At 40.6% G+C, this 144179-nt stretch overlaps 1 long non-coding RNA gene across 1 annotated transcript; it reads right to left on the bottom strand.

Moving 5' to 3' along the window:
• Positions 1–87698: 87698 nt before the first annotated feature.
• LOC134756586 (uncharacterized) lies at positions 87699–127627 on the bottom strand. The gene is made up of 3 exons (XR_010129410.1): positions 127554–127627; positions 94419–94560; positions 87699–90000 (listed from the first exon to the last, which is right to left on the bottom strand). It is a non-coding gene; the product is annotated as an uncharacterized lncRNA (long non-coding RNA).
• Between the last annotated feature and the right edge of the window lie 16552 nt (positions 127628–144179).

The following is a 144179-nucleotide window of genomic DNA, read 5'->3' as shown; positions in this document are numbered from 1 at the left end:
ATAAGGACTATTTCTCAAATGACATGCTATCTTTATGAAGATGCCATACTAGTCTCTCCAGAATCGTGTGTTTGTATGTTTGTGAACGCGTGCATACATGAGTGTCCATGTATGCACATATACATGTGTCTGCATGCACACATGTGTATATGCCTATGTGTGTGTGTTAAGAGAGGATAAAGGGAGAGGGAGCAAGACAGGGATGGGGTGAATCTTTGGCTTGGATGCTCATGTATATGGCTTCCAGAGGCTTATTAATGAAGATACCATCTCAATCTCCAAATAGAATTACATTATATCAAGTGGACTCAGGCTAATTGTCTGACTAATTTTAAGTTCAGTAAAAAGAACTGTCCAAATCATTTATCTTCTAGTCCATCGAATGAAATATGCTGCTACAGCAGAATATGTTTATGCCCAAACCAACTTTTAATATGCGAAAGTAACTGGCCTTTCTTTGTAATCATTTTCATTTTTTTTCCCTAAAAGTCCTTATCAAAAAAAATTCCCATATTAAAGATGATAATGCTTTTGTTGGGGGAAAAAGTGGGATGAATGTTTATTGAGCATTCCTTTTAGACCACTGCTAGGCCGAGAGTTACAAATACCCAGTCTTATTAATTCTTCTAGCAACACTGTAAGATAGGTAATCCATTTTTCTCCTTTTAACAGATGAGAAAGTTTTGTGAGGACAAGCATGCATCTTTCTTTAGTACCTGACTCATAGTTGGGTCTCTGTAACATATTTATTGAATGAATGAATAAATGGTTGGGGAAACTGAGGCTGAATGAGTTGGCTCAGGATTGTCTTGTCCATGTTGAAAACTGCATTTGAACCCAGGTCTGTCTGACTCCAAAAACCAAATGGTTTCCTCCTCATCATTTCAGAAACTAGCAAAATGCTTTTATGTACACCATTTGATTTTAGAATCCTGTACATTTTCTAAATGAGGGCAGCGAGACTCAGAAAAATAGTATGTCCAAAGTGACTAAGGTAGTAGAGAGAAGATTCAAAACCCTATCCCAGGCCTTCTGACTCCCATTCCAATGCTCTTCCAGCTACATCAGAGATCTTTTGAAAAGCCCCTGAAATTGCACCCAAACTGATGTTCATGTGGCAGATACCTCACCACCCTCTTCTCACCTCACTCCTTAAATTCTCATCTTCAGGCCCCTCTGTCTCAGGTGACACTCATGCTGGTAAAATGTCCTGTGTTTTCTGCCAGAAGTAGCCAGCCCAGACAGGTGCAGGAGAGGTCTGCTCTAGAGGGATATATTGCATAGCCTTGTCCCTGCCTCCCCTATTTCACCCCTGATTTCTGATGGGACCCCCAGATGAGTATCATCCCCCTCCTGGCCATTTACAACCTGCAAAGCAACTTGAGTTCCTCCTGAGGGACCGGCAGCTCTGTCAAGACCATATACGATTTTCCCATGAAAAGTACCTTTGGAAGAGGATTTCTTCATCAGTTTCCACCATGAACACAGATGGACACGTTTCTCCAGAATCTTCTCTGCTGTCATTTGCTGTCCTGCCAAGAGCCTGGGATTGTCCTTCGCTGGGACAGAGAGGGTCAGGCCCAGGCTGGAAGTTCTCGGCTCCACTGGTGCTCTCGGGGGGAATAATGTGGTATTTTTCCTTTTGTCTTTTCTGCTTTTGTTTTTCGCTTTGCTCCAAGCTGATGATTCTCTCTGCTTCTGTCTTCATGATGCCAACACTACCAAATGAAAAATAAATAATGCCCCCAGAAAACCCCAGGGTTGTTCATTTCTAGACACAGAACCAAAGAACTGACAGCACTCAGCTTTTTCCCCACCCCAAATAAAACTTACTTAGATACCTTGGGAAGGCAGGTTCTAAGGCTACTAGAACTGTTTAGGAAAAGATGATGTGTATATTAACAAATGTCTCTCCTCTTTTCTCATACTTTAGGCTCTCATCATTTCTCTCTCTCTCTCTCTCTGTATTTATTTATCTATTTATTTTGAGACAGAGCCTTGTTCTGTTGCCCAAGCTGGAGTGTAGTGGTGCAATCTTGGCTCACTGCAACCTCCACCTCCTGGGTTCAAGCAATTTTCCTGTCTCAGCCTCCCGAGTAGCTGGGACTACAGGGGTATGTCATCACAGCCAGCTAATTTTCATATTTTTAGTAGAGACGGGGTTTCACCGTGTTGCCCAGGCTGATCTCGAACTCCTGACCTTGGGTGATCCACCTACCTCAGCCTCCCAAAGTGCTGGGATCAGGCATGAGCCACAGCGCCCAGCCTCATCATCTCTCTTTTAGATGATTTTGGTCGGAGGTTATTGTGCATTGAATTGGGTCCCTCTCTGTTCCCCCAAATTCACGTATTGAAGTCTTAGCCCCCAGTACCTCAGAATGTGCCTATACTTGAAGATGGGGCCTTCAAAGAGGTAATTAATGTAAAGAGAGGCCACATGGCTGGGCCCTAATCCAATCTGACTAGTGTCCTTATAAGACCAGGAGATTTGAATGCAGACAGTTATAGAGGGAAGACCATGCCAGGATGCGGGGAGAAGACAGCCTTCCATAAGCCAAGGAGACAGGCTTGGGAGAAACCAACCCTGCCAACACCTTGATCTTGGACTTCTAGCCTCCAGAACTGTGAGAAAATAAATTTCTTTAAGCCACTCAGTCTGTGGCACTTTGTTATGGCAGATTTTGGCATTGAGAAGTGGGGATATGCTGGAACAAATGCCTAAAAATGTGGACATGATCTTGGATGTGGGGAAAGGGTAGAGGCTGGAAGAGTTTTGAGGTACATGTTAGCAAAAGCTTAGGTTGCCTTGAAGAGGCTGTTGGTAATTTACCAGACTAATGCAGAAGTTAATTTTAAAAAAATGGTAGATGTGGAGAAGAAGGAGTTTTGATTGGAATTGTTTCAAAGTTCCAGGCATTAGAATGTAAGGTGCTAGGTATCTTGCATATGTTAACTCATTTATGTTTCATTATAATCCTGAAAATTAATTATACGTGTAATATATAAATACATTAAGTAAAAATTGTTGTTCATGTGCATACTTAAATAAATGTATAATTCATATAAATAGGTATCTTAATGAATATACCTATTTTACAGCCAATAACAAGAATGGCAAGGAGTAACAATAGCAAACATGTTATTAAGCTCTCACTATGTCAGACACTGTTCTAAGAGCTTTGTATTTTTTTTTTTTTTTTGCCTAAATTTTTACAATAACTCTTTGAGGTAGGTACGACTTAATGAAAAATAACAAAATAACATAGTAATTAAGAGCACAAGCCCTGGAGTCAGATACCTGAGTTCAAATCTAAATTCTGCCACTTGGTTTCTGTGTGACCTCGGGCAAATTCCTTAACCCTTCTGAGCACCAGTTTCCTCATCTATAAAATGAGGATGATGATAATGATAATAATAATAATAATAATAGTTCCTACTTTATTGAGAGGGTTAAAATAGTTACTACATATGAGGTCCAGGCACTTAGGCCGGAGCCTGGCCTAATTATTATTATCCCTATTTTAAATATGTTAAAATAGAGGCTCAGAGAAATTAATTTACTCTGCCCAAGCTTATTCTGTAAAAACTATTTTTTTAATAAAAATTCTGTTTAACATGCCACTTTCTTTATATAAAATCTTTGTTAATTCATCATTTTCTACAAAATAAAGTCCAGTTCCTTAGCATGATTCATCTTTCCAGCTCCAAACCCTGCTGCTCCCTGTACTCCTTGTGCTGTATACAACACCCTACCAGCTTATCACCCTCTTAACATGTCATGTGCTTTGAAACCTGTGGCCTTTTATAAGCTGTTTCTTCTGTCTGGAGTGCTCTTCCCTCTTCCCCCTGGCCAATGCTTTGTCATTCTTCCAGATCAGACTTGGTCATCATTTACTGATTCATTCTTGTATTCATTCATTCATTTAGTTACACAAATGTCTACTTTGAATAAGGCACTTTTCTAGGCCCTTGGAGGTACAACAGCAAACAAGAAACATGCAGTGCCTTCAACAGCAGACAAGCCCATGGGGAGACAGATGAGTTAACAGACCTTGTAGTGCAGTGTGATGAATGTGGTGACAAGCTGGGCAGATGAGGGGCACCTCACAGGGCTGGGGTGTGGGTGGGCAGTTGTGTGACTGGTCTTTCCCCTAGTCCTTCCTCTATCCCCGTGAGACATATGACCATATCACTACCAAATGTTTACTGGAGACCACATGGACTGCTGATGTTTCTTTCGATGATTGATGGGCTCACAAGAAGAGAAATATTTTACTTTTGCAAATACAGAAGCATTTATTCTTTATTTCACTCTAAAGATCACAACTCTCTCTAGACTAAGAGAGCCTTGGGACATATCCTCACACAGGATGACTTCATGGAGAAGGGAGGCAGATGCATAATGAGACTGCACCAATCTTGAGCATGACATTTGACTTAAGAGAGAAGGAAGTGGTAAAACTGAACAAGAAGAATGGAGGATGTGACGGATTGATTGCAAGAATGGCTCCAGTTGTCCACCCTTCCTGTAGCCATGCTTTTGCAATGTGGCTTTGCAGCTTCTCCCATCATGAGACGGAGCCTTGAATTGGAGCTAGCCATGGAACTTGTTTTAGCTAATAGAATGAGTGGAAGTGACAGTGATTCTGTTCCAAGCCTAGGTCTCAGGGGGACCCTGAGCACCTTTGCTCACTCTCTTGAAACCATACCACTGCCATGTGAACAAGTATGGGCTAGCCTAATGGAGAAAATTGAGAGGTACATGGAGATTCCATTCATCCTAGCCAAGGCCATCCTAGATCAGCCTGTGGCCAGTCAACATCCAAACATGAGAGGGCCCTGCCAAGATCATCAGAAGTGACCCACAGAGGAGTACAAATGCATAAGTGACTTTAGCCAAGACCAGAACTGTTCAGCTGATGCAGAGACTCATGAATAATAAAGCTGCTCAGTTTCATGGGGAATTGTTACATGGCATTACTTGGTGATAGCTCACTGATACAGGCAGAAGAGGGATAAATTTTCACTGGAAACATTCTACAAACTATTAAAGTATAATAGAGAATGTATGTCTTGTTTGTCAATTTAGGGACAAGATTTGCTCTATAACAAAAGGCCTCTCATTTGTCTGGCATGTCTTTGGATGAAGTTTGAATTTGAACTTCTCCAAAGATTTTCAAACTAGAATTTTTGAAAAACACAATGCAGCAAGATTTTCTGACTTTTTCTTTGCCCGATGCTACCTGTAACGTTAATTTACAGAGTTTAATAACATACACTATTTGCAATGTACTGATGTCCTCTGCAGCCCTATATCTTCCAAGCTTAACAGCCACAGTCACCCAGACATTCCATGAAAGACTGGATTGAGTGTTCTAGAAACCTAGCACATGTGCCTTCAGCCATGGAGTTGTTTTCAATGAGCCTTTTTCTGGACTGGGAACTCCTTGTACTTGAACTCGTAGGACTTAATACTTGCAGGGTTGGGGAGGGATCAAGCTGGCAGCCTGAAGTGCCCAGTACCAGCATGAGGAGGACATTATTCTGAGCTGCCAGCTCCCACGCTAGGTACATCAGTGCTTACCAGACTTCTGTCTGCAGTAAAATCCAGGCTTCTGTGAGTTGGGAGTGGGAAAGGAAGGCAGTGGAACCCACTGGAACAACTGTTCAACATCTTTGACATATCCCCAAGCCCTACTCCTTGCTCCCACCATCCATGATACCTGCTGTCTCCAACTCTGAGGTCTCTCGTGCATTTCAACTGGAAGATGGCCCACACCATCCCCACTACATTCATGGCATATTCTGGGCAGTGACTACTTCTTTCTTGGCTTCACCCACCAACACATCTCCTTCTTCAAATCAATTGGAAAGTCTCGTTCACAGAGACCCCCTCTATTTACTATAGGCTAATTCAGTGAAATCCCTGGAGGCTAAGAAAGTGAGTTCCTTCTACCGTCTTGACCAAGAAGCTGTTTCTTCAGTATTGAAGGATGTTGGCCTCAGTCCACTCTCCATACTCAGTCCCTTTCTGCTGTTCTGACAAGTCAACTCAGGGAGTTTTCAGGGAGCTGTTGCCAACTCTAAATGACAGGTGTTTATTTTTAAGCGCTTTCCATGGTTTACATGTCAGAGAGTGAATATATCTTTGGAAAAATATAAATGAGTACAATAAAAACAAGACAGATGCCATCATCTTAGGTTCCTTGGGTGCCCCAATGTCTCAGGTGCTATGGTAAGTCCTTTCATCAATGTGATCTCTGCTAATTTTCCCAGTCTCCTGAGAGGGTGTCCTCATCATTTCCAATTCTTAGGCAAGGGGAGGAGGGAGGCTTAGAGAGGCTGAGAACATGCCAGGGTGGCATAGCCAGTGGGTGATGAGATGAGGACTGGAAACGAGGTTTTCTTACTCTAACTTCAATGTTCTATGCACCATCAGATTATTCTGTTACTTATTTCTCTCCTCAAAGGGTGACTATTTCCAGTACATACTCTTCCTGGCCTACAAAATACAGTCAGCCAACATTTTATTTATTAAAATTTGATTGTAATACATACATTACTGCATTAAAATATTAAACACTATGTAATAGTAATGCTAACATTTATGGAGCTTTTACCATGTACCAGCCACTGTTATTAGTGTTTTATGTGTATTAACTATACATGTAATTTAATCCTCACTGTCCTATTATCATCCCCATAAAACAGTTGAGAAAATAGAGGCACAGAGAGTAACTTGCCCTAGGTCACACAGCCCGTGAGGAGCTTGGCTCTGAACCAAGACAGTCGGCCTGCGGAGTCCACCCACGGTCTTCACTCCTTTCTCACTGGGTTTTGTTATATACCATAATCAAAAAAAAAATCGCCTATATTTGACCTACTAATAAAGACCTGCTAATAAGTGAACCATTAATAAGTAAGGCACTAACAATATTACTCCATGACTAATAAATAAAATCAGCTAAATGCCTAGTATTTGTTAGGCATCTGGTGAATGTTGGTTCCCCACTTCCCCCACCTCTATGCGTTAGGGAGATTATTTTTTCATCTATTTTGGAACATTTATGAGTACTGTATATGAGTCAAACCCTGTGCTGAGGAGGTGCCAGACATGTGAATTGATCAAAGTCAAGTCATTGCCCTGACCTGAGGAAGCTCCCAGTTTTGAGGAAGAGGCAGATGAAGCAACACAGCAGGGTATTCCATGGGCACTGTGAGAGGCACAGATGAAAGAGTAAGGATGCTGCTTGTGAGTTAAGGTGCACCTCAATCGCGAGACTGATTCAGAGAGCCATGGTAGAAAGCAACAGGTCTTGAAGGAGATTCAAGTTTAGGTGGTAATAGTAATTAATAGTTCGTAGGGCATACTGAGGATCAAGCACTGTTCTAAGTGATCTGCTTCTATGCCTGTCTATCTATAAATCCATCAGGCATAGAAAGCTTAAGTAACTTATCCAAAGTCACAAAGTTAGTAAGTGACAGGGCTGGGATTTGAACCTGGTGCAGTCTAACAAGAGAATTCACACTGTTGTATAACCTCTTGAGAGGTAGAAGTTAGGGGACATGCATCATTTGGAACCAGGTAAGGGTAGGCACCAAAATGTGTCAACCATCCAAAAATAGTGCAGGATTTCTGCTGGACTCCTCACCTCCTTAGGAATGAGCAGGAGAAGAGTCCTGCTGAACAAGGCAGAAGGCGCATGTTCACAGCCTTGCTGCAAACAGCAAGCCTCCATCCACCTTAGGCCTTTTCTAGGAAAATCACTAGAAAAAGAAAACAGAGCAGAGAACATCATTGGATTAATGGGCCCTTTGCAATCTGGATTCATCAAAAAGCTTTCACACGACGTTAGGCCCCGGCAATCTCAGCAGTGTCTGCACTTGAGATTCTCAAAGCGATCTCAATAAATTACCAGTAATTCACGCAGGGCTGTGTTGAATGTTTCCCATTAAGCCGAATGTCTAAAACTGTAAGTCTAAAGAGATTTGAGTAAATTGGAGATACATCAAAAATGCTGAAAAAAAAAATACATGTGCTTGGCTCTGTTTTTCCCCAGTTACCGTTGGTCCACTGATCCCTGGTTTTTACTCGACTCGTAAAGTGTGATCGAGGAGCAACTAAGAAGGGAGTCATCAAAGCTGGCACTGCTATCGAAAAAAGAAATTCTCCCTGAGTAGGGAGTTACAGAGGGGCAGATGGAGTTGCTGAAGTGTCTTCTTGCCCCCATTTCATCCAGAGGATTCACTACTCCTCCTTAGCAGGAAAGAGTTCAAGAGTTCGCTTTCTAGGGAGAGGGTCTGGGAAGCAGTGAGGCCTCATGTCTGTCCCCTGTTGTGCATCTGGGCCACATCTGGGGCTCCCCATTCCCCTACCTGCCTCTGATCTTTCCTGTGGACATACAGTGGAGGTGTCTGGAATGAAGCTTGTGAGCGAGCGCCTTTGCCCCCTGGGTTCCTAGCCATCCCAAGCTGACATATCAGCCTTTCAGAATTGTTAACATCTGAGCTGATTTCTTCCTATCCACTGGGTCAGTGGCCACCTCTTTCTCCCATATTCTGCTAAAGGTGAGGCAGCTGTTCCTGAGGGACTTGCTTGTCTCTGGATTGCTGTTTATTGGGTAGCTTGGCAATCTCAGCTGTCTGATGGCCTCAAGAAAAGTGATGATTTTATAAATAATCTGGCTTTTTTTTCTCTCATTAGGGTGGAATCAAGGTTCTCTTGGGGCTTCTAACATTCTAAGCAGAAGTGGAATTCCTTAAGTAGTATTTTTACTAAATATAAATGAGGACAGTTTCTCAGGAGATCCTGAGTTTGACTCTTGGCTCGAAAACTCACTAGCTCTGGTACCAGTTGCCTAACCGTGCTGAGACATATCTTCCCCAGGTCTAAGATGAGAGATATGTGTACTCATATTTTGAATGCAGCATTACTCACAATAGCTAGCATATAGACTCAACCTAAGTGTCCATCAACGGATGAATGAATAAAGAAAATGTGGTGTATATATAGGTATACTACCATGCCATGTTCTTTGCTATTCTCTACAGCATGGTATGTATATATGTAAGTTATTTTTCTTAGAGAGGGTTTAGAACTCATTCTTGCTCTTTGAATCCTATCACATCTTTTGAAAAAAACATGTAGTCTTTGATTGTGTGGAAATCTAGGGACATTCAACCTAGTCTTCTGAATTATTTATTTTCCCATACTTATATCTTAAATAAATAAATGCATACATTGTCTTTTTTTGGGGGATGGAGTCTTGTTCTGTCGCCCAGGCTGGGGTGCAGTGTCGCAATCACGGCTCACTGCAAGCTCCGCCTCCCGGGTTCACGCCATTCTCCTGCCTCAGCCTCCTGAGTAGCTGGGACCACAGGCGCCCGCGACCACGCCCGGCTAATTTTTTGTATTTTTAGTAGAGGCAGGGTTTCACTGTGTTAGCCAGGATGGTCTCGATCTGCTGACCTCGTGATCCGCCCGCCTCGGCCTTCCAAAGTGCTGGGATTACAGGCGTGAGCCACCGCGCCCGGCCACATACATTGTCTTAAACTCTCAAAACATTTCATTTTTAATAAGTAGGTTATATAATAATAATATTATTATTATTCAGCCATAAAGGAATATTACTTAACCATAAAAAGAAATGAAATCATGTCATTTTGCAGCAACATGGATGAAACTGGAGACCATTGCTTAAGTAAAATAATTCAGAAATGGAAAGTCAAACACCGCATGTTCTCACTTGTAAGTGGGGGCTAAATAATAAGTACACATAGACATAGAAAGTGGAAATAGGTATTGGAAACTCAGAAAGGTAGGAGGGTGGGAAAGGGGTGAGGAAAGAGAAATTACCTAATGGTCACAATGTATACTGTTTGGGCGATGGTTATACTAAAAGCCCAGATTTAACCACTATGCACTATATCCATGTACAAAACTGCACTTGAACCTCCTCAATCTATTTTTTTTATAAAATGGATAGTGGTACAGTTGATTTTAAAATTGAATGCATATACTGATTGAAAATAATAATCTATCCATATGGGAAAAAACTCATGATTTAAAATAATAATAATAAATTATATAACATTAAAAAATAAATAAAATGAAAAACTTGATGGAATTATCTCAAAAGTCTCATTCAGTTCTAATAGCCCACTATTTTAAAAGAAGTTACTGGAGCAATCTCAAAGAGGGTAAATTTGTAGTTCTGAGTTATTTCAATATCAGGTTTTCATAGTATTGAAACAGTACATTATGGGAAAAAATGAGGAAATCTGAATGAAGTATGGCCATTAGTTCGCAGTGTAGACATATTGGTTCATTAGTTGCAAAAAATATACTGATGTAAGATGTTAATAGCAAAAGCTGGTACGAGGCATATAGCAAATTTCTGTAATATCTTCATAGCAATTTTTAAATTCAAAACTCTTCTACAATAAAAAAGTTTGTTAAAAAGATTAGATGAGAACATATCAGAATGTATTGTAGTAGTAAGTTTAATGTATCATGAAATTTTTGTTTTGTTTCACTTAACTACAAACATTTATTTATTTTTTTAAATTATACTTTAAGTTCTAGGGTACATGTGTACAACGTGCAGGTTTGATGCATAGGTATACATGTGCCATGTTGGTTTACTGCACCCATCAACTCATCATTTACATTAGGTATTTCTCCTAATGCTATCCCTCCCCCAGTCCCCCACTCCCTGACAGGCCGTGGTGTGTGATGTTCCCCACCCTGTGTCCAAGTGATCTCATTGTTCATTTCCCACCTATGAGTGAGAACATGCGGTGTTTCGTTTTCTGTCCTTGTGATAGTTTGCTGAGAATGATGGTTTCCAGCTTCATCCATGTCCCTGCAAAGGACACGAACTCAAGGATGAGCATTTCAAAGGCATTTAAATTAATTTCAGCTCTGCCACTAGGACTTTGGTGTGTCTTGTTCATTGAGAAATTCTTCCCCAACTTTCTTTCTCTTAAAGGTGCTATGGAAGAACACTTCTTGGCCAAAAGTTTGAGGTCGAATTAGATTCTTGTTTGTTTTTTATTATACTTTAAGTTTTAGGGTACATGTGCACAATGTGCAGGTTTGTTACATGTATATACGTGTGCCATGTTGGTGTGCTGCACCCATTAACTCGTCATTTAACATTAGGTATATCTCCTAATGCTATCCCTCCCCCTTCCCTGCACCCCAAAACAGGCCACGGTGTGTGATGTTCCCCTTCCTGTGTCCATGTGTTCTCATTGTTCAATTCTCACCTATGAGTGAGAACACGTGGTGTTTGGTTTTTTGTCCTTGCCATAGTTTGCTGAGAATGATGGTTTCCAGCTTCGTCCATGTCCCTACAAAAGACATGAACTCATCATTTTTTATGGCTGCATAGTATTCCATGGTGTATATGTGCCACATTTTCTTAATCCAGTCTATCATTGTTGGACATTTGGGTTGGTTCCAAGTCTTTGCTATTGTGAATAGTGCCGCAATAAACATATGTGTGCATGTGTCTTTATAGCAGCATGATTTATAATCCTTTGGGTATATACCCAGTAATGGGATGGCTGGGTCAAATGGTATTTCTAGTTCTAGATCTCTGAGGAATCGCCACACTGACTTCCACAATGGTTGAGCTAGTTTACAGTCCCACCAACAGTGTAAAATTGTTCCTAGTTCTCCACATCCTCTCCAGCACCTGTTGTTTCCTGACTTTTTAATGACTGCCACTCTAACTGGTGTGAGATGGTATCTCACTGTGGTTTTGATTTGCATTTCTCTGGCCAGTGATGATGAGCATTTTTTCATGTGTCTTTTGGCTACATAAATGTCTTCTTTTGAGAAGTGTCTGTTCATATCCTTCGCCCACTTTTTGATGGGGTTATTTGTTTTTTTCTTGTAAATTTGTTTGAATTCTTTGTAGATTCTGGATATTAGCCCTTTGTCAGATGAGTAGATTGCAAAAGTTTTCTCCCATTCTGTAGGTTGCCTGTTCACTCTGATCACAGTTTCTTTTGCTGTGCAGAAGCTCTTTAGTTTAATTAGATCCCATTTATCAATTTTGGCTTTTGTCGCCATGGCTTTTGGTGTTTTAGACATGAAGTCCTTGCCCATGCCTATGTCCTGAATGGTATTGCCTAGGTTTTCTTCTAGGGTTTTTATGGTTTTAGGTCTAAGATTTAAGTCTTTAATCCATCTTGAATTAATTTTGTATAAGGTGTAAGGAAGGGATCCAGTTTCAGCTTTCTACATATGGCTAGCCAGTTTTCCCAGCACCATTTATTAAATAGGGAATCCTTTCCCCATTTCTTGTTTTTGTCAGATTTTTCAAAGATCAGATAGTTGTAGATATGGGGCATTATTTTTGAGGGCTCTGTTCCGTTCCATTGGTCTACATCTCTGTTTTGGTACCAGTGCCATGCTGTTTTGGTTACTATAGTCTTGTAGTATAGTTTGAAGTGAGGTAGTGTGATGCCTCCAGCTTTGTTCTTTTGGCTTAGGATTGACTTGACAATGCGGGCTCTTTTTTGGTTCCATATGAACTTTTAAGTAGTTTTTTCCAATTCTGTGAAGAAAGTCATTGGTAGCTTGATGGGGTTGGCATTGAATCTATAAATTACCTTGGGCAGTATGGCCATTTTCATGATATTGATTCTTCCTACCCATGAGCATGGAATGTTCTTCCATTTGTTTGTATCCTCTTTTATTTCGTTGAGCAGCAGTTTAACTACAAACATTTTTATATATATATATATGTGTGTGTGTGTATGTGTATTTACATAAATGTATATATATACACACACACACACACACCTGGTCTTGATGTAAAATGCATGTCTTACTGGGGGTTGATAAAACAGTTTGAAAGATACTGGTTTGGAGGATATTTTGTTAGCTCTAATATTTCTTAAAATTAAATCATCATAAACTGTTTAATAAGGGGTTTATTCATTCCTTCAACAACAATTAACCACCATAGTCAAAGTATCGTGCTTTCAAAGTAGGAAATGCCACAGATGAATGAATAAGACACAGGGTTTCATTTGTCAGATAGAGAAGTAGAAAAACAAATACGCTGTGATGCAAAAGGCTGTAAAACAAGTGCTAACCAGAGGTTTACAAAAGTGCCACGAAAGCACAAAGGACAAAGGAGTGAGTGTTAACTCAGGATGTCAGGGAAAGTTGAACAGAAGAGCTGGCATTTCAGTTAGACTTTTAAAAAAATGAATCACTAACGCGTGCTCAGCACTTCCTATGTTGTCAGAGTTTCTGCGGGAAGGAATATTACAGGGATCACCTCATCTTTTCCTCACATGTTCTCATGGCTAGGAGCTAGTTTTACCTCCACTTTATAGAAGAACAAATTGAAGCATAAAAAGGTGAAGGAACTGCCCAGGGATAAACAGCTGTGAAGTGGTGGGCAGAGCTTGTGGTGCACGTCATAAGATAGTGCATGTCGCCAGCTTAGGGTTGTGTACAGCACAATATGGTTTAGGATGTTTGGCCCCTCCAAATTTCCTGTTGGAACGTGCTTCCCAGTGTTGGGAGGTGGTGCCTGGGTGTAGGTGATTCGATCATGGAAGCGAATCCCTCATGAATGGTCTAGTATCATTCCCCTGATCACAATTTAGTTCTTGCTCCATTAGTTCATGCAAGATCTGGTTGTTTAAAGGAGTCTGGGAACCTTCCCCTTCTCTCTCTTACTCCTTCTCTCTTGCTCCAGCTCTCCCCATATGACCTTCCTGCTCCCACTTCGACTTCTGCCATGATTGTAAATTTCCTGACTGAGGCCTCCCCAGAAGCTGAGCAGATGCTGGCACCACACGTTTTAAAAACCCTGCAGAACCCTAAGCCAATTAAGCCTCTTTTCTTTATAAATTACCCAGCCTCAGCTATTCCTTTAAGGCAATGCAAAAATGGACTAACACACACCACCTGCACCACCTCCCAGCCATTCCCTCCTGTTGGTTCTTCCCCACTCGATTTTCCTCCAGCTACAGAGCATAATTTAGGATTTCACTCCCTCAAAATATTGTCATTTTCATTGTCTTTGCTACCACTGCCCCTCTGCCTTCTCCCTTCTGAAAAGACTTCTACAAAACCTTCATAGCCCAGCTCAATTGCTACCTCCTTTTTGTGTCCGTTCTCCATACCCTCCACATTCTTCCAGCAGATTTCATTGTTCCCTTGATCATATTAAAACTAGTCTTTGAAAAGTCTCTCAGATCAAGCCCAATGGTGTTTCTCTTCGTTTCTGCCTCCCAGCACAGTGCTGGCATACTGTGGTTGCTCAATAAAGGAGAAGGGAAGGCAGACAGAATGTAGGATTTCCATGAGCAAATAAGTAGAGTTTGGAATCCCAAGCTGAAACCAACATAAGTAAGAGCGAAGAAGTGAGAGAACAAAATGGTCTGGTGGTGATGGGGTGTAAGGTACCCAGATGCGTGCAGGAGGGGAGGTATCTAATTATACCAGCCTGGAGCCAGATTGTGCAATTGTGCAGCTGGCAGGCTTTGCCAGGAAGTTGGCACTCCATTTTGTAGACAGTGGTGAACCACGGAGGGGTTTCGGAGATGAGGGACAATATTTTAATTGAGTGACACACTCTACTTTATTCTGTTTCCTTACCTTTGAAGGGGTTGAAGGGCAAGAGGAAATATGAAAACTATTATGTACTTATTATATTTCAGGTACTGTCCTAAGAGCTTTCACTAATGCCCACGATAAGCCAGTACATTAGATGTGATTCCCTTGTTATTCAATTGTGAAGCAGAAACTCAGACAGGTTAAGTAACTGATTCAAGATCACATCATGAGAAATAGCAGATTTAGGATTTGAGCCCAAGTTTCTCTAGTTCCAAAGCTTGGGACCTCCCTCTTCTCTCTCTTTTGCTCTTGTGGTTTGGTTTTCCCACCACATCATCCTGTCTCCAAAACTCTTAATAGCCTCAAGCAATCCATCCACCTGGCGAACATGGTAAAACACCGTCTCTACTAAAAATACAAAAATTAACTGGGTGTGGTGGCGGGCGCCTCTAGTCCCAGCTACTCAGGAGGCTGAGGCATGACAATTGCTTGAAATCAGGAGGCGGAGGTTGTAGTGAGCTGAGATCATGGTGCACGATCGGAGCAAGACTGTCTCAAAAAACAAAACAAACAAACAAACAAAACAAAACAAAAACAAAAACAAAAAAACAAAAAAACCCACTACCAACAACTCTTATTAGCCTTCCCACTCTTAGTACCTTTCCTTCTTCTCTTACCCACTTCTTTTTGCCTTGTTCTTCCTGGGTCCCTGGACCTAAGTGACAGCTTTTAAAAAGAGGGTGACCTGAGCCCTAGCAGTAGATGCCACAGTGACAGTTTTATTTCCCTCCTTCCACTGAAAATAGGGGTATGGAGCCTGGAACAGGCTAGCGGGAGACAGTGGCTATGTGTCTGGTCCCTGAAATGTCCCAGCCTTCTGCAGATGTCTCTGCCTTCTGGGTATCTTTCTGATGCTTCGAAGGAGGCCTTCCCTCCAGCTCATGGGTACACAAAACAGCGAGATTGCCAATTTTAACATGTGTGGGCATCTGCTGATTTGAAACCTCCTTTTGGATGTACTTTTTGTTACTTTCTTTCTAAAACAGTTTTCTTCCAAGTCTGTCAGGCCAACCAAAAACACAGAAGGAATTATAGACTGAAAAAAAAAAAAAAAAAGCCAGCCCTCCTTTTCTTGATAATGATATTATGATTCTGGTATTCCAATTCAATCTTTTCCAAAGTTTTTGAGCAATGTATGTTGCATGTGTGCTTGTGATTAAAATATGATGTACCTTAAAAGCCATTCCAGCCTCTTGTGATGTGGTCATAAAAATTATTTCAGCATTAAATACCTTATTCTCATCCTGTCAACTTTGAGACCACTGCTAGATGAATCACTGGAGAAATGAAATGCTTAGCAAAATGTTTTTCTTCCTGATTGCAGGGCTGAGGCTTATTCGATTAAAGGATAAAAGTAAATTGATCAAATATGTGGATGCTTGGAGTTTATTTTTATCACTCCTGAGCAAATTTTGGAATGCAGCAATCTGATTAGATTTTTCTCCTTGTGGTTCCCCGTGAAAGAGGAAGAGCCGATGAGAAAGCGCTGAGGGCCCAGCCCTGGGGGATGAATGATTGCCAGTTTCCATTTTTAGCTTTCCTGACTTCTATGGCCTAGAGAATTCAAGTTAACATCAGGAAAGCCCCCCTCTAATAGAGCAGGCTAGCAATTGTATGGCAAGCTGACTTAGAAGCATTCATGGAGTTAATACAAACACACCGAGCTTGACGGACTCAACCTGCAGAGACCATTTCTATTAACATTCTCCCTTCAACTTGGGGTCCTTGTGGCCTCTCCCTCTTCCTCACCCTGATCTCCTTCATGGTCTCATTATCCAGGCCATTGAGGTTTCAGGAAAATGACAAGAAACTGAGAGAAAGCTGGGGGACATGGGGGCAGAAAAGGGACCGTTGGTTTTAATTTCAGCTGTGTTCTTAATTGTATCCCCAGCCAGCTTCCAGGGCCTTCTGGGGCTGGGGGAGTGGCCAGCCACCTTCCTGCTCTGCAATCCCAAACATTCATTAAATTTTCCTGTTTTAACACATCACTAACAACAACAACAATAAATAGCAAAGTTGATGATGAGTCTTCTAGGTGTCCCGAGTGCACTGAGGCCTGACATTCCTTATGTCATTTAATCCTCACAATGCCCCTGTGAAGAAGGTGCTATTATAGTTTCCAAAGGGGTTAACTGAGGCACAACAAATTTAAGTAACTGGGAAACATTGTAGAGCTTGGATTTGAACCTATCCATTTTCAGTCTGGGCCCTCTGTATGTAATCATGGCATCAAAATCTACTATTTTGCTGTTAAGTTGGGAGGCTTGAGATTACTACATGGAAAGCCTGCCATACCCAGGTCCTAGAAGGAGATCACTAAGGATCATAATCAAGGTACAAGTGTAGGAGGGGGCCAAGGATTCAGCCTGGAGGGGTGGAGGAAGGGCTTGGTGTGATCAACTTTTTAATCTGTGAAATTGGAAATTTCTTTCTACCTCCCTTCACCCCAAGTACCTGGCAGAGTCTCTGCCCACTGAAGGCATTTCTGAAACATTTGCTGACTTGTAATTGTGAATGGAACTAAGCAATAAAAGGATCAAGGACTAGCCATGTACTCCAGCAGCCAAGAGACTTGAAAGAACCAGGAAAATACTGCTAAATATTCTGAAAAATATTACTTAGTAAGTTGATAAACGTAACTAGAAGAAATTCCATGTTGGTACTAATGACAAGACGCAGGGAGAAAGGACTTTTTTTGAGGGCTTTCTTTTGCAAACAGCTTACAAACAAAAGAAGGAATCAATGGACACATGATGTTTCCCTCCACGGGGGAGAAATGCCAGGTTAATGACTGCAGAGGCCAAACCATTTACAAAAATAGCAATATTTCTTGCACAATCAAGCTCTGAAAATGCACCAGCAAGCATGAGGAGGTTGCGTTAACAGCCAGGGACACACTGGAAGCTACTTGTTTCATTAAGTGACCCAGTCCTCTCAAGGCCAACACAAGCAAAGAATTTTGTGGCCTACCTCTGAGTCCACATTGAGAGGAGGCCCCAGTGAATGAAAATGCATCGAGTTCTTCCATCGAAAGGATGTGGCAGGCCCAGAGCCAGATCGAATTATTAGACTGGATTTATTTCAGGCCCTAAATTTAACCAGCTGGAGTTCTTTTGAAAGTACCATCCTATGCAAACTTTTGAATAGAGGAATTTGCCGCTTAATGGGGTTTGATTAGAGACAGAACACAATGTCCTTGGCTTGTATCCTCCTTCTGTACAGCATGCCCTCCACCCAGCTCGGGCCATCTGCAGTGCATGTCAGCTTAAGGGCTGCAGGCAAGGTGCTCAAAGAGCAAGGGTCTCCATAGATTTGATCTCTCTTTGAGTTGATGCTGCTAATGAACTTGTAACTCTTAGCAGGCCACAAGAGAAGAAACTGCCAAGAGTGAGGACAAGAGGGAGAAAGAAATAAGAATGAGCTAGGCTGGAAAAGCCATGGAACCATACCTGGGGAATGGTTTAAAGTCCACACACACCTTCCTCTCTGTACACAGGATGTACACTTGCTAACACAGCTTTAGCCAGGAACTCAAGTCACATAAACACTGCCATCCTGGGCTTCACTTTAATAGAAACATTCTTCTTCTCTTTGTTTTCAGATAAACAAACAGAGATGGATGAAATCCAAAGTGGAAATTAGAATGATGAAAGACTGACATTACATATAGTAATTCTATTAAGCATTTATAATATATCTCCACACATATGACAAAAATCTGAAGGATTTCTATCAAAATATTAGCAATGGGTACCCCTAGATGGTGAAATTAGAAATGATTTTCAACACATCTTCTTTTTTTCTCATTTTTTATTAAAATGTTTTCATAAGTGAACATGAATTGCCTTTGTAATTGGAAAACATTTTTTAAATTTTAAAACATGAGAAGCCAATATATGAAACTGATTGAACTATTTATTACTCTAAAATGTGTAAAAAGCAAAGATGATTGATGCTAAGGGTAGAGGTTAAGGCAATGTATTCAATAACTGAGGGAAGGAAGTGAGAAATCTTCTGGGAATAACTCCTTTGAACTATTCAGTGTGCTGACCCAGCGTCTGACAATGTCACATGCTTATTGGCCTTTACCAAGCAACATTTTCCTGATGTATAAACTGAATTTGACATAGCCTCACACATAGATTGCCCGTGCAGGATCTTTTTTTTAAAGAAAAACAACCATTTGTATTCATTTTTTCTCCCAAGTGCTCAAAGCCATAATATCAACTGCAAGTAAATTGTACATGTTGGATGACTGAATGAAGAAACCAAGACAGTAAAAGACATAACCCTTGCCCTGAAGGAATTCACCACTTAGTTGGAGACATAAAACCCAGTACATGAAACAACTGGATGACAAAATTAAGAAGGGAGTTATAGAAGGATAGTTGGAGAAGGGGGTTAACACTTGCCTACTGTGTGCAAATTTTGCTAAATGCTTCCTATAAGGTACCTCATTCAGTCCCTTAACCAACCTATGCAGTAGGTATCATTTTCTCCACTGACAACAGAAAGAATCAGGGTTCAGAGAGTTTATTTTCAAAGATGCCACAGCTGGCAGGGCACTGAGCCAGGAAAGAACTTAGGGCCTTCTGAACCCCAAGTCAGTGTTGGATCTGCTCTACCCCCACACCCCTTCCATGCAGGTCTTGTGTAAGGGAAGAATTTACAGTGAGGGTGTGTAGTATGCATCAAGCCTGGAAAGGAAAGAACATGACAAGTGGATTTGGCAAGAGATGTTCCTGTAGTGCTGGTGCAGCCTGGCTCTTTGAATTTATCCATCTTCCTTCCACACACACCCAATAATACATGAAGGTGGGTTCCAACACTCTTGGAGTTGTCTTGATCTAATCCCAAACTACTCACCCCAACTCATCCTATGTCTCACATCCCAGCCTGTTCCAAGCTTCTTAGCCTCTGGTCCTGCAGTTATACCATCCTCTGGTGGTCCAAGGTGTCCCCCTGTACCTGACACTCAACTCCATTTCTCCAGCTTCCCCCTTTGGCTGCCACCTGCACCATAATTCAGCCTCTCTGTCCTATTGTGCTTCCTTGAAGGGTTAAATGCAATAACTTACGTTAAGCACCATCATCATGGTGATATCTGGGAAGCTTTTTGAACATGTCAGTGATGGTTATAGGGACTGGAAGTGGTTAAAGATTTGAGTGCTACTGTCATTTGGATTTGGATTCAAAGTTTTGCTCTATTATTCGACTAGCTTCTGCTTTTTTTGGCCTAGGCTTTTGACCTTGGGCAAGTTACCAAACCTATCAAAACCTATCTGGAAAATAGGGATAATGATAACACTACTTCTAGAGTGTTATCTAGAGTTATTAAATGAGAAAATACATGTGGAGCACCTAGCACAATGCTAGTCATAAAGGATTCAGCAAACATTATGAATATTATTAATGATACCAGTAATTGCATCATTGCCATGATTACAGAAACTTTGCCTGGAGAACTGCAGGTCTAGTGCCCTATAGCCCAGCAAAAACCCTCGTGAATAGCATTCCCACTGGGCTCACCTGGCAAGTCAAGCAGTAGCTAGACTTTTAGAATTCAAGACTAAAAATATCAGGTAGATTCAGCACATTGGAACACAGAGAAAGGAAGACACAACAGCAAAAGGGCACACGATGTGTGCGTGTGGCAAGGCAAGGTATAAAACAGAATGAAAGAATTTTCTGGAAGAGGTGTTATAGAAGGAAAACAATTTTTCATTTCATGTATTCATTCATTTATTTAATAAATATATACTGCCAGTTGAGAATCCAAATATAAATAAGACAACTCTCATGGATTCCAATCTAACGGGGGAGATATTTTCCTAACAAGATCAATGAATACAATGTAAAATGAGTTATACTACTGCAGTTAAAGGATCAAGAAATGGGGTGTTTGATTTTTGTAGATGTGCTTTTTATCAGGGTTTTCAGATGAGAAGGAATTTATGATGAATAGGGAACTCTTTCAAGGCAGAAGAAACAGTATACCTGGAGTTAGAGTCAGGGAGCAGAACATGATGGGTAAGGAGGTAGAAAGGTAATCTGGCATCAGATATTGAAGGGCTTCTATTGACAGGCTAAGGCATAAGTTTAAAATGTTTTGATTTTTTAAATTTGGCAAACACATTCCTAGGAACATACCTGTACTGTGGCTTCTAGTGCTCTATCTCACATGGTCCTGTCCACATCATCAGAAGTTCCCAGTTAATTGCAGGATAAATTCTAAACTCTAAGGAGATTCCAAAAATGATATCTCCTGTTGACTGGATGCTCCTTGCCCCCAGGCAAAGTTTGTAGAACACACAGTGTGCATCCATGGCTTCATCTTCATTCATGACTGATTGACTTAGAAAATTCTCCTTTCCCTTTTCCTTTCTGTCCTCAGTAAATATTCACAGATCATTAGATGGTGGCTCTTGGGAGAGATGATAGATGGCTAGAGAACTCAGATATCTGACTCACCAGCTCTTTTCTAGTCTTTGCATGCTTTTGCAAATAACATTTACCTATTCTATTTAGCCAGTGTAGCTGCTGTCACTTTCCTGGTGAGATGGTAGCAGGTTTGGGGATGGCAGCCTTTAGAGACCCTTGCACTAAGCTCAAGTATAAGTGAGGACACTCAGACTGGGTTAAGGCTCATGACCCATCCCACCACATCCTTCTGGTCTGGGCCTCTCTGTGGTGAACACAGTCCACATCTTCAAACGAATTGCATGTGCTCAATTGCTGAACCATGTAGTCCTGGTTTTGTCTATGCCTGCATTCTTGTAAGATGTCCTCACTATCATACTTTGGGTCAGAGGGAAGTGGGCAGAAGATGATGAAGAGCCAAGAAAGAAAGAAAAAAAGTGCATCCCTGAATGTGGTCCAGATCCAAGAAGGCCAAGGTCAGTGATGCCTAGGCCACAGGGAATATTGGAGGGAGGTGCTGCAGTGTTGAGGTTGGTGTTCCCCCAGGTCCCCTTTCCCTTCCCTTCTGTGGGTGTGCATGAGGCTGCTAGCACACCTCAGCTATCTCCTTCTCCGGAGACTGGACCTTGATCAGATAGGGGATGCCTACCACTGAAGGACCACCAGAATAATGCAAGCTGGGCCCAGAGTTGCAATGCTGGAGATCATGCTTCCAAGCTCCTGGGGGACCAGCCTGAAACCAGTCTTCAGTCAGGACCCCATCTTCCCTTAGCTTCCTTCCCCTGCCTTGCCTTGCTTCCCTCATCCCTTCCTCACAAGAGCAGTTCCTCAATAAATGTTTTTCACAAGAATCCCCATCTTAGGCTCTGCTGAACCCTTGCCAGGACAAGGAGCAAAGAGCTGAGGACCAAATCCAGGGGGCTGAGTGGGAGAATACATTTTAGGAAAGTAATTTAATTTCCAGGTACCATTGTGTGACATGATGCAAGCACTGTCTAGGGAGGGGTTTGCCAGCAAACCTTGACTTTTACTGACCATAGCATTAAGAGCCATGCTACCCAGGTCCACGCTCAAAAGGTCAATATGAAGTGTATGCTTAGAGGCTTCATGGCTTAAAGATAACATTTCTTGAGTATTTTTCTTAAGAAAATTTGGGCTTAAGAAAAAGATGAAAACAAACTACAAAGCAGTTCATAGTTGCAATCATGCAAAACTAAACAAACTTTTATAAGCATTTTGGTGTTATTTATTTCAAGATTTTTACTGTATATAAGCTACTTTATGTAGATAATTTAGTGGGGTTTTTTTAACTTAATATTAAATGTAAAAACCAATTTGCCATATTTATTTCCTGAATGGGTTGCATATTTACCATTTTACCAATCGTGTTTATATTTACTGTACTCAACCACCTTTTCCCCTAAGCATGATTTAAACGTTGTTTTGTAATGTCAGAAGTAGAGTAATATTTTAATGTCACTTTAATTTGCATTCCTTGTTTGATGATAAGGCTGAACATTTTCTCATATAATGTTTCTTGGTTGTACTTCTCTTTCAGTCAGTTTTGCATGGGTCCTTGGCTATCTAGCTTTAGGATCAGACATTCTTCTTATCAATGTATAGGAACTCTTCAGGCTCCAAAGACAGCAACACTTTGTCATACGTGTTACAAATATGCCTGCACTTTTCTTGCTCTTTGTTTTCTAGTATTTCCTTTAAACATGCAGACATATTACATTTTTGTTTGCTTAGATTTACTAATGTTTTACTTTTTGATTAATTGATATTATTTTTAAACATGGAAGTTATGAATCCATTTGTTTTTAAGGTAATATGAAAAACCAAAACATTAATGGATGTCAATTTTCTTGGGAAAAAATGTTGGCTGATTTTTATTTTCTCCTCTTTTTTCTTATTTATATTTTCTAAGTGTTCTATGAATAATTAATTTTCTGTAATAAGAACAAAGTATAAGTCATTTTAAAAAATTTCTTCTTTTAACATCAAGTTTATTCCAGAGAGAGATGAATCCTTTGACTCCTCCAGGTATCTGTCATTGGCAGTGTTTCAATGAGCAATTGCCATGTGACAAATAACCCCAAAACCCAATAGCTTAAAATGACAGTCACTTATTATTATGTGTCTGTGGGTTATCTGGTGATTGGCTCATCTTGGCAAGCTCTCAGATGTCTGCAGGTGACTAGTGGACTCAGCAGAGCGGGGTCTGTTTGGGGCTGCTGGACTGCAACAGCTGTGCTTTAGGTATCTCTCATGCCCCTCCTAACCCACCAATTAGCTCAGACTGTCCTTTACCTGGCAATGGTAGAAGCCCAAAGAGGTCCAGCGTAAACATACAAGGCCTCTTGAGGCCTAGACACACCCTCACTTTTGCCTCAATGTTTCAGCCAAAGCAAGTTGCATGGGGTAGGGAAGTATGCCCTGCCTTTATAGGGAAAACCCCAAAGCCACATGAAGGAAGTCTAAAGAATTAAGGTGAAGAATGGGAATCTATCAGTTTATCACAGGCACCAGTAGATTTTCTCTGTTTACTTGTATTTAGAAAGAGATATGTATCTATGCCTGGCTTGACTTATCAATAAAAAATTATCTTTTTAATTACAAAGGTCTATTATAAATCGATATAGGACCTTGCCTGAATATTTCATAGAGGGAAACACCCACTTCCAGACCAGGCAATGAAAGAAAAAAATAATAAATTAACCTCTGGTTCAGACATCAGACTCTGAGTAACTCGGAGGAGGCCTGAGATGGATAGGCAGGTTGGGAGTGTCAAAATACCCACTTATAGATAAGCAGCCACTGGGGCACAGTGCAGAGACAAATGGGCCCCAGGAAAAGGTTTTCTTTTGTGCCTTCTGACTGTGCATAGCCGTCAAGAGCTGTAGGCTGTGATCACAGCAAGTAAGTTGGAACAGACAGGTGCAATGATAAAAGCAATTCCTATGGGAGGCTTATTTACACTGATGTCAGATGTCAGACTGGCAGGTGTGCCAGAACAAAAGAGAGCTATACAAGAAGCTCCCGACTGAGCTGCTCAGCCTGGCCTTTTCACTAGCAGCCTAGTTTGGGCCAAATTTAACAAGACGTTGTCTCTTTCTTCCCCTGGAGAAGCTGCTGGGCTAGGAGACATTTAGTAAGAGTGGCTAGGCAGGGTGCGGTGGCTCACACCTGTAATCCCAGCACTTTGGGAGGCCAAGGTGGGTGGATCACCTGAGGTCTGGAGTTTGAGACCAGCCTGGCCAACATGGTGAAACTCCGTCTCTACTAAAAATACAAAAATTAGCCAGGCGTGGTCATGTACGCCTGCAATCCCAGCTACTTGGGAGGCTGAGGCAGGAGAATTGCTTGAACCCGGGAGGCAGAGGTTGCAGTGAGCCAAGATTGTGCCATTGCACTCCGGCCTGGGCAAAAAGAGCAAAACTCCATCTTGGAACAACAACAACAACAAAAATAGTGTCTAAAATGGCAATGTTAATATTCCTGTATATTTACCAACACATCACAGTTTACAAAAGCTTTCCATAGACTTCATTTCCTGTGAGTCTCACAATATCCATTTGAATATACAGTAATGATTGTTCTCTTTTATATTAAAGGAGATTGAAGCTCAGAAGTGTAATTGTTGAACTAGTATAGGCCAGTTGAAAAATAGTTTGGGTCACAATAGTTTAAGTTCTCAAGCCCCTCCCATGGAGAAAAAGCAGCAATGTATTTGTGCTACGAGAATTATAGTCAAGCAAATGTAATGTCCTCAGGATGCTGCCAGCAAAAGACTTTGGTATGTGAAATGGGATGAGGCCAGAGAGCAGAAGGAGGTTCCCAAGGGAATCCGGGACCCTGACTCTTTACTCTTTTAGGGGAGCAACTGGGGCCCACACCCAGGGTCCAGAGTGAGCCGCGCAGACTGACCAGCTTTGAGGCTTGATCGTTCTCTTCTCTTCAAAGCACTCGCTTGGATCTGGAGTCAGAGGTCGAATTGTATTTCTTGCAGATTCCTTCAGGCCCACTAATGGGCTACTTGAAGAGCTAGCTTGCTAATAGCCTTCCTGCTTTTGGGAAGAGGAGCTTTTAAAGAAGGGGCATTTGTTAAATGGGCCACTCTGGAATTCTCCATTTATATGAAAAGGGTGTTTGATATTCAAGATGGTATTTGTCATTTGGGGGAAAGGTTAATTCAATTATTTTGCCTGGAGATGAAAAAGATGAAGAGCCAGCTTCGTAACAGGCTTCAGGTCTATGAGGGGCCGTCCTGGGGAAGATGGCGACCACCTGTCTGTCCTCTCAAAAATGGAAGAAGAATCAGGCTTTTGTTGAGGAAAGATCTAAGTGAGACAGACGGAATGACCTGTGTGCACTGGCTGCTCTTCTTGGCAGATTATCAGTGGATCCCCTGGATGTGACAGCATTAGGAAGCGGGCTTGTGGCAGATGATTCCCTAAACACTCTTCTTTGATTTTATGACTAGGATTTGTGATTTGAGATAAAGCTGGAAGAGTAAAAGCCAAAGAAAGATGACACCTAAATAGAGGCCCTGGCTACTGAGTGTAAGTGATGATTTCCCTGGACCTCAGTTTTCCAATCTATATAATTGGATTACTGTTACCCGTGTGGCTCTTCAATCATGGAGTTATGAAGATGGACCAAGATAATGTTGTAAAAGTGCACTTCAAACCACACAGCCCTGAGCAACTGAAAGAAACTATTTTTTCCTGGAATAAGTGCTGATTATTTTTCAAGTCTAGTGTGCACTAACATTTTTCTTCCTGCTTTGGATAAAGCTGCCAGATTGCTTTGGATCCAACCTTGGAATAACATGCCAATTACTTTCTTTGAGCTCTCAGGCCTCTTCCTGCATGTGCCTCCTTGAACAAGTCCTGCTTTGCTTTTGCTACCAATTATTCATAGAATGGTGCCATTTAGGCATGAAAGGAAGGGGGCCTCCAAAGAATATCTTCTAAGCCAGCACCCAATCCACATTGATTCTCCTTTTATGAGTGGTGATCCCACTTCTCTTTGAATGCCTCTGGTATTAGGAAAACTCACTATCTCATGTTAAAGCTTTTGCGTTGTTTGAAATTTCAGATAGTTAACAATTCATTTTCCTTTATATGAAGCCCAAATCTATTTCCCTGTAGCAGAGGTCAAAAACTGAGGCACATACAGAGAGAGGTAACATAAGTGAATGACCTGGGCCTGGTAAGGACAAGGCGTCATGGAGGAGGGTAGTTAACTTCTAAAGAGATGCCTTTCCAAAGCAGGCATCTGCTATTCACACCAATAGATTATTGCCCTGCAGAAATATGGTCCCAGAGTTAACAGATCCAGCGCTTTCCTTGGACCTAGGGTAGTTTAACTTGTGTGGAGTACACAAAAGAACCACACTTGAAAGGAGGCTATTTGGGGTATTGTTAAATACTAAAATTAAAAACTGGATTTTAATGGTATTCTGAAAAGAGGAGTAAGGTACAACCACCTCCCTCGATGGAGTGCCTCTTTCCAATCCCAAGTGCAGAACCTAGGGTGGCAGCCACAGTTGCTCTTCCAAAGGATGGGATTTCCAATCTGCTTAATTTTTAAGAGACAATGGAAATCTTTATTTTTATGTACAATTTTAAAGTTTTGATGTTAGCTTTATCTTAAATGTGTCTTAAAGACTGTACAGGCCAAACCAAACATTCTAAATATTCTCTGGGAGGTGAACGTGGCCCCCGCACCAATGATTTTCAATCTCTGCTGTCATAGTGCTGCCAACCTCAGTCTTAGTTCTACTCTCAGAGGCAAATGGAAACATTCCATGCCCTTCTCTATAAGAAGAACCTTCAGAGAGTTGAAGACATTTCTGCATCCTCTCTGGGTATTTTCATCAACAGGGTACAAATAGTTAGCAAATTTTTACTTCTCTCTTTGTCAGAACTTCCATCCAGGTCACTATCTGCTCGGCCCAAGACCCTTCAAACTAGACTATTAGAAGTAAAGGAGTCACTGCTTATGTCCATATTTGCAAGAGATTACTGTTACCTTTATGAAAAGGGACTGTTGCTAAAGATCAGATTCAGATTGTAAGATTAGTTCGTTTATTAGCCTTAAATTACTCATTCTGGATATTTTGGTAAGGAGAGCACCTCTACGCACATATTGCTGATTTGCTTGTCATTTATAGCATTGTAGCAACATCAGTAGAGCAACTGATTTTAAAAAGAGAGAGAGAGAGAGAAAGAGAGAGAAAATTAGAGAATATTAGAACTGAAAGAGAACCTGGGTATCATCTAATTAGCCCAACGGTGACAAATCAATTTCACATGGAGAGCCAACTTAAATGGATAGCCAAGGATTCCTGGGAGTGGTGTATTGAGAATGATTCTGAAGAATTCTGGAGAAAGAAGACCAGGAAAAAGCAAGAGGGAAATGGGAGCATGAGTGTCACTTATCTTGTTAGAAGAAATTCTAACCTGATTTGGTCATTTTATAAATAAAATGGTGGGAAACTGGAATAAAATCTGTGGCAGACAGTGTTGGTTGTCTGGTCCAAAAAGCCATTCTCTACCACCATCTTCCCTAGAAGATATTGTCTTCATCTAGAGAATCCACAAGAGATGAATAGTCCCTTTACCAACACCTATTGCAGTTAGGGTTGACAACATGACGTAGCCCTGGTAAATGATCCAGGAAGGGAACTTGGCTAGGAGTTCCCACTCGAGTTAAAATGATAAAGTCTAGCCTTTTGACCCTTCCCCTGCTGGTGTGATGATGTAAACCCTGGAGCAGCAGTAGCAATCTTGTGATCATGAGGCAACAGCCGCAAGATGAAAAGCAAAGAACTAAAGGTGGTCAAGTGAAAGCATAAGAAGTGTTTGAGACTTAAAAGTCTTCAGTAAATAACAATGCCAGCCACTATCCACCTTTAGGTATTCTATTGTGTGAGAAAATAATATTGTATTTGTTTCGGCCACTGTACTTAGACTAAATGCTGTAAAAAAAAAAAAAAAAAAAAAAAAAAGAAAGAAAAAGAAAAAGAAAAAAACCCCCAAATTCTAGTCTTTTAACATAATAATTGTTGATTTCTTGCTCAAACAAAATCCAGTGAGGCTTTTCTGAGTTGAGTGTTCTCCTAGGAGGCTGTTCTCCAACTGGTTCCTCAGGGATTCATGCTCCTTCCACCTTGGGATTGCTGTCATCTTCAATTTGTGGCCTCCAAAGTCACCCCTGAAGACGATAAGAGTGTGGGGAAAATCCCCTTAATCTTCTTAGGTGGGAAGTGATAGTTCATTTCAGTTCATATTCCAGTGGCTTATAACTAGACATATAGCTCCCCGTTAATGCAGGAAGGCTGAGAGGTGAAATCCCTGCCTAGGAAGCCCTAAACAACTCCATACCATGGAAGGGGAGCCCAAATCTCTAATGGTTAGCTAGCTCCCTCTGCCACAGTCACTCTTAGTAGTTTTTCCATTACTTGCAGCCAAAGGCATTCTCAATTTAAAAGCAGAACACAGCATTTATTGACTATGCTCAGACAACATTTCTGGTGCCCAAACTTCATTCAGAATACTGGATTTGAAATCAGGTGGCCTTGTAGTAAATGGAAGCCACTGTCCTTATTGTTTTGTTTTAAATTTTTAATTTTTGTGGGTATATAGTAGGTGTATATATTTATGGGGTCCATCAGATGTTTTGATTCAGGCATGCAATGTAAAATAATCACATCAAGGAGAATGGGTTATCCATCTCCTCAAGCATTTATCCTTTGTGTTTACAAACAATCCAATTATCCAATTATACGCTTTTAGTTATTTTAAAATGTACAATTAAGCTATTATTGACTATAATCGCCCTGCTGTGCTATCAAATAGTAGGTATTATCCATACTTTCCTTACTGTTTTATTAGGGAGAGAAGAGGCATACAAGAACAAGCCATCTATAATTGCCAGCAATGCTTTGAGAAGCACGTGGCATCTAGGGTGAACTCAGTAACAATGTGGGTGTTGAGTGAATTCAAGGGAAGGAAAATCTAAATAAGAATAAAAGAGTCCAAGAAGGTTTCTTGAACAGAGACTTAAAAAGAGAAGGACTATGCCTTGTGCTTTCCATGAGTCTCTGCTTTTTCAAAACACATGTACTTTTTTCTGTACTTCAATTATTCATCCATAAACGCTATTATTCATTCCATAAACACTCATTGAGTATGGTAAAGGTGGCAGGGACTAGAGCAAGGGTTTTAGATAAATAATGGCTAAGATATAATCCCTTCCCCTCACAGTACTCAAAGTATAAGGAGAGAGAAATATATACTAGAAGCTTCTCTGCTTGCTAAAACCATAGGAGCATTGAAGAATGGAGGAAATTTGGCCTTGAGGGATGTATTGGAAGTTTTCAGTGATGAAAGGAAGAAAAGAAATTTTGGATAATGGAGATGGCATTAACAAAAGCACAGAGGTGTGCAGATTCACAGTAAACCCAGAGAATAGTGAGTAATCCACATTGCATGTATATGGCAGAAAGGCAGGAATGGTGGGAGCTCAGACTGGAAAGTCAGACATGTTGGGACATATGACGAAAAACCTTGAATGCTATATTAATTAGGAATGCCGTCAACTGTAGGTTACAAAACACATGACGAAGGCATTTGGTTAGCTTGCACAAAAAAACTTGAGAAAGGCAACCTTAGAGTTTATATAGCAGCTCAATGATGGTCATGAAGATTTTTCATGCCATTTTGCTTTATCATGCTCAGTATGTCAGTGATGTCTCCTAGGATGACCAACTGTCCTGGTTATCCTGAGACTGAAGGTTCCCTAGGATGTGGGCCGTTTAGTGCTAAAAGTGGGGAAGTCCCAGGCAAACTGGGAAAAGTTAGCTACCCTAATGTCTCCCCTTAAAATCACAAGATGTCTGCTATAGCCCCAAACATACAGAAAACTGGTCTTCTTTTCAAACACTTCTGTCTTATCAAGAAGAAAAAAGTCTTTCCCTGAAGTCCCAGTAGACTTTCTCTTATATCTCATTGACCAGAACTGTGTCACAGTCCCACCCTTAGTCCAAAGAGGAAAGAGATCATTGTAGTTGGCTTAGAACAATCATAGTTTATCCTCTTGGTTTGGTCGTATTGGATTCCACTGATAAGGAAGAGGAGAAACATCACTTGCATGTGGGCAGCTCACAGTGTGTGCCACAAAAGTCATGGTAAAGATTTTAGGCTTCATCCTGAAAGCAGTGGGCTGTCCTCAAATATTTTTAAGCAGAAGGTAATAGACTCTTCTGATATTTTAAACTTGAAAACAATATGATAACTGAATTAGAAGGGACTTGGAAATAAGACTGAAAGAAGAGAGATTCATTAGTAGGTTACTGCAATAATCCAAATATGAGATGACAAGATTTGAACTAGGACTATGATTATAGAAGTGTAAATGAAGTGATGGATTTGAAAGAAGTGATAGGATGTTTATATCATGTGATCTGAATGAAAACCGTGCACCATGCACAGATCAAGCTGTGGTTGTTTCCATTTGTGAATGAGAAAATAAGTGCACAAACATTAGAGGTGGCATGTTCAAGTTTCCCTCAGTTGCCAAACATTACCTGCCTGACAAAGCTAACCTCCCATGCCAGTAGAGTGAGATTTCCCCGTTCTTTGGCTCTTTGACACGTTCAACACCAGTTGGCTTACTCTCTGGAGGCCCCCTCATCTACCTGGCGCCAGGTGGGTGTCAGACTGGGCAGGAAGCCCTCATTCTTTGCAGTTAGCTTTGGGGAAGATGACTGTAGCAGGATGTGTTGATTAATCAAATTTACCTTTAGCAGAGATGAGCAATCACAAGGTTGCAATATCAGTTCAAAGACTTACCTCCCACTCCCAGGAATAGTCTTCAATTATTTTATGCATGGTTTGCAAGCGAAATCAGCTCATCTCCCAAAGACTTCTGATGTTAGAAAATTAACCTAATGGGAACTATAGTTTGGAGCAATGAATTCTCCCTTGTGAGTCATGAGAAGGACAATGAGGGAGGCATTTGGTGAGTGGTGACTTTGGTGACACTGTTGAGTGAGGAGCTGTGATAGGAACTAGCCTTTGTTATGCCTGTACTGAAGCATCTGATGACTGTCCATGGTAGATCTTATCTCATATGACAGTTAGACACTCATAAATGCGACTCTAAGGTTTTGTCTGTCTACCCCCATGAGAGTAGGGGTGATGCCTCATTTACTCACCACTCCCTTTCTGGAGGTTAGCATAGTACATGGCATATAGGATATGCTCAATAAATATTTATAGAATTATTGTTGATGAACTACTCTGTGCCTGTGCCTATATCATCTTTTTTAATCCTTCTAAAATTTTAACATAGGTTTTATGATCTCTATTTTAGAAATAATGAAACAGATTCAGAGCTGGATAGTGAGTTAAATGAGGTCATACATTTAGTGAGTGGCAGAGCTGGGACTCAGATCCCAGGCTGTCCCTGGATCCCATGCTCTTTGTTCTCTAAATGCTGTTGGGATTTTCATTTCAGGTAATGATATTTCTCAACACAAAGAATCTCAGTGTTGGTTTTTTTCTTTCTTTTGCTTTGTAGATGAGGGGTCTATAGGCCCAGAAAGGCCAAGCAACTTAGTCCAAGCTAAATTAGTGCTCAAGTTCAATCTAGCCCAGCATTTTTCAATTGGACTTTGAAGTTCCCTTAAGATAAGGCAGCCACTAATTCAGATAGAGCCAGGCTTCCTGCAGGTTGGATTGAACCTATCTCTACAGTGCGGCTGAATGTCTATATAGCAGAAAGGCATGAAAATTCTCAACCAATGCAAGTTTCAAAATCTACATGGTTGTTTTCTGGTTCTCAGCTGTACCTGGCACAGTTTGCCTTCTGACTGAAGGAAACATAAGCCTCAAGCTTTTGGAAAGCCACTGTAAGCTTGCTGTTGAAAACTTCCAGGTTTGGATGCAGTCTAGGCTATGGTAAAGTAGTTAAGCTAATAAAGCTCTAACGCTTCCTCCAGACTCCCTGCAAGCGCCTCACTGGCTCAGCGTGCGCAAACCTGGAGGAGAACGCTGTGTCCGTGGCCTGGACAGCCTCATACATGTGATTCTGGCTGGGCACTGTACCAAACCAGGGCCTGTTGCACTCATTCCCTCCATTCTCTCTTGCCACTCTTCTCTCCAACATGCTACCCAAGTCTCTTCATCAAAAATTTGGTTTATATTTCCCTGAACTTCAGTCTGGGAAGCATATTACCTGCACCAGGTTAAACCAGTTCAAACTAAAATCATTGAGAAATCTTCAGGTTCAGCTGGCATCTATTTGCTCATCCTCTTGTTCCTGGGCTGAGTCACTTTCACAGTGCCAGACTCTGTGCCAGGCATACTATGCCAGACAGCTGTGAGTGACACTTGAGTGGGGGAAGAGGTCATATCACAAGACCCAATGTGATCTTGGGTCATTTCTTTGCAATTCACTGGACTTTGTCCTCCTCTGGGGTCCAGCTAGGAAAAAGATGACTGCCTCAATCCACACACAATAACCCCAAAAAACCAGAGAGCATCTCTTTCAGGAGCTCTTCCTTAGGAGCAAAACAGTTTCTTCCTCAGAAGCCCCAACAAAACATCCCCTGAGGTCTCATTGGCCTGACTTAGACATGTGCCTATTTCTGAGCCAATCCCAGGGATGGGGAGATGGCAAAGATGATTGACTCGGACTTGATTTCTTTTAAAAAAAGATATTTTGCTCTTTGCAACCTAAAAAGTCAGAACTTCCCAGTACAAGCCATTTTATATTCAAATTTCTGCTAGAGCACTGTTGTTTTATTAAACTGATTTTTTCCTCTATTTTTATCATCATTATCATTATCAGCATCATCATCGTTAGGAAGGTGGATGTTTTAAGCAAATCAATCATGAAGGAGAGAATGGGCAAATCTTTAACAATTGAGAGGTAGATTTCTTGCTGCTTGTAAATTTCACAATTTCTAATTTCTATTCCAGCTTGGACTCATCCTGAAGGCAGTGGGATGTCATCAAATATTTCTATGCAGAAGGTGATAGGCTGTCATTTAGGTCACAGTCGTTCACTGTGGGTCAAATCTGACAGAAGGTCAAAGCAATCAAGATACCCTCAGGGGACAGCAGTTTAAATCCACATAAAGCAGATTGTTTTGAATGGGCCTGTCTCCCTGGACTTGCAGTCTGATTCAGGCTTGCCAAGGGATCCTGACAGTGCCATGCTTGTGGGTAGTAAGCTTCTCCCCAAGTCGCCTCTGACTCTCCCCACAGGGCCTCACACCGTGGGATGGAGGTGATAGCCCAAGGTCATGGCTCTGTGCCAAAAAGAAAGGGGACACATTTGTTTTATACTTTTCAGGGGATCAGGGTTGGGGTTTTTGAGTAGCCCAGGAGAATTTGACAATTCTTGTCTCAGAAATAGATTGGCATCTGCATCAGTGGACTCAGTAAAGCAGATGGCCCTCCCAGTGTGGGCGGACATCGTCCAATCCATCCAGGGCCTGGATAGAACAAAAAGGCAGAGGAAGGAGGAATTCTCTCTTTCTGCTTGAGCTGGACATCCGTCTTTCCCTGCCTTTGAACATCAGAACTCCAGATTCTCCAGCCTTTTTATCCCAGGGACTTACACCAGAGGCCCCGGGGTTTTATAGCTTGCAGAGGCCATATTTTGGGATTTCATGGCCTCCCTAATCTTGTAAGCCAATTTTCATAAAAAATCTCCTCTTGTATATTGAAACAGTCAAGCATCACTTAATGACAGGGGTACATTCTGAGAAATGTGTAGTTAGGTGATTTCATCATTGCGTGAACATCAGAGAGTGTACCTGGATAGTATAGCCTACTACACACCTAAGCTATGTGATATATCCTATTGCTTACAAACCTGTGCAGCATGTGACTGTACTGAATACTGTAGTCAACTGTAACACAGTGGTAAGCATTTGTGTATCTAAACATAAAAAAGTCACAGTAAAAATACAGTATAAAAGGTAACTGATACACCTGTGTAGGACACTTACCATGAATGAAGCTTGCAGGACTGCAAGTTGCTCTGGGTGAGTCAGTGAGTGGTGAGTGAATGTGAAGGCCTAGGACATTACTGTAGACAACGGTAGACTTTGTAAACACTGTACACTTAGGCTACATTAAATTTATAAAAAAAAATTTCTTCAATAAATGCAGTAATAAATTAACCTTCAATTACTGTAACTTTTTAACTTTATGACTCTTAATTTTTTATTTTATAATAACACTTAGCTTAAAACACAAACACATTGTACAACTGTACAAAAATATTTTCTTTCTTTGTGTCCCTATTCTATAAGTTTTTTAAAATTTTTTACTTTTTAAATCTTTTTGTTAAAAAGTAAGACATAAACACACACATTAGCTTATGCGTACACAAGGTCAGGATAATCAATTTCACTGTCTTTCACTCCGACACCTTGTCCCACTGGAAGGTCTTCAGGGGCAATAACACGCACGGAGCTGTCAGCACCTAAGATAATAATGCCTTCTTCCGGAATACCTTTCCTGAAGGACCTGACCACAGCTGATTTCCAATTAACTTAAAAAAAAATAAGTACAAGGAGTACACTCTAAAATAATAATTTTAGAGTGATACAGTAAATACACAAACTGGTAACATCGTCATTTTTCATTATTAAGTATTATGTACTGTGCACAATTGAATGTGCTAGACTTCAATACAACTGCAGTGCAGTGGGTTTGTTTACATGGGCATCACCGCAGACACGTGAGTAATGCATTGCACTACAACATTACAAAGACTATGACATTGAGAGACAGGACTAGCTGGATTTCCTAGGCCAACTAAGAATCCCTAAGCCTAGCTGGGAAGGTGACCGCATCCACTTTTAAACACGGGGCTTGCAACTTAGCTTACACCCGACCAATCAGGTAGTAAAGAGAGCTCACTAAAAAGCTAATTAGGCAAAAACAGGAGGTAAAGAAATAGCCAATCATCTGTTGCCTGAGAGCACAGCGGGAGGGACAATAATCAGGATATAAACCTAGACATTCAAGCCGGCAACGGCTACCCTCTTTGGGTCCCCTCCCTTTGTATGGGAGCTCTGTTTTCACTCTATTAAATCTTGCAACTGCACTCTCTTCTGGTCTGTGTTTGTTATGGCTGGAGCTGAGCTTTCGCTCACCATCCACCACTGTTACTTGCCGCAGTAGCAGACCCACTGCAGACCCGCCGCTGATTTCCACCCCTCTAGATCCGGCAGGATGTCCACTGTGCTTCTGATCCAACATGGCGTCCATTGCCGCTCCCAATTGGGCTGAAGGCTTGCCACTGTTCCTGCATGGCTAAGTGCCCAGGTTCATCCTAATTGAGGTGAACACTAGTCACTGGGTTCCACGGTTCTGTTCCATGACCCACAGCTTCTAATAGAGCTATAACACTCACCGCATGGCCCAAGATTCCATTCCTTGGAATTCATGAGGCCAAGAACCCCAGATCAGAGAACACAAGGCTTGCCACCATCTTGGAAGGAGCCCTCTGCCATTTTGGAAGCCGCCGACACCATCTTGGGACCTCTGGGAGCAAGGACCCCCGGTAACAACATCACTAGGTGATGGGAGTTTTTCAGGTCCATTATAATCTTATGGGACCACCATAGTATGTGTGGTCCATCATTGACTGAAAAGCTCTTTTTCTGGAGAACCCTGACTAGTACATTGATAAATTGAATTTTAACCAAGCAATTATATTTAAATGTTGACTTTTCTGGAGATGAATATGAGGTCCATGTTAGCTCCTGGACTGGCTACTTTAAAGCACTCCTCTCTGACCTGTCAAGTAGGACTTGGTCTCAGAGGCTGTGGTTCTGAGCAGTGTACCCCCATTTCCCGACTTAGTGACTTTGGGTAACTTACTGCTACTTTCTGGGCTTCAGTTTCCTTAGCTGTGGAATGAAAAAAGACTACTTCTCGCTTCAAGAATTTGATGACATAAAATATCTAAAACTCCTATGGCTCACCATTTTTTATCATCCAAGAGGCCCATGTTCTTCCTAAGTAAGTCTCAGTTTTCTCACTTGTGAAAGGGCCGATCTGCCCTGTTTGCTGTAAACGATAACCCCGGATGCACTCCTCAGCACATGGTTACCAGGATGATACCCTGAGGGGACCAATCTGAGGTGCACCATGGTGAGTGGAGCTGAGCAGGCAGGGATGTGGAGCATTCTCCAGGATCCATCTTACCAAGAAGCCAGATGCTCTGCTTCTTCCAAAAGTCAACTTATACTGCAAAGATTCTCCGTTCAAAGCAAAGTCTTGAGGGCCATTGTTTTCTACGTGTATTCATCTGTTACTGAGGGGACTCTATGAATGGCTCCCATATGGTTCGTCTTCTAAGTCAGAGATTTCTTTGAACTCTAAAGTCAGCTGAGGTTTGTTAATCATGTTGCCTTTCCTTTTCTAAAGCAAAAACATAAAGGAACACAATTTTAAAAAATTCAAGTCAAAGTCTCCCTCCCCTCAAGACTTCCTTTCTATAACTGAAGCCATCTTCCTAAAATTAGCAAAGCATTCCTTTTGCCACAAAACAACAGTCCCCCCCCATTTTTTTTTTTTTTTACAAAAAAGGCGGGGAGCAATTTCCTTTTTGGACAGGAATTTATGTAAGAGAATTGGACAGGGGAAAAAATTGAGCCTTTATCCAACTTCAGCAATAGCTTCCCCATGAGCCCAACCCCTGCCTGTTACTGGAATTATACCTCAATCACTTCAGGCAAGGGCTTTACAGAGGCAGAAACTTAGATCAGTTGAAACCAGATGCTTTAATTCAGTGATTCTCAAGCTTCAGTGTACATCAGAATCTTCTGGAAAGTTTCTTAAAAACACAGATTGCTGGGCCCCAGCCACAGCGTTTCTCATCAGTAGGTCTGGGCTGTGCCAGAGATTCTGCATTCTAATAAGTTCCCAGATGATGTTGATGCTGCGGGTCCAGGGACCACATTCGGGTACCAGAGCTCTAAGTTAACAGTTTTCAGTCCACAGTAAAGTTTTGAGAAAAGAAGCCATTCTGACCAGAATCACTGGGACAGGCAGTTGACTTCAGGTCTTGGAAGGCACAGCTGGTCTTGGGAAATCTGGCTGTTGGCATTTGACCTCAGTGTGGCTATCTTGACCCATATAGGGGATACTCAGGGCACTTCTCTGATTGGCCTTCCTATGTCACTATTTTAATTATGCTCCGTGGGATGCTCTGGTCTCTTCTTTCCTCCTAAGAGGCTGTATGAGAACTGAAGTGAGAAACAACAGTTTTTGGCATCAATCAGGTAGACTTGGGTATGAAAGTAGGCTCCTCTGCTTACTAGATGTGTGATCTTGAGCAAGTGAAATAACCTTTCTGAGTCTGTTCACTTGTTATTAAATATGAATAATAATGATACTACACTGTTATAATGGTTTACACACCTGGCTAAGGTCTCTATCCTCTCCCAAATCTATTTCCCGCTTGACAGGCCCCCTTCTTGGTAAATGACACCTCCACCCAGCTAGCAGTCCAATGACCCCTGGGAGCCATTTTTGTCACCTCTCTCTCACTTCCAATCAATCACCATGCCCTGTCCATCCTACATTTGAAGTGTTCGTTGGCCCTGCACACATTTTCCCATTTCCATTGTTTCTCCTCTCCTCTCCTCTCCTCTCCCCCAGACCAAGCCATTAGCTCTGAACTCAACTGCAAAAAATAGCTTTTGGCTTATCTTACCAGTTTCCATTTCATGTAGGATAGAACATGAAATCTGTAATGGAAACTACAAAGGGCCTACAGAGTCTTCTGGCCCTGCCTATCACTGATGAGCACCTCTCACTTATTGCTTCTTTGATTCTCTGGGCTGCACTCAGAGGTGCTGGCCTTAGGATCCTTGACTGTGCTAAGTACTTTCCTGCCTCAGGACCTTCACACAGGCTGTTTGTTCTGCCTCCTATGCTTCCACTTCATAGTTTTTCCAGCCAAGCATTTGTATCTTCTGTTTCTCTGCCTGGATCCTTGCATTTCCAGATCTTTTACCGAATCCCTCCCTCACTTCATTGAAGCCTGCTCACATATCATTTTCCTAATGAGGCCTTCTCTGACCATCCTATCTAGACTATCACCCCTAACCCCATCACTCTCAGTCCCCTCACCCTGCCTGAATTCTTGTGTAGTCATTATCATTAACTGGCATAAGACTTCCACGTTTGCCTGTTGAGCATCTCCTGAAATAGAAGGTAAATGCCACAAGAGCCAAGATTTCATCTGCTTTGTTAATTGATATATCCACAGGAAGTCAAATGGTACCTGATGTATGGTTGATGCTCAACAAATATTTGTTCAATGAATGATGGAACAAATGGACCAGTATATGTATGTACATGACAACGATTGTTACTGACATCTCTGGTAAAAGGCACCTGGACAGGGTCCCTAACCTTGGAGTGTTTTCTCAGACACCAGTTGCCAATGCAGTCCCCAAGGGAGAGATGCACTAAGCACACTTTAGATGCTTGGGAATTATTCCTAAACCTTTATCTGGGCTCTTCGTATCATGTGAGCTATGAGGACTTCTTTTGCTTACACAGGACACATGCCCGTGTTTGCAGCAGGGCGTGCTATGGCTTTTTATATGTCTGGTTCCCACTTGGCCTTTTGTGGAAGGAATCAGCCCTTCCAGTGACAAGGGGAGTCCCCAGACCCCACTGACTGTGCCATCAATTTGAATATGACTTCGAAGACAAAGGAGTAATCCAAAGAGAAAAGTGTTCCACATAAGATTGAAAGCCATTTGGCTCTTCCTATTGGATTCATGGCCCAATTTCAAGTTATAGACCCATGTCAGAATATTTTTACTTCAGGGAAATCTGGGAAAACACTAAACAACCATGTCATGTGCCTCATGACTTAGGCTATGGCTAACTCCACCCAAAGTTAGCCAGGACGTAGACTTGCCTGAGGCCCGGAAATGAGGTTGGCCAATCAGATTTTTACTTTTGGGAATCTGAACTGGAAAACACAGAGAAAATGAGGTTGCCCATAAAACTGAAACTGATGCAATAAATAGCATCCAGAAAGTAGACTAAAAAGCATAAGGAGTCATAACCAATCTGGATCTAAGAGGCATTTGATTGTGTAGAGTAGGTAAAGGGAAGAGAAAAGGAAGAGGGAGCTGGTTTGCCATGAGTGAAGTGAGACACACAAATCTAGATCTAGAAACTCCTGTTATGGGGGAACTACTTCCAGTATTCTATTTGTCAGGAGAGACTCATAGATCTCCAAGACTGCATGTATTGATAACACAAAGGTTTACTTTCATGGAGTGTCCTGACCGCACTCCATAGTGCTGTCCTCCGACTGAGGCTTCAGGATCACATTACCACATCACCCAAAAAAGGCAGATTTAGATGGGTCCCTAGAAGCAGAGCCTGAGATCTGGAATCTTGTGATAGTGATTTATTGAGGGAGTTATTTTTGGAGAAGGGGAATGAGGCAGATGGGCTAGTATAGTAAAAGCAAATTAAGCAAAGATATAGATTCCTCTAGACTAGCTTCAGCCTGGTCCCAAGGGGAGCTTGCGAACATGAATTATACTACTGGGTTAGTCATTCATAGGTGTCTGTCCCTCAGGGTGGGGAGATCATGTAATTCCTCTGAGAGAGGTGGTTAAGGCAATTCTCTGGAGAAGAGGAGAGCTCTGAGTTATTAGCAGCCAATCCTTCCTGGGTGAGAATCATGAACACGGAAAAATTAATATTTCCACGTGGGTGTGGCTCATTTCACTTCCTCTCACATTCCATTGGCTAAAATAAGTCACATGGCCATGTCTGACCTCAAGAGGATGGAAAAGTACAGAAATACAAGCTACACCAAGTTCCTGGAAGGAAAAGAACCAGAAATAATATGAACAGCTAAAATCTCTACCACAAAAGCTGTCCTGAATCCTATTCTGATCTATGTAAATCCCAACCATACTGTGGTCCCTGTTTTTTTTTTTTTTTGGATTCCCACATGATGTTTGATTCTGTTAACACTAATACCACAACTTTATTACTTGAGTGCCTTGCGATTAGAGGAACTGAAAAAATGTATAGAATATTCATCCTTTGGAAACTATCTAAAGATTCCATAACAAGACAAAATACATAATGGAATTTCCATAAATGTAATATGATGCATACATTTAAGAAAAGGTAAATTTTGAATCAGGCGCAGTGGCACACACCTGCAATCCCAGCACTTTGGGAGGCTGAGGAGGGTGGATCACTTGAGGTCAGGAGTTTGAGACCAGCCTGGCCAACATGGTGAAACCCTGTCTGTACTAAAAAATACAAAATTAGCCAGGCGTGGTGGCAGACACCTATAATCCCAGTTACTTGGGAGGCTGAGGCAGGAGAATGGCTTGAATCCAGGAGGTGGAGGTTGCAGTGACCTAAGATCACACCACTGCACTCCAGCCTGGGCGACAGAGCGAGACTCTGTCTCAGGAAAAAAAAAAAAAACCAAATTTCGAGGAGTTTTCTTGAAATAGGAACATATAAAGTTAAAAACATAAAAAGGATGCAGGACTGAGTGTACACATAACTATATATGTCTACCCCATATATGTGAAAATAAATGAGACTGGATGAAAATAACTGACAATGCTAACAACGGTTAAAGACAATTTTATACAATTTTAATACAATTTTGCCTCCGTATTTTTACAATGAATTTGTTTACCATTATTCTAAGAAAAAATAAATATAATAAAAGTGTTTTTCAAAATAGTTTTATTAATTTGAAGTTTACTTTTTGGAAAAACTGGCCAGATTTTTACTTAAGTAGAAATAGGAGAGAAAAGCTTTGTCTTGTATTTCTCAGGATAGGAAATTATGGGATGAGAAGGTTCATTCTAAGCAGGAGATATGAGTCGTTGGTTCTAAAATTTGGTTAGGACTTAGCTCGTATTGAAATTGAATAGGACAGAAACATCATCTTCTTTAGCAAAAAGCCATAAGTGCAGTGATATCAACTCTGACCTTCCCTCTTATTTCTGGCTGCCAGATAACCTATCAGAGACAACTGAGGTCCAAACATTGGCCTTAGCTAATAAGGTAAATTCAACTGTTAGTTCATTTTCTGTACCTTCAGTTATTTGTTTTCCCACCCCTACATCTCCACTGACCTTCTTTCCCTCTCCATTCCCCCCTTTGCTCATCTATCCCTTCTTCTCTTTCTTCGTGTTTCTTGTCCCCTTTTCTTTTCCTCCTGCAATGAACATTTGGTGACTGCCTCCCATGAGCCAGAAAAAGAGCTAAGATCATCCTCCCATAACTCAGCCTCCCAACGCACAGGGAATGATATTAGCAGACTTGTTAAAATATCATATTTTATTTAATATTTTATGTCTTTATTCTCTGTTGACTTCCAGAGATGGTTCTAGTCCTGAATACATTAAATACACAAGGGGAAGGTAAAAATCACTGTGTATCTGAATAACAATATATTTGCCGAATACATTTGCTTCATCTGTAGTTAGTCAATAAAATAAGCTGTTTTAAATGTAGTTAGTTTCATTGATGATCCCTGATGGCTTACCATCATTCATAGATAATAAAGAGACATAAAATTATTAGTAGCAGAAAGAAAGAAAAGGAAAGAAGAAAGAAAAGAAAAGGAAAAGAAAAGAAAGAGAGAAAGAAGGAAAAAGAAAAAAGGAAGGAAGGAAAGAGGAATTTAGAGTACATAAATGAAAGAGAGCCAAGACTGACATTGGAAAAGTATATAACAAAAAGCCTTTTCCTTTGCTGTGATTGGCTACAAACTCGACTTCATCTTTTAGCGGCCAAAACAAAAAGGGAAATATACACAATTCACCAAGTATATTACATTACAAACTGGTAATAAGGGAAATATAGACAATTCGCCAAGTATATGACATAAAGACTGGCCAGTTTGTCAGAAGAACTATTTTTAATATTGAAATCAGACAGGACCTCAAATCTGTGTGTAATGAATGAGGTCATCTACAGCAGCCTGACAGGGGACATGATGGCAAATGTCATCAGCCTGAAGCCTCCTTCAGTATAGGCTGACACCAGCCCAGCAGAGCCTACTGCCATAAAAGCCAATCTGTGGAGCCCTTGTTGGGTGCAACCCAGGCCCCCAGCATCTTGCTAACCTGGTTTAATTAGTGATAGATTTCAGAACTGGAAGAACAAATAGTTTTTAAATAGATCTTCCAGGCGATTTAGGCTGCCTTAAGGACTGAATTATATATTAATATTTTTTATTCAATAAAACGTATTGGGCACCAACTCTGTATCAGATATTGCGCTAACTGTTGTAGCAACTCAATCGCTTCTTGCTGTTTAAGAACCTGAGACTCAGTGCAGACTTTTCAACAAAAAAGAATGAGGTTATTTGAATCATTTATTCACATATGCATCCAACTATCCACTCATTCATTCACTCATTCATTATTATTTGAATTCATAATTCAAATTTATTGAATATTTGAATTAAATATTCAAATATTCAAATATTTGCAGACCCTGCAAATATTTATTAAGGGTCTGCTATATGCCAGGCACCATGCTAAGGGCTAGGGTTAGAAAGATGAATAAGACAAGGTTCTTGCCTTCAAAGAGTCACTGTCTAATGATGGGGAGAGATCATGTTCAGCTCCCTGCTATACTGAAGCTGTGTACCAAGAACTATGGATACACAGAGGAGAGAAATAATTGATATGTAAGCTATTTTTTTTTAGTAATTAATTCCCATAGAAGCAGCTGGCTTAGACTGATAACTTTCCTTAAGTAGGATTGGTGGTGAAGGGAGAAATAAAGTGTACAAGACTTTGGAAATGAACAAGGATGGAGTGGAATGCAGGAATTAACAGCATGAGCCCTAGCAGTGGATGAGCTTGAGGACTCCTCTGCTACTCAGTAGGTATGGGACCTCAAGGCGATCATAATGCTGGTGCATTATGATCATCTGGTGTCTAATGCAGCACCTGGTCCAAAGCACTGACTCAATACCCTCTACGGTTGTTTGTATTATCATTCCTTCAAGTCCACCTTGCATGAGGATGTCTTATTTGAACACCAAATGGGATTTGGATACTAAATCCTTTTGCAGGGCCCATGAGGACAGAAATAGATTTGACTGTAGAAGGACCAGCATCCAGGGCCTGAAAGATTGATTGTGATGAGTGGGTCACCGGACTTTTTTGTGTCCTCAGACAGACAGCACCTGTTATGGTACCACGAGTTGAGTGCTCACTGCCCTGAGCGTTAGCACCTGTCCTGCTCAGAGCAGTGCTTTTGTGCAGCATGAGGGGCTAGGGGTCTCAGGCTTATTTTCAGCTGTAGCCTCATCAATTTACTTTGGTGCTTTATTGCCAAAATATTGATCTGCTTGGGGGATGAAACAGCTCAGCATAACTTTTTTTTAAACTTCGACCCAGATAAATTTGGAGAACACTTCTCTTCTTTACCAAGCTTTCTGAATTGTTTTAGAAAGTAGATCATCTGTCTATCTAATAGTAATAAGAATAACATACTCTATTATTATATATATATTATAATAATAAGAGTAATGTCTACCTTATTGGAAGCCTATCCTTTGTCAAGAACTATATATGCTTTGCATATATTATTTCACTGAATCCTCACTGTATTCCTGTAAGGGAGGTGTTTTTAGATGAGTCGACCAGGGCTGCTAAATCAATTGCTCAAAGTCAAACAGCTGGAGTGGATCTGGGATTAAATTTAGGGAGTCTAAGCAGAATCTGGCTGTAATAATTAGGCCTTTATGTATCTATGTTGTTGTCTATACATCTGTACTGGAATCTATCTATATCAGTATCTGTAAGTATATTACACATATCTCTATCTACTTTGTATAATTAAATGAAATGTTTGTAAAGCTTGGTCTACTGCCCAATATATTGAGGGGTTGAATAAGTAGTAGCTATAGTCAGTGGTACCCTGTACAGGGCTATCTATATGTATATTCTCCAGTCATAGGTGCTATAGGTTGGTGGTTAAAGAAACAAACCTGGGGTGCCTGAACTGTCTGAGTTCGAATCCCAGTGCTGCCACTAATTATATGTGTGATCTTGGGTGAATTGTCCTCATCTGTAATATGGAAAGAATGATTACTATGTAGTTGTTGAAATGATTTAAAGGAACAATGTGCATACATGGTGTGTGCCAGCATTACCATCATAATCAGTGGGGATGGAAAGTGAAGCTTCTAAAAGCAGGTGATCCTTCAGTGACCAGTGCAACCCAGGGGTGAACTTGTTGATTTTGGTGGGTCTCGCACATGTTCTGGCTCTCAAGTTTGAGAAATGAAGTTATGTCAGGCATGTCAATCTGGCCCCTCTACCCCCACCATCCCATGGGAAAGAGATGTGTCCAGGCCAGCCACACAGGTCACTGGGTACAGATGCCCCCAGCCTTTGAAGCCCTGAGCTGATGGGAATTGAAAGCGCTGGCATCCCACTGGGCAGCTGTTCTGCCAAAAGTTCACAATGCTGCACACTTGAGAACTTCCTGACCAGCCGACCCAGTGTCAAAGGGAGCTGAACCTCTCCTTGTCTCCAGCCCTGAAATGGAGTTGTGGGCAAATGCTTGCGTTCACAGGACAGCACAAGGCATCAATGGCCTGATTATGTCGAGACATTTGAAGACAAAGCAGAATGGAACTTCAAAAGACTTAGGAAGGCCTGGGATCCCCTTTCAGATGTCAGCAAGTTCAATCACTGATAAAAATCCCTATATTGGGTTCACATTTTGGCTTTGACATTTCAGCTCAGATGGCAAATGAAATCCTTTAATGTGTTTAAACTTTTGGTAAAACTCTATTAGCCTCTAACTCTTGCTGAAAAAGACATTATCTTTTGCATGTTGCATGAAGAGGGCTTCCCTTTTAATGTCACTTCCACATTTCTATTACAGCATTCACAGAGCTTTTGTAAATATGTGAATATGTGCATTTCTACACATATTTTCCCCACTCAAATGAAAGAAAAGAGTGGAGAATTGGAAGCCTTAATACATATTTTTTATTATATGGAAGATTGCATGTTCCTTGGACTTAGGAAAGGAAATACTTTCTAGCTATTTAGCTTGCCAAGTCTAGAATAAAGGTGCATAGAATCTTCTGAAAGGATTTTTAAAGGAAGGAAAAGATTTTATGAAATGGATTTTAATAAAGGCACTTAAGGAAATATAACTCAATCTAAAATATATTCTTACTTCCTGCCTATTTATTTTTTTAAGCAATTTTATGTTGTATTTCATTTTTACACATGGATATGTGCAATTCACCATTTTGGGAATGGGATCAAGAGGTTTTGCTAAAGTCAAACAGGTTTTTAAAAACTTTTATTGTAAAATAAAACAGACATAAAAAGTCATACAAAACAAACAGATAGTGAATTATAAGACTAACACCCACTCAGATTAAGAAATAGATATTTGTGAGGTATCCCAGAACATGTCACCTCCCTCTCTCCAAAAATAACCACTATCCTGACTATTATAGTAATCACTTCCTTATATTTCTTTATATTTTTTTACTCAAGTGTACATCCTTAGCACTGTGTATTCTTATTCACTTTAAAAAAATTTGTTGTTTTTACTTTCCTTTTAATCTACTGATTTTCCCTCCATCCCTTGCTCTTGCTTATAATTTATTTGTTGAAGATCCTTGGTGGTTTGACCTGTAGAATTTCCCACTATCTATATTTTGCTGATTGTGTATTCATGGTGCACATGAGTACACCATGAGCACCTGTTTCTCTGTCCTCTGTGTTACCTGAAGATCACAGCCTGTGGATCCAGAGACCAACAAAACATTGACTCAGTTATTGTTACAAGATCACAGGAAGTGGCATGTTCTTTCATTAGATGGCATATGACTGGCTGTCTCTCTTTTTGTTATATCACAGCCATTGAGGCTTAAAAATGGTGACATTCTAATTCTATGTCACATTTTACTTTTTAGCTGGAATAATGTATAAAGAGATCCTTCTCTCATCTATTGTTTTGCTACCCAGTTGTGTGTATATAAAAGTTGGGACAAATGCTTGATTCCTTCTCATTACTTACCTGTTTTCAAGATAATGGGTTGTTTCCCTATCACTCTCTAAAAGTGACCAGTTAGATTTTTTTTAATGTGTCATTATGAACTCATGACTTTAAACATTTTGAGTTTAAATACAGTACATTCTTATCTTTAGTGAACTCAAAGTGTCCCATCTTTGGCCAGTGGAAAGCTCTTAAGGTTGGCAGCTGAGCTGTTTTGACTTGCCCGTAATAGTCTTTAGTAGCATCCTTTCTATTTGGTAGGATAAGATGTCCTAGGTTCACCTCCCCCAGCTACACACATGAAGACACGCACATACACACACACACACACACACGCACACACACACACACACACACATCGCCAGTTGTCATTACATTTCTTGCCACAGACTTGGAATCAGCAATTTCTCCAAAAAACCCTGGTTTCTTGCTGGAGGAAATAACATTTGAAGATCATAATTTGGGCACTACCGTTGCTTATTGTAACTTGATTAGTCATTGTTTCCAGGTGTTTTTAGTAAATAGAATTGATAAACATATTTATATGTATCAATCCTAGGTTCATACTAGTCTTTCCAATCGAAATTCAGAGCTGGAGGATTTTAATTATCCATTCCATGTCATATATGTATCTGCTTTTTCCATGCCAAATACCGTGGTTCCCAAGGACACAGTGAAGGAGATAATTAAAATATCCCATTATTGCTCACTTGCTTTGTCCCACACCACACATACAATAGTCAGAATAACAATACTCATACTGCTATTACCAATTATAATTACTAAAAGTAGCTTTTTTAAAAAGAAGTTGGAGTTTCACTTTTATTTAAGATGGAGAAGGCCATAAAAGAATACATTCCCATCCTTAAAACAACAACAAAGTCATAGCATCTACAAAATCTTATTATTTTAGTCCAACAGAGAGTTCAGGTCTTAACATAACAAGGTAAACTGAATTCCAAAGACTGATTATTCCTTCTGAGAAGGAATGGGACATCCAAAATGTTTTACCTTAGATGGAATGTGGGAGGAGGAGGAGGCAGGCATAAAATAGGTAAGAACAACCAAAATTTTATCAACTTCTTAAATGTAAGTGTGGGCTAATGTGATGGTGTAGAACTGCTGGGAGTCCCAGAGACAGGGGAAGTCTGTGTGTACTCAGACTCTGTGTGTGTGTACGTAGACTGTGTGTACTCGAAATTCCTCTTAGAATATTCCTCTTAGAATTCTTTATCTAGTTATTATTAAACAGATCTTCTCCATGGGCCTCCACTGAGTACTCACGAGAAAGATGGGAGAAGGTAGGAGATCTGAGAACATGCTTCTCCACGGTGAAGGAGAGCAGGGTTTGTGAACACTCAAAGGCAGCACAGAATTGCTAGGAGCAGCCTATCCACTCTGGACCCTGCAGGAGTGCATGGTGATGATCAGTTGACACCATGGGACAAGGAGAAAACTCTCCCTTACCCAAGTTTCATTTCTGATACAAAGCAAAAGCCCTCTGCTGCTGGAAGAAGCAATTTTACTAGAATATTTCTCATTATTGTTCAGTCTCTGTTGTTACTCTCAGGTACACAATAATTTCTTTCAATATGTAGTTTTGTATGTTATTTAATTTCAGAAAAGTTTTCTAGAATTATAGTTTTTGGAATTTGTTCTGTTCCCTGGTTTTAGTTTTCTTGATAGGAGACTCCTGCTGTTCATATATTGGATCTTCTTTACCTGTCTTCAATGTTTGTCACGTTCCCTGGAGTACTTTTCAGCTCTTCATTTGGTTTTAATTTCTTAAAAGTTTCTCATTTTTCCCGCCTTCTCTGAAGGCATCATATGGTGTTTATTTGTTGTGTGTTTCTTATAGTTTAGTCCTCATTTCTAAAATATTTTATTTTATTCTGAATTACTTTTTGAGTTCTGAGTTTTTCCAATTCTGATTGATTTTATTCTTACATGTCTTGTATACTTTTCTTAATGTCTTTTACTCATTTTAAAATAATAGATTATAGTTTTGATCTCCTCTATGGCATGTCTTTCTGGCAAATTTTCATTGTCCATGGGGATGTTGCATATGTCTTAGTCCATTTTCTCTTAAAATAACTTTTTGTAGAATTGACCTCCATTGTTTTCCATGGAAAATTAGCAGAATTGAGTTCTGCTAATTTTTAGAAGGTGGTTCTCTTCACATAATATTTCTAACTTTATAGAACTCACTCTTCTGTAATTTTCATGTGGTATTGAAAACATAAAGATACATGAAAGTTATGAAATTTTGTTTGATTTTTTCCTCTCCTCCACTTTTATCTAAAATTTCCCTTACCTCATCACTCTTGTCTTGATCTTGCTAAATTTGATTTCACTCCCAGCATTTTTTCCTCAATGTGAGACCCTGTCCTGAAAGGAAGAACTGGCTACCAGTTTCAAGATTTCATAGGGGGTAGACCACCCCAGGATTTTCAGTCCTTTCTGTAGACCCCTTGTATTCACACCTATTCCAGTGGGCCAAGCCCATGTCGGTGTCAGCTGCTGTTCCCAGACTACCCCTCTGTGCTTCTCAGAGAACATCCATGGGCTGTCTGGGGTTGTCCTGTTCTCAGGTCCTTGGTCGTCCTGTGGATTCCTTTGCTCCTTCAGCACATATAGTGAATCAATGCAGGTCTTGTGGTTATTGGCATTTTCCTCTCACCCACTGTATTTTTGTGGTTTGAGAATATGCCTTATTGCTTAGTTTTTTTTGCAAATATAGCCCATGGGTTTTGTTTTTCATTCCTAGTAGATCTGTGACAATTTCAGAAGATCTAAAAAGTTTGCTTCCACTGCATGTGGGAAGTATGCAGTGGAAGCATACTTTTTAGATCTTCTGAAATTCCTTAAAATATTCCTCTTAGAATTCTTTATCTAGTTATTATTAAATAGCTGCTGGGTAATTCCCCAAACAACTTTGTCTTTATTAAATATATTTGGTTGAATTCCAACTTCCTTCGTTTTTTTCCAATTAATCTGCCCTTCTGGGGGATTCACCTGTTCATTAAACATTCCCTGAGAATCTACCACTGTGCACCATGTGCTGGAGATTCAAAGGTGAGTGAGACTCAGTGAGGTTGTGTGTGGCTGGCTGTGAAATAATGACCTACATGAAAGAAGGACCAAAGGAGAGAAGTCCAGGTTATTATGGACGGGTGGGCCTGGCTTTTCTGGACAGGACAGAACTGGAATTTTCACTACTCCTCGACTTATTTATTTCTTGTGACTTTCTTGGAACATTGTCTGAAAGCCTAGGTACCTAGAAGAATGACACCCCCTGCCATCACTACCACCACCCTCCACCATTATCTTTGCTATAATAATATACATGGGTAGAGGGATAGTCAGCATTAAAAAAAGAGTGCTTTCACATTCTTTCATCTTCACAATAACCGTATGAGGCAAGATTATTACAGGTGAGGAAGTAGAGGTTCAAAGAGAAGGCTATTGAACTCAGTATGTGACTGAGCCAGGATCTAAACTTTTGTGAGTCTATTCCAAAGTTCTCCTTCTTTCCTCCATAGCCTGATGCCTTTGTTGTTTTTCAGAGTTAGTTTAGGGAGATTTGCAATAGGCGTCAGCCTTCAAAGGCTTTTATAAGACTCATGATGGAAGATATTAGAGATTGGCTAACCCAACACCCATGCCCACCCCTTTCTGTCTTGTCTTTCCCCACTACAGAGGCTGGAATAGATAAAACCTCACTTTTCTAGTCTCCCTTACAGATAGGGGTGGCCCTGTTACACAGCTCTGGCCATGAGATGTTTAGTGTTTCTCTCCGTTCAGTGTTTCTGGAAAGAGTCTGGCTTTTCTGACAAAAAAAAATGTGGCACGTGGCTGGTCCTGTCTCTTTACTCCTGGCTCTTCAGTTGGATTTGAACTTGATGCCTGGTTCCAGGGCAGCTTTCTACAACCGTGAGGGAAAACCAAGAAAATCACAGAGATGCTGGCCCTCGACTAAGGTTTCTGTTTAAGAAAATATGAAAACAATAACAAAATACTCTTCTGTTGGTTTAATCCACTGTCAGTTAAATGTACTGATATTAACATCCAGAAGTGTTGCTAACTGATACACTCGCCTTTGATATAGATAAGAACATCACAGACTTTTATAACTTTCTTTATTCTAAGCAGTAGGAGGAGGTTAAGAGCATTATCTTAATTATAAAAAGTGATTCAGATACTACTGGGGATAGTGTTCCACTTTTGATAGACCCACTTATTTTTACTCTTGCAATGTTTAACTTCATACTCAACCTCACTTGAGGCTGACTAGCGGCTACTGTATTTGAGCAGTCAACATTCATGCGGTTTCTGTTTACTAAGGCATTAGCAGAAACATAGACTGAAATATATACCACTATATAATATATCCCAGATGTGTTATTATATTTTTTAAAGAGAAGGAAAGGATATTTGGAAGAATAAGTAACCAAAGAGCATTTTCTGTCAATCTCATTGGGGTTGGTGGTAACTCATCAGGGAGAAACAAACCAAACTTGGAATTAAAATACACTGGGATTAAGATCTGGTTCACTTTGTTTAAATTCCACAAGTAATCCTTGAGTCTTCCTAGAGCCAGATTACCTGTGTTAGCTCCTCTCAATAGCTCTATGGCTTTCTGGTGGTTATCCCAGTGTTAAAGAAAATTAAAGGAAGGTTAATGGGCTGCAGGAGCTCTAGGTCACAGAGAAGCCTTACTGGGATTCCATCCTGGCCTGTCTTACTCTAGAGTCCACATGATTGCTGCTTTCAAATATTTCAAAGGAAATTACAATGTCTGTAAACAGAAAAAAAAAAAAGCATTACTTTTAAAAAGCAAAGGCTATTCTGTGGAAGGGGACAACTTTTTCTGGATGGCTCCAGTGAGTGGGCTACTGACATTTTTTAATAGGTGGACATTACCAAAAGAAGCATTTTAATTCTGCTATTATCATCCAGAAAAATCTCTGTTTCCTGCCAGTTGTGCTTTGGGCAATATGGTAGATGTGTCTGTAGATGAAATAAATAAAAAAAAAGATTCTTACCTATTCTGGAAAGAAAAACAATAAACTCACTGAAGAAATGGAATCCATACCTATAAAGTGATTGTACATCTATCTTTGTGGTAGTCTCTGGTTTGGGGTCATATTCTGAACAGTTGAGGTTGGCTGATAGCCTATTTCTACATAATTGAGTGAGCAGAGAGAGAGGCAAGTTTACAGTCGGAGTTATTCCATCAACCCATTCCTCAAACTCTTCCACAATAGATTGTGTGGATTTATGAACCATAAGAACCTAAGGGGTGTCCATCACAGAAAGGCAAATTCAGGGCCTACTGTCATCCTCCACACACACAGGCCAGAAGCAGATACATACCTGCCTTATTCCATGGACTATTTTCCCTTTTTGAGATTCCCATAGGGCTCTTTGGATTTAGGGAGTGAATTTTAACCCTCCTATAGATTCCTGAGCCCTGTGAAATGACTCGTTGAGTAAGGAGGTAGAATAATGAATCTTCTAGGATGGCTCTACATTTTAAGGCAGAGAGTAGCTGCTGGGAAGTTCTCCTTGTATGACTCTCTCAGTTGTAGTTACTGGCAAACTCTCCAGGTGCTAGCATGTGGATACTGCTTAAAATTTAATCTAACTTGATACTCTCTCCACAGTCTACAACTGGGATAGCTGGATTTCACAAAGAAGAAACCCCAGACAGCTAGAACTTTATTCATTCTACTATCCATGAAACATTAAAAACATATAGCTCTCAGGAGGCTTGGAGCCTGTGCTTACAAAAAGAAGTAGATGAAAGTAGGCTATAAATTACTTCACCTGGATGGGCTTCGGCCCAAGGCATCCTAAACTTTCAACAACATGCAGATGGAGGAGAATGGGGAAAAATCTACTCAATAAATCCAGCATGGGTGGGGTTACTAATTAAAAGCCAGCCGGAGAGGGTACTCAGGCCTTGTAGATGACTATATAATGATTTTATCCCATTCTGGAAGCTGCCCAACAGAAGAGTGAGGAACAGTTGCAGGAAATTCTTGCCATTTACTCAGGAGTCATTGAGATAGAGCCAAAGACTCTCAACCTGAAATTATACAGAAAGACACGTCCCAGAAGTCAGGTCATCAAATGCAGAATCCAGTCCTCAGGGAATGGGGAAGTCGAGTATCACAGGAGGGCCCTGTTGAGGCTGGCTGGAGTTGCTGGACACTAAGCACAAAGGCTCAGAATTAGAGGGGATGTTTAGACAGAAGACCATCGTACGGCCTGGGTCCACTTAGGCACTGGGAGAGCTAAGATTTGAATATCAGAGCTTGCTTCCAGTAGAAAAGTCCTTGATCTACTTGGCAGCCAGGAGAGTCCAAGGGTCTTCATGGGAGCTGAAACAGTCCACAGTCATGCCCCCGAGTTCTGGGACTGGGAGCCTGATTCAACTCCAAACCCTACAAGGGGCAAGATGGAAGCTGTTGATGCAGCTGCTTATGGAAGGAATTGGTTTACCAGCCACCCACTCCCTCCTACCTCCTTGAGGATTTGTCTCCGTCAAGTAGAAATGGACCTCTGACACATCCATCCATTTCATGTCCTCTCTTCTGGTCAACTTGCCTCAAGCTGCCTTGGATTCTGCTTCCTTCTTCCTTCTGCTCTGCTGATGCATCTTGCTGTTGACATCTCACCTCATCTTTCACCAAACTTGATGCTTGGAACCACCTCTACAGTTTTGACTTTCACTTCCCTGGTCAATACAGTTCAGATCCTGCCTGGCTGTACTTCTTTAATTTGCCCTAGGTAAGTCTGGTGATCTTGTACCTCAGCACAGACCCCTGGGGGAAGCAATCCTGCGGGGGGCACCCACACCCCAGTACAAGATCCAGGTAGAAATTGGGTGGGCTGAGTCCTGCAGGTGAGCATCATCAGTGGACCGGCAGCAAGCTACTAGAGGAGAGAGAGAGGATAGGTGACAAGGAAGGAGTCGGACTTCTGCTGCCTTTGGATCAAGGGCTCACAATATTTTCTGCAAATTACTGATATGCTACTTTACAGAAGGTCCCTAAGGTTAGGGGATAAATCTTCACCAGGTGGTGTTTTGGGGTCTTAGACAATACATTTTGACACAAGAACAAAGTAAGGCCAAAGATGGAACAAAGTGTCCTCAGATGACATGAGCTATCTCTCCCATGACACACACACACACACCCCACTTGACATGCTTGTAGATTACAGCTGCGCATGGGACATGAACACTCATTGCTCCAAGGAAGATGAAAACACCTACTGGAGTTCTTTCCTGAGCTGCAAGTCTGTGACTGCTCGCAGAGCAGGGCAGAGGGAGTTGTGGTGTTTCCCAGTCACCGGTACACTCAACCCCAGGCCTGTCCATGCAGAAGGGAGCCATGGGGTATTCTCACACCAGGCAGCACTGACTTGGGAGCTGGCTCCTTGCTTCCTGGTGCCATTGGCAACTGTCCCACAAACCCTTCCCATCATCCACCAACATACCCAAAACATACTTCAGGGAAATGAAAAAAAACTGCTCCTGCTGATCTCTGTGGTCCCTCAGATCTCCTTAATCATTTCCGGAAATTCTGGGGCAGCCCCAAAGTAGAAGCAGTTCTAACTATGGAAATCACTTCTGCCTGCAGCATCTGTCTTCCAGCCTGGGAGTTGTACCGGGGGTTATTTTTATAGTCTTCAATTCTGCCTCAGGGACCAAGGCTTGAAACTAGCTTAAGAAATTTAGATGAAACAAATTTGCAAGTCTCAGCTGAAATCTTGGAGCAGGTGATCTAACATCTGGAGTACCTAACCGCTCTGACTAAGTGCTTTCTCATCCTTTCAAAAACCATGTTGTCAGCCTAAAAGAGGAAGAGGAAACCGACAAAGTTTTGATGATGCTTACAAGTTGATTTCCTGCCTTCATTCTCAAATAGTTCCGCTGAACTCTTTGGCTGCTGGTTTTAGAAACTATGCTATAAATATAAACAGTAATAATGCTACTGCTTAGTATTTACATCAGAGATCCTTCTCCACGGTGACTGCCAGGTGCTTTCCAAATTGTCTGATGTGTACAGTCTGTGCTTGGGTCAGCCCAGAAGTCCACTGTTCCACAGGTCTCTTCTAAATTTTTTTTCAGTGGCTTGAATTTCCACATCTAAAAGAGAAGCACCTGTTCTGCAAGTACTGACTGTCTCAGTTTCCCTATCCCTTATGCCCCCTTTTAGCGCTCCGATCCCCCTCAGTCCCTCCTGCCAGCACCCATCCAAATTCAAAGTAGTGGATTTAGTAGTAGGTGCAGTATGAGTTGTGGGAGTCAGTGTTGGAAGGAGGATGCAATGGAAGGAATGTTTGTGTTCTCCCGAAATTCATATGTTTAAATCCAAACCCCCAATGTGATGGTATTAGGCTGAGCCTTTGCGAGGTGATTAGGTCATAAGGATCCTTCATGAATGGTATTCGTGCCCTTACAAAAGAGGCCCCAGAGAACTAATTGTCTTGCCTTCTTTCCACCATGTGAGGACACAGAAGTACACTTTTGCAACCAAGAACAGGGCTCTCACCAGAACTCAACCATGCTGGCAACTTGGTCTTGGACTTCCAGCCTCCACGACAGTGAGAAATAAATTTCCGGTTTTTTTAATAAGCCACTCAGTCTATGGTATTTTGCTATAGTAGCCAGAGCTGCTTAAAACAGAGGATGTTGTGATTTGCACAGTGAAGAAGGGGAAAGGTGCCTTTTCTTTCTCTACCTGAAGTCCTGATTAAATTTTTAAAAAGTCTCTGTAAAGAGTAGAATGATGGTTACCAGAGGCCGGGAAGGGTAGTCGGGGTGGTGGTGGGGAAATGAGAGAGATGATTAATGGGTACAAAAATATAGTTAGATAAAATAAATAAGATTTTGTATCTGATAGTATAACAGGGTGACTACAGTCAACAATAATTTATCATACATTTTTAAAATAACTAAAAGAGAATAATTGGCATGAAATGATAAAGGTTTTCGGTGATGGATACCCATTTACACTGATGTGATTATCATGCATTGTATGCCTGTATTAAAATATCTCATGTATCCCAAAAATATATATGCCTACTATGTGCCCATAAAAATAAAAAAAAATAGTCTCTGCAATCATCAGGTCCCTGTTGTTTGCCTAAAAAATAAGGGATTTGGACTTATTTTTCTGAGGTTCCTAACAATTCTGATGATGATCATTCTATGAGCCTGTCATAACTCACTTTTGGATCATCAAGGTGGAAACCTATTGCTTTTCCTTTGTCCCCAGGTGCTTTTTCTCACCTAACTTGCTATAAAATGAATGTTTCTCCCTGCCCCTCCCAAAAAAAATAGCATGTTTTTTCCTATCATGAAAAATGAAATGTCAACAACAAAAACGTATATTTCTGCCATCATTCTACCTGACTTTAGACTGAAAATCTTTGGAGATATTTTTGTTGTCACAATGATTGGGGAATTCTACTGGCATTAAGGCGGTGGGAGATCAGGGATGCCCCACACCCCGCAGGGTTCAGACAGTGCCCGGCATATTCACAGGTGCTTAACAAATATATATTTTTTTATTTTATTATTATTATACTTTAAGTTTTAGGGTACATGTGCACAACGTGCAGGTTTGTTACATGTGTATACATGTGCCGTGTTGGTGTGCTGCACCCATTAATTTGTTTACTGAGTGAGCAGGAGCAGGGGCCATCATTCCTGAGGCCTCGCTCCTTAGGGGAGCAACTTGCTTATCTGAGCACCTTCAGGTGGGTCATGCACACACACAAATAGGGCAATTTCCTCACATAAGAATCACAATCTTTGTACAATTACTCATTCTCCTTCTCTAAGCTGTCACTGTCTCAGGCAGAGACTATAGTTCATGTGGTGGTCATTAGAGCTGTTCACAAGTATTCCCAGATCTCCTCCTTCTGGACATAAAATAAGATGACATTTTCTTACCCTTTTGATGCTAGCTGTGATCATATAACTTGCTTGGCCAGTGAAATACGATGGGAAGTGATGCGTGTCATTTCTAGGGGGAGGCTTCAGAGCCAGTGTGCAATTCACCATCTCCTGCTCCTGCCGCCACAGCGGTCATGGATCCTCATCATGAGACTGCCTCTGAGTGACTGAGTGACTGGGGAGAGCAGAGTCTCCCTGCCGAGCTGTGTTGGATGGGTAGAATCTAAGTTTCACCATGATAGACTGATAACAGAATGTGAGCAAGGAATCAGGTGCTGTCTTGTTAAGCCACTGAAATCTGGCGGTTGCTACCACCATAACTTTTCTTCTGACTGCTATAGTCTAATCTGGAGTTTTCAAGGAATCCAATAAAAAGTATCCCTACTTCTTCACCGAAAAACTGAACAAAATAAGAAATAAGACAAAAAGAAAGACAGATGGAGGCCAAACTCTTAGCTTTATTATTAACTTAATCCAGACAACACTGGACTGAAGCAGTGATCCCCATGAAGAGTGTAGAAGCAGTGAGGGATGGAGTCAGGGGCAGACCTGCTCAGCCAAGTCTTACAGGTTTATCTGGGCATAGGCTCCAACTCCATCTAGAGTAGGTATATTATTATTTTTCTAGGGTGGCCATCACTAATATCACAGACTGTGTGGCTTAAACAACAAAGGTTTCTCTTCTTACAATTTTGGAGGCTAAAAGTCTAGCGTCAAGGTGCCACCACAAGTGGTTTCTTTGGAAGCCTCTCTGCTTGGTTTGTAGATGGTCATCTTCTTCTATTTGTATCTTTACGTGGTCTTCCCTTTGCATGTGTCTGTATCCTAATCTCCTCTTCTTATAAGGACACCAGTCATATTAGATTAAAGCCTATTCCGATGATCTTATTTAACCTTAATTACTCCTTTAAAGGCCCTATCTCCAAATACAATCACATGTTAAGGTATGAGGGGTTAATAATGAGCTTAGAAATTTGCAAGGGAGGAGGAGACACAATTCAGCTCAGAACAGTAGACTTCTCCGCTGGCAAAGCAACTGCAAAGAACAAGATAGGTGGAGCTGAGATAAGTGTGCCCCATTACAGTCTTTGCAAGTGGACTATTCACACATCCCTTATTCCAAATTGCCCATTCACCTATCGCTCAACCTCTGGGAGTAAAGAGGTGAAGAGATGCCAACTTTTTCCCACCAGCGGAACTCCTTCCACATGGAGGAAACATCATGGGGAAACTTCCCCGTGGTGTAGGGAAGACATGTGTCCCTACCAACAGTCCACATCTGATTCACCCCTATGCCCTCACAGCCAAGTGCAGGACTTGGTTCCTGGAAGGCTCTCAGGAAGACAAAAGAGTCTCGTAAGTGACACGTCTTACATTGTTTTGTTTGTGTTGGTTACAACACTATTGTACCATGTTACTCTTTAGTCTGTTTGTCTCCTTTTCGCCTGCTCACCCCAACTGTAGCTCTGCTAGAAGAAAGAACTTCCTAGTATCCCCAACTACACCCTGCATTGTACCAGCAGCTGCCCAGTGGGGTGGTGGCACTTGGAGCTCTGGGTTTATTTTTGTTTACTGAGTTTCTCACACTGCAAATGGGCCTGAGAAATGGAATGTGGTCAAGTGGAACCTAACTAAGCAGATGGGAGGAGAGTCCCTGAGGTGCAGGGATGACCACTATCTTCCCAGGTAAGACCCCACTGCAGTGGTAACAGCCTCTGGTCCCTGTGATCCTAAATGGGTAGCTGGGTTGGCCTGCTTTTGGGAGGGAAAATGAACATGAGGGAGGCAAGCCAAACATGTGTGGCTCTGCCCCAAGAAGCCAAAGTGGCCTTTTGAAAGATTAATGGGGCATTTGGCTCTCAGCTTCTTAACAAGGAGGAAGAGAAAAAGCTTTCTGAAAAACACCAACAGCTTCTGGCAGGGATTCCAGAGAAGGGATTGAAGGCTGCAGGATAGGCCTTGGTGCTTTTTTCCCAACCCTGTTTTTATTTTTTCCCACAGTCTCTCTCATCCTGCTTCTCTTGCTTCCTCTTCTTATTTCTTCTTTGGTGTTTTGGCCTCCCAGAATTATTTCTGCCTTTCCTTTCATTTGCACTGCCATTAAATCTTCTTTCTGTTCTCATTTGTCAGAGGTATGTGGGAAGGGCACTTTGCAACATAGAAAGACACAAACTTCAGAATGCAGCCTGGGCTTGCAGCTCAACTCCACAAATTTCTAAAATGTGTATTGAGGACATGGATTGTGTTTGTCCCCTTTTTAAGGGGATGGCACCCATACACTTCTTTGTAGAAATATTCCTCCCTGTTGTGGGTGATTCTGGTGGGGATATCAATCATGTGGTGGCTGTACTTGCCTCGTCACAGCAGCAGGCATGTGATCAGAGTTCACGATTCTGATTCCACCTGTTGTGCTAATTGGCCCAAGGCAATCAAGCTGGGCCAATCAGGATCCCTCTGGGGATGCCATGAGCTGCAAGGCGGAAGGACCGTGGCAGCCTGTGGCTTCTGGGGCCATCTTTCCTCCCAACGGAGGGAAGCCTTCCAGAAGGTGCAGCAACACAGAAAAAAGCCATATTAAAGACAGGGCACAGATGGGGCACCTGGGTCCAGGAAAGGAGCTGGATTAACCTCTGCATGCTGTAGTTTTCTATCATATGAGCCAATTTTCTTTTTCTTTTCTTTTTTTTTTTTTTTTTGGTTTTTGTTATTCTTGAATTTGTTTGGACTTGGCTTCTGTCACATGCAACCAACAGAGCCCTAGTGATCACACTGTGATTCTTTAGGCAACTCATTTAACTTTGTGGAGCCTCAGTTTTCACCTAAAAATGGACTCCTCTAATGCTCATCTAAATGGGGTATGCCCCTAACAAAACATGCTTCCCTCTCCTGTAAGAACCAGCATGTCTTTGCCTTTTTTTTTTTTTTTTTTTTTTTGGCAGAGTCCCACTCTGTCACCCAGGCTGGAGTGCAATGGCATGATCTCAGCTCACTGCAGTCTCTGCCTCCTGGGTTCAAATGATTCTGCTGCCTCAGCCACCCAAGTAGTAGGGATTACAGGTGTGCACCACCATGCCCAGCTAATTTTTGTATTTTTAGTAGAGACAGGGTTTCACCATGTTAGCCAGGCTGCTCTTGAACTCCTGACTTCAGGTGAGCCACCCGCCTCAGCCTCCCAAAGTGCTGGGATTACAGGCATGAGCCACTGTGCCTGACAGAACCAGCATGCCTTCTTGCACTCATTTCTGGACTAGACTTTTTCTCCACCAGACAGAGTTGAGGGACTGTCTTTTCAGCACCTGCCCTGGAACAAGGGAAGAGCTCAGCAATTGTTGGTTCACTTCTGTTTTCCCCCCTTTCTCACTTCTTTCAGAAATCTAGTTATAGCCTCTTGCTTGTACCTCTTACTTCTTTCCTCCTATTTTCCTTCTTTTTTGGGCCAAGTTTGCAGTGTATTTCCCCTAATCCTCCCACAGGTACATTTCCTTACCTGGGTACTCAGTGTACCCAGTGTACGTGGAAAAATTACGGTCGTTAGTAATTGTTTGTCCAAGTGGTACTGTAAAGAAGTCCTACTTCAGCTGTCTTTGCCATGGAAGGGCAATTAGCCAACTATGCCTACAAGTGTCTAGTTGCTGTAAGTCTCACAAAGCTTTAATACCCAGAAATCATTGCTGGTATAAGAATTTTGTCCACCATAGAGAATTTTAGCTTAGTGGTGAAGCGACCACTCATGAAATTAGTCACGTGCAGACTGTATTTCTACCCATCCTCCCCAAGCCTGGCTGACACAGACTTCTTTTTCTCTATATTTTTCTTTTTTAATTTTTTTAATTTTTTTTTTTTTTTAAATAGAGATGAAGTCTCTCTATGTTGCCCAGGCTGGTCTCGAACTCCTAGGCTCAAGTGATCTTCCTGCCTCAGCCTCCCAAAGTGTTGGGATTACAAGCATAAATTATCACGCCTGGATGCAGTCTTCCTTATAAGTGGCATTTTTATATTTCCCTTACATTGGAACATTCCCACACAAACTCAAGATGATCCCAAGGTGGGCATGTTGCCAAAGTCGTTTTCCTCCTTCTCCCCAAACTGCTTCTTTCTCCTTGCTTTCCAGTTTGGGTAAATGGCACCAACCTTCTCCCAGGCACCAGACTTCCAACATGGGTGGTCATGTTAAACATTTTTCACTTTGTCTGCAAGCCATGAATATTCCATCTGAAACCCATCTCCTCTTTTACTGTGATCATACCAATTCAGAACCACTTACCTTTCACCTGTGTTATTTCAGGAGCCTTTGTCTGCTCACGGAAGTGAGTTTACTTGCTCTTGGGAAGGTTTTGGTAGCAAGAGGCAGTTCTGATCCTTAAGTCCATGTTTCCCACCTGCTATGGACTCAGCTGTGTCCCCCTCCCCACCCCAAATTCATGATTCTTATGTTGAAGCCCTAACCCCAAATGTGATATTTGGAGATGGGACTTCTGGGAGGTAATTAAGCTTAGATGAGGTCACAAGGGTGGAATCCTTATGATGGGATTAGTGCCTTTGCAAGAAGAGGCACCAGAGAGCTTATTTTTTCTCTGTCTCCATGCACACACAAAGAAGGGGTCATGTGAGTACACAGCATGATGGCAGCCATCTACAAACCAAGAAGGGAGCCCTCACCAGAACCTGATCATGCTGGCTTCCAGATCATGGACTTTCAGCACCCTGATCACGGACTTCCAGCCTCCAGAACTATGAAAAAACAAGTGTTGTTTAAGTCGCCCAGTCTGTGGTATTTTGCTGCAGCAGCCTGAGCTAAAACACCACACAAAATTTGCTACAATTAATACACAGATCCAGGAATGAGAGCAGTTATCATAGATGCTAACTATTTGGAAGAACTTCTTTGACCAAAGTCCTCAGCCTCTGAAAAGGACCACTTTCCTTATGAAAATTCATGCTGTCTATACGTTTTTGGGATAAGTCAGTTTCATTACTTATGTGATAATCACACCTCATGTCATCTTGTTTTCAAAAATAACTGTTTAAATTGCTATTTAAATGTGAGATGTATGGTCATGCAGGGGGGTTCTCAGTTTTTCCTTCGCCGTTCTAGCTAAAAAAACAAATAAAACAAAACAAAATACAAGTAGCTGAAACATTTCCCTTTTAAAATTTTCCTGAAAACAACTATCTGGGTTAGTAAGATAGACAATCATCTGCTTATCATTTCAGTGCTCATCACCTTTTTTCCTAAATTCGTTTATATTAGCAAAGCCCAGTGATTAGCAAAACCCCTGACTCTTGGATGTTCTTAAGTTTTTTCATCTTTTGGGTCATGCTTGCATGTCTTTAATGTAAAATCAGACTTGAGGCCTCAGCCTTTGAAAATAGCAGAGTCTGACAGGATTGTTGGAGGTTTCAGGAGAAACAAAAAGCAGCTTAAGGAGGGGTTTTGAAAGCTTTTATATATGTTAATTATAGTCACTGAGGGTCAAAAGACAGGGAAGAACCAAACCAGAAGGAGAAAAATATTGTAGGTCTGAGTCTAGTAGTCAGGGTGATGTTAAGTTATGCTGCAGTAACACACTCCCAGACTGCAGTGACTTTCACATGAACATTTATTTTGGTCACATAAAGTTCTTTGCCAAGTCTCGTGACTCTCCAGGGAAACTCCTTTCCAGGTGGTGGTTCAGGGAACCAATATGCTTTTATCGTGTGATTCCAGTAGCTTAACACATGGCTCCTAAGGTCACTGAGTTTAGGAAAGATAGAGCCAGAGAATTATAAAGGAGCTTCTCAATACCTCAGCCTGGAAATGATACACTGTTACTTTTGTTTATAGTCCACTGGCCAGAAAAAGTCATATGGCTTTGCCTGACTTGCAAGGCAGTGACGAAGTGGGTGAGCTCATGCATATTCAATGAGCAGTCAGTGTCTTGGCCTCAAGGGCAAGGCTCAGGCCAATTAATTTACTTTTAATTCAATTACAAGGCAATCTCCTAAAACGTATGAAATTTTCATCTTTATATTTCTTATTTTCTACTCTAGAAACTGTAGCAGAAGAAGGAGAGGTAGAAAAGGGAGAATACTCATTTACTCTTTGATTTGGCTTTAATTTCCTCGGCAGACAAATTAATTTTACATTTTATAGAAGTTAATACTTTTTAAAAGAGCATCACAGAATAGTCTACATTCTAATCCTGATTATTTCAGTAGCTAATCTATGACCTTGGCTGTCTAACTTTGTGTCTCTGATTTTTAGCGTGCTCATCAGAACATTGGGCATGGTAATTCGCCTTCTTCACTAAGTTATTGCAAAATTCCAATTCAATGTCTGAAATGCTTACAAGTGCTCCGCTCATAGTAGATGCTAAAGAGTTTGTTGAATGACTACCTATGAGCAAATTAACTTAACTGCTTCCCTTTTATTCTAATAGAAACTGCTAATACCATGATGTAAAACATAAATGGTGCAAGGGGCATGGGGTCACTTTAGTCAACCAGAATGTCATGGTTGATAAATGTATTCTTGTGTGGACATGTTTTACAATGAAAACAATTCTTGCTTTACTCTACTGAGCTATTATAAAACTCAAATTAGATTACCTGTGAAAAGGCTAGGTAAGCTCTCAAGAGATATATTAGTATAAAATGCTGGTGTTAATAATATTGTGACCAGGGCTGGCTTCACTGGTGTGTGAAATGTGTAGTCACATAGGGCCCTGCACTTAGGAGGGTTCCAGCCTTGGTTGAATGATGTACTATCATCATCTTGAAATCTTAGTATTTTTTTTTAAACAAGGGGCCCCCCAATTTCATTTTGCACTAATTATATAGCTGGTCCTGGTTGTGACTCAAATGTTGTTTCTTTCTACAAAAGGAGAGCCTTGGATGCTTTTACTGGTCCCTTTCAGTCCTAAAATTATATGATTCTAAAAAATATTCCAAATGTTGTACCATTTTTATTTATTCATTTAAAAAATCCTTCTACTTCTACCATTCTTCTATTTCTGATCAACATTTTTTAAAGTATCTGTTATTTCTCACAAGCTCTCAATCTTTCACTTTCCACTTCTGCAAAGCTCTGGGAAAAGATTTTATTTTCCCCACTAGATTCAGTCTACTTAGCTAAAATCCTTAGAGACAATTTCAACTTTGTGTTTTTATGAGGCCTCTTTCAAAGTATGCTGTGCTGCTGCATGCTTAATGGTCTGGATTCTAGGCTGAAGACTTGCATTGGTACTGAGTAATGCATTTTACTTTTTTACAGAAAAACATATTTTTTAAACATCTACATTGCAAAGGGAACTTTGGAGTCATAGTCCTCTTCTTCTGAATCAGAGAAGCTATAACGGAGCAGAAAATGTAGACTTGGCATTAGTAGGTTTATGTTCAAGTTCTTGTTCTATCATTTACTGGATGTGTGAACCTAACAGAGTTGCTTCAATCTCTCTGGGCCTTAGTTTTCTCATCTGTAAAGTGGGGTGGCAGGGGGAGGGGTAGGTACTATCTGCTTCATAGGGCTCTGGGGGAAAAAATGAGAATAATGTCCTTAAAAATCTCTTTTAAAGGGACTAACATTCTAGAGGGTTTATTTTTCATGTTAAATAATTTCATTCCATGAATGAATGAATCAGCCATAAAAACCTAAAGATCTAAAATGAACCCTATACCTCCTGCATTATTTCTCATGATGGTTAGCTCAGCAGATTCCACTGGGTTAGGTAAAACACGGGTTAACTTGTTGATGAATATTCATTTAATGAATACCTTCTGAGCACCCACTGTGATCTGGGTACTTTGCTAAACACCAAGAATTCTGATGTTATTATTATTAAATTAAATTAAATTAAATTTTAAGTTCCAGGTTACATGTGCAGGACGTGCAGTTTTGTTACATAGGTAAATGTGTGCCATGGTGTTTTGCTGCACCTATCAACCCATCATCTAGATATTAAGCCTAGCATGCATTAGTTATTTATCCTGATGCCCTCCCTCCCCCAGCCCCTCTGGCCAGGCCACAGTGTGTGTTGTTCCCCTCCCTGTGTCCATGCGTTCTCATATGACATTCTTCACAGAATTAGAAAAAAACTACTTTAAAATTCATATGGAACCAAAAAAGAGCCCATATAGCCAAGACGATCCTATGCAAAAAAAAAAAAAAAAAAAAAAAAAAAAAAAAAAGCTGGAGGCATCACGCTACTTGACTTCAAACTATACTACAAGGCTACGGTAACCAAAACAGCTGGTACTGGTACAGAAATAGACACATAGACCAATGGAACAGAATAGAGATCTCAGAAATAAGACCGCACATCTACAACCATCTGATCTTTGACAAACCTGATAAAAATGAACAGTGGGGAAAGGATTCTCTATTTAATAAATGGTGCTGGGAAAACTGGCTAGCCAAATGCAGAAAATTGAAACTGGACCCCTTCCTTACACCTTACACAAAATTAACTCAAGATGGATTAAAGGCTTAAATGTAAAACCCAGAACTATTGGTGGGAATTCTGATATTATTAATTCACAGTCTAATATATTCTAAAAAACCAAAACCACATAGCACTATACATTCCATCATAAATATTTTATCAGCAAATATTTATGGGCATCCACTATATGCCAGGCTTGTAATATGAAGATTTTTAAAGGAGAGATAGAAGTTGCTATGGGGATCGTAATAAAGAGTCTAACCAAATCTCTCTCTTTTTAATAAATATGGCAAGGAGTGGAGGAAAGTTATTGGAAAAAGCTGGAAGAAGAAGCCCTCAGGGAATTAATAGTAAAATGCCAGGATGGGCCATTTAAGTTGAGAAAAGGTAAGCCTTGGGCCGAGATGGAATGGGCAGGGTAGAGAAGTAGAAAATTAAATGCTCTGCATAATAGCCTAAGAGTTATAAATGTCTCCAAGGAACATCAAAAGCAAGTAAGTAAAAGAACCTAGAATAGAAGGAACTAAGGGAGATTAATGGAAGGAAGGGGTGGGGAAAGAGAGAGAGAGAGAGAGAGAGAGAGAGACAGTGAAGATTTAGGAAGCCTGGGTCCTGAGAAGGGGTGGCCAGGGAGAAGCTTCCTGTGGGAGGAATGGCACTACTCCCAGCTGTGTCAGTTGTGCACTGCACAACTCCAGGGAGAAATATTAGCAATATCGGCCTCCTGATTCACATAACTATTAGAACAATTTCTCAGCAAATTGTTAAACAAAATTACGGGAGGCCATTTTTGGATTGAACTCGTGCACTAGGCCACAGCAGACCAGACCAAACCAAAATGGAGTCACTCATGCTAAATGTGATACAATCAAACTGAAACTTTAAGGAAGTAGATAGGTTCTGAAACAGACCATGTTTTGTTTAACTGCAGCACAAGGAGGTCCCCTCTACTCTAACCCTTACAAAAAATTGCCTGATGTCCTTTTCCCAACTTACAAAACCCATTGTTCTGCTATTTCCCAGTGGAACTGGAGAACAAATAAGTACATTTATGATGGTGACAGAACGAATCAACACCTAAAGTTGGGGTAATTGTTAAATTAAGTTTAGCCTAAAGCTGACTTCTTATATAGTCTACATTCAGTGTAAGTGTTTCTCCATACATAGTGAACTGTAACCTGATTGGAGGTATAAACAGACTGTAACCTATTCTTGCGCCAATCACCAAGTTTTGGCCAATCAAAGACAGCCAGCTGTTTAAACTGTGTTCAAATAAGCCAAACACTGGGCTATAACAAATCCGGCTATTTCTGTACCTTACTTCCTTCTTCTGCCCATAAATCTTTCATTTTGTGAGTATGTTGTAGCCTCTGAACCTATTCCGGTTTGGGGGCTGCCTGATTCACGAATCATTCTTTGCTCAACTAAACTGTGTTAAATTTAATTTGTCTAAGGTTTTTCTTTTAACAAGATGATAATAAAGACCTTGAAGGATGCACTCTTTTTAAGTTCACAGAAAGTTGTCTTTTGGACTAGCAGGGCTACGTGGTCAGGGGAATTTTGAGAATAGCTGTTCACCTTTATATTGCTTCTGGCAATTGCTCTTGGGCATCACCCCAAAATCTCCACTTAAATTACACTATACATAATTTTCTTTTATGGTTAGGATTTTGGAAAACTCAGGGAAAAGTTCAGGTTGGTGGACATAGGGTGGTAGAGAGGAGAAGCTCTACAAGGAGACGTCAGGAAATGGAGAATTCAGTAGAAACCTGGACTCCCCAGGAAACTCTTAAGTACCTGGGGAATCCCTGCAGATGTGAGGGGTTGGGAAGACACAGAACAGTTTCCACTTCTGTGAAATGAGAGTTCAAGCAGTTTCTATTTAAATATCACAGGACAGGGTAACTCCAGTAGGCTGGAGAACTTGGGGTCTCCAAAAGAAACCAACATCGGTATTGTAGGTACTAGCAATATCAGATGTGTCTTTCAAATAAAACCTCCTCCTGCCCCACAGATATTCAAGCTATTCTGTTAGTCTCTCATCCTTAAAGGCACACACAAAAGGGAGCAATTGCTTTTTAAACTCTGCCTGCTAGACAGGGTCCGATGAATACATTTCCAGACAATGTTGCCAAGAAGCTTGGAACCGTCTTTCTCCTACCCAAGCTCCCGACGAGTCGAAAAACCCTGTGATCTCTGTGGACCTCAGGTAAAAACACCTGTCTTGCCTCTCCAATCAGCTGTGATCAAAACAATAACAAGAGCTTCCTTGGATGCCAGCCTCCTTGGAAAATGTAAAAGGGCCATAGAAACAGAGGAAGTTAATTATGCAAAGGGACATTTTCTTGTCTATGGACTACGCAGAACCACATTCAGAACCGCAAGGGACCCTGGGATAGGCCATCCTTCTCTGCAGAGGGAAGATGCAGGACTGGTCTAAGTGGCTGCAGCTGCTTGGAAGTGGCCCTCACTGGGGCCCAGGAGGTGTCCTAACAGTCCACAGCGAAAGTTCTCATTTTACTTGAAAGTACGGCTTTCTCCACCCCTCACCACCCCCAGAATTTGTAATCTAGATTTTAAACCACATGTAGTCATGCCAAACATTTTTTTCTGAGATTGTCAAAAGTTTGTAGTTAATTATCAGTTGGAATCGGTGTAACAAAATCTGCATTTCTATGCTGGATTTTATTAAAATGCCTCTGATATCAGCCGGGGGCTGTGGTTAGTGTGCTGCTAGTACATGCAATGAGGTTTTTCCTTCTCCTCTGAGGAAAACCCCAACAGGCTTTATAAATCAGTACTATCAACTGGAATGGCCCAGACTTACCGTAAGAAAGTGCTATCACTTCCACTTTTAAGAAACAATGTACTAATTCCTGGCTTCTCAATTAGGAAGGCTTTTTGGGACTTTGAAGAAAAAAATGTAATACATAATAAATATACTAAGGAACAAGCACGATTAATGACAGTTCAGAAGGATTCTCCAAGCTGGTTTCTTATAGCTCAGGAATCTACATTTACTTCTCAGGAAAATCCAGCTTCCATGAGGGCTATAATGAATGCACAGAGAAACTCAGAAAATACAAAAGAAATTCTCACTCTGGGATTTGACTCAAGGCTTAAGCCTTCCTTGAATAGGTGGGGTAGGCTAAAAAGCCACTCTTGACACTCATTGACTTCTTATTCATTGCATTGGAAACTATTATGAGGGCATAGTGGCGGTGGGAGTGGGAGCCCAGAGATCACCTTCCTCCTGCAGAGAGGGAAGGAAAACAGCTCAGGTCCTGGCATCGTCTTAGGACTTCTGAACCTAATCAACATATTAACTCTGGAAGATGTAATCAGACCAGAATGTATCCCCCAGTCACTCTTTTTTTTTTTTTTTTTTTTTTTTTTGAGACAGAGTCTTGCTCTGTTGCCCAGGCTGGAGTGCAGTGGTGCAGTCTCAGCTCACTGCAAGCTCCACCTCCTGGGTTCACGCCATTCTCCTGCCTCAGCCTCCCGAGTAGCTGGGACTACAGGTGCCCACCACCACGCCCGGCTAATTTTTTGTATTTTTAGTAGAGACGGGGTTTCACCATGTTAGCCAGGATGGTCTCGATCACCTGACCTCGTGATACACCCGCCTCGGCCTCCCAAAGTGCTGGGATTACAGGCGTGAGCCACCGCGCCCGGCCCCCAGTCACTCTTATCTCTCCTTCCATCTGTGGCCACAGAGAAATAGGTCTCTCTTTGTATGAAACACCCCCATTCATTAACTCTTGGGAAGCTATCCCCTCCTCAGCTTTTCCAATACATCACTCTACCTCATTGTACAATATCTTAATCGCTCCAGCTTCTTGCCTCCATAGACCTGCTCATGCCTTCTCCATCCAAAGATGGATTCCTACTCATTTCCTTCCATCACCTGAATTTCAAAATCATGCTGCCTTCACCTCCTTATGTAACATATGCTGTCACCCATGGCAATCTCACTCACTGCTTGCCCATGAGACTTCTGAGAATCACCATGTACCTTCCATTGCCCACATCCTAAAAAACTCTTTTCAGTAATTACTGGGATTTACCTTTTTGCTGCAATTATTTTCACACTGATGTTTTTGACATTCCTTCTTCCCACCAGTTGTATGATAATGGTTTTTCCTTCTCCTGCTACTTCCAGTTGCTCTTTTTCCACTTACACTGTCAGTTCTTTCTCTTTAAAGGTCCTTTAAATGTAGGGTGGTCAGAGGATTTCATCCATGCTTTTCCATGATATGAGTTTCTTCATCTGTAAAAGGAAGATGATGATGTTGCTGGTAGAAATATGAAATGGTGCAGTCACTTTGGAAAACAGTGTGACCATTCCTAAAAAAGTTAAAACATAGAGTTACCATTTGACCCAGCATTTCTACTTCCAGGTATATACCCAAGATAATTTTTTAAAATACATGTTAACACAAAAACTTGTATACAGTTATTCATAGCAACATGATTTATAACAGCCAAAGAGTGGAAGCAAATGTCCATCAACAGATGATGGATAAACAAAGTGTGATGTATACACACAATGGAATATTAGTCATACAAAGAAATGAAGTGCTGAAATATACTACAGCATGAATAAACCTTGAAAACATGCTACAGCACATGAATGAAGCCAGTCACAAAAGACTACATTCTGTATGATTCTGTTTATATGAAATGTCTAGAGTTGGAAAATGTATAGTGATAGAAAGTGGATTACTAGTAGTCTAGTGACAGGGGAAATGATGACGGATTAGGGATAATAGCTCTCTTAGTCCAATTATGCTGCTATAAGAAAATACCACAGACTGGGTAATTTATAAAGAACAAAAATTTACTTCTTACGGTTCTGAAGCCACCAATTTTGGTGTCTGGCGAGGGCTGTTCTCTGCTTCCAAGATGGCACCTTGCTGCTGTGTCCTCATATAGCAGCAGGTGGAAGGCAAGAGGGGCAAACTCTCTCTGAAGCCTCTTTTATACAGGTAGTAATCCATTCATAAGGGTGGAGTCCTCATGACTTAATCACTTCCCAAAAGGCCCTCCTCTTATTACCACCTTAATGAGTATTAAGTTTCAACATACTCATAACTTTTTGAGAGACACCACGTTCAAAGCAAAGCAATAGCTAAAGGTTACAGAGGGTTTTTTTTTTTTGCAGTGATTAAAAATATTCTAAAATAGTGTTGATAATTGCACAACTCTGTGAATGTGCAAAAAAACCACTGAATCGTACACTTTAAATGGATGAATTGTTTGGTATGTAAATTATATCTCAATAAAGCTGTTACAAAAACAAACAAGCAAAAAATGTTAAGAAAACAAAACACAAAGAGGAAGAGGATGATACAACTACCTCATCAAAGGTTTGGGGCAGATTGATAAAATGAGGCATGAGCATCCCGCAGCACAGTAACTAGCTCATAAGGAGGGCTCAAAAACTGCTAGATATTGATATTGTTATTCCACTTTCTTTAGTTACATCTTATGTTCACAGCTCCTTTCATTGCAAGAAACAGAAAACTCCATAAACAGAGAGCAGAGTGTGATTCAAAGAACTCACAAAATTCAAGGGCTGGAAGCAAAGTTTCATGCATTCTTTTACATGTATCTCATGCTAATTCATAATAAAAATACTTTCAAAGAGTCATTAATGGGTCTAGTTGAGCTTGGTTCTTATTAAATATTTATAGAGCTGGCAACCAGCTTATCCATACAGGGAATTAGACAATAGAAGCTGCTCCTTTTGTATCTGGGTGTTTATATTGTTTTGTTTGGCAGAGTACCAGGAAAGTTAGGTTTGAAATAGAATCTTTGGAGGAGAGGTGGTTAGGATTCCCAACGCACCTTTTTGTCCCTTTTTTAGTAAGTTTTGAGTAACCTTCCTGTACTTGGTGCATACTGTCCCTAGGAGGATAGTGATGATATCTCATGATTTGAGTAGTAAACTTCCTTTAGGAATACTTAACTGTGGAGTCATTGAGATCATTGTTCCCTTAAATATGCATTTAAATACCAAATGCTAATCTTTTATTGAAACTAGAAAAACATAAAAGTTTACATAGTGAAGGTGTAGGCCCTACACCTAAGGGATACATTTTTCATGTATAAAATTACTATGATGTATCTCTTCCTTTTCATAACTTTTATCAGTTATTTATCCCTGCTTTATTTGTCTATAGGACTTAGTTGTTTTGTAAAATGTGATGACATAAGCTCTGGGTAGAGATCGTATTTGTCTTGTTCACCGTTTAATACCCAGCCAGAACTTAAATCATAGACGGTACTTTTAAAATATTTGTGAATGAACAAATGAATAGTGTATATACATAAAATATATTAATAGTATGTATAAAATATATGATACAACAGAGACCTACACACATATGCATCCACACATGTGCATCTACAGTCTGGGGCTCAAGTTCAGCTTGGGTGAAATCTGTGATGGTGAATTTTGTGTGTCAACTTAACTGAAATGTGGGGTACCCAGATATTTGGCTAAATACTATTTCTGGGCATGTATGTGAGGGAGGATATTAGCACTTGAATTGGTAAACTCTAAATCAGATTACCCTCCCCAAAGTGGGTGGCATCATCCAAGTCATGAGGGCCTGAATAGAACAAAAGATGGGGAAGGGAAAATTGGTTCCTTTTTCCTGATTGACTGATCTGGGACATTGTTCTTTTCCTGCCCTTGGACTGAGATGTACACCATTGAGTCCCCTGGTTCTTAGGGCTTTGGACTTGGACTTAACTATACCACCATCTTTTCTGGGTCTCCAGCTTACAGATGGCAGACTATGGGTCTTCTTCCTCCTCCATAATCATGTGAGCTAATTTCTCATACTAAACCTATCTGTCTCTCTATCTATCTACCCATCAGTATGTATATATTTACCAACATCTATCTATCTATCTATCCATCATTACCTATATATTTACCAATACCTATCTATCTCTCTATCTGTCTATCTATCTGTCTGTCTGTCTGTCTGTCTGTCTGTCTGTCTATCCATCCATCCACCCATCCTATTGGCTCTGTTTCTCTGGAGAACCTTGACTAGTATGAAACCCTTATAGCTGCTCCATGTAGTTGTGCCCAGACTTGGGCTGTGATTCTTGAGCCTGCTCTTTCTATAATGTTCTTTTTTTTTTTTTCCAAAAATACTCGAATCCATGTTGAAATACTAGAAAATGAGGATGCCGATAAGGGAAATGGGACTATGGTCATGTAGGAACCACCACCTGAACAGCTCGACCCCCTATCACTTTCTTTTCTCCTTTGAGAATTCACCCTCTTCACTAATTGGACCCATACCTCTCCCCAGCGATCGTACAATGTGCTTGTAATCTCAATATAGAGATGCATTAACTAATAAAAGGCTTCCACCATAACATCTCCAATGAATAAATGAGTTTCAGATTTTTTTTGGCAATTGTAATGATTCTTTTGTAAAGGAGGTTTCATTCTTTTCCATGGGCAGTGGCATTTTATCAATACAGTTAAACCTTTAATATGCGTTTAATATGGCTTTTAAGAGAGACATACAATGGTTTTAGCCAAGGATGATTTTGATGACTGTGAGCATCAAAGTTGTTGGTGGTCCTCAGCTGGATGCTCACCTGGGACTATCATCCAGGGGCTTTGGCTTTTCTTCACATGGCCTCTTGGACTTACACGGAACATGGCTTCTGGGTTCCAAGAAGGAGCACTCCAAGTGGACAAACCCAGTATACAAGCACTGGTCCAGCGTCTGCTGTCTTCATCCTTGCCAATATTCCAGTGGCCAAAGTTAACATGGCCAAGACCAGAGGCAACGTTGGGAAGGCTGGCACAAGAGTTGGAACGCTAGGAGTCATGGTTTATCGAGGACCACCAAAGTAACAGTCTTCATGATGACAGAAACCATAAATATTGGGCAAGTTTTTAGAAGACCAATTTTTCCTCTTGTCAGTTTTTCTTTGGTAGCTCCTCTGTAACACTTACAAGCCTTAGAAGGTAAATGTACGCACCAAACATCAGACTAAATGCCTAATCCTTTGCTAGGTGCTAGAAGTTTTTCATAGGATAAAACTACATGTGGCTTCAAGGAGATTATGGTCGTGTTAGGGAGATGGGCACGTGAATATACAATTACAAAACAGTGTGATGATAAAACAAAAGTGTATGCCTTTCAAGGTAAAATGAGAGCCCAGGGGAAGGAGTACCTAAATCTGCTTGAGGGAGGAGAAGGAGGCATTTTCCGACTGAATAAGAGTGGGGAAAGAATAGTCTAGCAGGGTGAAATAGGATATACCTTCTTTGTAGTCCTTGTATTGCTCTAGGGTATAAAGGATGTATGTGTGTGTATGTGAGACTGAGAAGAGGTGCTTACAAGATACAGTTGGACAGACATGTATAGACTAGATCAGGAAGTATCTGGTATTCCATGCTAAAATGTTTCAGGCCCCCGCTCCCACTTATCGAGGATGGGAATCCATAGGAGACTTTGTCAGAGGAGCAGGGATTGGATGTGTGCATTACACAGATTGGTCAACTCTGTATCCTGTCTTGGTGTTGGTTTGCTTCCCACCATTCTTGTAGCGTGACATGGTGCTTCCACTCATTTCCCCAAAAGAACAATCTCCTCAACAATACATTAGTGAAAAATGAAGATTTTCTCTACATTTGTACAATGTAGAGATTTCTACGTCACTACAGAAACTGGAAGTTTCATGTGTCAGATTGGGGAGGAAGTCAGATTTCAGGGTGTACAGAATGACACTCCTCAAATCCCTGTTCCTCATTCCCTCCTTTGGCTCCTAGCTGAGTCCCCATCTTTCTCTGCGTTCTCTCCCTTCCAAGCCTGTAGTTTCCTCTGACTCTAGGTCTTTATTCAGGAATCATGCTTCCTCACTCCCCATCCCTCTATCTCTTCCTCTTTCTCATGCAGAACAATTGAGCGCTATTCTAGCACTTCCATTCCCATCACTTTACTCAGCAAAGAAAGACCTGCCAAAGAAAGATCTTCCTACACTTTAAGAGGCATCAGGGTTTATTAATTATATAAATAAAATATTAGTATGTATTTCTGATGTATCTGTAAAATGTCATTTTGTATGCAAGATGAAGAATGCATTGGGTTGAGGACAGCAGTGAGGCTAACCACAGAGAAGACTAATAAGGAAAAGATTACATTAGCATAGAAAAAAAATCTGTGGAGAGCCTAAGACAGGAGCTAAGATGGTGATGGAAAGGGTAGATATGATAGTAATTAGGAGGCAGAATTAAGTGGACTTTGCCATGAATCCAGGCCATAACGGTGATTAAGAAATACAAGTGTTGCTCCTTCAAGAAGAATAAAATTAGTTAAGAATTGGGACCATTTGTTGAGCCAGTCCTAGGAAGATAAATAACAGAATGATAGAGAATTAAGCAATATGTTGCTATGGTGCTCCTAGGATTCAGCTCCCCCATCAACCATATTGGAAGCATCAGGTATATCAATAAATAATGAAACTGATTTTTTAAAACACCAGATCTCACACATCCAAATAGGTGTTGGCCCCTAAGTCATCATGGCAACTGTCACTTATTCCAACAATACTGCCTGTGTTGAAATCTTTCCTGAATTCTTTGGCATCTGCATTTGCAGCCAGGATATGAGACACCCAATAGTCTGGTCTCATTACTCGATGGTGACTTATGTTTCCACTGGATAGCTTTAGCCACCATGAACATCCAAATTGCTTTCCAGACACCAAGACCAAGCCTCCAACTTAGGAAAATAAATTGACACCTGAGGATGGAAGATTCTCAGCTGAAGCTCATGGTTGGAAAAATGGCCACAGCGGCAGGCAACAGGCTTGTGAGGAAGAGACGCTGGGCAGACAAAGTCATTCCGCACTGCTCTTCATTTCCAGCTTTCTGAGCCCCACACATCATCAGAATGTAATCTGGGCAACTTCACCGGCTATGACACTTCATTCCTAGGATAGGAGAGGCAAAACTGGCTCAAAGAGAAGAGGAAAGGACACAGGAGCCTGGAAATAAGCTTTCCTCAAAAAGTGCTACTGTTGGATTATGACAGAATGAAGCTGAAAACACATTTTTCCCTTGGTAGCCTCATGGTTCAGCTGCAGGATGTGCTTGAACTAGGGAAGGATCTGCATTTTGGAGCAGTCCAGCTTCAGTGGGCAGTCCAGGTAGTTTCGGTATGGGCTGAATAGACATTTCCAGTTGTTAAAAAAGGAAAATAAATGAAAGTATCAGAAAATGGGAGCTTTGTGTGTATTTAACAAAATGCATTAAATACATGCAAAATGATTAGTACAATGTCAGACAAATAAAATTTTCTCACTTGGTAGTAAATAAATCTTCAGGAAAAATTTAAGCTGGGTGTGGTGTTATATGCCTGTAGGCCCAGCTACATGGGATGCTGAGGTAAAAGGACCACTTGAGCCTGGGAATTGAGGCCAGCCTGGACAACATAGCAAGACTCAATTTCAAAACAAATATTAAAGGCCGGGTGCGGTGGCTCACTCCTGTAATCCCAGCACTTTGGGAGGCCAAGGTGGGCGGATCACAAGGTTAGGAGATCAAGACTACCTTGGCTAACACGGTGAAACCCTGTCTCTACTAAAAATACCAAAAAAAAATTAGCCGGAGTGGTGGTGTTGGGCGCCTGTAATCCCAGCTGCTCAGGAGGCTGAGGCAGGAGAATGGCGTGAACCTGGGAGGCGGAGCTTGCAGTGAGCCGAGATTGTGCCACTGCACTCCAGCCTGGGTGATAGAGCGAGACTCTGTCTCAAAAACAAACAAACAAATTAAAAAAAGAAAGTCATGGGGATTTGTCTGTGCTTTTTGTTTTTTTTCTTAATGGAAATACAGATAGTACAATAACTACCATATTCTGGCCACAGACCCTACTGCTTTCACATCGACTGCTAATTTCAGATAATTACCTTTTGTTTATTCCACATTTATGTATATATATATATATATAATATTATATTATAGTACTTTGCATGTCCCAAGAGACTGTTCTAACCATCATACATTGTATCATTTAATCCTGATAATGGTCTTATGAGAGCTAGATACTCTTGTTATTATCACCATTTTACAGATTAGAAAACTGAGGCCTAGAGGTGTTGACTAACTTGCCTAAGGTCACTCAGCTAATCAGTAGTAGAGACTGTGCTCTTAAGCATCACAATTTTCTGTCTTTTGAAAATCAATTTTGGCAGCCTTTTCATTCTTGTTCACATCCTGCTCACATCTTTTTGCTCACGTCTTGCTCACATCCTTGCCCACATCTTTTTTCACCCAGGGTTTTTCCATTTTTTGTATTTATACAGTGGAGCAGGGAATAAGTTGGGCCTCTGGGTTCCCTAGATGGAACAGTTAAAACAAAACCAAAAAAACCCTTAGTTTATTAGCGCTACAGACACCTTGGTGATGAATAGCCCAGGTGCTGCAAAACATTTTTTTTCTTTGAAGAGATCTCATTTTTAGAACAGTTTTAGATTTACAGAAAAATTGTAAAGATAGTACAGAGAGTACCCATATACCCCACACCAATTCTCCCTATTTTTAACATCTTACATTATTATGGTGCATTTGTTACAATTAATCAATCACTGTTCATAAACTATTATTAACTAAAGTTCATGTTATTCAGATTGCCTTAGTTTTTACCTAATGTATTTTTTCTGTTCCAGGATTCCATCTAGGATGTCACATTAATTTAATAGTCACATCTCCTTAGGTTCCTCTTGATAGAGATTCTTAGACTTTTCTTGTTTTTGGTGACTTTGACAGTTTTGAAGGGTACCGGGCAGGTATTGTGGAGGACATCCCTTAGTATGGTTATAGATGATGTTTTCCTCAGATTAGACTGGAGCGACCTGTTCTTGGGATGAAGACCACAGAGGTAAAGTATCATTTTCATCACATCATATCAAGGGTACCTACTATTGATACGGACAGGAAGCAGGGAAATACTGGATAGGAGAGAACGGTTCCTCAGCAAAGGCCCCACCCACGAGCCTCGGCCTGCCGTCCTAAATGAGAACTTCACACCCATGTTTTCCTGCCCAAATGTTGCTTTTTCCAAAACCACCCTGGCCCACCACACCCCCATCCTGTACCCATAAAAAACCTAAACTCCACTAGCAGAGGAGCAGAGCAGCACAGTAGAGAAGGAGAGAAAATAAGTGCCTGAACATTGAAGAGACAGCTAAATGGTCAGAAAGGAGTTTGGCCAGGGATGGCCTAACTCCAGGGGAAGATTGACTTCCCACTCCATCCCTTTTCCAGTGCCCCATTCAGCTGAGAGCCACCTCCATCACTCAAAAAAACCTCCACATTCACCATCCTTCAAGTCTGTGTGACCTGATTCTTCCTGGACACCAGACAAGGAACTGGTACCAAAAGGGCAGAGTGTAAAAGGCTGTCACCCCGACTCTCCACTGAGCTGGTTAATACTTAGCTATCTGTGGACAGTAACTGCTAAAAGAGCATTAATTGTAACACACCCCTAGGTGCTACCATGGGGCCAGAGGCCAAAAGTTACTTGCCCCGGCCCCGGTACCCACCACCTACTTGCTCCCGCTCCTGCAAGGAGTTTGAGCACAGTGGCCAAGTAAGAAAGCCCCACCCCTGTCACAAGTCCCACGAAGGGGTCCAGGGAACTCTCTGTCTCAACATCACTGTTGACGTTGGCCTTGATCATGTGGCTGATAGTTCCAAAATCTGTGTTATGGCTGGGTCTGGTTTTGCTGCTCAGCTTGACTCTTCAGACTGTTTCCCCTTGACTTTTAGAATGCCTTGCAATTTTTTGTAGAAAGCTGAATATGTTGTATCTGGTAATAGGAACAAAGGCAAATAGGCCTCTAATGTGAGGATGTATGTTAACCTGGCTACATGTTGGACTGCGTTTAGTGTTTGCTATATCTGTGGGTGCCACAGACTTGAAATTCATCTCTCTTGTCCTTGTTTTGGGTTTTCTATTGTCTTTGGGCTTCCTAAGAACCCTCCAGATTTCAGGGTGGTGGTTTCCTCTGTAATCTCAGATCTCTGATGGGTCTAAGAAAAATGATTGCTTTTCAGTTTTTTCATCTTTTTTCTCATTGTGAGGATGGGAGTGACAACTTCTAAGCTCTTTACATGTTGAAGCTGAAACCAGAATCTTCCTAAACACTTTTAAGATCCAAAATATTTTCTCAAATAAAATCTCTTGTATCTGAGGTGAGTCTCATCATTGTCCAACTCAATCCAGGTGCTACTGCTGGAGAATTTCTCATCTATATCTCCTGGTCCCATTGGGTATCAAGAGCACCACCTTCTCACCCATGCTGTTTTAGGGGATTTACAAGTGTCCTGAGTCATTAAAAAGCAGTGTGTCCAATTGGGTAGTGAGGATCAGAGCTGCAAAATTTTAAGAGCATGAGCAGGAATCTTTTCAGCTGGAAAATCCAACAAAAATGGTAAGATAGGTGGTGGCAAAAGCTCATCAGACAGCAATGGGAAGAGCAGCTATGTGGTTCCTCCCAGGTGATGGTGGTATGTGTTGCTAATGCAATTGAAACAGATGAGTTGCAGGCTATAGCTTGGCTCCCACAAAGCTCCCTGGTGCCTGCCAGCCTCTGGATTCTGAGCTCCGGTTCCCTCTGTGTGCTTTTCTGTGTACCCTATCTTACCAGCAAGGTTTCCTCTTATTTAACACCCCAAAGGCATCAGATATGGTTTGGCTGTGTCCCCCCACAAATCTCATCTTGATTGTAGCTCCTATAATCCCCACGTGTCATGGAAGCGACCCAGGTGGAGGTCATTGAATCATGGGGGCGGCTTTTTCCCATGCTGTTCTCGTGATAGCGAATAAGTCTCACGAGATCTGATGGTTTTATAAAGGGCAGTTCCCCCTACACACGCTCTCTTGCCTGCCGCTACATAAGATGTGCCTTTGCTCCTCCTTTGCCTTCAGCCATGATTGTGAGGACTTCTTAGTCATGCGGAATTGTGAGTCCATTAAACCTTTTTCTTTATAAATTACCCAGTCTTATGTATGTCTTTATTAGCAGTGTGAGAGCAGACTAATACAGCATCCTTCAAGATCCCACCCTGACCTCTTCCTTCAGCCTACCCTAGCCCAGCTGCCTCTCATCTAGTCTCCTAAGGATGGTGGACCAGGTGGTCTGAAGGTCTGGGGGACTGAAACTTCCTCTCTCCTCTACAACTCACATTGAGGTAGAAAAGTCTCCATTCTTCTCTTGGTGTCCAGATTACTGAGGATCTATTTTCTTTTGATAAAACTTGGCCAGGCATGGTGTCTCACACCTGTAATCCTAGCACTTTGGGAGGCTGAAGCGGGCAGATTGCCTGAGCTCAGGAGTTCGAGACCAGCCTGGGCAACATGGTGAAACCCCGTCTCTACTAAAATACACACACACACACACACACACACACACACACACACAAAATAGCCAGGTGTGGTGCCGTGCACCTGTAGTCCCAGCTACTCAGGAGGCTGAGGCAGGAGAATCGCTCTAACCCAGGAAGCGGAGGTTGCAGTGAGCCAAGATTTCGCCAGTGGCTGGAGGGGACCAAGGAAGGGGTCAGAGCTCTGCACACTTAGCCTTCTTCACAACTTTCCAGTTCACTGAAATCACACTTAAAAGGCAATCAATGGCCCTCATGATACCAAATCCAGTGGTCACTTCTCAGTCCTCCTCCGTCTTGCCCTGTTAGCAGCACTGGCTACGGCTCATCACATCCTCTTCTTTGAAGACTTGTCCCCTTAGTTTAGGATGCCCCTTTCTCAATCCTCTTTCTATCTTGCAGGTTGTTCCTCCTCAGCCTCTTTTACTGGGTTCTCCCTTCTTCTCTGTCATTAAATGCTGTTGTGCTCTATAGCCCAGTCTGCTATGCATACTTATTCCCTACTTAAGCTCAGTCAGTGTCACCACTTAAACACCATCCCTAATGCTGATGAGCCACTAATTTCTTCCTCCAGTTCAGACAGCTTCTCAGTATGCTAGACTTATAAAGCAAATGTCTACTAGCTACACATGTCTACCAGCTTACATCACATGTCTACTAGCTACACATGTCTACTATTACATCACATGTCTACTAGCTATTGAACTTAAAGTGTTCAAAACCAAACTCCTTACCGCCCCCCGAACCTGCTCCTCCTCCCAGAATTTCGCATCTCTGTAAATGGCAATTAATTTTTCTAGCTTTGCAGGCCATAAGCCTTGCCTCCCTTTTCTCTCCACATTCCATTTATCAGCAAATCCTACCAGTGTGACTCCACATTTGAGCATTTCTCTTCCACAGTTCTTATGCTGGTCAGGTCACCACCAGCTCTGATCTGGATTTTGCAAAAGTTTTCTAACTGATCTCCCTAATTCCCTCTTGATAATCTACATTCTATTGCTACATTTTTAAATGTTAAGTTGGGTCTTGTCATTCCTTTCCTTCGAACCCTCTGGTGAGTTCCAACAGTCCTACAGGGTTTCCAAGCTCTCTATGACCATGTGCCTCATCAAGTCTCTAACAGTATTCCCTGCCATGCTGTGACTCCACTTCCCTCACTGGTACCTCTCTTGTTACTTTTTTTTTTTTTCTGAGACAGAGTTTTGCTCTTGTTGCCCAGGCTGGAGTGCAATGGCACAATCTTGGCTCACCGCAACCTCTGCCTCCGGCGTTCAAGCGATTCTCCTGCCTCAGCCTTCATGAGTAGCTGTGATTACAGGCATGCACCACCATGCCCGGCTAATTTTGTATTTTTAGTAGAGACAGGGTTTCTCCATGTTGGTCAGGCTGGTCTTGAACTCCTGACTTCAGGTGATCCACCTGCCTCGGCCTCCCAAAGCGCTGGGATTACAGGCGTGAGCCACCACGCCTGGCCCCTTTCTTGTTACTTGCATATGCCATGCTCACACCCATGATGGCCTTTGCATAGGCTGTTCCTTCTACCTGGAGAATTCCACCCTACCCACCTGCATGACTCTGCCCCTCACCGCCTTCAGGCCTGGCTTTGTCACACCACCATAAGTCCTTCCCTGGCCAGCTATTTAGCATAGCACCCTGTCTCCCTGTGTCCTTATCCAGTTTGTTATTCTTCTCAGCACTGACAATTACCTGAAATAGATTATGTGTTACTGTTGGTCTCCTTTATCTATCTATCATTCTGTCTATCTATTTTTGAGATGGAATCTTACTATGTTACCCAGGCTGGAGGGCAGTGGCATGATCACAACTCACTGCAGCCTTGACCTCCTGGGCTCAGGTGATCCTTCCATCTGAGCCTTCCAAGTAGCTGGGACCATGGGCATGCACCACTACACCTGGCTAATTTTTCTATTTTTGTACCGACCAGACCAGGCTTGTCTCAGATTCCTGGCCTTAAGTGATCCACCCACCTCAGCCTTCCCAAGTGCTGGGATTCCAGGTGTGAGCCACCACCCTGGCTGGTCTCCCTGATTAGAAAGTAAGTAAGCTTAGCAAAACCAGGTGCTTTTTCTGTTTTTATTCACTGCTCAATCCCTGTTGCTAAGAACAATCCTTGGCACATATTGGGGGCTTAATGAATAATGAATGAATAAACCCTGTAAAGAGGCCCATAAAACACTCCCAGGAAATTCCAAACCCCTAAATCCCATTCTTCCATTTTACAGATGAAAACCTGAAGCCCCAAAAGAGAAGTGACTTGGTCAAGGTCACCCAGCAGTTAATGGCAGAGCAAGGCCAGATTCTGAGCCACTCAATTCCCAATTCTGTCCTCTCTCCCTATGTGTCCCAATGATAGCAGAGGGAATAGATGTCAGCTTCTGCCTATCAGGTGACATTGCAGAGGTTATGGTTCAAAAGGTTATCCCAATAAACTGAAGGCAGAAAGGTCACCAGGTGGCTGAGGCCATGACACTCCCAGAGGAGACGTGATGAGGACCCATCACCTGGTGACTCGGGAAGTCAAAAGGAAGGTCAAAGTCTGGATGACTTTGTGAAAGAAGCTTGTTGGATAATTGAATGTGGTGATAAAAGGCACAGAAAGAAAAAAAATCAAAGTGATAATAAGGAAGGAGGGCCCATTTTTATTTATCTTTGTATCTTCCATGCTAGTACTTAACAGGGGGTACATTTACCCCCAAATGTCTATTGCCAGACCTGGTAATGAGGACCAGAAGGGTCACAATTCATGGTTTTCTAATGAGTCAGGCTTTCTAAGTGCCATGGATAAGAACACAAACCTAGGGTAAGTTACACCTAGGTCAAACTTCATTTCTCTTTCTTACCCTCTTTTTGCGCAAGTGATCTTGGGCAAAAAAATTATTCTTTCTAAATCTCAATTTTCCCATCTCTAAACTTGGATAATATATGCAAAAGAGAAAGACAGAAGGAGAGAGAGAAAAAGAGAGCGAGTCAGAGAGAGAAAGAGAGAAAGGGAGACTAACTACAATCATGTATATGATGTGCTTACTTAGCGCAAGGCTCAGCACATGTGAGGCCCTCAATAAATGCTCACTTTTCTTTACTACCTCAATGGCTTCTGTCTTCTCTTGAAATCCATGCTCTCTCATTTCTAGTTCTGCAACGTTGAGATCCTGGCTCCTCCCTGCTCCTTCTCAAGAGGGTCTATTGAGAAGAGGAGGGCTGCTATGATTAAATCTCCTTCCCACCTCTGAATTTGAGATGAATTTGGTGCTTTCCATCTGCTCAGCTGGCAGACTTTTCACGAGGGCCTGGGCATCATGATAAATGCATGAATCACATCAGCTCTGCTGTATAGTCATGAGAGTAACGTGGGAGCCAGATGTGAATGACCCCAGGGTGGACCTGCTATTAGTGTTTCCAAGTGGTGACGACTTGCTCCCATTCCCATACATACCTCCAACTCTGTGTTGATATCTCACCTTTGATAGTGGCATTGATTCCAGAGAACTGTTTGAGCCTCATCTCTGGACTCAGAGCAGATGGGAGGGCCTTGGTGTTTCATTTTGAGAACAAGAGAAAAGCTGCATTTCTATCCTGTGCTTGCTCACAGGAGCAGCCCACATTTTGCCCTTCTCAGAATCCTGTGTTGTTCCCATCTGAAGCCTGCCAGCTTTGGAGGTTAAGTCTCTGAGACGAAAGGAAAGCGGGGGCTGGAAGAATTTTGGAGGGAGTCCAGGACTGCCTGGCCAAGCCAACCCAAATAATTCAAGCAAGCAAAAATCTGCTTGGGCCTGAACTGGCTGTCTAGACAGTTGTGATTATATGCAGGTAGCTATATGACCTTGCACTTCATTTGGCCCGTGTTGAACTTGTTTAGAGGCACATGCCAGTGAGTGTCTTGGTTTGGGTTCTCCCAGAAACAGACCCATAATGAAGGATTTCAGGGCAGTTATTTACTTAGGAGGTGATCCTAGCGTATACTAGTGGAGGAATGGGAGCCCAAGATAGAGAAGGGACAGAAGGTAATAAGGAGTGTGTTGTTCAGCTAGTTACCACTGTGGGCAACTGGAACTGAATCTTGCAGGGTGATTAGCAAGGTCATTGTAGAAATGCCTCAGAATCACACCCCAGCAAGAGGGCAAGGAAGCTGGGGTGCTCATGCATCAGCTTTCTTCTGTCATTGTGTCTAAGGGCACATTCAGCCTGCCGGGTGTGCAGACCAAGTTTGCATCCTCTTAGGCAGGGAGTCACAGGTGTGTCCAGTACAGAGCCTTCAGCCTATGGAGAAGAAAGTCTAGGGTACCTGAGTCAGGCATTGCCAATATCTGCAGCCAGTGAGTCAAAACACAAAGCCCCCTAAATCTAAAGTGTCGAACATTTGGACCCAATCCTAGATTGTTGAATGATAGTCATCCACATGTAGAGGATAGGAACCTTGTCACACAAGTTTTCCCTCTACCAGGAGTTCCTTCTAAATAATAATGACATCTACTGAGTGCTTACTGTGCACCAGGCACTTAAATTATCTCATTTCATTCTTATAACAATACCAAGAGGTGAGAACTATTAATATTATCACTCACGCTGCATGGACGAAGTTACTGAAGCTCAAAGAGTTCAGGAACTTGCCCAAGGTCACATAATCAATAAGGAATAAAGCCAAGATTTGGATTGAAGCCATCTAACTCCAGAGCTTGACTCCTTTTTGTCTGTGCCCTCCTGCTCATGTCCTCATGCAGCCTGTGCCAGGGCTCCCTCAGGCCTGGGTGATCCTCATATTAAGAAGTAGTTTTCTTAGCCGCATCTTGCATGGAAAATGGCATTTGCAGAGGTGCTGCTCAGTACTTTCCCACACCTGCTCTTCTGCAATGCTCAGAGCTGCCCTGTGAGTTTGGGATGAGGATCCCCATGTCACAGGTGAAGAACCTGAGTGAGGTTCAGAGAAATGAAGTGACTTGCCCGTGCCCCAGCACTGGGGATGCAATGGAGTGAAGTAGGCTGGAGGGTCAGCCGCCTGTCAAAATTCAGATCAAGAGTTTTCTCTTCTTGACCCTCCTCCCCTTCCTCCCAGGGCAGAAGGAGCCATTCTCTTGTTTCTGACCCACACATATGTTCTCCCAAAGCACTTAGGATATTTTATTGCACACCATTGGTTTATAAATACTTGCTCTTCCACTGGGAATCCCCTGATAACCTTTGAAACTCCAACTCAAAAAAAAATATTGAACAAATCTATGAAAACGCCAAATGAATAAATGAATGAGTGCGACCTATGTTCAAATCTCAGCACTGCCACTTTTCTATTGAGGGCTTTGGACTCAGAGAAGCCTGGATTTGCCTGCTCTAGACTGTGCCTTGGCACTCAGGCCACCTGGAGCCCCAGGATGGTTCTTGCCTACCAGGAGATCCCAGGAACTGATCCCAGGGCTCATGTCAGTCAGCTCTTGCTCCTTCCCCCACCACCTTTAAAGCTTACTTTGCCTTTTGACTCATTCCTTCAAAGTCTAGCACAGTGATGAAAGCTTCTTGACAAATCTACTCCTCTTAAAGCTTTAATGGCCACTAAGAGCTTAATGCACTACCTTTGCATAGAAATTTCTATTTTAACAAGAGAACTAGTAAACACCCAATGCCTTAGCTCATCAGAATAATGAATATAATAACTAATAATTTCTTAGTTGCTGCTATATGCCAAACACTCTTTTAAGAGTTTTATAAGTTTAAGCCTCATACAAATTCTATGAAGTAAGTTGTTAGAATAAATTCTCAAACTTCCATCAAACATCTTCCCACCAGCCTGTCACTGGTGTCTGAAATCTCATCATCTGCTGTATCCTCAATCAGTGAATCCCTGGCACACAGTAGGTGTTTGGGTTCCCCAGGAGTAGACTCTGAGCGAGGATGCAAGTAGAAAGAGTGGACTCGGGAGGTGTAGAAAACACTGGGAGGGGATGGGGAGCTACACAGGGAAGGAAAGCAGATGGTAAAGGATGTGCCATCAGACCAGCTAATGTCATGGGCCACAGAAGCTCAGTCCCATGGGGACACTGGGATATGGTAGAGAAATGCACCTCAGCATTAGGAGTAAGGGAGCTGAGGTATTTATAAGGAAACTCTTGCCAATCATTGGTGGGGGACTGCTCCAGGTGGCACCAATTCCTCACCTCTTCATCTAGAAGTGGGTGTGGCAGAATGGCTTTGGAGAATCCCTCAAACAAAGAGATACAGATACTGGCAGAAGAAGTTGGCTGGAGTCCACACAAGTGGCAAGGCCCAAAGGAGATGGACAATAACCAACAGCATCTGCCACAGTGTTTTACTAAGTTTTTGTTGAACGAATGAATGAGATGATAGTGGTGACAGGAGGCTAGGATACCCTGAGTTTCACTGGTTTGGTATGACTCTGAATCTTTCTTATCATCTTAGTGGCTTTCCATTATTTAGGACAATTCTACCATAGAACCTCCGGATTCTCTGATCTTGTTGGCGGCAAGGGGAAAATGCTTCACAAGGGTCCCAGAAACACAGATAGACTTCTGGTTTCCAATTGTTCAACCCCCATGATTACATTTTCACCAGTCCTCTGAAGAGTTTATCACAAAATAATTCCAAGGCCTCTGAAGTAGCTATCAGGAAAGCAAAAAAGACCTAAGAGGACAGATGTCATCAATTTTTCTTGCTTCCTTCCTAGGGAACTCAACCACGACACTAACCTCGGTAACACAAGCCCAGTAGAAACTATGTGCAGTGCATGTTTGGATTAAATTCTCTGTTGATTTTTCTTGATTTATAAGTTAAACTCAGCCAATGCAAATCTTTCCCCTTACTCTACCAATTTCTGTCTTGAACTAAGTGTTCAATATTTTGTCAACCTATAATTTTTGTTATTTTTAACCTCATAAAATTATTATTATTATTTTTAAAAGAAGCCCTGTGCAAGATTGGAGGATAGTTTTTCTGGTTTTGTTTCCAGAATTATTTCACATTTCTGAATTAATATAGCACCAGGTCCCAAGAATCACATGATCTCATTGCTCTTCCATGTAGGTTTCTCATGTTAGTTTTTTCATGACACATCACACCAGAAAATAGAGCTTTAGATCCACAAGCAACAATGGTGATGGTGCTAGGGCCAAGGACAAGGAACGACTGTGATATAATCCCCTCTGGAAGAACTCACCTTCCTTGAAAAGTAATGTTCTCCTCCTCCACCTCCCTCTTCTTACACGTTCTTTGTTTCCAAATGGAACTTGTGTGTGAAAGACTTAATATGCCTTGAATTCCAAGGTCATGTTTCAGAGGAAATTGGAAAGTTGCTCCAAAGGAGAGCCCAAGAAGACATCTGTAGCTTTGAGAAAACAGGAGTAGGTTTTGTGTGCTTTTCACAGGGGGTTGTCCACAGGGACAAACAACAGCTGTTAACTGTAAACTAACACTGCCACCTGACTACTTTGAGGTCTGCATGCTAGGAGCTTGATAAGCAAAGAAAGGGGTTACTGTAGCACCTAGGGGGCAATTGACCCTCTCAAGGGGAAACTGAGTTACTACCACATACTGAGGGTAGAGTATATGTATGTGGTTTTATATATATAATTATATATAATATATAAATGTATAATGATATATAAATATATAATGAATAATTACATATTACATAATAAAGTAAATATATAATATATAATTATTATATATTTCCTGCCCAGGAAATGGTGATCCTTCCAAGGTGGGTGAACAGCACACTCAAGTTAAGAGAAAATCCTTTTGTTAGGAAGGGAGGGCAAAAAGAGGGCGAGAAGGGGGAAAGAAGGAAGCCTTAGCACATGAATGGATGTGATGGACTTTCAAGTACCCAGAGGTTTCAGCTCACAGGAGACAAATGTCAGTAGTGAGCCTGGAGTACTGAAAGATCTAAGAAAAGAAGGCCAGAAGTTCAGCCGTCAGCCTCCAAGCTGTTCCCTTGCCAGTCCCCTTCTTTTTTCTCCCCTTCTTTATCACCTCTTCTCTTTCCTCTTCCAAAATAAAAATAGGAAGCATGAAGGTTTTCAGGCTGTTTTTTCTTGGAGTGGCTAAGACTTTTTTATTGGCTTGGCAGGATGTTTTGAGATTGTGTGGAGAGGACTCCTCTGTGTGTGTGCCCATGTGTGCATATGTGTGCCTGCCTGTGTGTGTGTGTGTGTGTCCATGTTTTTCTGAGTACTAGGCTTGGGAATGCAAAGTAGCACATACATGCTTCCTTTTTGGTATTGCTATATATATTTATATGTTATATATTATGATATATTATATATTATTATATATAATGAATCATTATATACATTTTTATTATATATTATATAATAATTATATATTATATTTATTTTTATATAATAATTGTATATTATATAATAAAATAAATATAATATATAATTATTATATATTTGTAATTAAATATATTTAATATATAATTATTAATTATATATTCATATATCATATATAATTTTTCCTTCTTTGCCCCCTCTCCTATTAATTTACTATGTAATACAAAATGTAATAAAAGTGGTAAGCCTTATATGTTGGTATTTAAGTTACAGGATATTAAAGGGGAGTGCAATTCAGCTAGTAGTGCAAGTAAACATAATCCAGCGATGAATAAAATGACAGTGTCTACTATCTCGGACAGCGCTAATCTGTTTTCATTTGTATGAAAGACAGTTGCATCATGTCAGGCAGGTGAAAGCATGATTTTGCTTTATTTGGACAATAAATGTAGAAAAAAAGAGATATACCTAGTTGATAAGGGTTGCATTGTTCTGAATCATTCCGTTATCAACTTGACCAAGCTAAAATCTTTCTCACAATCCGCTTCTCTTTCTCTTCCTAATCTGCATGGTTCCAGGTTAGAGTTGGCCAAAAGAGGAGCTTGTTCCGGATTTTGAAGACAGAAGTAAAGCAGTGGCCATTACTCTCAGCAGGTCGTTTATTCTGCATCCAGCCCATACTCTTGAATGCTGACCTACTGACCAACCAAATTCTCATCCATGGCCCCAGAGATTCAATAGCTACACAGAGGCATCCCATAGCCCCCTAGAGGAGCTCCTCCTTTGCTTTCCGTTCAATCCCAGAGCTGTGAGATTCTCCTGCATTTCTTTTTTACTTCTCTAGTAAAATGTAGTCAGCCTTTCCTGTAGCATGTTCCATCACTGTCAAAGAACATGAACTTCACATCAAAGACATAAAAAGTGCCCTCCTTTTTTTAGCAAAAAAGGAACAGGTTTCCAGGCATTTCACTATTGTATTAATCATTTACTGCAACTTTTCGGGATGTAAATGTCATAATAGTGACATTAGGAATACATTTTGCTGTTCCGGCTTTTAACATAAGGAAAATAGAAATAGAAATTCCATGTTTAGCCAGAAATCACCTTGAGCATCCAGCATATAAACTTACTGATTATACTTAAACCAGCCTTGTAATTAATGCCACACTTGCAAATGGACATAGACATCAAGGGCCGTCCTCTGATAAAGCATTTCATCGCAGCTGGTGTCCAGCAGTCCTTGTTTTTAACATCCTGAGTGCTGTGCTCGATATAAAATGGGAAGGCTATTATTGATTACTAATAATCAACTGCTTATTAGTACTTTTTCTGACATAGAGGCCTACATCATATTTCACTGATTGCTCTAAATTCCTGGTGTTCCACACGCTGCTGTGTTCCACTCTGAACCACCATGGTTCATAGGACAGGCCCTCATCCTCCAAGGGGGCTTCTGATGCAAGTGGGTTGAAGGACGGACAGAAGCAGGCATATTCCAAGCACTTAAAAGTATGTTTATGATTTCACCTGTTCATCCTTTGGGGTTATTTGATTGCAGGCAACAGAAACAATCTTTGTCCAACCAGCAAAAGAGGGATTTGGAGAAAGAAAATGAAGCAGCTTATGGAACAGAAGGTAAAGCTGGAGAAGTAGGATTGGAGCATCTGGGGAGCAGACACTCATGGGTGTGGGCGGAGGGGAGCCTCTTCAGAGAACCACTGTCTGCTTGCTGGAATTTCAGCCATCTTCAGTCCCGTCAGGCACTCTGCTCAAGATTTCCATCCAGGGATAAGGGATGGGCCCTGTTTGAGTTTCAGGCTGCCCTTGGCCAGAGGCAAGGCGGACTTGGCTGCTAGACTATACACACTTGGGGAGGGATGGCTTCTCAAAGAGAAATCAAGATGTCCATAACAGAGGTCACTGTGTCGTGAAAAGATGAGCCTTATGGTGTCTTCCCAGTGACATTTTCTGTACGAGTCATGTGACTGTGTCCAGGACACGAGACAGGGTGGCCCAAGGACAAGCCCCTGGTCTCGGTATTATGTTTCCAGCTCCTCATTTCCTACTGAGTAGCCTAGGTTTCTGGGAATTATCCAGACCCAGATGGTATTTGTATTTCCAAGAGACCCAGCATTTCAAAGTCTGACATATGCCACACTCAGATATGAAAGCAAAGCCAAGCAACAATTGGGACCAGTTTTTTTCCAGACGTCTCTTTTTATCTAGATCTCAGTTACAGGGAGTCTGAAAAGTCCCATTATCTCAGCAGAGAAATCATGGCAGGCAAGTTTGCTATGGCTGTTTCATTTCTGTGTTGTCCAACAACTGCTCAAATCTCAATCCCTTCTCTCCAGTCAAATGCATCTTTTGGCCCAAATCCGGGGCTCCACATACATAGCTCCTAATATCTGGAACAGCCTCCACAGCCAAGTGAATGAGTTAGTCTTCTGAGTTGATTCAAATCCCCAGAGACTTAGTTCCAGAAGCTTCCAACAATGCCCTTAGGATGTATGACTAGGTCTGAACATTCAGTAAAAAGTGTGAGCTTGTGGCAGTCTCTGTATATAGACTCAGTTATCTGCATTCATCTGTCTCTTTTCCTAGGTCAGCAGAGTCCCAAGGAGAAGGATCATATCTGGTTTCCTCTTCTGCCTCTCCCCATGGTGTCTAGGAGAGTGCACACTCAGTCAGCGTTGATAACTAACTCTGGTAAAGAAAGAAAAGGCAAACATTAGGAGACAGAAAACCAGATACTAATCTCACTTTTACAAATGAGGGCAAGCCATCCAACCTCGGTGAGCCTCAGTCCTCTCATCTTTGTAATGGTGACCATAATTCATTCCACTTTCATGCCACACAGTGGTTATAATGCTTAAATGAGGAAGGTGATGTGAAAGTGGCTTATCATCTCAGCTATAGACATGCCACATTGCTATTAGGTCACCAAGGCACGCTAGAGACAATCAGAATAAAACCTGGGCAAGCTCAGTCAACCCTGGCAACCCTGGCATTCTGGTACTCCTAGAACAGTGTCTTATGTTTATTCTTTTGGGGTAACATTTAAGCTTTGAGGCCACAGAGCAGAAGCCTTGCCATTTTATATTGAGCGCAGCAGTCAGCATATTAAAAACAAGGACTGCTGAACACCAGCTGCGATGAAATGCTATATCAGAGGATGTTAAGAAGTCAGGCTCTTCCTTTCTCAGCAGTATTTTCTCTAAAGTCTCTTTTTCCATCTGTCCCTACCACGAAGACACTTGTTCACACTCAGACTGCTTCCTGCCTGGACCCCTGCCACCTTCTCCTGCCTGACTTTCTATCTCTTGCTTCCTCATCCTGTCTCAGTGCCAGACAGCTCACGATGCCACTTCGCAATGCAACTTGGAACAGCTTCTGGGTTTCTGCACCAGCTGCCTTTTCTGTGTTGGGGGATAGAGATCTTAAAAATTGCCTTCTATATCGCTGCTTTGTTTCCTTCCATCCTTTCTTCCCCGTTTTGGATTTTGTTTTCTTTTTTCTTAAAATTGCCTGCTAAAAGCAAAAGCCAGAAGTGACTTCTTTACCTCCCGTTTTTTTTTTTCCTTTTTGTTGTGTTTAACATAAATCAATGTTCTCTGAAAACTAAAAGTCCCATATAACCAAAACTCCAGCACAGCAAAATCATTTTGAAGTTTTGGCAGAAAGTCCTAGGAGAGTAACACCAAAAGGAACTCCTACATTGCAAACCTTTGCTGGGGTCCCCCAGCATTCAACAATGTACCCCCAGTGCTGAGTGTTTTGATCTTTAGGTCAAAAACTATGCAGGAGTTTTGCCCCTAGCTTTTCTCCTCCTAAACCTGGACCAAAATTCCTTTCTTTCTGACCATCTGGTCTCCTCATTTAACTTGGCCAAGCACAGCTTGACAATTCTCCCCTACTGCGATGGCACAAAGGGAAGCAAAAGAGACCTGAAATCAGCCTGATACAGTCTCAGACTTCAATTCCATGCTACTTAAGGTGAAATAAACCATCAAAGTGATATATTAGGAAACTATGAGCAGCAAAGCCATGTTCATTCAAAACTGAAGGCAGGGAAGAAATGGATTTAAAATAAACAGTTCTGGCCCTTTGGGAAGAAATGACTGGAAATTCTATCTCACTGAGCCTTACTTCAAAACAATAATGGCCAATCGCATTTGCATTATTCTTCACTGTTAACAGAGCACGTTTACAAATGGGAGGACATCAAAAGACAGCTAATAATAATTTATATTTGACTCCTCCTGTTTTCAAGGCTCTTTGAAATTGGAAACTTCCATTCATCCTCTCCCAAATTTTGGAAGTTGGAAAAAGCAAGAATTTATTCAATCATTCATTCATCTATTCAACTCTTGTCTATTGGATGTCTACGGTGTGCCTGCCACTGTTCTAGGCCCTGTGATATAAAGCAGTGAAAAAAACAGATGAGGTTGTAGATCTCACTGAGCTTCTATTCTAGTAGGAAAATAGACAATAAGCAAATTGAACAAATATAGACTATGTCAGATGGGATAAGGTGGGGATAAAAGTAGAAAACAAAAATAAAGCCAGGTAAAGGGTACAGAGAGTCATAGGGGAGTGGATACTGTTTTCTGTAGGGTGGTCCCGATGAAGTGATGTTTGAGCAGAGACTTAAGGAACAAAGGGTCCAGATGAGAGGAAGGGCCCAGCCAGAAAGAAAGCAATGACTCTTGAGAACAAGGCATGGAAGGCCTTGTTGGACATTGCAAAGACGTTGGCTTTCAGCCTGAGTGAGTGGGAAGACTTTACCCAGTTTTCAGCAGAGTAACATGATCTGACTTACATTTTGAAAGGGTTCCTCTTGCAGACACTGTGCACTATCCCTAGTAACCACTCCTTCCTTCCTTCATGATACAAAACCCACAATTTTAGCTGGATGCATGGCATCACAGAATAAAGACTATATTTCCCAGCCTTTCCTGCAGGCAGGTATAGCCGTAACACTAAGTCTGGCCAATGGACCAGTGGAAGTGTGATGGGGTAATTCAAAAGTCATGCTTAAAAGATAGGTGGTTTTGACCTTTTCCTTCTTTACTTTGTTCTTCATCCTCTGCCTAGAATGCAGATGTGACGGTTGAAAGACCAGCTGCTATACTGGACTATGAAGACAAGGGTCACCCCTCTGGATCGGACAGTGTGGAGTTAGAAGAAGCTCAGCTCCCTGAGGATTTTGTGGAGTAGATCCATACCAGCCCATACAGGCTGACTGCAGACATTAATTTTATGTCATGCCCCTGGAAGCTGAGCCCAGTTCAAATGGCTGCTATCTTTCTATCTACTGTGTAGAGAATATTGGAGGGACAAGAGTGAAAATAGGGATAATCTCTATTTCATACATAGGAACCCTGAAGCCTGAAGAAGATAAATGAAGTACATTAGGATTGTGGGTAAAAGTACTGGCTTTAAAGTTAGTAAACGTGTCTGTATTTAAATCCTGCCTCCAATACTTCCTAACCTTGTAACCTTGAGCAATTCCTTAGCCTGGGTAAGCCTGATTTCCTCATCTGTAGAATGGGATGATAACAGTGCCTATCTTAGACTATGATTATGATTGTGTGTATTAAATAAAATAAACCATGAAAAGACCTAACACAGCCTGATAGAATTGGCATTCCTCGCCTGCCGGTTCCCTGTCCCTCCTTCGCTGCTTCTCTGGACCCTTTCCCACCTCTTGCATCTGTCCAGGAAATGGTGATCCTTCCAAGGTGGGTGAACAGCACAATCAGTTAAGAGAAATGCCTTTTGTTACGAAGAGAGGGCAAAAAAAAAAAAAGAGGGAGAGAAGGGAGAAAGAAGGAAGCCTTAGCACATGGATGGATATGATGGACTTTCAAGTACCCAGAGGTTTCAGCTCACAAGAGACAAATGTCAGTAGTGAGCCTGGAGTACTGAGAGATCTAAGAAAAGAAGGCCAGAAGTTCAGCCATCAGCCTCCAAGCTGTTCCCTTGCCAATCCCCTTCTTTTTTCTCCCTTTCTCTATCACCTCTTCTCTTTCCTCTTCCAAAATAAAAGTAGGAAGCGTGAAAAGCTTGGTAAATCATCTGGTTTTCAGGCTGTTTTTCCTTGGAGTGGCTAAGACTGCTTTTTATTGGCTTGGCAGGATGTTTTGAGATTGTGTGGAGAGGACTCCTCTGTGTGTGTGCCCATGTGTGTGTATGTGTGCCTGCCTGTGTGTGTGTGTGTGTGTGTGTGTGTGTGTGTGCATGTGAGTGTTTATCTGAGTACTGGGCTTTGGAATGCAAAGTAGCACATACGTGTTTCCTTTTTGGTAGCAGATTCTCTTCCTAATTATGTTTTGCTCAGGCTAATATTAAAACGAATTGGTTTCCTCTGACAACAATAAGTGTAATAATAACAGGAAATTGCCCAGAATCACACAATAACAAAAATAGAGCCAGAGAGGAAGCAACAAGATGCTTGAGAACATTTTGCTGATCTACTTTTCCATTCCATTTTGTCCATGTATTCCATCTCTTCATTGATTCAGAAAACTATGCTTATTACTGGTGAGACTAATGGGAAGCCTGAAAATAATTCAACTTACTCTCTTCTTTAATCAGAAATTTGTGAACCACTAAATAACAAAAATTAGAAAAAAAAGATGCATGTCAGCTTCTGTATAAAGATTGACCTGTATTCTACCCAATACCACTCTTTTGTAAGAAGGGTTAAGTCAAAATAACACTTCCATTAATTATCTTACATATCAAAGGTTCTGATAAATTCTGCAGTAAAACAACCTGGCTCAATGTGTCAAACCTAGCAAGGCCCAAATTTATTTGACCATGCAACTATCTTTTCCTTTTTTATTGACTACTTGTGAACTTTGAAATTAGGATTACAGAATACAAACCTTTCAACGTTTTCATTCTCAGGGAAATGCTCTACTTGTGTTCTGAATGCTGTCTCTGGGCATTTATTCTTAATATCATGCACATTAATTCTGCTATTTGGTTGCTTAAGCCTCTGTAAAGAGACTATTCTCTTAACAATAGCATAGTCTATTCACCAACATAATTGATTCAAGCAGAAGTTTGGAAGATAAAATGCCTTTGCAAGCTGATAACCATCATCTTGACCTTACCTGATACATTCAGGAGGAGGAAAGGGGGTATCTCTATTCCAAAGCACTTTCTTCTTTGCCCTCCCTGCACGGGAAGTCTTTGGGGTCATTTCTACCAGTGGATGGAACCTCAGGCCAGTTTGCTTCCCACCACACACAGACCCTGTTTGTAAGGAGAGAGATAAGCACCAGTAACAACCTCTGTACTTACTTAAATCTATGCGATGAAGGGTCCATAGTAATCCACCAGGGATTCACAGGGTGAATGGGTGGGTGAAGAATCTGGCTACAATAGCTATTTATAATTGATGCCAATAAAGCCCTTGAGTCTAGCCTGTGTGTGTATTAAATGAGATAACAGAAGACAAGGCCGTGGTCAGAGTTCAGGGAACCTGGTCTAAGTACACTCCATGGGTCCAGGTTTGACCCGCAGACTTGGTACACACAGCAATCAACAATCAACCAGTTTGTCTGATTAATGACAACTGCCAAAAGGGGTCACACACAAAGTACCAAAGCCCAGCTAAGCCCAAAAGGGGTCAGCTTGCTGGCCACAAAGCCTTTTTATTAGGTGAGACATCTGTTCAGATCTCTGTTGCCAATTAGGTCGTTATTGGATTCTGCTAACACATATTGATAGCTGATAGCGGGAGATGCCATTGAGAGGACACATTAGCACCTTCACCGCTAACTGTAAATCAGCCTGCTCTGTCTGCCTGAGAGCATCTGAACAAGCACCTCCCTCTGGCTTTCCCAGCTGGGGGTTCTCCCCTGTTCCTGGAATGACGCACAGCCAGAGTGGCTGTCTAAACACCCAGCAACCAATCAGAGCATCCAGGGCAAAGGTATTGAGCTCCACAGAAATTTTGTATAGAAACGTTCATTATTTTTATCTTTCTAAAGTAATACACACATGGCAGAAAATTTAGAATATTGTAGGCAATCAAAAGAAAGGAAATCAAGATGACCTATAGTGTCATAATCTTGCTATCTCTCCTTAGAATTTTTTTTCTCTACACTTATTGTATTTCCACAGGGCCGAAATCATGCTGTTCCTGGTATACAAGCCTTTGTTTTACTCCATTCCAACCACACTGGCCCCCTTGAGATTCTCCCAACACGCCAGGCATATTTCCACCTCATGACCTTTGCATCTGCGGTTTTCCCCTCATGGAATGTTCTTCCCCCGGACCCTCCAATGACCAGCATTCACACCTGCGTCAGGTCACTGTTCAAATGTCATTCCCTCCAAGAAACCTTCCTGACCAAATGAGCAAAAACAATTGTTTCTCTTTGCCATTCTTCGATTTCTTGTTCTGCTCTATTTTCCTTCAATGCACTACATGAGCTGATAGCATGTTTTATAGTCATTTGTTTGTTATCAGTATTTCCTACTGCAGTTTAAGCTCCACACAGGCAGATACTTTGCTTTGTTCACCATCAAATCCCTACAACATTGCCTGTCTGACCATAGCCAGTGTTCAATAAATATTTAATAAATATTTATTAAATAAGTGAATACATTTTGTTTTGTGGCTTGATTTTTTTCCCTTTAACAATATTGTACAGAGCCTTCAGGATCACTAAATATTCTTTAGTAAACTTTAAAAAAGACTACATCACATCCCATCCCATACTATGGCTGTATTATAATGAGTCTAATCAATTTCCAATGGTTGAACAGTTAGGTTAAATAGTCCCCCATCTTTTTTTTTTTTTTTTTTTTTAAGAGAGAGAGGAACTTGCTCTGTTGCCCAGGATGGAGTGCTGCAGTGTGATCACCATTCACCGCAGCCTCGAACTCCAGGCTCAAGTGATCCTCCCACCTCAGTCTCCAGAGTTGCTGGGACTACATTGGATGTCAACATGCTTACCCCCCACCCCCACTCCCCCACCCCCACCATCTTTTTTTCTCCCATTTTGAAACATATGTAGTACCTTGAAAGTATTTATGTGATTTGTCTGTACAGGGCAAACCTTGACCTTGAAGACTTGATTGAAAGTTTAACTGGAGGAACAGTCATTGGTAAACCCTTGACCCAGAAAACATTTGAATTCCTTTGATAGAGAAGGTAGAGAGGAGTGCACATCCCCAGCTGGCAGGATTGGCCACATTATTTTTCAGTGGTCAGTGATGTGATAGTCACCTCACATGTGATTTCATGCAAGTACTCAAGCCTTGTGTAAAAGAAGAAAGCATACGGAGATATGTAGGTGTCGTGGGCTAAATTGTGCCCTCCCATTAATGTGTTGAAGCCCTAACACCCGGTACCTCAGAGTGTGACTGCATTTGGAGATAAGGTCTTTAAAGAGGTGATTAAATTATAAGGAGGGTGTGAGAGTGGCCTTGATCTAATCTGACTGATGTCTTTAAAGAAGATGACATTTGGACACAGAGAGAGATACCAGGGATGTACAGGCACAGAGGAAAGACCATGTGAAGACACAGGCAGAAGACAGCCATCTCTAAGTCAAGGAAAGGGGCTTCAGAAGAAGCCATCCCCATCAACACCTTGATCTTGTACTCCCAGATTCCAGAACTACGAGAAAATGAATTTCTGTTGTTTAAGCCACCTGGTCTGTGGTATTTTATTATGACAGTCAGAGTAAACTAGTACAGTAGGTAAGTGCAATGATGTTAAGATGTCTCTGAGCTGAGCGCAGTGGTTCATGTCTATAATCCCAGCACTTTGGGAGGCTGAGGTGGGCGGATCACCTGAGGTCAGGAGTTTGAGACTAGCCTGGCCAACATGGCAGAACCCCGTCTCTACTAAAATACAAAAATTAGCCAGGCGTGGTGGCAGGAGCCTGTAATCCCAGCTACTCAGGAGGCTGAGGCAGGAGAATTGCTTGAACCAGGAGGTGGAGGTTGCAGTGAGCCAAGATTGCACCATTGTGCTCCAGCCTGGGCGACAAGAGCGAAACTCCGTCTCAAAAAAAAAAAAAAAAAAAAGATGTCTCTGAAAGGAGATTTGGGACTTGGTAAGTATATATTTTATTTCATCTCGAAGGTCACAATTTTCTATACAAACATTTCTAAAATTAAAATGAAAGTTTTTAGGTGCATATAAATCAATAGTTGAACATTTACTTAACATGTAACTTTTCTGGAGCTCTTGGTGGTAAAAAAAATTAAACAAAAAAGTGAATGTATCTGATCTCAAGAAATCAATGTAGATTTCAAATTACTGGTAATTTCTGTGCCTCTCGAGGGGATATTTTATTTCCACTCTAATTTGTCCACCTTTTTAACTGTTAATTAATTAATTTGATTAATATGTAGTAAGCACTTACTATGCAACCGTTCCTGGGGATACAGCAGTGTGCAAGATAGATGCTTCCCAACCATCATGGAATTTAAACTTATTGTGAGAGTTAAAATGACAGGCAATTGCAATAGGGCACCTCTAACTGGCAGAGGGAAGCTTCATTTCCTAAGTCGGGGGTTGGCAAGCTTTCTGTAAAGGGCCAGAAAAGAAATACTTACAGCTTTGTGGGCCATGCAGTCTCTATCTCAACTACTCAACTCTGCTGTTGTAGAGTGAAAGCAGCCATAGACAGTAGGTAAACAATGAGCATAGCTGTGTTCCAATAAAACTCTATTTACAAAAACAGGATGTAGGCCAGATTTGACTCAGGGGCATAGTTTGCTGACACCTGTCCTAAACTCTAAACTGGAGGATTGTATCACCATTTTTTCCCCCCCTCAGGCTAATAGAAGACATCTCTGCATAAATAGCCTGTCAAGTGAGATGTGTCCAATAAAGCATGGATAGATTATTGGGCTCTGTAGCTTAAGCAAGAGAACAGATGATTCTTGCAAGATCTGTCTGAGACCCCTAACTACACAAAACATGAAATTGCATATCCAGATGGTTCTACCAGAAATATGAGGTGTTGTCACCTGAGCTTATGACACGAGTCCCTCCCTTCTCTAACTTTTCGGAACATTGAACACCACCCTTTCATATAATTCAAGGCAGCAATGCTGGTGGGTGATTGTGCCTAAAGTTTGGGGCTGGGCTGGCAGCCTCTCAGCATTGCTATCCTCCATTAGGGCTTATTCATGCTTCCTATCCAAGTTTCCAGTGCCTTTGCTCTCAAAACAGTACTTCTCACAAACCATGATTTGTGGCCTAAACTGCGTGCACCACACCCCGAAGTAAAACTTCCAGACCACATTAAAACATGGGTGTGCACAATTTCCAAAAATTTCTATGTAGAGTTGATCCACCTGGATATAGAAGTGGTATAAAGTCTTCAGTCCTGCAATTACAGGCTCTCTGAAGCCCTCACTTTCCAGTATAAAAAAGCACAACTAAGGTCCCAAATCATTGGGAACTGCATCATAATTATGACTGAACTTTCGAACATCATTCCACACAAAACAGTCGCTCAACAACAAGCAGGGACAAGGTGTGAGGCACGGAGGACAAACAACTTTTCATCACTGAGGAGCTCATTCATGCATTCAACAAACATTTATTCTCTGCTTGCTATGAGCCAGGCACTGTTCTAGGTGCTGGGTAAGACAAAAATCACTGCCCCATGGAGATTACAGTCTGCACCCAGAAAAGCTTCCTGGTAGAAGAGACAATTGAACTGGGAGGGGTTTTATATTGCACAACTCCAGTGGGGTGCCCTTCACATCACAGACTATTTGAATAGCATTCTCTGGTCTACAGGCATACCACTCTGAATGCAGCCAATCTCGTCTAAATAGCATTCCCTGGAATTGTGAGATGTACAGCCCGTGTGGTCTTAAGCAGTCACCATGACTGGAGTCTTGAAGAAGGATGAGGATTTTAGTAGGTCCAGAAATGAAGGAAGTCAGTCCAAGGAGAGGGAAATAATATGTGCCAAGGTATTAATAATCATTTATTTAGTGCCTACTATTACATGACTCTGGGCCCCAGGGCTACTAAGAGGTAAACTTTTTTGACTTGCATTATAACACCACATCACTCCTTCAGTGATAGAATTTTAAAAATTGTTATTAGGCACCCACTGTGTTCTGGGCCCTCTTATAAAACACAGGGATGCAGCAGTGAAGAAATCAGAAGTGGTCCCTAACCTCATAGAATTCACAATCCAATGGGAAAGACATTTTCGCTAATCACAAGAATAATGAGCAATTAAAAAGTAAAGGCTAGGACTTAGGAAACTTGTAACTGGGTAGTTAAGAGACTTCTCTGTTGGATGAGGGTGGAAAGAAGGGAATAAAAGCTTGACAGAGGGGAATAGATTTGGATTATCTAAGAAATCAAAAGTTCACAGCAGCAGCAAACCAGGACCACCCTTGAGGAAAGTGGGCAGCTCAACTAGCAGAGATTTAACACACCATCTTCTTGCTAATCCTGGATATTAGGTCCCCCCGAGAATGAAGGAAAGGGAAGGTTGACCTCAGTGTGCAGTCTGTGGACACATGACCTTGTTTCTTTAAATGACAGTGTAGGCATCAGTATAAACTTGCTGAATACTAGGGGAACAGATTTAGGAAGAGCAGTGGTCCATGACTCCACACCGAAATATTTCTGAGAGTTTGGCTTTTCTCCCTTGGAAATGTTGAAGCAGAGGAATCCCAGAAACAATCTCCATAAGGAGGGGAAACTTGGGAACTCGAGAGAGAATAGGATGTGCTAATGCGGAAATTATGGACTGGGGCTAATTTTTGAGGTCAGACTTCTCTGAAGATGTCTGACATATGATCCAGAAGCCAGCAGGATGCACCACGTTTTATTTATCTGGGCAAATTAACCTCAAAGTACAGCAGCCCTAAGGAGATTTGGAAAAGATGTTCTATAGTAAACACAGACACAGCAATGGCAGGTTGGGTTAAGAAGGAAAAGTCTCAATACTTTAGAAGAGTAGTTCTCAAACTATGGTGTGCATTAGAATTGAACTGCATTTTTTACAAATTCCCAGATGATGCTCATACTGTGGAACCAACCTGTTTATAACCACCATTTCTGCGTATATTTTGAGGCCTTCCAGAATCTGGCCCCAAATCTCCTGTTCACACTTCTTTGCCACATTTATGTTTCTCATCATGCACCTGACCATCCCAGAAAACTGAGATTCTTTTCACATGTCCAGAACATGCCATAAATGAGGCCTTCTCTATGTATTTGTTTATTCTGTTTTCTCCATTCTTAACTCCTCACTCTGCCTCATGAAACCCTTAAAGACCAGCTCAAATACTGCCTTCTCCAGCCAGCTTTGTCTAAACAACTCAGAATTACATTTTTAAGTTCAACCAGTGTTCAGTGCATTAATGTTTTGTGCAGATTATTGTCTCCCTAAAGACAGGCACCTTGTTATTTAGGCATTTATTCAGCAAATACATATGAGGTACCACTGGGTTCATGTGCCTGGGCCCAGCTGGGAGCTGAAGTTATAAAGGAGAAAGATACAATCTCTAGACTTTCCAGGAGCATATTTCACGGGAGAAAGAGAAGGAAACTGGTCACTGCAACATAGGGTGATGAGAACTAAAAGCTGGTTACAGAAGCACTTGGGAAAGTCACCCAACAGTACTGACTAATTCAGGAAAGACTTTCCAGAAGAAATGATTGCTTTCTGACATGTTGAGGATAAGTGGGATTTACTGATGAAAGTGTAGGAAGAACAAAGTAGGGTAAGAGAAAGGGTGACCCAGGCCAGAGATGAGAGGGAAGGTATGACTGAAGAGTCAAATCTGAGAGAGGAAGGATGAGAGATGAAGCTGGAGGGCAAAGCTAGGATTGGTTCATGTGATCCCTAGATCCATATGTGTCAGCCTTGGTCCAAGCAGGAGACAAAAACCACATGGTATGTTAAACAGGGAAAATTAGAGGCAATAAATTGATGCCTGACATACCATGTCAGAAAATTTAGACTTCATCTATAAGGATTTTCAACAGGGGAGTGACAAGAACAATTACAAGTAGTATTAAATAGATGCTCAATAAATCTGACCTGAATTGTCACTTTCCCTTCTCAATACATGCCTAAGACGGAAAAATAGCTCTTTCCACAAATAATTTTCTATGGAGTTCACCACACACTAACACCACCACCACCATCCAGTACTGAGCTTTAGAGCATATCTTCTACCTAAAGCCATATACCAGATTCAGGATTTTCCAAGAGCAACTGAGAGTTCCTCAAGCCAAGCCTCAAGAAAATTCATCCAAAATTCCCAATTGCAATGAAACCCCAAATCTAAAAAAGGCAATTTGTGCAGTGCCTATTGTGGTTTTATTATGGAAGCTTTTGCACAGTTGTGGTTAGGGTCCTCCCAGTGCTTATGAAGTGATGAGTCACAGCAAATGAATAAAAGTGTGCATTATTCCATGAGGCTGACCATACAACATACTTACTATGTGATATTTAAGATCCTTCATAGTAAACATATACTAAATTGAGATATATGTGTATGTGTTTGTATATAGAAGCTTTGTGGACTAGTGAATAACCCTCTTTGTGTATGTTTTAAAGGCTTAACAGAGAGCCAAAATTAACTCTATCTGCTCCTTTATAATACTTGTTTTGCTATAGTAAGAATCAAGTGGTAAGAAAATGGGATCAGAGACTTCAGCAGATACTTCAGTTCTCTTATCTGGCTGAGAAAAAAAGTAGAGGGTTGATAGTAGAGGGAAAAAATCACGAAATGCTTATCATTAGACCAATTAAAATTTCTTGTAAAGCCTTGGATTGTTTCTTCTGACAAAACTCCCTTTTACACTTTTGATTCCACCCTCCTAGTGTTCTTCTCATACTCCTTATCCTGCACTTACTTCCTAAATGAGGCATATCCTAAAGTTCCAGCGCCAGTCTTATCATTCAATACCCTCCCTTCTGTGTGCTGAAAAATATGCCTAAGGCTTCCACTATCAACTATGAATTCCTCACTTTTGCACTCCAGTCCCACCTTTCAACTGCCTATTTATGGTACACTGAATTATTCCTCCCAATTCTTTAAACCTCTCAGTTAAAGGATAATACAACCATATCCTGTGCCAGTAATTCAGCAAGATCTCTCACTAGAGTGGGTGAAGTTCATTTCCCCACCACTTTGATGTTGAGCTTTGCCATGTGACTTGTTTTGGCCAATGGAATGTTAATGGTCATGAAACAAGGAAAAGTTTTAAATGTCCTTGCATGATGTGGCTGGGCCTCATGTGCTTCTGCCATCAGCAAGGGAAGAATATATCATATGAGCTGCTGGTCCCAGATTGAGACACCTGGAGCAGACTCCAACCTCACCTGCAGCCTGGAGCCAACCAGCCAAATTCAACCACGACCAGACAATGTCAGCTAAACTTCAGCTGATTCATAAACTATACATGAGAGAAATAAATGTTTGTTGTTATATGCCATGATATTTTGGTATTATTTATACTGCTGCATTATTAAAGTAGCAATAGCTGACTAGCACTTATTGAATTCCTCAATCTGGGACTAATGTAAGTATTTCAAATTCAACACTGAATTCATCTCCTTTCCTCCAATCCTAATGCTTCTTTGCTTTTCTCTACATTTCATTCCTTTCATACTCTGTTTCTTCCTTCATTCACTAATGTATACAATGGTTATTAAGCTGTAGATCATGGTGAAGGAGAATAAAAGAAAATAAATTTACTATTGAGACCAGACTCTAATCCCACAAACAAGAAATCAAAGAAACAGCCAAATTTTCATTTTAACTCTTCTTCACCTCTTATATGCAGGCCTTCATATGCTTATCAATTGTACTTCTAACAAAGGAAAAAAATCTATTATTTCTTTTTCTAGGGATGCCAGATTCCAGCAATGGGAGAAGCTTTTGTTTTCATCCTCAGTGTAATGGCTTTTACATTCTGAAAGCAATATTAAGGATTCAGTAGAGATATATAGTCTTGGAGACAGATGCCAGAAAAGAGCAGCTAAATTATATTGCCTAAAAATAAGGGAGAGATGAAAGGGCCCTAGGGTAGATCTGGCATTAACAGAATATGAGCTTTGGGAAAAGGAGGGCAGTTGAAGAGTGGAGAGTAGAAGCAGCAACTACTTGGAAGGTGAGAAGAATCAGGAAATACATGTTGCACAGAGAACTTTCTAATAAAATGTTGAGTGCTTGCTACACACTGTAAACTCCCACCTCTATTATTTCTACAAAATCTTCAGAAAACCCTGTATTTCTTATTAAGCAGTGTGAAGTGGGTTTTCTTTTCAGAGAATAAAAATAAGAAGCTGCCTTTAAAATTCATATGGTGCAAAATGGGTAAGTTGTCCTGTGTGCCAAAGCAAAGTACATCCGAAAAAAGAGTTACATGCTTCCTATGTAGATCCCAATATTGAGCCTTTCTTTTGACACTCATTTTTGGTAATGCAATCATTTTAAGTTTCCTGAAGTTCCTTAACATGGCATGCCTTTCAGGTCACTTTGTCTTTGTAATTTCTGCCTAGAATGACTTTCCTCCCTTTCTTTGTTTTATCTGTCTAATGTATATCCTGAAATTATATTAATTCCCTAAGCCTCAGTTCAAAAGACAAGCTTCCTAAAATGTTGACATCCCCTGCCAAGGTAATGGGAATTCAGAACCAATGCAGACAAATAGTTTTTGTTATATTATTTCTAAAATGATAAATCTGAACTTCTAATTCCAACTGAGATGGTGCTGGGATATTTGCAAGAAGGAAGAGGAGGAAGATGAAGGAAACTGAGTCATAATTTGTAACATATACAAATATTTCATATGAGAAAATTTTTGTGACTTGGATTAGGCAAAGATGTCCTAGATATGATACTAGTAGCTTAATCCATAAAAGAAGAATTAATAAATTGAACTTTTAAGTAGAACTTCTTTTTAAGAAAAACACTGTAAAGAGAACAAAAAGACAAGGCACAGACTGAAAAAAGTATTTGGCAACCACATATCTGGTAACAAACTTAGCTCAAGAATATAGAAAACATTCTTAAAACTCAATAAGAAAAGAACCCACTAAGGATAGAAAAAAGATTTGAATTGATATTTTATAAAAGAAGAGATACAGATGGTAAATAAGCATATGAAAGGATAATTAAAATTATTAAGAGGGAAATTCAAATTAAAACTACAGTGAGATACCATTATGCCCCAATTAGAATTGCTAATATTAGAAAGATTGATCATGCAAGAATATGAAAGAACTCTCATACACTGTAAGTGAGAGTGTAAAATCGTACAACCACTTTGGAAAACAGTCTACAGCAGTTTGATTTACAATTGCCCCAAACTGGAAGTAACTCAAATGTCCATCAGTAACTGGGTATATACATTGTAATACAGTAGTCCCTCAGTATCTATGAGGGATTGGCTGCAGGACCTCCCTTGGATACCAAAATCTGCGGATGCTCAGGTCCCTTACATGAAATGGTCTAGTATTTGCACATAACCTACAGGCATCCTCTCATATACTTTAAGTCCTGTCTACTTACAATACTTAATATAATATAAATGCTACATAAATAGTTGTTTTATGGTATTTTTAATTTGCATTATTTTTCATTGCTGTATTGTTATTTTCTATTGTTCTTTTTTTCCTGAATATTTTTTATCGCAGTTGGTTGAATCCAAGGATGCAGAAGCTGCCAATACCGAGCGGGCTGACTGTATATACATATAAAGGGACACTCCTTAACAATAAAAAAGGACACATACAATCCAAAATAGTTACACTGGAGAAAATCCAAACCAAAAAAGAGTACATGCTATGATTCTATTTACATAAAAATCTAGAAAATGCAAAGTAATCTATAATGACAGAAAGAAAATCAGTAGCTTGCTAGAGATGAGAAACCAAGTGGGGCTGGAGAAAGAACTTATACATGAACGATTACACATGAGCAAATTTTTTGGGTTGATAGATATGTTCATTATCTTGACTGTAGCAATGGCTTCACAGGTATATTTCTATGCCCAAACTTATCAAATTATATACTTTAAATATTTGCAGTTTATTATATGTCAATTATGCCTCAGTAACTGTTCAAAAGACATACCGTAGTTTCAGTTTTTTTCTGTTTTTTTTTTTTTTTTTTGAGACAGAGTCTCACTCTGTCGCCAAGGCTGGAGTGTAGTGGTGCAATCTCGGCTCACTGCCAGCTCCACCTCCCAAGTTCACGCCATTCTCCCGTCTCAGCCTCCCAAGTAGCTGGGACTACAGGTGCCCGCCACCATGCCCGGCTAATTTTGTTTCTGTATTTTTAGCAGAGACGGGGTTTCACCGTGTTAGCCAGGATGGTCTTGATCTCCTGACCTTGTGATCCTCCCGCCTCAGCCTCCCAAAGTGCTGCGATTACAGGCATGAGCTACTGCGCCCGGCCGACATATCGTAGTTTTTAAATGATGAGCTGTTAACATAAAATTTCAGGCTTGATAACAGGGTTTTGTCATATTAATGAGGGATTCATTTGCAATTGTTCTCCATTTGAGATAACTCCCACATTCAGTTGGTTTCTTTTTGATTATATTATTTCATTTACAACATTAGATTGTTCTAAATACATTTTTTAATCTACTGGTGTGGAGAGTTACCCATGCTATAATTTGGAGTGATTAAAAAGCAAGTTGCAGAGTAAAATGCATGGTATAATATCTTCTTTTGTTAATAAAAAAATGAGCAAAGCAAGAACATATGTACCTGTATTTATACATGTTTAACATGTTTGAGCATAGAGGAAAGTGGTTGGGGATGGCAACAGGCACATAATAGTTTGGATATCTAGTTGTTAAACAAATCTTATCCAAAAGCTAGAAACTATACTTTTCAACTTGGGAGATGACGCTCAGTGAATTCCTAATAGACCCATTTGTTGCCTTCTGTTCTCAAAAGTATTTCTTCATGGCATGTTGGAGCATTTGGATGTGGTTTTAAAACACGGCCAATAATATAGCATCAGTGATTATTTTCAACAAGCAAAGAAAATTAGCAAGCATTGGAAAGGAATCAAATTCCCAGTAATGGAAGTGTTTGTTCCACTTTGGTTTTCTTAAGTAATCCTAATATCTTATCTAATTCTTGACATTTATAGTCATAGCATTTTGAAACTGGAGTATGTATATTGAGACAGTCTGCTTGAGCAAACCACTTAAAATGAATTTTTTAAAAGGTATTATAATGTCATAGAAAAATGTGGGGTTTTTTCCCTCATCCTTCATTTGAAAAAAAAAAATTGTAAGAACACATTCTCCCTCAAAAGCTAGCATACTCTAGTGCCAGAAAGCAAAATGTTATTTATTACTCACTGCTTGGTTAATAACAAAGAGCTAGAAAAGACATATACTCATTAGATGGAGTTGTGTGGACTTGTGATTTTCACCAATTCTTCCAACCCTGAATCAAGAGCAGGAGGCAGAGTCGGGGCCACCTTGTTGTATAACTTTGAGCGGTCATACAGACGTTGTATTTCCCTGGAGCACAAAGCCAATAGTGTTCCTTGGAGTTGCGTCTGCCAGTTCTCTTTGGATCAAGCAGTGTGTGACCTGGCATTCAGTGCGGCTCTTTTATTTGTGTAGATATGCTTCACTACTGAGTCTAGCCACCTCTTGCAGCCAGCGCATGAATCACAGAATAACTGTTAACTGCATGGAAATGCCCTCTCCTGTGACGGGGCTTTAAGTAATTAAATGAAACAAGACGTTGTCTTGCACTTTCCCCTCATACGTGTCCTGCATAAAGGCTAGGAGCTGGTTCACACTCTGCATATCAATAGATTCATCTAACAATGAAGCCATAGCAACTTCTTTCCCTTGTGCACTACCAGTAATAAGTCCAAAAGTGTCACTGAATAAAGGAGTCTTGCCAAAGGCTCCGATTTCTCTCAGGGCATAGTATTTTTCATTAACTTGAGGGCATAGTATTTTTTATTATAATCATCTTAACCAGAGTATGGCTAAATATGAATTTGGATAATACTTCAAGAACTTTTGTCTCTTCACTGACTTAACTAATTCGCCAATTTTGTATCGAAAAGCATTATTCTGACCTTGTTTTAGAGATATTCAAGTGCTAAACAATCATATCATCAAGATTTGTTTAAAAATTAAGTGAAAATGCTGTTGGTTTATGTTTCTATTCTAAAATTTTCTATTTTTCTATTCTAAAAATTTCAAAACACATAATAGCCTAGGTGTTGACAAGTAATATAACTGACCTTCAGTTATATTCATTCATTCATTCATTTCTCAAGTCAGGATTACTTGGGTGTAATTTGCTTACAGTAAAATGTACCCTCAGGAATTCATTCTGATTATTCCTATGCATACATTTGTGGGGGGGGGGGGGGGAACTGTCAGAAACTTGTCACATTAGCATGCATACTCACTTGTTCCAAGACATACATATTCACATTTACATTCAAATTCTATTTCCTGTTCATGTATAGGACATTATTTTGAGCTACAGTAACTATGTACCTATTGTCATCATTAACATTATGTTCAGCCAATCACTTTTGAGACACTTGTCTATTTATGAGAATTGTAAAGACACACAATAATGATGGGAAATGAGAACTCAGCAAATTCTCATTTCAGCAAATACGCAAATGAGGTAAAAACACACTAGTCAAGTTAAGTGAATATTAGCAAGACAACCTGTAAAAATATAATGGAATCTGTGACAACAACAATTATTTTACATTGCAAATTTGCAAATAAATATGAATAAGCTTAAGTCATCAATTTTTCCTTGGAAACTATCAAGCCATTTCTGACTGCCAACAAGGCAGCATTCCAAGAAACACAGCTCTTAAGTGTCTCTCATGATGTTGAATGAATGAAGGAACTGAACTGAATGATTTGGAGAAACAAATTGCCAGATTAATTTATGCCATAGTTCAGAATAAACATAATCTCTCCTTCCTAAAGGCCAAGAATGTCCTATCCAGACAGAGGAGATCATTCCAAATTGACAGAAGAGCCACATATACCAGTAGAGAGCTACCAGCAGGCTCACAAATATGGGACATGAGAAACTCCTTAATCTGAGATTACCACTTAGGCAAGTTTTAAGAAATTTTTTCTTTTACTGTAATAAAGAGCAAAATGAATGGCAGGAATTTACACAACCTCTTAAGTGACTGATCACAGTCCCTATGAGTTCTCCACGTCAGGCCACAAAAGCTCTTTGGGCTTTTTGAGCAACGATGCAGGGTCCTTTTAAATGTATGGATATCCATGCAAGGATTATCAGGTTTCCTCTTTGTCTCTGGATTTCTTTTTCTTTTAATCTGATTACAATTTGCAAAGCATTGACTTAATACTTTTTTATAGCAACACTTGTTGCCTAGGATTATTTTGGAAAGACAATGGCAAATATAGATATTTATGCCTTATTTCACAATCTAGTGCATTCTATCTGACTTGAGATTTCAATATCCCCACTCTGCAAGATTCAACATCAAGACAAGTGAGATTACTTTTTGTTTCATGGCCAAAAGCCAGTTTCCTCCCATTGCCCCTGAAGCAGCTTCCTAAGTCTCAGCCTTAACTTTAGAAGATGCATGTTGGCATCTGCTGTAATGATTTTAACTACAAATCGTGCAAGCTAGATTCACCGTGGCTGAAACAAATCGGGGTTTGTTTACCTGATGTAGTAAGACATCAGCATGTAAAGTGTGACTGGGGTTGGTGCAGCCAGCACACTATGCTGGGGCTGACTGTCCTGTGATTCTCTCAGTCTCATTGTTACAAAAGGGCTTCTGCACCCCCTGACAGACAAATATCACATTCAAGAATGAATGAAGCAGATGGGAAATGGGGGAATGCTAGCTACCTTGTCCCTTTTTTTGAGAAATCAAGAGCTTTTCCAAGTCTTCAGTCACAGGCTCTCTCTGCTGACTTCCACTTCTAACTCTTTGCCCCAAACTGTGTCACATGGCCAGCTGTTGTGCAGAGGATGCTGGGAAATAAAGTGTGTAGCTTTCTAGTTTCATAGGTTAGGAAAGTCAGGGAGAAGGGACCTGGGATAGATGCTTAAAGAGCCAAACTGCAATGTCTACATCAATATGCTATTCTAAGAAAACGAAAGGGAACGGAAAAGGAAAGGGAAAAAGGGGAAAATAGGCTACAGATGGGATAAAGTTTAGTTCAAAATCTGCTACTTCCTACCTATGTGATCCTGGAACTTTGAAAAAGTTATTTATGTGTCCATGCCTCAGTCTTCTCATCTGTGAAATTGGGATAATATAAATTACTACCCAACAGAGAACTGTGAATATAAAATGTGATTCATGCAAAGAGCTAAGCCCAACACCCGGCATATAATAATCACTCAAGGCTACTACCACACCCTATGACTCTTACTATTACTAATAATAACTCTACTGCTACCGATAATCACCATTATTATTACTATGTGTGAAAATATTTCCACTTACATAAAGCATTCTATAAACAATAACATTTATAAAATTTTATACATTCCCTTCCTTCTGTCTCTTCCCTCTGGCCATCTGGCAACAGGATATTATTATAGCAAACACTTAAAGAATTATCTATAGCCTTGGGATTTCATTCATTCATGAAATCAATAATATTTATTGAACACCTGCTATGCTACAGGCACTCTGCTGAATACTGATGATAAGGTGGTGAATAAAAATAGACAAAGTTTCTGTCCACATGACATGTACAATCTGGCTAGACAGATGTTAAACAAATAGTCACAAACATGAAAGTGTAATTCAAACCTTGGTCAATTATAAAAACTGGGGTTTGCCTCTTTTAAGAACATTAATGCTTTTTAAAAGTCCAGAAGTTGAGTGATTTTCAGACAACTGTAAAAGTCATTCTGAAACTCTGAAACAACTTGAAACTCTTTGCCTGCTTTTGCATTAAGGCCATTTTGAAAATTAATTCCTGTACCTTGTTAGGAATGTATTTCTTTGTATGAGAACTATAGTTCCTGCAACTGAAAATTAATGGAAGATGTTGGCTGCCCTGGAATGGAACAATCGACCGTATGAAATCATTTTGTGGTTTGATACTTCATTATTAGCCAGTGAAGTCTCCACTCCCTCCCCGTCCCCCAACCTCATGCCACTGGAAATTGCAATTAGTTGAAGTAGAAAAGATTATAGCCAGGTGCACTGTTTGAAGTGGGATTTTTTTTCTCTTTCACTTGTGGTGGGAGTGAGAGTGTTGAGGGCGAGGGTGAGGGGGGTGTCAAGGAGGAGAAACTCCTTTTGTTAAGTATTTGCAGTCTATGAGCATCCTGGTAATTCAACAGGCATCTGTGGAATCTTAGGGCATTGGGACTCTTTGTGTTTAACCATCAAGCTCTAACCTCAAGGGTGTTTGCTGTGAGTAGAAACAGGAGATGTGAGGCTATTCACTGATGTGCAAAATGACATGATCCTCTTAAGAGCTAGAGTGAGTTTCACTAGATGAAAGGGAACGACATGGCTAAGCTAAATATCTTATAAAGGAATCCAAGAGATATTTATTAGAAATTGAATTATCTCTTTACAAATGCATAAGATGTGGCAGTTGAAGTCCAGATAAAGTAAGTTTGCATCATGGCCCTTTTACAACCCCAACAAACAGGTAAAAAATTACCTGTAATCTTATCCTTTTTGATTATTTTAGAGTTCTTTAAAATTCTTGGTATAAATATTTCATATAAGTTTTGATAGTTAGAATTGAATTAAAAGAAATATATTGAGAGAGTGATATTAGAGAGGTTCTCCTGAGTTCTAAAATTCTTCCAGTGTATTACTGACTACATTGGTCTCCAAAACTCCCCAGACAGGACAGAGTGACTTCAGGTATTGGACCCTGCGTACACAATGAAAAGTGGTCAACATCCTTAGACTGGCCCAGTCTTCTCATTCATTAAATAACAGAAACATCAGTCGTTCTGTCTTGTTCTCAGAGCATCATGAAGATGAAGCAGGACAAAGGAAGTGTCAGTGTCTCTCTAAAACAAACCCCAACTATACAGATGCTCGGAGAGTAATAGAACATGCCCTTTGGTTGAGCCACATGTTATTGGCCTCATTCTTTGGGCCAAAAACTTTAAAAACAAAGTCCTTCTGGTTTCCTGTCCAACCATAAATTCTGATCACACGAAAACACGTGAAAGAAGATAAAAAGAAGAGTGATCTAAAGAAATGTATAGGAAAGTATAAAGTCAACAATTCCATATAGGTGGAGATGCTTAAATCACTCAAAACGGAGGCCCATTCTCATATAATAACAGGATCTAGAGTCAAGCAGTCATGGTTCAAACTCAACTCTGCTATCTCAATTTCCTCAACTGAAAAGTGGGGACAATAACCCCTAACTCACAGGGGTATGGTAAAGGTTAACTGAAATATTCTCTGTAAAACACCTAAGCTCATTAGGAATAAGCATAGCTGCCTGGTATAGAAAATCCAAAATAACAACAGCTTAACTGCACAAGGCTTCATTTCCACATGCAAAGACACCTGCAGACTGGGAGTCGTGACTCATGCCTGTAATCCTTGTGCTTTGGGAGGCCAAGGCAGGAGGACTGCTTGAGGCCAGGAGTTCAAGACCAGCCTGGGCAACATGGTGAGATCCCATCTCTAAAAAAAATTTTTTTTTTAATTAGCCCAGTGTGGTGGCATGCACCTGTAGTCCCAGCTACTTGGGAGGTTGAAGTGGGAGGATCTCTTGAGCCCAGGAGTTTGAGGTTACAGTGAGCTATGATTGCACCACTGTACTCCAGCCTGGGTGAAAAAGCAACACACTGTCTCAAAAAAAAATTTTTTTTTAATGTTTGGAGGTAGCAGATTGCTGCTAAGATGTTGGTTCCATGACATTGCAGGGATTCAGAATTTGTTCTTTTGGCTCTGGCATCTTAGAGACAGACTGCTCCTTCTAGGTAATCTTATGATCCAAAATGGCTCAGTGTAAGTACCAGTGTGACTGACCAAATTCTTATGTCCCCCCACAAATTCATATGTTACAACATATGAATGTTGAACCATTAACCCCAAGGTGATGGTATTAGGAAGGGGTGCCTTTGAGAGGTGATTAGGTCATGAGGATGGTGGCCTCATGAATAGGATTAATGCCCTTATAAGAGTTTCCCAAGAGCTCCCTTGCCCCTTCCATGTGAGGACACATGGAGAAGTCACTGTCTATGAACCAGGAAATAGGACCCCACCAGACACCAAATCTGCCAGCACCTTGATCTTGGGGTTCCCAGCCTCTAGACTGTGAGAAACAAATTTATTATTTATAAACCACTGAGTTTATAGCATCTTGTTATAGCAGCCCAAATGGACTAAGACAATTGAGAATGGGGAAAAGAGCTTTCCTAGAATGTCTGTCTACCTTTTAGGAAGCCCTCTGGAAGTCCTTCTCAACATCTTTGTTCCAGCTCACTGGCTGGAACTTGGTCACAAGGCCATAGCCAACTCAAAAGAGCATGTAGACATGTGCATCATTACTGTCAACGAAATGGGGGTTCTGTTAGTAAGGAATAACTGGTGGTTTCTGCCATAGGAGCTGGTGCAAAGCCAGTTACCTAATATTAGTCGCTGCTGCTATTGTGGTTAGAGATATGCCAATTAAAAATGTATCTTTAAAATGGACTCCTATTATTCTATATGACCAATAAAATAATTCAGACACCCAGATGTCAGAGTATGTATGTACCTCCAAACGAGTACTCCCTGGCTAAAGTTGTTACCAAGAGAGTTTAGATTAACTGTTTTGAGGTTGCTTTTTTTTAAAAAAAGGAAAAATGTTGTTTTAATCCTTAGAGCTAGCCATTATTCAGTTATTAAGCATATATATTGATTTAGCACTTAGGCCCTATGCTAAGTGCTAAAGGCTATGAAGAGATCAATTCCAATTCTCTAAGAGATCACAGATAAGTGGTGAGAGCAGCCGATAGAATATTACAATATGGTGGGGACAGAGGTAAACATTGGAGGCCCAGGAGTGCACAGGACAAACAATACGGCCTTGGAGGTCTGAGGATGAATTCTAGGGACACAGAGCTCAACTGATTCTGAAAGACAAGTTGTGAAAATAAAGGTGGGAGGGAGGAAGAGCCCTGAAGTCAGAAGAAGCCCAAAGGCCCAGATACCAGAAAGAACCCCCATGACTTAGAGGAAACTTTGATACCGTGGTTCCATACAGCTTTAAGAACCTGCAGCATAGCATCTTACATAACCTCAGTAAAGAAAATTTTCATCCTTTGTACACTGACATGACTTTTTGAAACAGTCAAGTTGTGTGAACAAAGTGGACAATGGAGATGAGTGTTTCTATTTTTTTTTTTTTTTTTTGAGACCTCACTCTGTTGCCCAGGCTGGAGTACAGTGGCGTGATCTCGGCTCACTGCAACCTCTGCCTCCTGGGTTCAAAAGATTCTCCTGCCTCAACCTCCCAAGTAGCTGGAATTATAGGCGCATGCCACCATACCTGGCTATATTTTGTATTTTTGTAATTTTTAGTAGTAATTTTGTATTTTTAGTAGTAATTTTGTATTTTTGTAATTTTAGGGTTTTGTCATGTTGGCCAGGCTAGTCTCAAACTCCTGGCCTCAAGTGACTCACCTGCCTCAGCCTCCCAAAGTGTTGGGATTACAGGCATGAGCCACAGCACCTGGCCAGGGTGTTTCTATTTTAAAGTAAAAATTAGGTTGGTGGCCAAAGTAGTGGGAATTCTTTCTAATGCAATGCCCAGCTGACTTTAAAAATAACCTCCTTCAAAAAGGGTAGAAAATTTGCAGAAATGATGGGCAGCATCATTACAGTCAGACTGTAAACTTCCAAGTCAACCTCTTGAGACAGACAACACGTTAGAGTGTTAAAGTGCCACCCTATATAATGGCTACACTTATTTATGGTATACAGAGTCAACAGAATGATCACTACAATTCAAACTCTTGGTATACATTTAAATTCTGGACCCGATATAAAAAAATGTCCAATACAAAAAGAAATATCTTGCCTCTGCTCTCTCTTTTAAAAACTCTTTATATTTCTTTGAAGATTTTTTTAAAACTGTTCATTAATTTACATTTACTGGCTCTTTAAGAAAATCTGGGATTTGCTGAGATTCTTGAACCTCCCAGACTTCAGAATGTTCAGGAAAGGGAGACTATTTTAATCTTCTCCTTCTCTTCTCACATCTAATAAGCCACTGTTTTTTAATTAACTCCCTTGCCCCATAAATATTTCAAATGTAGCCTCTCTTCCTTATCCCCATGGCCATTGTCTCAGTCCAAGCCTTCATAATCCCCTACCTAACTCAGCATTTAATTTCCCAGCTGCTTTCACTGCTTCTCCTCTCCTCCTTTCTCTAATCCATTCCAAACACTGCCACCAGAGTGATCTCTCCAAAAGGAAAATGGAATGATTCTCCTCCTTTACTTAAAACTCCCCAAAGATTCCCTGAACATCTGAAACCCTTCCATTTGAAGAGAACTTCAAAATGACATCCTGCCTGCCTGCTCAGCCTCCTGCTCCTGTTCCCAATCTGCATTCATGGTTCCACTAACAGGAGTTCCTTGGTGCCTCTCTGGCGCCCAAGGCCAGCATCTAATCTATCAGCAAATCCTTTCCCATGGCCTTGGGAGTACACCCTCTCTGTATCCACTTCTCACCACCTCCACTGCTAATTCTCTCACCTAACACCATTATCTCTAGCATCTGTGAAGACCGTGGGAGCCTCTTCATAGGTCTTTCTGCTGCTTCTTTTGGCCCCTGCAGTCCAGGCTTCCCACTACTATAAATAACATCGTGACATTTTCCTGATTTCTTATTCTACTTGGAATGTGAAGTCTTTACCTGGGACTACGGGGCCCCACAAACTCTCTTCTGTGGTTCTCTCTCCAGCCTTCTCTGTCTCACTTCTCTACAGCTGGATTAGTATCTGGATCATCTTTTCACAACCTTTGCATGTGCTGTTCCTCCTGCCAATAATGATCTTCCCACCTCGCACACTAGAATATAAGTGTCAGGGCACTGTTTTAGGCTCATCTCTGTATCCCTAGTACGTAGGACAATGTCTGATAAAAGGTAGGCACTCAATAAACATTGAAGGGCTAATGAATGAGTCTATGTTTTGCCGTTTTTTGTTTGATACCTTTGTCCTAGGCAATACGGGAAGAGTAAAACATGGTGAGTTTGAATCCACGTCTGTGTTTAATGGGGTTATCTTGGCAGGTAATCTCTGATCCTCTGTTTCGATATTTGTAAAAATGAAGCAGCCAATTTATGAAACACTCAGAATTTTTATGAGATTAAATAATATGTTAGTTTTTTCCTCTAGGAAACCTGAGATGATGCAAAGACAGTCAAGAGATCCTTGTGGCAACATCCTGAAGTGTCCTGAACACAGAAATGTGACTTCCTCCTTGGGGCCAGATGGAAACTTCTGATTGTTAGAGCTACCTAGCTGGTTTCAAAACTATGATTGGGATTTCTTACTCTTTAAGAATTGCATTCTTGTCTAGTAATGTAAAAATTCATTTTAAGTGAATTTTTTCTTCAGTTCACCCTACCTTGAAACAAAAATAGATTATAAACAACAGATTGGTTTTTAAACACTACCTATTGTTAACATTCTTCCTCATGTCTTTATCTTACCTTTGCCTCATGCCTATTGCCCTGAAGAAGAAGGCAGTGTTCATAGACTTCGTGCCCCTGTCAAATATATTTTCTTTATTTACTGCCTTCTGATTCACAAACACTCAGAAGTTTCTGCAAGGGGTAGGACCATGGCTAGGGTGTCATCTGTCCTGGCTTACACCTGTTATCTCAGTGCAATTATTAATAATGCCCCTTTCACTCTCAAACATGTCCTGGTTTGGGCAATAACTTTTGTTGTCACCCTAATTATAGTTCACGTATAAAAGCACATTTTGACTGGAATAAACTTCTGAGGTCTGTTGCATTCCTTTTCTTTTCTTTCTTTATTTTTTCTATTGCTGTCTTACTTAGATCTAGCCATAGTCTTGATATACCTTAAAAAACTGCTACTCTCCAGTTATAAGCATATTGCAAACTGAACTTGAGGGTCATTTTATTTCTACAATATGTGATGTGTCCATCCTGCTTCCCTCCAAATACTTTCCTCAATTTAGAGGACTTTTCTGATTACCTTTTCATGTACCTCTAGTAGCATCAGATAGAAATAAGCCTTATTCAGACAAATGGATGTATTTGCAGAGAGAAGGGGTTTACTTACCCGATTTTTCCCACTCTGGGTTACAGAGGCTTGACTCTACTTGTCCAGTATGGTTCACCTGGCTCATGACATGACAATTCACAGAGAGATTCTTCAATTCTGGACTTTGAAGAACTGATAAAACAAGGTAGCATATCTGGAGGCATAACATTGTGTCTCAATTTTCAGTTTTGGTATCTTTATCACAATAAAAATACATAAGGTCAGCTTGAGAATGATAGATACCCAGAATGTCCAAGCTCAAAGAAGCATTGGATTCAGTGAGTCCCACCTCACCATCTTTAAGATGGAGGGAAAAAATGGCTAATTCAACATAAACAAGTATGATTTAATGATAGGGAGGGGGTCAGAATAGTCATAGAGTTGGGAGGGCAAAGGGTGTTCTACTTAAGTACAACCCTATTCCATTGGTGTTGGCTTCTTAGAGTGGTGTGTTAAAAGGGGCATGAGGCTGAGTATACGCTCAGAAAGAAGGATATGATTGATTAGTGATGTCAGCCCCGGGCACAGGGATGGAAAGTAGCTGCAACAAGGTCCGTGCATGAGTGAACTCTTTTCTAGCTTAAGAGGTTCAGCAGAGAAACTAACAGCACATTAATTGGTGTTAGATCAACAGGTCCAACTCTTCGTTTTATTGATGGCATAGCTGTGGCCTCAAAAGGGAAAGTAGCTTTCCTTAAGTTCTCCAGCTCAATCGGTTAGTAGCCTAGCCATTGTCAGCCAAGGATCTGGCTCATTGAATATTGTTACCTCAAAAGGCTAAAGAAAGGTACAGAGAGAAAGAGTGGTGAAGACATACTTCCAATATTTTCCAATGTTGCTTCAAGTTATCCCTACATATAAGAAAGCAAAGCAAAATGAGGCAACCCAACAAACAAACAAATGAATGAGGCTGATTTTTAATGGGCCATATAGATATTTCTAAGTTCAAAAGTCATGGGCCACAGATAGTTCCCTTTTCCTTAACAAGAAAAGTTTAATTTAAAAACAGCTTGATGCTAGCTTTGTCATTGAATCCAATCAAGTTTTCCTCTGGGGATTAACATCAGGACATACAGGGCAGGCAGTGTCTAGGGCATATGTCCTCTGTTTGGAATTTTCCGGGAGGGGCTGGAATGAACTGTAGCAGCTGTGAGTAGCTTTCAGAGAACTCTCTGCACTTTTGCTGAGGGTTTCAATTGTGTGGTCTCAGTGACTGAATTTATGTTTAAAAACAGCTTGGTGCTAGCCTTGTCATTGAACATAATTAGCCTTATTCATGAATTTATTTTTGCTATGTCCCCTGCTTCCTGAAAATGAACCAGTTTGGGTCACGTGCAAATGATGGGGGAAGGGTATAGGAATGAACACCTTCATTGTCACTCCTGCCTACCCGCAAGTCTGAGGTTTTCGAAAACCAACTCTGAAAAACGTGAGCCAGCTTGAGAAGAAAAGAACTGTTGTGACAAAGCACCATGGACATCGCCTGATTCACAGTAAAGAGGCCCAGCCCACTGATAAAAGAAAAACTTCAGCTGAACTAAATTTAAAGGAGTTTAATTGAGCAATGAACGATTCGCAAATTGGGCAGAATCACAGCAGATTCACAGAGTCTCTAAGGGTGCCCTATGGTCAGAACAAATCTATAGACAAAAAGGGTAAAGTGACGTACAGGAATAGGAAGTGAGGTACAGAAACAGTGAGGTTGGTTATAGCTTGGCGTTTGCCTTATTTAAACACAGTTTGAAAACTCAGCAGTCTATGAGTGGTTGAAGTATGGCCTCTGGGATTGGCCAACACTCAGCTATTGTTAAAGGTGCATACTACTAAGTTAGCTTTTCAGTTTTGTCTGACTATTAAGCTAGGTTACATTTCATCACAAGGATTCAAATATAGAACTATGGAGTCCTTCTCAGGCCATATTTAGTTTGCTTTAACACCACTGAGGGTTCATTTGAGGGCCACACTTAGTTGGAATAAAGACTCATCTTCCACCTGGTTCAGACAACACTGCAATATTTTGCCTGGGTCAGAAATTCACAGGGGCTTTATCTCTGGACCTCAAGGTGCTACTTATATCTGAAACTGACCTTACTAGTCCCTGCTTCCCTGAATATCCCCAACCCCATGGCACTTCATCCAAAGGAATTATTCTTTTTGTTTGTTTTTTTTTTGAGGTGAGGTCTTATTCTGTCACCCAGGTTGGAGAGCAGTGGCACAATCACAGCTCACTGCAGCCTCAACCTCCCGGGCTCAAGCAATCCTCCTGCCTCAGCCTCCTGAGCAGCTGGGACTATGGGTTCTCATGCCACCATGCCTAGCTAATTTTTTAAAATTGTTTTTTGTAGAGACAGGGTCTCACTATGTTGCCCAAGCTGGTCTCAAACTCCTGGGCTCAAGTGATCCTTTAGCCTTGGATTACAGGTGTGAGCCACTGCGCCCAGCCAAGAATTATTCTTAAATTGTGGAGTTTCAAAATCACTGAGATTTGATTAGCCTCTTCCAACCACACAAATGTTTATCCTGCTGCCATATAGGCAGATTGTTCTTAGTTTTAAAGACTAGAAGAAACTGTTCTCCCTCCCATCATTAGGCCATAATATGAAGTGCTTTCTAAAATTGGGCTGCATTGGAGTCTGTAGACTAAAAAATATATAAGGGCCAGTAGATTAAGAAAAATGTGCAAATGGGAAGAGTATCAAAGCCATGGAGATTAGCAGGGCCTGAGGAACTGGATGGTAACTGCTCCTCTAAAGGTGTTTAAATTTGTTTTTTAAGACATTGATTATCAAGAAAAATACTCCAGTTTGCAATTCCTGAACTTCAAGATCCAGTAATGAAGCACTTCCTAAGAGGCAGGCTTTCCCCTAAAGGGATCACAATCATCACAAAAAACAAACAAACAAACAAACAAAACACCTGAAATCACTATCATTACTAGTCTGACTTACAGAAAATGAAACTGAGGCACACAAATAAAGTTAATCACGTAGTCAATAAGTACCCGAGCCAAGATTTGCACTCAAAGCTCTCTGGCTCTAGAGACCATGCATTTAATCAAGAGCAAAGACCAAAGCTGGTGTCCTCACATCCTCCTAAGAGATTTAGAACCTAGATGCTGCAACGATTACATGGATGAAGAAATCAGTGAGTGGTTTAAAATAAGAGGGAACCCAGGGGAGATAGCTACCCACCCCTCAACCCCAGCCATGCCAAACCCCAGAACACTGAGTGGCCTCTGTAGATGAAAATGGTACAATTGAATGTAACGATCATTTGTAGGTGTTTTCTGTGCCCTATTACAGTAATATTAAATCTTAATAGAGTTCTATTCTACTCACTTGGCTAGCCAGCATCCACCTGTTGTTAGTTAATGCCAAGTTAAAGCTCCACTTGAATGCCGGAGGTGCCTTTTCAATTATTCAGACAGCATGTGGCTCTCCTTCAATGAAACTATTGTCTGAATGTCCCATTGCTATGGTGATGATGTACCTGGCTCCAGGCAGGTGACAGATACTGCTTATTGTCTTTTTAAAGACACACAAGTGTGATGTATTCTTATAAGTTGCCATCAATGTCAGAGAACAAAAGTCACAGGTAGTCATAGGAAGCCCCTTGCCTTTATCCTTGTGATTGTCCAACCTCCTCCTGAAAATTTCTAACTAGATGTTTCCTAGGCACCTAAAACTCAGCAAGCTCAAAACTGAGCTGTTCATCTCTTCCTTCATTCCCAAATCTGTTCTCCTGGAGAATTTTTTTATAATGGTTAGCAATTCTACCATCTTACTAGTCTACTTAACTTGAATGACCTTATACTTCTTCCTCTCTCTCAAGGCTCACATCAAGCTGGTCACCCAGTCTTGCTGATTCTTCCTCTGAAACATCTTTCAAAGTTACCTTTCCTCCTACTTTGCTATGACTGCCTTTGCACAAGCCCCCATTTTTTCTCATCTGAAATAGTGAAGTTGCTTTATTTTTCTCTCTAGCTCCCCATCATTCCTCACTCCAGTCTGAGTGACCTAACACATAAGCATCCTTGAATTTATTTTATTTGTACTTCTATTGGCTCTGTTTCTTATAGTCCAATACTCTTAGCAAGTTCTTTTACATCAATCTGCCACCCATTCCTTATCCATGCCCCATCACCCCAACCCAACACCTTCCAGAACTTTATCCTATGGCCCACCTTCAGCCATTCGCATATGCTTTCCATCCGTTTGGGTGTTTCTCCATTTTGAATGCTCATATTTATCTTTCAAGACACATCTCAAATATTACATTCTCCATGACATCTCCATAGATTCCTTTGGGCATACTTCATTGCTCTCTTCTTTGTATTCCAAGATATATGGTCATCCTTATATTACTACATTCCTGAAATTAACAGCTTTAAAGTCTGTTTTCTGCACTAGATGATGAGATTCTAAATATAAAGGGCAATATCTAATAATATATTCACATCCCCAGAGAATGTCACATTTAGTGTTGTTGAATAAATCTAGCCAACTTTCATCATTTAACAACTATTTATCAAGTGCCTGTCATTTCACAAGGATTGAACTAAATACTTGAGACAGATCATATCTGGTGAGCAAAACCAGATATGATCCCTGTCCTCAGGAAGCTCCTAGTCAATTGCAGAAACAGATATCAATCAAGCAAAAACAAAGATACCTGTAAATTCAAAACTGTGCTAAACTGCTTTAAGTGTTCTGAAGGAAGATCCATGGTATTATGGGACTAGGTTATGAGCTAGCCAGGGAAATCAGAGAAGGATTTGAGCTGATTTATGCCCTATGAATAGCAGCTACTTCAATGAAGAGATGAGGGAAGACCAAACACAAGCATCAGTGTGTGCAAAGTCTCTGTGGTAGAAGGGAGTCGAGAAAGTATGAGAAACTGAAAGAAGGCCATGGTGGCTGGAGCAGAGAAAACAAAATGAGCTTGTTGGAAGATGAAGTTGGAGAAGTAGGCAGGGTTCACACCAGGCAGGGCCTTGTAGTTCATGTTGAGAAGTGTCATCTATCTTAAAAGAGGAATGGGAAACCATGCAGCATTTAAGCCAGGAAGAGATAAGATCATTTTGCATTTTGAGATCACTCTGGCTACTAGGTGGAGAAAAACTGGAATGTGTAAATAACAAGTGAAAAATTAGGACGAAAGCCTAAGACAGGCAGGTAACTTGGACTAGCAAGAGAAGTGGTGGTGGAGATGAAGAAAGGTGGATGGATTTGTGAGATTTTCAAGAAAGTAATAGGATTTGGGGTGGGTTCAATATATATGAAAAGATAAATAAGATTCTAAGGTAGGAGATGTTTGAGCTGCTTATTGAGCAGTACATACTACAGATTTTCAACAATATACTGGACTTAGAAACCATTTACATTTTCTACTGCAGATCTCAGGAATGTGGGAAGAAGAGGGGATTAGGACTCTAGCTTTAACCAGTATCTCTAAGGTGGGTGATAGGGAGAGCAAAGGCAATAAAGATTTGGTGGGTCAGAGTGAGAACTGGTTCAGATGAGCTGCTAGATGTACAAGTGCCATGGAAGATCAGAAGGGGAGGTGAGAATGGTCAGGGCAGGCTTCCCAGTGAGACCTCAGCTGTGCCTCAGATGATGGGTAGGTTTCAGACAGTTACAGAGATGGGGAAAGCGTCTCTGGAAGGAGACCATGGGGCCTGCGTGATGACAGGGGAAGGATGAGCTATTGGGTACCTCTTCTAATTCTCCTTCATTTCCTTTAAACTGGGAAACAAGATAAGCAAGCTTGTTATAGATTCTGCTCAAATGAGAAGTGTCTATGTCTGAGGGCATGAATTAGTGCAAAGATGCACCATTGGCCTTTTTAGAGGTCAGAGAGTGTTTATGTTTTGTCCTTCAGAGTTTAAGGCTGAGTGATCAAGATCTGAGATTGCAGCTACTTTAAATCACAGCTGCACCCTTGGCTCAGTGAGATTCATGAACAGATTTTGAGAGTCTACTGTGTCACAGGCAGTGCACTAAGTTCTGAGACTAGAAGGATGAATAAGATGTGGCCTCCAACCAGCATGTCTTGCAATCTATACAATGCCATTGAATAAAGTTAAACTATAATAGTAGTAGTACATGTAAGCCTTTGAGTATATAAAATAGTTAAAACAAACATAGAAAAATTCTATCTGGACAAAATTGAGTATGTATTAGACAAATGTTTCTTAAATTACAATCTCCCCGGACTAGAGGCACATCAATCATCATGAAATGCCTGTTAAAATACAGATTTTTGCACCCAATACAGCTTACAGAATCAACACTCTGAGAGATGAGGCCTGAGAATCAACATTTTAAACAAGTTCCCCCAGAGATTCTAATGCCCACTAAAAGTGCCACCCTATTAAACCAGAAGTGAATCTGGATATTACAAAATTAAAACCCCATTTTCTATTCTGCTGCCCTTTTTTAAAAAATGAATAAATATTAAATGTGACGAGGACAAAATTCCTTGTATATCCAGCTTCAAGATTAGGATCCAGGCTGAATGTGGTGGCTGGCACCTGTAATCCCAGCATTTTGGGAGGCCGAGGCGGGCAGATCACCTGAGGTCAGGAGTTTGACACCAGCCGGACCAATACGGTGAAACCCCCTCTCTGCTAAAAATACAAAAATTAGCCAGCATGGTGGTGCATGCCTGCAGTCCCAGCGAATTGGGAGGCTGAGGTAGGAGAATCACTTGAACCTAGGTGGTGGAGGTTGCAGTGAGCCGAGATCACGTCACTGCACTCCTACCTGGGCAACAGAGTGAGATTCCATCTCCAAAAAAAAAGACTAGGATCCTAAATAGTCAATAGACAAGGAGTTTCAAGGTTAAAATTCTTTCCACTCTCTTTCACCCATACATAAATAGTCTGTGTTCTTATTTGCCAATGCTAAACAGAGGCCTTCCTATGTGATTACTTATGTTGTCAAGTATATCACATAAAATATAAGACATAAATTACTCTATGTGTGGCTTCTTGTCAGCTTTGAGTATATACATTTTCAGCCTCAATGTGAAATCAGAGTTTGCTTCTAAATGGTATATGGACATACAGAATTTGTAAAGAAATCTATCCTCTTTGTTTAAGAGAAGATATCAATATAATTTTGCCTCGTGCAGATTCTGTCCTTATTTTTTTTTTTTACTTTAACTACATTAAAAACCTTTTTTTTCCCCAGTGCAAAAGGTGAATCCATTTCATGAGGAGGAGCTCAGTCAAATTTTATATGAGGGGAGACCAAGTGTGATCTTGCCGAGAGATCCTCGTTCTGTAAACCCCGTAAGTAGGAGTGTGAAGGGAGAAAGCCAGAAACGGGTTTTAATATGGATGTGCAAAAAAGTTCAAGGAAAGACGAAGAGGAAAAGAAAGCAAACCTTCCGTGTTTATCTGCTCCATGTACTTCCTGCCTGTAATTTATGCCATAGGTTAATTCCCGGGAAGTAGGAAAAAGACTCACCTTGTACTACAGTTAAATCTTGTGGAGAATAAGTAAAATTCCAAACATATCCCAAAGTAATGTAAGAGCAGAGGCCTCTTATTCGCAGAGGAAAGAGGCCTCCTAAAAATGCCGCACACAGATGTTTAAGCATCAGAGAGACATGGACTAGTAGATCCTTGGAGCAAAAAGGTGCAGAGAGAGAAATCGCCCAGTCCAGAGGAAGAACATGAACCCCGGAGTGGAGAGGAGTCCCTCCCAAATTTACAGGGCAAGTCAGTGGCAGAGCTGGTCTAGAAACTGCACCCCTGACTTCTAGCCCCTGCCTGATTCTGTGCGCCCATGTAAGCTCTAAAGGACGCCATTCACTATGTGGTCCCAGTCAAATCTTTTATGTGCTATGTACGATGGTTGACCCAAAAAGAATTGTCTCATCATTGCCCTTCCCCTCCCCTCTGCAAAACAAAACAAAACAAAACAAAACAAAAAACAACCTTGTGGCTTTGTCCTTACTAGGCAACAATTTCATCACACTTTGTCATTTAGTAAGTATAAAACAGCCAGCCAACTTCTAAGGACAGAAATACACATCCCCGGTCTAATTCTTGCCTCCAGCCTTTCAAAGCTCAAGGCCTGGCTTTGGGGCAAGAGGGTCCACATGTGTATGTGTGTGTGCACGTGTGTGCGTGTGTGTGGGTGTGTGTGGCAGGGGATAGAAAGCCCATCACATGTACCTGGAACACAGCTTTGATCCACATCTTTCTCAGCCCAGTAAAAAACTTGTAGCCACTAAAGCATCTGAGCACTGAAGCATCTTAACCACTAAAGCATGTGGGGCATTGTCATCTGACCCCACTGCCATAGGCCCCTTTTTACAGATGGCTGAATACTTTCTCAATGAGGCCATTGCACTTGCCCTGAGGGGGAGGACCTCTCATCACTCACCTGCTGCCATTCTTTTCCAGGGCCCAGAGCAATCCCAGGGGCCTTAACTACTGGCTCTAATTGGGCGCATCAGCATCATGAGTAGGACTCAAGTAAGAAAGGGGCATATTTATGTTTCTTATCGTGCGTCTACAGGGAGGGGCTGAAAAGGACTCAACGGCCTATGAAAACTTGTATTGCAGATGGGGAGGAGGGATGAGGGGAGAAGCAAAAAATAATATACAGCACTTTATCCAACCATTTTATAACAAGTTGAACTCAGGCTCCTTCCAGATTGAAATGGATCCTCCAGTCCCATAATTAAATTGGGAAAATGAAGCCATTTCATGCCTTTGGCTCCCTTTGATCATTGTTATTTCTGTGACTAATGTGTAACTGGAGCTGCTTTTTCTGGGGCATGAGCCTCGCCTGGGCAGCTGCTAGGAGAGTGTGGCCTGGTCTCCGGTTGTCAGCGCAGGCTGACGGCAAGGCCAGGGCTCAGCAAGGTCAGGTTAGTCTCAGCCAAAGTGGACTGGAAGAGATGCACCTGCGCTGACAAGCAGCTATCTGTTCCCATTTGCCTCTGACTGCATTTCTCCAAGGCCTCCCTTGTCCTGGAGAACTCTTGGGTGGGAACTGGTGTTTTTTCCCTTGAAAGGAAGAGATAGAGGACATTTCAAGAGATAGGAGCAGAACATTGCCTCTCAAATTGTAAAGAAGGTGACTTCTGAAGCTCATCATTTTAATTTTCCCTCCCCTTTGTCCCTCATCAACTTCTATTCCTGCATCCTCCCTAACCCCTCCATGCGTGCATCACGCACACACATACACACATACATACACTCACACTCACACGCTGGGCACAGCAGGCATGCAAGCACAGTTGGGAACTCTGTGAGTCCTTCTAGACTAAGGAAACTCAAACTAAAAAGTAAAATCTATTAATAACAACTCCCTCCTCCCCATTTCCTATGGAATTTGCTCTTGCGGATTCTCTAGAGCGCCCTCATGTGACGCCCTGTTGTAATAGCATTTAAGACTTTGGAAAGATATAAGGATCTGTTGAAACAGTGTATCACCACAATTCAAAATATCACTTTTCTGGATGAATAACGCCTAGTATTTGATAGCACAAAACGAGGACTGTAGTCAATAATAATTTAATTGTACATTTTTTAAAATGCCCAAATTATTTAAATTTCAGAAAGAGATGGGCCTTTCAGGGAGAGGAAGGCTTGGCTGTCTTAATCTCTGGGAGCCCTGTAGAAGAATGAGAAGACAAACAGCTGACTTTTTTCAAATTTTTAACAGCTACTTGTGGACCAAGGTGACACTTAGGAATCCCAAGAAGCTCCAGCCATAAAGGGAGTCGGTATCCTTCCTCCAATTGTAAACCCCAGCACTCCCACTGAACACACTGGCCATGCCAAAAGTTCACACATCGGCCACGCAAAGAGCTCAAAGAGATCCATTCAGTACCTGGGAAGGCACAATCACTATGGGGAGAATCAGAAACCACGTGATCGCCAGGTGGCCTTCAAAGAAGCCTCCTCCCAGAAGGTCCGGAATCCCATCTAGAGACATTTCTGTCACTCTTCTCAAGCCACCTCATCATCTCTCTCTGCAGTTGAACTGCTGATGTTTCTGAGATTGTGGGTTTGTTCAAAATGAAGCTTGGCAGAATCATAATTTATAGGCTAGTATTTTATAAGTAGAGACAATTCATGACTTAGAATCTTATGAATAAATTGCTGTTTTATTGCTCTGTGTGTGTGTGTGTGGGTGTGTGTGTGTGTGTGTGGGTGTGTGTGCATATAACTTTTCTTTTTCCACGTTTACCTCTTGAGTGGGCCCATTAAACTGAGAAGTACTGCGTGAGGTCTTGAGATAGCACAAGCCTTCGCCACCCCTGTAAAGGTGTGACGTGTGTCTAGGCAAAACCCTGGCAGGTCTCCAGGCGGTCCTTCTGAGTTAGGGCTCTGAACACTCTCTCTTAAAGCCCTGAGCTATGAACACAGCTTTGAACGGGACAGAGAAAGACCAAGTCAGAGGGGGAGCAGCTGTGTCTTTCTCCTCTCTGCTTCATTATAGACAAAATTGACCTCTGGGCCAAGTCTCATTAACTAATTGAAGAGTTCATAGTCACACAGTGTTTCTCAAAACGAGATTCAGAGAACACGAGCATCAGAAACACCTGAAGTGTTTGTTGGAATTGCAGCTACCTGGGCCCCATTTGGTGCCTGTTGAATCAGAATCTGTGGTATAAGAACCTAAGATCTGCATTTCCAATACACTTATAAGTTGAGTGTCAAGCACAGTAAAGTTTGGGCAGCCCATCCCTTAATCCTTTCACATCCCGTCAGATTACAGATTTATATTTTAACAAAAGCCTTTATTTCCATAAGCCAACAGGGGAACTTCAGATACTGCTGTGGGGCAGCAGGGGAGATGTTGTTAAGCAAAGGGAGAAGGGCTTCCAGCGCCTCTTGATTTTTTCTGCAGAGGTAGCTGCACATGCAGCTGGTCAGAGTTTACCTTCTATGTCCTACCCCTGTGAATGCACCCCAGAGCTGGAGCACGCATTGAGGTCAGGGGGGCGCCTACCTGGAAGGACCTACCTGGAAACTGGATATCCAGTGAGGAGAGGAGAAGGGCTGTCAGAGAGTCAGCTCACTTCTAGACGGCAGCAACTCAGATAAGAGGAGCTTGTACTTCCGGTCTCTCCTCCCTCATCCCTTTCTGGCTGGGAAATTTTGTTCAAGCTACGGCTGTATGCTTCTGTTTTCTCTGAAGAAAATGGAGACTAATATTTGTGCCTGCCTCAATAAATACATTTTTATTATAATTAATTTTGAAAGGTCCTGAGATTGGTAGGAAGATCACGTCCTCAGAGGCAGGTGTTGTGAATAGTGGATATGAAGTTGCATGGAAAATCTTCCACATGCTCAGTCCATCCCCAAGGGAAAAGGAATGTCTGGTGGGAAGTGAAGAGCTCTGAGCCCCCGCCTTCTCTGCTGCAGCACCCACCATCCTCCTCTTCTATTCCAGCCATGCGAGGCTTTTTTCTATTCCTTGAACCCAACAAATATTGCTTGTCTTCAGCCAGGATTGGGAAGCACTGCTCAATCCACTGCTGTATATAAATCTAGCTCACGGGTTGGGACTTTTCAGGCAGGGAAAGGCTCATTAGGAAACTGAGGCTGATTTTGGACGTTTCCAGGTCAGGAAGGTTGTATGTAGGTTTTCTTCTGCATTGGGCACAGAACATTGGATGGTCATTCTCATTCCCATCTTTGGCAAGGGCTGGGATGAAGTATGTGCTGGTGGTTCCTGAGCTGCCTAGCAGAGACGTGGGCTTGGGGAGGAGGACATTTTCTTTCCAGCAGGTGCTCGAGAGGACTCAAAGAGGTGATGAATGGAGCAAACAGAGCCTGGACTCCATCCAGGTAGACAGGGCTTATACCCAAATCTGTCACTTACTAGTTGTATGATCTTGGTTAAGCCTTGGTTTCCTCCTCTATAAAATGACTCTAAATAGTAACACCTACCTCAGAGTTGTTATGAAGATTAACAGACATAAGGTGTGTAAACCAATTACACTGTGTCTAGTACACATGACTGCCCTGTTCATACTAACTATGGTGATTTGATGTTTGGGAGCCACGCTTTTTAGTCTTTAAGGTCTGTGTAATCTCGCTGTCTTGTTTTATTTTATATTTCCCCATTTATTCTCTATTCTCGCTCCTGTTTCCTCCCATTTCCCTCTCCTGTCTTCCTTCCTGGGATTTCTTATATGTCCTTAGATTATCTCCAAAAAACACAGAACTTGGTTTTGTGTGTATATTAAAGTTTCATATCCTTAAGTAGTAACGTGCTATAAATTGTTTACCACCTTTTGCACTCAACACTAAGATTTTTAGAGGTATCCATATTATGGTTTGCCAGTGGTTCTCAACTTCACTATGAAACAGAATCACTTGGGAGCTTTTGAAAAATTTCAATACCTGGACCTCCATTCCAGTTATTCTGATTTAATTTGTCTAGGGTGCGGGCCAAGCCTCAGGTCATTCTAAAGTGCAGCCAGGATTGAGAAGCACTGCTCAATCCACTGCTGTAAATAAATCTAGCTCACAGGTTGGGACTTCTCAGGCAGGGAAAGGCCCGGGGTTCACCTTTTTCTGCCTCACCAAGTCTCTGCAGCAAAATCAGGTGATGACGACCCTAAGGACAGCGTTAAAAGGAAAAAGAAGAGAGGAGAAGGCAACTTGCAGCCTAAGGCATATGTAAGAAAGAGCAGAAATCAGAACTCCTACTCTGCCCTATTTGTCAGAGTCATGTTATTGATTCATCTGTTTGTCCATTTAACCACCCAGGATTTACTGAGCTCCTCAGACATTCTGCTAGGTGCAGGGAATACAGCGGTGAACAGGGTAGACAGTCTCAACACTCAGTGGCTTTCATACCTGTTAAAATAAAGCTTCTCAGGCCTCATTTCGAGAGCTTCTGACCCAGTAGGTACAGGGCTTGGCTCAGGAGTCTGCATCTTGTAAAAGTGCAGCAGGTGATACCAATGCCTAGGATCCTGGGAATCTTTTGTAGAAAATTGGTCTAGCCAATTTATGAGTCAGGTTGTTTTAAGCATGCTTGATAAATTTAGCCCATTTCTCCCTTTTAGCATTTTTTTTGAAACAGCAGAACCCCTATTTACTATGTGTCTTCAGCAGCAACTACAGCCTTAGAACTCTCTTCCTCTGACTAGACATTCCTATACATGATACCACCAACAATTAATTCATTGTTGCTGGTGCACCCACATTATACAGTTGCTATAGAGTCATGGTCACATTTAAGCCCTACCAAAACTCTGCAAGGTAGATCTCATCCTTCATATGAGAAAACTGAGGCTCATGTTGGTTAAGTGATTTTCCCAAGATTATACCTCCAGGAATTAACCACATGTCCCTCTGCTTCAAGACCTGGGCTTCTCACCACCATATTGCATGAGGCTCCCTAGAAGGCCAGGACAGTCTTTACTCATCCTGTTATCTCTTGGAATACCCAACTACACTAACAGATGGCTATTCCAATCACAATCACTGAACCAGTTATTAACTGGATGCTACATTCTTTCCATACGCAAAGTATACAGAGGAATCCCTCTCATCTGGAGTTAACTGGCACTAGTAGCTGGTTGGCTCATTGGAAAAACGTAGCTCAATCTGGGAATCATTAAAAGGTGATGTATACATACAGTAAGTATTTTATTTTAACCTGAAATGTATAAATGTATATTCATGAACCAGACTTCTAATGTGGAGCCAAAGGGTTTTTTTTTTTCCACTTTAAGTTCTCTGATTAGAGTTTCAGTGCTCTTTCTAACATAACCTATACCCATAATATATATTCTAGAATTTCTAATGTTTATTTTCTTAAAGTAGAGTAAAATTTGTACCATACTCACCATATTTTGCACCATAAATATGGTGAGGGCTTCAGGAATCTTCTAATCATGGCAGAAGGTGCAGAGGGAGCAGGCATGTCACATAACAAGAGAGGGAGCCATGTGACAAGCTCCCTCTGCACCTTCTGCCAAGATATTTGTACCTTCTAAATAAGCTAAGTACAAAATCCTATTAAAATACATAATTCAGGAATATATTAAAATTTTAAATATACAGATAAGTTGATAAAATGGCAAAATAAACACCAAATACCCACTGCCTAAATTAAACAACTGTTAACATTTTGTCATATTTACCTTATTTCTCATGCTATTTTTAGAGCTGCATCTACATCCATTCATCTATCATCCATCTATACGTTGTTTTTTTGCTAAATATTTGAAAATAAGTTGCAGATATCATGACACTTCACCCATAAATACGTCAGCAGTTACCTCCTGAGTATAAGAACATGCCTCTATATCATTTTCACACCCTGAAAAATAATGGTAACTTTAAAATAACATCTGATATTGAGCATTCAAATTTCCCCAACCGTCACAAGACTGTCTTTTAGAGGTCATTTTTTTTCTCAATCAAGATTCAGTCTTGGTTCATGCCTGCTCCCTCTGCACCTTCTGCCATGATTAGAAGATTCCTGAAGCCCTCACCAGAATCAGTTGCTGGCACCATGCTTCTTATATAGCCTGCAGAACTGTGAGCCAAATAAACCTTTTTTCTTTATAAATTACCCAGCCTCGGGTATTCCTTTATAGCAACACAATGGTCTAAGACACCCTGAATTCACTGTAAACTGGATTAAGGTTATAAGCTTCAGTAGATTCAGCTTGAATATTTAGGACGGAATTCTTCACTGGGAATGCTGTGTACTTCATATGGCATTACATCTTCTGCAGGTATTTCTGGCAAATAAATATAAGCATTTATCTTAAGTACGTACTTGGAAATGAAATTTCTGGGTCATAGCATATACAAATGTACAGTTTTTTCAAGTGGTCATATCAGTTTTCACCCTTCAAATTCATCCTACAAACAGAGTTCCAGTGGCTCCACATCTTCACCAACATTTGAAATTGTCAGTCTAATAAGTTTGTAATGGTATTGGATTATGATTTCAATTTGTCTTTCCCTGATGACCTCGAGCTTATTGTGTGCTTATGGTTTAATTAGATGTAAAGTGCTTAATTATTTTGCCCAGTTTTAAACTGGCATGTCTATCTTTTTAAATAAGTGATTTGTAAGATTAAACATGAGTCTGATTGTTGGTTATATATACTTAAAACATCTCCAACTAGGTGGTTTGCATTTTCACATGCCAAATAGTGCCCTTTAATGAACATAATTCCTAATTTTAATATACCCAAATTTATAAATGAATTACATTTTGTTTAGTGGTTTCATATCCTGTTTCAGAAATCTTTGCCCACCCCAGTTATCATGAAGATATGTTATCTTATAAAACTATTTTTTTCTTACACATTGAGATTCAAAATCCATCTAGAATTAGTTTTTTTGAATATGATGTAGACAGGAGTCAATATTATTTTTTCCATGTAACCAAAACATTTTATTAAGGAGAGTACCCACTTTCCAGGGCTTTCCTATATTCCCTTTGTCATAAATCATGTGTTCATATATGTGCGAGTCTCTATCTGTACTTTATTTTGCTCCATTGGTTTGTCTATTTTTATGTCAAGAATGTCATGCTGTTTTAATTACTGTAGCTATAAAACTCTTAACATCCAGCAGTATATGAGGTCTAAACTTGTTCTTCCTCCTCAAGATTGCCTTGGTTGTTGGGGGAGGAGTTTGCATTTCCGTATAAATTTTCTAAAGCAACTTGATAATTTCCAATAAAAGCTACTGGATTTTTATTAAGATTGCATTGAAACTAGCTCATTTTGAGGAGAAGCCGTAGTATGTCTCTGTATTTATTTAGGTCTTGTTTAATTTCTCTTTATAATGTTTTGTAGTTTTGCTTAATTCACTATTGATTTTAATATGTCGGATTACTTGAGATTTTCTAGATACACAATCATTACATATATGAATAACAATAATTGCTTCTTTTTGTATTTTTATGCATTTTATTCCTTTTTCTTGCCTTTATTGCACATGCTGGGCCCTCCAATACAATGCTGAATAGTGAATAGATCAGTAGTATTTCTTCTTCAACCCCAATCTTGGGAAGAAACTGTTCAATATTTTACCATTGAATATAGAGTTTTCAGTAGATTTCTTTTATAGGTATTTATCAAATTAAGGAAGTTCCCTCTATTTTAGTTTGCTGTGAATCTTCTTAAGTTCCGAACTGGTATTAAATGTTATCAAATATTTTTCTACATCTGTCAGTACGATTATGTGATTTCCCTTCTCTTTTCTATTAACGTACTGAACTTTATTAGTAATTTTCTAATGCCAAATCAACCATGTTTTTTGAGAGAGAAAAAGCAACCTGGTCTTGTTGTATACTTTTTTCTATATCATTTATTTATATATTTGGTTTAAAATACTATCATGGAACTTTAGATTAAGATGGCAGATAGGAGGTAGGACTAGCTTGCAGCTCCCGCTTGGAGAGGCACAGCAGTGTGTGGAGACTCACATCACGAACTTTTGCGCCAAGAACTACTGCAGGAACATACCAAGAATGCTGAGAGAATCCACAGACCTTTTGAAGGAACTGGATCACCACAGCAGGCTCCCTGAGACACCAAAAAACTGTGAGTCGGCTTGCTTTCTCAACAGGGAGGCTCATGATCTGGGGCAAGTTCTCAGCCCTGGTCACCAGCTGTCTGGAAGTAAACTTGGTGCAATTGGTGGGGTGGGGGTGGCGGGGACACAGCGAGAGTGAGACTGGCTTTTAGGACTGTGGGCTGCATGTCCCTGGGGACCTGTATGACTCAGCAGAGGGAGCCATAATCCCCCTGGGAATACAATACCATTAGACTGGGAACCACCCCCCCACCCCCCACAGCAGCACAGCAAGCCCTACCCAAGGAGAGATTGAGCCCAGACATGCCTATCTCCACCCTGACCTGGCGGTCTTTCTCTACCCACCCTGGTAGCCCAAGACAAAGGTCATAATCTCTTGACGGCTCTATGGCCCTGCCCACCACCTGAGAAACCTGAATACCTAACTAGGTGTCCCTAGGGCAAGTTTGCATCCTCCCTATAGGATCACAGCTGATGTTCTCTTGAAAGCACCACCTCCTGGGTGGAGGCCAAGCAACACAAAACCAGTGCGTTAAACAAAAACACAGCCAATGACCCTCAAAGAGTCCACTTTACTCCCCTACTACCTCCACTGGAGCAGATGCTGGTACCCGTGGCTGAAGACCTGAAGATGGATCACATCACAGGACTCTTTGCCGACACTCCCCAGTACCAGCCCGGAGTCTGGTAGCTCCGCTGGGTGGCTAGACCCAGACGTGGAAAGCAATCACTACAGTTTGGATGTCAGGAAGCCCCATTCCTAGGGGAAAGCAGAGAACACCACATCAAGGGATTACCCTGTGGGATAAAAGAATTTGAACAGCAGCCCTTGAATTCCAGATCTTCTCTCTAACATAGTCTACCCAAATGAGAAGGAACCAGAAAAATAATTCTGGCAATATGACAAAACGAAGTTCTTGAACACCCTCAAAAGATTACACCATCTCACCAGCAATGTATCCAAGCCATGCAAATACATGGAAATTAAATAACCTGCTCCTGAATAATTATTGGGTCAAAAATGAAATCAAGATGGAAATTTAAAAATTCTTGGAACTGAATGACAATAGTGACACAACCTATCAAAACCTCTGGAATACAGCAAAGGCGATGTGAAGAGGAAAAGTTCGTAGCCCTAAACACCTATATCAAAAAGCCTGAAAGAGCACAAACAGGCAATGTAAGGTCACACCTCAAGGAACTAAAGACACAAAAACCAACCAAACCCAAACCCAGCAGAAGAAAGGAAATAACCAAGATCAGAGTAGAACTAAATGAAATTGAAACCAAAAAAAAAAAAGATAAATGAAACAAAAAGCTAGCTCTTTGAAAAGGTAAATAAAATTGATATGTCATTAGCAAGATTAACCAAGAAGAGAGAAAATCCAAATAAGCTCAATAATAAATGAAATGGGAGATATTACAACTGACACCACAGAAATATAAAAGATCATTCAAGGCTACTATGAACACCTTTATGCACATAAACCAGAAAACCTAGATGAGGTGGATAAATTTCTGGAAACATACAACCCTCTAGCATAAATCAGGAAGAATTAGATATCCTGAACAGACAAAAACAAGCAGTGAGAGTGAAATGGTAATGTAAAAATTACCAACAAAAAAATGTCCAGGTCCAGACAGACTCACAGCAGAATTCTACCAGACATTTAAGAGGAATTGGTACCAATCCTATTGACACTATTTCACAAGATAGAGAAAGAGGGAACCCTCCCTAAATCATTCTATGAGGCCAGTATCACCCAAATACCAAAACCAGTAAAGGACATAACCAACAAAGAAAACTACAGACCAATATCCCTGAGGAAAATAAATGCTAAAATCATTTAACAAAATACTAGTTAACTGAATCCAACAACATATCAAAAAGATAATCCACCATGATCAAGTGGGTTTTATACCAAAGATGCAGGGATGGTTTAACATATGCAAATCAATAAATGTGATATAACACATAAACAGAATTAAAAACAAAAATCACATGATCATCTCAATAGATGCAGAAAAAGCATTTGACAAAATCCAGCATCCCTTTATGATTAAAACTCTCAGCAAAATCACCACGCAAGGGACATATCTCAATGTAATAAAAGCCATCTATGGCAAACCCACAGCCAACATAATACTGAATGAGGAAAAGTTGAAACCCTTCCCTCTGAGAGCTAGAACAAGACAGGGATGCACACTCTCACCACTCCTCTTCAACATAGTACTTGAAGTCCTAGCCAGAGCAATCAGACAAGACAAAGAAATAAAAGAGATCCAAATTGGTAAAGAGGAAGTCAGACTGTCACTGTTTGCTGATGATATAATTGTTTACCTAGAAAACCCTAAAGCTCCTCCAGAAAGCTCCTAGAACTGATGAAAGAGTTCAGCATAGTTTCTGGGTACAAAATTAATGTACACAAATCAGTAGCTCTTCTATACACCACCAGTGACCAAGCTGAGAATCATATGAAGAACACAACCCCTTTTACAATAGCTGCAAAAATAAAAAGATATATACTTAGGAATATACCTAAACAAGGAGGTGAAAGACCTCTACAAGAAAAACTATAAAACACTGCTGAGAGAAATCATAGATGACACAAACTAATGAAAAAACATCCCATGCTCATGGATGGGTAGAATCAATATTGTGAAAATGACCATACTGCCAAAAGCAATCCACAAATTCAATGCTATTCCCATCAAAATTCCACCATCGTTCTTCACACAATTAGAAAAACAATTCTAAAATTCATATGGAACCAACAAAGAGCCCACCTAGCCAAAGCAAGACTAAACAAAAAGAACAAATCTGGAGGCATTACATTACCTGATTTTAAACTATGCTATAAGGCCATAGTCACCAAAACAGCATGGTACTGGTAAAAAAAAAAAAAAGGCACATAGACCAATGGAACAGAATACAGAACCCAGAAATAAACCCAAATACAGCCAAATGATCTTCAACAAAGCAAACAAAAACATAAAGTGGGGAAAGGACACCCTGTTCAACAAATGGTGCTAGGATAATTGGCTAGCCACATGTAGGAGAATGAAATTGGATCCTCATCTCTCACCTTCTAAAAACAATCAGCTAAAGATGGATTAAGGAATTAAATCTAAGACATGAAAGTATTAAAATTCTAGAAGATAACATTGGAAAAACCCTTCTAGACTTTGGCTTAGGCAAGGATTTCATGACCAAGAGCCCAAAAGCGAATGCAATATAAGCAAAGATAAATAGCTGGGACTTAATTAGCTAAAGAGCTTTTGCACAGCAAAAGGAACAGTCAGCAGAATAAATAGACAACTCACAGAGTCTGAGAAATTCTCCACAATTTATACATCTGACAAAGGACTAATATCCAGATCCACAGTGAACTCAAACAAATCAGCAAGAGAAAAACAAAGAATCTCATCCAAAAGTGGGCTAAGGCCATGAATAGATGATTCTCAAAAGAAAATATACAAATGACCAACAAACATATGAAAAAATGCTCAACATCGCTAATGATAAGGGAAATACAAATCAAAACCACAATGTGATACCACCTTAGTCCTGCAAGAATAGACATAATCAAAAAATCAAAAAATATTAGATGTTGGCATGGATGCGGTAAACAGGGAACACTTCTACACTGCTGGTGGGAATGTAAACTAGTACAGCCAATATGATAACAGTGTGGAAATTCCTTAAAGAACTAAAAGTAGAACTACCATTTGATCCAGCAATCCCACTACTGGGTATCTACCCTGAGGAAAAGAAGTCATTATATGAAAAAGATACTTGCACATGTATGTTTATAACAGCACAATTCACAATTGCAAAAACGTGGAACCAACCCAAATGCTCATCAACCAACAAGTGGATAAAGAAACTGTGATATATATACATATATATGTGTATATATATATATACACATATATATGTGTGTATATATATACATATATATGTGTATATATATACATATATATGTGTATATATATACATATATATGTATATATATACATATATATGTATATATATACACATATATATGTATATATATACACATATATATGTATATATATATAATGGAATACTAATCAGCTGTAAAAAGGAATGAATTAATGGCATTCGCAACCACCTGGATGAGATCAGAGACTATTATTCTAAGTGAAGTAACTCAGGAATGGAAAACCAAATATCGTATGTTCCCACTCATAAGTGATAGCTAAGCTATGAGGATGCAAAGACATGACAATGACACAGTGGACTTTGGGGACCCAGGGGGAAGGGTGAGAAGTGGGTGAGGGATAAAAGACTCCAAATAGGATGCAGTGTATACTGCTCAGGTGATGGGTGCACCAAAATCTCACAAGTCACCACTAAACAACTTACTCATGTAACCAAACACCACCCCTTCCCCAATAACCTATGGAAATAAATATTTTTAAGGAAATATCTTCACTGGACTATTGCATGAGTGAGTAAAATTCTCTTTTTTAAGGCATTGAGATTTGGAGGTTTGTTTGTTACAATACCTAGCATTATTTTAACTAGAACATATATGTAAATGATGTGGACTGGGTGAATTTCTACAGTAGTGCTGTCATTGTGTTTGTTGGTAGCATAGATAAAAATTTCTTGGATTTAAAAACATTAGTTATTATGTATTTCATTATAAGACTGCCACAAGCACAAGAAATTGTGTTTCTGGTAAGGATCCTATGAAAGGTAAAAACATTTAACAATGCAATTTAAGAAATTCTTACTTGTTACTTTTAATAAAGAGATAATTGTGTTTGTAAATTAAGTTTGACATTGTGTATGGCTGCAATTTTTAAAGATCACCTTAATATTCTTCATGGCTCTATGATAGAGAACACTAAATATTTTCAATGGAAGTAAAATATTAAGTTGATTCTCAAGCTTTGGAATGACTATAAATCATGTGAGAACTTTACAAAAATGCAAATTTGAGATTGATTTCCTCAGAAATTTGACTTATAATTTGGGGGAGGATCCCAGAAATATGCATTTATATATAATCCCACAGGTTCTTTTCATTCAGTGTTTTACAGATTAGGCTTTGAAAAGTCCTGACATAAGAGTTTGTGAGTTCCACATAAATGCAAAAATCCTGAACAAAAGACTAGCTAACTAGATCCAATAGCACATCAAAAAGATGATACAACACAATCAAATGGGTTTTATTCCAGGGATGCAAGGTTGGTTCAACATATGCAAATCAATACATGCAATTCACCACATAAACAGAATTAAAACAAAAACCATATAATCTTATGAATAGGTGCAGAAAAAATATTTGATAAAATCTAGCATCACTTAATGATAAAAGGCCTTACCAAACTAGGTGTAGTAGGAACATACCTAAAAATAATAAAAACCACAGATGAGAAATTCACGGCCAACATCATACTCAACAGGGAAAAGTTGAAAGCATTCCTCATAAGAACTGGAACAAGATAAGGATGCTCACTATTACCACTTCTACTCAACAGAGTATGAGAAGTCCTAGCTAGAGCAGTCAGTCAAGAGAAAGAAATAAAAGGCATCCAAATTTAAAAAGAGGAAGTCAAATTATCTGTATTCACAGTTGGTATGATCTTATATCTAGAAAACCCTAATCCAAAAGACTTCTAGATTTGATAAATGACTTCAGAAAAGTTTCAGAATACTAAATCAATGTACAAAAATTAGTAGCATTTCTATATACCAACAACAATCAAGCTGAAAAGCAAGTTAAGAACTCAATCCCATTTACAATAGCTGCAAAAAAATAAAATACCTAGGAACACACTTAACCAAGGAGGTGAATGATCTCTTCAAGGAGAACTACAAAACACTGATGAAATAATACATAGATGACACAAATGGAAAAACATCCCATGCTCATGGATCAGAAGAATCAATATTGTTAACATGACTATACGTCCCAAAGCAATCTACACATTCAACAGTTCCCATTAAGTTATCAATGTCATTCTTTACAGAGTTAGAAAAAAAACTATCCTAAAATTCATATGGAACTGAAAAAGAGCCCAAATAGCCAAAGCAATCCCAAGCAAAAAGAATAAAGCTGGAGCTATCACATTATTTCACTTCAAATTATACTATAAAGCTATGGTAATCAAAACAGCATGGTACTAGCATAAAAATAGACACATAGATCAATGGAACAGAATAGAGAACCCAGAAATAAAGCCACATATCTACAACCAACCAATCTTTGAAAAAGTTGACAAAAATATAAAATCAGAAAAAACACCTTATTCAATAAATGGTGCTGGGAAAATTGAAGAACCATATGCTAAAGAATGAAACTGGGCCCCTATCTGTCACCATATGCCAAAAATAAGTCAAGATGGATTAAAGAATTAAACATAAGGCCTGAAACTATAAAAACCCTAGAAGAAAACCCAGGAAAAATTCTTCTGGACACTGGTCCAGGCAAAGAATTTATTACTAAGTCCTCAAAAGGAATGCAACACGATCAAAATGAGACAAATGGGACTTAATTAAACTAAAAAGCTTTTGCAAAGCAAAAGAAATAATCAACAGAGTAAACAGACAACCTACAGAATGAGAGAAAATATGTGCAGTTTTGCAAGGGATAATATCCAGAATCCATGAGGAACTCAAACAACAAGAAAAACAACAACAACAACAAATAACCCCATTAGAAAGTGGGCGAAGAACATGAACAGAGACTTTTCAAAAGAAGACATACAAGTGGCCAGCAAACAAATGAAAAATGCTCAACATCACTAATCATCAGAGAAATGCAAATCAAAATTACAATGAGAAACCATCTCACACCAGTCAGGATGGCTATTAGTAAAAAGTCCAAAGGCAACAGATATTGGCAAGGAGAAAAAGGAAGCTTATGCATTGGTGGTGGAAGTGTAAATTAGTATGACATCTATAAAAAACAATATGGAAATTTGTCTAAGAACTAAAAATAGAACTACTCTTCAATCCATCAATCCTGCTACTGGGTATCTACCCAAAGGAAAAGAAATCATTTTATCAGAAAAGACACCTGCACTCATACATTTATGACAGCACTAGTCACAATGGCAAAATCCTGGAATCAACCTAAGTGTTTATCAATGGATGATTGGATAAAAAACTGTGAGACATACACATATGTGTGTGTGTGTGATATATATACATATATATATAAAATATATCTTATATCATATATATATCATATATCATATCACACACACACACACACACACACACACACACCATGGAATACTACTCAGCCATAAAAATGAATGAAATTGGCCAGGTGGTGGCTCACGCCTGTAATCCCAGCACTTTGGGAGGCTGAGATGGGTGGATCATGAGGTCAAGAGATCGAGACCATCCTGGCCAACATGGTGAAACCCCATCTCTACTGAAAGTACAAAAATTAGCTGGGCATGGTGGCGGGCGCCTGTAGTCCCAGCTACTCAGGAGGCTGAGGCAGGAGAATCACTTGAACCCTAGAGGCAGAGGTTGCAGTGAGCCGAGATTGCACCACTGCACTCCAGCCTGGTGACAGAGAGAGACTCCATCTCAATAAATAAATAAATAAATAAATAAAATCATGTCTTTCACAGCAACATGGATGAAACTGGAGGCCATTATCCTTAGTGACATGACTCAGAAACAGAAAGTCAAAAATTGCATGCTCTCATTTACAAATGCAAGCTAAATAATGAGTAAACACAGACATACAGAGTGAAACAATACACACTGAAGACTGCAAAAGATGGGAAAGTGGAAGGGGGATGAGGGATGAAATACTACCTATTGGGTACAATGTACACTATTTGGGTTACACTAAAAGCCCAGACTTCACCACTAGGCAATATATCCATGTAACACAACTGCACTTGTATCCCAGAATCCATAAAAGTATTTTTTTTTTTTTTTTAGCAAAAAGAGTTTGTGAGTTCTGGCAGGCAAAGCTCCCATGAGAATAAGAATTTTCTTCAGGATATGAATCTTGCCAGGACTGTTAAGATGCTAATAATGTTCATTTCTATCACAGGCAATTGATTTGAAACCCATACTTTTTACTGGAGTGTGCATTTGTATTGTTTAGATTGGGTTTAATTATAAGAAAGAGAAAACCCAACCTAGTAGTTTGAACATGCAGGGTTTATTTCCTCATGCAAACATTCCAGGGCAACCATACAAGTCTAGTGTTATAATTTCATGAATCTATCAGGAACCTAGGCTTTTTCCACTCACTCTGAGATTCTTACAGTATGGCTCTCATCTTCCTTATTCTAGATGACTGCTGTAGCACCGGTCTTTTTGTCCAAATTCCATTCAAAATGAAAAAAGAAAAAGGAAGGAGAAGGTCATATTCTTTCATTTTGAGGAATACTTGTGAGATGTTGCACACATCTCTTCTGCTTAAGTCCCATTGGTCATGCTTAGTTAGAAGAGAGATTGGAAGCTTTAATGTTACTCTGGGTAAACTGACTCAAATATAAGAGGTATGTTATTTAGAGACACGGAAAGAATAGATATTGGGTGACAATGAGCAGTGTCTACACAATTTTCTTGTTGGAATAGAGATTCCTCTTGGATTCTACAATAACAACCATATCTGACCTTACTCTAGTGTTTTAACATTTATATTTCATTACGTTATTAGATCCCTACAATAACTCTGGGAAGTATAGGAGGTATTGTGATATCCATAGGGGAATGAGCAAATTCAGTCTCAGCATGTTCAAGTAGCAAGTAAGTGATAAATTCAGGATTCAAGTGGAGTCTTCTGGCGCTTGCTTTATTATCCAACAGCTCCTTGTAGGCAGTAGGTATCAAAAGCAAGTCCCAGATATGCACAAAGGAGACTAAGACTCAGAGTCCTCGCATGATCTGGGCACAGAAGAAGTCCTCAGTAATAGTTAGATCCAAGGCCACTTTGTCATTGGATGAGACAAAGAAGGAAAGGCATTTCCAGCACAAGAAGACAGGTTTTTGAGGAGTCAGTGTATACTGACTCTGAGAAACCATGCTAGAAGCTCTCTCTAGTGTTCTTCCTTAAAGAAAGTGGGGGATTAGGCACATGAACAATCATATCAATAGAGGACTTCCACTTCCACTGCAGGCTGTAACAGGTGTCAACATCCCCAGTGGACTGGTGTTACAGGAGGCCAAGCAGGGAGCCGGGACTTTCCTTTCTATCAGCCAGTAACAAATTCTCTTTCCTCCTGTTGTGTCAATGGAGGCCACGTAGGGAGGCTGGTCCTTTACTCTCATCAGGAGGTAAAAAAGATCCCATCCTGTCCTCATGGGATTGATATCAGAGGAGACCTAGTGGAGAGTCATGGCTTTAATCACTGCTCAGGAGTAATGAGCCACCTTCACTCTCCAGACAGTGTCAGTAGTGACAATGTGAGAAGCAGTAAGGAAGCCCCCTTCCCCTCTCAGAGGCCCAGTGGAATCCTCACTCAGTAAGAACAAGGAGGCTCTCTCCCTCTGAGTGTCAACATAGACTAAGTAGAGAACCCAAACATTCACTCAGATCTGGCAGTAATAAAGCATCATCTCTCTATGCTTGCACAATAGTTAAAATTCAAGAGTTAAATAAGATCTACAGTCTCATAACATAGTACCCAAAATGTCCAGGTTTTAATAAAAGTCACTCATTACACCAAGAATTAGGAAGATCTTAACTTGAATGAGAAAATACAATCACAGATGCCAATATGAGATGACACAGAAGCTAGAACTATCTGACAAGAATTTTAAAACAGACATTATAAAATAAATGCTTCAAGGGGCAATTATGAGCAAATTTTTAAAATACAAAATCTCAGCAAAGAAATAGAAAGTCCCAGAAAGAAAATGAAAGATATAAGGAAAAACTAAAAAACTAAAAAAAAAAAAAGAAAAAAATTTAGAACTAAAAATGTGATAACTAAAATTATTAATAAAATTAGCTAAGTAAATAACTAAAATTATTAATAAAAACTCAATGGATGAGCCAAACAAGAGAATGGAGAGAACAAAAGAAAGAATCAGTGAGAACTTGAAAACAGAACAATCAAAATTACCCAGCATGGATGACAGAGATAGCAATAGACTGAAAAAAATTAACAAAGCTTAGAAATATGTGGGAATATGACAAGAGATTTAAAATTCATGTCATTTGAGTTCTATAAGGAGAGGAAAAAGAGGGTCAGGCTGAAATAGCATTTGAGAAACAATGGCTGAAAAATTTTTCCAAACTTGGCAAAATATACATATATCTACAGATTCAAGAAGCTTAGAAAACTTTAAATTGGGAAAACCCAAAGAAATCCACACAAAGATATGTTATAGTCAAGCCTCTGAAAAACAAGAGAGTAAGAAAAAAATCTTATAAGCAGACAGAGAGAAACAATGCATTACCTATAAAGAAAAAAATATATAATGACAGTATATTTCCAGGTCATAAAGAAGTGGTACAATATTTTTTAAGTGCTAAAAAAAAAAAAACTCGTGAACTCAACATTCTATACACTAAGAAAATATCCTTCAGGAACCAAGACATTCTCAAATGAAGAAAAAGTAAGAGAATTTATTGTCAACGGAACTACACCAAAAGAATGGCGAAGGGAAGCTCTTTAAACAGAAAGAGAATTACAAAACAATGAATCTAAGAATATCAGTGAGAAATAAAGAACACAGAAAGGGGAAAAATATGGGCAAATATTATATATTTTCTCTTGAGTTTTCTAAATTGTGCCTGTCAGTTGAAGCAAAAATTATGTCTGAAGTGGTTTTCATGTGAAGGAAATATTTAAGACAAGTATATTATAAATAATGGGAGGGCTAAGGGACATAAAGGAGATAAAATTTCTCCACTTTCCTCAAACTGATAAAATGTTAGCACAAGTAAATTGTGATTATATATATAACATACTATATAATATGTTTTATATGTGATCGTATGTTACATATGACATATGATCACATATGGTATTATATATACATAATCACATATATATGTTATATATATATCATATTACATATATGTAATATAGTACCTAGAGTAGCCA

The sequence above is a fragment of the Gorilla gorilla genome, chromosome 10 (assembly GCF_029281585.2).
Source record: "Gorilla gorilla gorilla isolate KB3781 chromosome 10, NHGRI_mGorGor1-v2.1_pri, whole genome shotgun sequence".
Lineage (NCBI taxonomy): Eukaryota > Metazoa > Chordata > Mammalia > Primates > Hominidae > Gorilla > Gorilla gorilla.
This window is presented reverse-complemented; position numbering and strand designations above follow the sequence as displayed.